This window comes from Notolepis coatsorum (genome assembly GCF_963971535.1).
Source record: "Notolepis coatsorum genome assembly, chromosome: 2".
Taxonomy (NCBI): Eukaryota; Metazoa; Chordata; class Actinopteri; order Aulopiformes; family Paralepididae; genus Notolepis; species Notolepis coatsorum.
In genome coordinates this window covers 42,163,971-42,308,149 of record NC_140166.1, presented here as the reverse complement: position 1 = coordinate 42,308,149, position 144,179 = coordinate 42,163,971, and the positions used below count along the sequence as shown (strand labels likewise).

Sequence of the window (144,179 nt, the reverse complement as noted above, 5' to 3'; positions counted from 1 at the left end):
AGAGAGCGAGAAAGAGAGGAGACACCCTGTGCTCCAGAAGCACCTCGTTCCCACTTTTCCCGCACTTTTCACCCACACAGTGCCGTGCATTGACTACACATGGCTCCATTTAGCCAAGCCATGGCATCGCAACGCAAGGGCGCAATTTATTTTTGACGAGGAGGATCGGACCAAAAAAAGTCACTCTTCTACTTCAGTAAAACCGAAGAGCAAAATTAGACGTGTAAAAAAAGCAACACATGGTCCGACAAGCAGCCGCACTGCAACACAAGTGAACGCAAAGTCCGTCTGGCGTTTACTGGTCTGGGATACAGATCGCGACCATCTGTCATCTCAGCCTGTGTGTGGAAGGGGCGATCGTCTCAGATGACAGATTATGGCACAATAAAGAAACGTTTCCGCCCCCGTCGTGTCACGCATATTAGGTTTGTCACATTGAACGCACGAAGACGCCCAACAACAGAAATAGGACACAGAACAGAACAACTAATCAAGAGACGCGACTGATTTATGGTGATGTAATTCTGCAATGGCTTGGCTGGTCACCAAATGTATCATTACAAACAAGTTACGTGATGATTAAGTGCGTACCTCACAAGATGCTTATATTCCCCCGTCTTCTTGTTAACACTTTCACTACCACACTACAGAAGGTTAACCGTCTGTAGTGTGGTAGGTAGTGAAAGGGTTAACCTTCTGTAGTGTGGTAGTGAAAGGCAACACAGACTGCAAATGGGATTTCACAGAACCTTTCAGTCCCCATAACAATCATTTACATACATCCACAGAACAAGGGTCCGTTTTAAAGCCTGCCATGCTTATCAATTAATCAAAACACAGCGTTAGTTTCAATAATAGCAACTTCCGCAGCGGCGTTGTTACTGTAATGGGAGTTTGTAAAGTTGGCACGAGTATTTGCCCGTGGGACAACATGGGCCTGCTGCTCTGAATGTGGGAAGCTGATCCGTCAACATTATCTTAACCTAGTTGTCATGCAGTGACAGGGAGGCTTGGGACGGAATAAGATTAGATGACCTTGCCTTATAAAATCTCTGGGCCTTATTCACTTGCCAATACCAATGAACCCAGAGCACGTAGGCATCCTTGTCCTGTCTGTCTGTCTGTCTGTCTGTCTGTCTGTCTGTCTGTCTGTCTGTCTGTCTGTCTGTCTGTGACCTCTGTCTGACCACAGCCTGCTGGTGGGGTGGAGTCAGTGATGGAGGCAGGAGAGGAGAGGTGATGGAGACAGGAGAGGAGATGGAGAGGCAGGAGAGGGGAGGTGATGGAGGGGCAGGGGAGGGGAGGTGATGGAGGGGCAGGGGAGGAGAGGTGATGGGGGGGGAGGGGAGGTGGCAAATCCAACACCAGCACTCTGAGTGGAATCAACAGCTGGACATGTCCAGTCTCTAGGCAGGAGACAAGGCTGATATACGACAGCTCCCTGCCACGGTGGATAAATAATGGCTGGGACCAACTTTGTGTGTGTGTGTCTGTGTGTGCGGGCGGTGCGGCATATCAAAGGGTGTGTGTGTGTGTGTGTGTGGGGGGGGGTTGGGAGCGTATCAGAGGGTGTGTGTGTGTGTGTGTGTGCATTACCTACATGTTATTGGTTTTAGTCCCATTTGGAACAAGTGCCTACAGCACATTTTTATTAGATCAGGAATATGGTCTGAAATATACATTTGATCTCATTAACTGTGATGTAACCAGGAGCTAAATATATACTACGTGAGCGACGGAATCCAGATTCAGAAATACTTGGCTCTCACAGGAGCTTGAATGACTCATCCCTCAGTCTCCATTCTTACAAAGAAATACGTCTTTGGTCGGGGGTTTTCTGCATCCCATTATCCCCAGTTAAAAGCACGCTGAATAGTTGTCACCAAACTATTAATGTGGCGAGAAGACCAAACCTATTTCAGCACCACAGATAGCAGTGTATAAGGCTCCATTTAGAGGTTGCTGTCCAGGCAGACGCCATTCTTCTTCCATTGTCCGAACAACTAACAAGACTTTCTCAAGATCTAGTTTACTGGAGATCTTTGTGGCTATGGAGGAAGAGGATATGGTTGAGGTGTTTTGTGGTCACGTCATACAGGCAGGAGACCTCACGTCATACAGGCAGGAGCCCTCACGTCATACAGGCAGGAGACCTCACGTCATACAAGGCAGGAGCCCTCACGTCATACAGGCAGGAGACCTCATGTCATACAGGCAGGAGACCTCATGTCATACAGGCAGGAGCCCTCACGTCATACAGGCAGGAGCCCTCACGTCATACAGGCAGGAGACCTCATGTCATACAGGCAGGAGCCCTCACGTCATACAGGCAGGAGACCTCGTGTCATACAGGCAGGAGACCTCGTGTCTTACAGGTAGGGGTGGGACAATACATCGATCCAGATCGATATATCGATCTATTATCAATAATCAAATAGGATCGACGCAACGTAAAAAGATCGATTCATATTGCGATACTCTTATTTTGAAAATCCCTGCAAGTCATATCCGCCGGCGCCCAGTATTGTGAAACTCCGTGTAGACATTACAGCAGTGTTTGCGTCTGCTGTAAAGCACTCAGAGCGTCTATTTTGCGAGCCGATATAAGTCTGTGCAGTTTTTTCCCCGCAACGGGTCAAATGCATATAACAGGCGTTGCATCGTCGCCATTCCTTTATGCCATGTACAATAGAGAGCATCTTGACCGGCAACATCACCTCCTGGTTTGGGAATAGCACTGCAAAAGACCGAAGCAGACTACAAAGAGTGACACGTTCAGCCGAACGCACAATTGGAGGGGGGCTCCCCACCCTCCAGAACATTTACTACAAGCGTTGCAAGGGCAAGGCTAAGAGAATCATTAAAGACTCCAGTCACCCGAACAACTGCCTCTTTGAACTGCTGCGGTCAGGCAAGCGATACCGGAGTCTCAAGGCGAGCACAGAAAGACTCAGAAGTAGCTTCTATCCCCAGGCCATCAGGCTGCTAAACGAACAATGAATGAACACTACACAACAACAACCACCAAACGCACATAGCACACACATCCACACGCACACACTCACTTTAAACAAACACACTGTAGCACCCACTCCACACACTTTATAGCACACACCCACTTTAAACAAACACACTGTAGCACCCACTCCCCACACTTTATATTTATGGATGAAGGATTGCACTACAACTCGTACACCTTACTGTAAATTGTACCTAAAATTGTACCTCATCCCATTTCTGCTTTGCACTAGATAGTACTGTACATTAGTACACTGCATAGTATTGTGTATTGTATATTATATGGTAACTCAGAACATTGTACATATGTCTATACCGAACACTGTGACCTCATTTTCTTCTTCTAAATTCATGCTATATTATGTTATTATGTTATTTGATACTATCTTGTCTAGCACAGTCTCTGGAGCGTAACAGTAAGAAGCATTTTGTATGAAAGTATTCTGTACTTCTGTATGACAACTATTAAAGAACTTGAACTTGCCAACGTCGCGTTAAATATCTAAATGAACGTCGCGTTGGCTGCTTAAAAGCTAAGCAGCTAACCGTGAGAGAGAACAGGAGAGGAGAGAGGGGACTTGGAAGGAGGAGGGGTGGGGGCTGTGGGGGACTGTGTGTGTGTGTGTCTGTGTGTGTCTGTGTGTGTGTTAAAGCTCAATATATAAAAACAAACGTGAACAGGAGGTCTATTTGTATTAAAAACAATAGATTGTTTTTCATTTAAATGTCTGGAAGAGCTCAAAAATAAATACATCAATTGATATTTCCGTAGCCTTTTTTTAGTTGATCTAAATGTGACTGATTGTGTTAAATGGGCACATAATATCGCCTCATATCGATCGCAGGCACCTGAATTGAATCGTATCGTATCGTGGCAGACTTTGTGATATCGGCAAATATCGTATCATCCCATTTCTGCTTTGCACTAGATAGTACTGTACATTAGTACACTGCATAGTATTGTGTATTGTATATTATATGGTAACTCAGAACATTGTACATATGTCTATACCGAACACTGTGACCTCATTTTCTTCTTCTAAATTCATGCTATATTATGTTATTATGTTATTTGATACTATCTTGTCTAGCACAGTCTCTGGAGCGTAACAGTAAGAAGCATTTTGTATGAAAGTATTCTGTACTTCTGTATGACAACTATTAAAGAACTTGAACTTGCCAACGTCGCGTTAAATATCTAAATGAACGTCGCGTTGGCTGCTTAAAAGCTAAGCAGCTAACCGTGAGAGAGAACAGGAGAGGAGAGAGGGGACTTGGAAGGAGGAGGGGTGGGGGCTGTGGGGGACTGTGTGTGTGTGTGTCTGTGTGTGTCTGTGTGTGTGTTAAAGCTCAATATATAAAAACAAACGTGAACAGGAGGTCTATTTGTATTAAAAACAATAGATTGTTTTTCATTTAAATGTCTGGAAGAGCTCAAAAATAAATACATCAATTGATATTTCCGTAGCCTTTTTTTAGTTGATCTAAATGTGACTGATTGTGTTAAATGGGCACATAATATCGCCTCATATCGATCGCAGGCACCTGAATTGAATCGTATCGTATCGTGGCAGACTTTGTGATATCGGCAAATATCGTATCGTTGTCCAAAGAATCGATATCGTATCGTATCGTGATGAAACTGGTGATTCCCACCCCTACTTACAGGCAGGAGACCTCGTGTCATACAGGCAGGAGACCTCGTGTCATACAGGCAGGAGACCTCACGTCATACAGGCAGGAGCCCTCATGTCATACAGGCAGGAGACCTCACGTCATACAGGCAGGAGACCTGAGACACACTGCTCTCCATGGTGGATTTAACAGGACCGCCACCGCACCTTTCTCCACTGCATATCGCCGACTTTTATAAAGCTTGTATAACTAAATGTATTTGCAGTTTTAAGAGGTGGTTGTTGTCGAAGTAAAGTTCTTACAAATGCTGTGCCACGGCCCGTGTGAATGGCCCAGTGTTACTTAGTTACAACATTTACAATCAGACATCTTGGAATTCTTTTGCAAGCTCAGCTGGCACGTCACGCCTCTGATTCCGGAATGCCGGCATGTTATCTAAAATCAAGCCTGGTCTACAAGATACACTATACGACCGGGGTGCCCATGTACATGTCAAAATACTTCCCAAAGGTCAGTGAATACCACAACCACTACACCAGAGGAAGCTCAACAAATCATGTTAAACCCAGATTCGGCTCAAACAAGGGACTAAACACGTTTCGCAATTATGCCACAACAATGTGGAACGCCCTACCCAAAGCTGTAAAGGAATGTGAATCCCTGCCCACATTCAAAACCGCCCTTAAAGAGCACCTACGGGAGGCTGCAATTCGAAACTGGCCACCGTAAATGCCCAAAACCCCCACCACCTCCTAATAGACAGTCTCCTCCCCACCGCATGTATATATTCCCTCCCCGCCGTATGTATATTCCCCTCCCACCCACCCACCCCCTCCTAATGTACAGTCCCCTCCCCATCATATGTATATACTCTGTCAGGATCTAGGGGTAACAGTACTGTATATTTGAATACCGCCTATGTCACAAATGTATCAGTACTAAATACCTATATGTCCCTATGCCATAAATGTCATGTATGTTATGTATGTCATAAATGTCTATATGAATTGAAAATGGGGGACCCTGATGGAAACAAGACAAACGTCTTTCTCAGGTCTGCATCCCCTTAACAATTGTATGTATTGAGCCGTACTGTATTGTACCCATTCTGCAATCTGTTAAATAAAGTTTTCATTCATTCATTCATACATGGGGGCGGCATTATGCCGACTTTGTTTGGTTCAATGTAAAGAAAAAGCAAAGGCGGCACAATGAGGGTCTTCTTTGCGGCAAAATGGCTGGATCTCCGTTTTAAAAAGGGGCTTTTGACAAGAGCGCATTCCAAAATTAGATCAACTTCAAAATCTGGCTTGATTTTCTGTAGAGTAATGATATCACAGGATATAAAGCAATACATTCAAGCTCTCAATCCCGTGAACAGTCATCCCGAACAAGCATTTTTGGGCTGAAACTGAAATCTCTATAGAAGTCTTTGGCTAAAACAAGATATCATTTGCAGTGTCCAAGTGAAATAAAAGTGTTATATTCTTTAGACCCAAGCTGGAGACAACATGGCATCTCTATTGAAGAAGTACCCGTCTCTAGGGGAGACCAAACAACATCATATTGTCAAGAAGAGTGGAGACAGAACGGAGTTAACACAGATCGAAGAGAAATATAAGCATAAGCCTGTGTGGTCAGTGGGGGGATTATGTCAAGTACAGTATAGCCTCTCTGGGAAGAATATTTTCTTTATAAATGGAAAAAGCAAATTGCTAATGGGTTCTGGGCTGAGTGTCAAGTTGGAGCAATGCGGTCCGTATTCAAGCTGTCAAAAGTGCGTCTTTGTCAACAGTAAGGGGTTATTATTGAATATGATCAATTATATGAAAAATCCATTATTGTAAAGTAAGTGAATACTGGGGTCAAAGTATTTTCACAACCTGTGCTACATGAAAAAAGGTCAGACCCACATGTTTATGGATGGAAGTTGGGATGCATGAAATGAGTGATATATTTGAGAATGATATGATATATTTTCATTTATAATGCCCCCCCCCCCCCAGCCAATTTTTACATCGGTCCGGGGTGCAGCCCGGGGAAAGAAGAATATGAATAAATAGACAGGACAATGGAGACAGGGAACCAGGCAGACGGAGAACATAAGAACACCTCAGACACACAACACAACAGCAAAGTAACTCAATGATCCTCTAGAGCGAAAAGGTGGGTTTTAGCAAGGCCTTGAATGTCTGTACGGTGTTGGCACTTGGCAGACTTGATGTTGAGAGGGAGCTTATTCCACAGTGTCTGCGCCATCACTGCAAAGGCCCGGAAACCCTGTGTCACCAGCTTGGCCCGCGGGACCCTCAGACACAGTTGGTCATTCGATCTGAGGGATCTGGAGCTGACGGGTTGGACCAATCATTGTGATGTTTACGCTGATCTCACCTTGTGCAGTAGAGGCCTAAAGTGGGGGGCATGATTGCCATCCCTATGCTCTCTCACAGCACTGGTATCTCCCTGTATATCTGTAAAGTACCAACAACAGCAGAACCGGACACCGTCCGCAATCATCAATCCCTCTCCCCAAGGTGCTGCTCATGAGAGAGGAAATATGGAAGAGGAAATTACATTACCTATCTGATCTGACAACGCTAGCTGTGCCACAAAGCCCCACTGAAAGCTTTATCCCTAGTGAAGAACTAGCGTTTATCTCCACAGACCAGCAGACAGTGGCTGGCTGCAACTACTTTATGAATGGCTTAAGGCGTCTTGTGGCCTCGCCAAGTTGCTCGTCTATCGTCAAACAGCATGGCTCCCCGGCTGCCTCTGACCTTGGCTGTTGGCCACCGGTTTATCAGTATTTATCCTCCATGTGTCATGAAGACTAGATCCCTGCTTACCCCCCCCCCCCCCCCCCCACCCCCACACACACACACCTAAGACATGGAACTCAGTGGAACCAGCGATACTCAAATCCTGTTATTGTGTCTGATGCTAACAGCTAACTCAATCTGGCAGCGTGTGACTGGAGAGAGCTTAAAGAAAAAGAGATCAATATCCCTTGCCTTCTACAATTGCGAATGATAAAAGTTGTCCCTGGGGGTGGGTCATGGTGGTTGTTGATGAGTTCAAAGGACATAACTCTGAATTTCAGTGTTCAAAATGTGTTGTTGTGTATTATGTCCTATAAGACCAGTCAGTCTGCATTAGCGAACATTCAGTGTTGTTGCTCATCATGGCCCGTAGTCAATATCGCCTCATTCCCAAATGTGTGTTTTCTTAACTAATAAACTAATACACAGCTCTGTAGAAAATGATTTTTGGGAAAAATGAAAAAAGGAGACTGTGACACTATTTAGGATGTTTTAAGGGGTTTCTGGTGTGGAGCTGATAGCATCACTATTAGATTTCATTCGCCTTCCCCCCCCCCAAAATCAAATTCCATGACTGTTCCATCATATAGCCTCCAGTACAATTTCCATGACCAAGACGTGTCAGTGTTAATGTTGTTATTTGGGTTGTTATTCCATTAAAAAGATAACAAAATCTAGTATATGCAGCCAAACCTGACATTACTGGCTGAAATAAATAAGATTTTTTTAAACAAATTTCCATGACATTTCCAAACCGTTATGGACATGTGTAATTTAATTTTCCATAACTTTTTCAGGTCTGGAAACAAAACAACACCATAGTCACATTCCATGACTATTCCAGCCTGTCCCATGACCACATGGACCCTCCACAACAACAACAATAATAATAATAATAATAATAATAATAATAATAATAATAATAATAATAATAATAAATAATAATAATAATAATATGGACGTGTTGCAGTGCCAGAACAATCAATTATGCACATGGACAGATCTTCATGATAAAAACACGTATTGCTGAACACAGGAGTACGATACGGAATGGAGATGAAAAAAGCCCAGTAGCTTTACATTTTAAAAGGGCACACCACAATCTCATCATTAAGATACCTTGGAATAGAGAGAGTGCATCTTCCAAGACGAGGGGGAGATATAGATAATCTCCTACTGAGGAGAGAAGTATGGTGGATCCATTATCTTAAAACGATGGCACCAACAGGACTCAATGAGGACTTTGACATTAGACCTTATTTGTAAATTTAACTTATAGAGGGAGACAGTCAATGGACTTTGTTTTTTGTTTGTGTTTTTTCATTTTTGTTTTCAGTGACTAACACTGCTGCCTATCTGTAAATTATGTCTTAATGTTGTGTTTAACATAGATATTTCTCAAATCTTCTAAAAAATTTAAAATAAAAAATGTCAAATGAAAAGAAATTGTTACTTAATCATGTATAGAATGTATCATGCAAATCTTGGGACCGCCCCTGATCACCAGGTGGGGCTGATATTCAATTTAGTTCACTTCCTGTATAAAAAGATGTCAGTGTTGTGTTGTCTTCATGCTTGAAGAAGACCGGAAGGGTCGAAACGTTGCATCTGCCTTTTTGTCAAATAAACACCTTGGAACTACTAATGAGTTGCGAGCACCGCTTTGTCTTACAGATCTTCATGATAAACATAGATTTATTAACAATACACATTTATCAAAACACATTTAAGGGATCAATAAGCCTGGCTGAGAGGAGAGCGCTTTTCTGGCCATGAACACCCTGCCGGGGAGAGTGGTGGGGGCTCTGAAGAGAGGGGGGGGGGGGGGGTACTATATTTTATAGGCTATTCAGGAGTGGTGGGGGCTCTGGGGAGGGGAGGGGGGATGGACAACATGGCATTCCAAGGGTAGGGGTCATGAGGGCCATTGTTCAAATGTAAAACGTGTGGCATGGACCCAGCTCCAGACTAGAGTCTGTGTTCTCTGGTGCGTCTATGGTTAACAGCCGGTTAACCCCTTCACTGTGACAATACAGAAGGTTAGCCCTTTACTATCACACAACCGACGGCGATGCTCCATCGTCGGTTGTGTGATAGTAAAGGGTTAACCTTCTGTCGTGTGGCAGTGAAAGGGTTAAAGCATTAGATAGACACATCTATCTAATGTGGCTGCTGTATGTCAGATAATCATGAATTGTTACACTGAGTGGTATATTTGATAGATTTAACAGATGAATTAGCAAAAAAAAACAGACAACCAATTAATTGAACTACTGTCAAAGACAGATGGCAAATACTAGTGCTGCTCCCGAATGGTCATTTAGCCTAATCGTCCAGTTTTAAATCGACCAAGATTTTATGACTCAATTAAGTACATTTTTATGCTTTTTCCTGAAAAAGATGATAAGCACATCTCTGGTAAGCATTAGATTCAAAGAGATCCTTCTGCATTATTGCATGTGTAAAGCTCAAATGTGACAGATGTGTTGATGAAATCAACTAGTAATTGACAAATCTATGAATGAATCGAATTAATCCTATCGACTAAGAAGGACAGCCCCTGTTCACACACAAGTCCATGTCACAAGACAAGAGTGGAACAGGCCTGAATGGACACTCATACCAAGTGGAGAAAGGAATCTGTGAACAGGCGCTTGAGTGGTTTTTACTAAACACCACCACAAGTCCACAACACAAAGAAGAAGACCGCCAGCTACGGTAAGTATAATCACACTCCGGATGTGGATTAGGATCAACGCAGGGTGCATTCAATTAACGCTTTTTTTTTTAAACTACAAATTAATATTGTGGAGATTACCACAATGTTTCAAAACACCACAGCCAGGAGGGCATGAAGAGAGCACTCAGAAGGGCTATAATCCCTGAGCCCTAATGCTCGCGTGTTGGAATAACATTAAATCTGAGATTAACAAAAACCTCAGGGTTTTGACATCATTTTACTGCATTATCACTTATCGGGCAAAGAAAATGGATCACCGGCCAGATTACACAATGCACAAAGGGGAAACGCACAAAGGCAGTGGGTTGAGCACTAATGAGAAACAATGGAGTCTAAAGGCACTGAATTAAATCCAATCCAATGGATCTATACTGAAAGGGAGGAAACAGATGTGGAAGCTAGAGATTAGATTTCTGTCACGTCAGTTCTCATACTCTCCCCAGCTCTCCTTACTGCACAGATATTTGGGTTCTTAATGCCACCACTTACTGACAAACTCTTTTAGAATTGATTGCCATATATTAAGAACAGCTGAGCACAGTTCTGGTCTATCAAATCAATTGATGGCCTTTCCAAAGATCCATCCATATATTATCCACACAGACAGCCAACAATAATAACAGCCAGCCTTGACATTTTGTTTATGTATGAGGTGTTATGCATTTGGCAAATGGCCATGGGCATGGAGGTCCGCAGTGGCTCGGGAGGTAGCAGTCGTCTGGTAATCCGGAGGTTCTCGGTTAGATTCCCCCTCCTCTCAGGCAGCGTGTCGAAGTGTCCTTGAGCAAGACACTTAACCCCTAATTGCTACTGATGAGCAGGTTGGCACCTTGCATGATGGTTGCCTCCACCGTCGGTGTGTGAATGTGTGAGTGAATGGGTCAAATGTGAGGAACAAATTGTAAAGTGCTTTGGATAAAAGCAATATATAAATGCAGCCATTTACCATGTATGGATTGAGCTACTCAGTTTTATGTTCATGGCAGGATTAGGCCACTCTGGTGAAAGTCCTACAGCCACACAGCGCCGGGTCAAGGCCTACAATAACAATAGTGGGATCCTATTATTATTGACATAGCTCACGGCGGGACAATATTGTCACAAGCCTCGCTATGACTAAAAGCTCAGTTTATGATCAGTTTATAAATAATGCTGTACTAATATATTCTAATTCTATATCTGTGGTTTAACATAGCCTGCCGCGTCAGATCCAAGGAAGTTCAAGGAACTTATTATCCATGACTCAATTCTTCAAAGAATAACAGGGTAAAGTCCTAATCCGAACCATCTCCCCATCTGCTGAGGGATGACATCAACCCCAACGCAAACCGCCACAGGACACGCAAGTCGGACCTCTGTTGTATGTCTGAACGCTGTATCCGAACGCAGGTTTCAATTTCAATATGACGACGATACCTCAAGACCTCTCGCCCTTTGTAAATCAGACCATTTGGTTTATGCAAAGCCTTGCACAGGAGGTAAAGCCACCGTCCAGGTTGGCAGGGCAAGCCGCCTACAGACTTTCCTTTAATCTTGGCAATTAACTCAAGAGCACAAAGCCATGCTATAAAACCCAGCGTGTATCGGTCTTTCCCCCCGAGTAGGTCCAGGCCAGAGGACAGACAGATCCTAAATCAATGGAAAGAACTCAGAACACACTATCGTTTCTCGTCTCCCCCGTCCCAAGAAATAACAAAAACGAACCCCCCACAAACAGAGCCACTGAGTAATGTCAGCAGCACAACAGATAACACTTGGATCATGTGATTGATTCACAGCAATAATGCCTGCTGCAAGGAGGCATTTGATCATCAGAAGCACAGTCTCACAAGCACTGCAGGACAAGTGACATGTCATGTGGTGTAAGCAGACATCACAGTGCTCTCAGTTTAGGAGTGTGTGTGCGTGTGTGTGTGTGGTCGGGATCGACATAAATTAATACAGCGATAAACTTTTTAGAAACATTTGCTCGTGGGCCGGTTGTTGTAAATAGAACGTGACATGTTATTTACACTTGTGGTTTGAGGCGTGTGTGGGTATATGTTGTCATCGTCGAGGTGCAAATCATTCTGCATGGGGGGGAAACAACTATTCCAACATATTAATATTCAGTGGACAAAAATATGTCTTACAACGGAGGAGAGGGGGGGGGGACTAAATTGGATATAGGCTGGACTATAGGCTGGACTTGTGATGGTGGTAGTAATCATCCTAAAACATCCAGTGGGGGGTGCAGATGGAGCAGTGTGTGATAAGTAACAGCCCCCCGCCTGTCTGGACCATGTAACCACTTTAATTGCATCAAGTGGCTTGCCCTGGCTGCATGAATGAATGAATGAATGAAAACTTTAACAGATTGCAGAATGGGTACAATACAGTACGGCTCAATACACACAACCAGACCAGACCAGAGAAAGACGTGTGTCTTGTTTACACCAGGGTCCCCCATTTTCAATTCATAGTGCACTGTGCAGCATTTCTTCAATAGAAAGTCAGTCGCTGCTGCGGCCTACGGCAGTCGGTCGGTGACTCTGCACGGTAATACCGTCTATACTTTGCATGGCATCATGGCCATGATGGGGTGTTGCTTGGGTGAAGTTTTCCCTGCAGATATTAATATAGCAAGAAAGATCCCCATGAGACAAAGGCAGCATCGGCCCCGATATTGCACAACGACATTTAAACAACAGCTTGACCCTCACGGGGGGGGGGGGGGGGTATACACCGTAATTCTTAAATAAACGCAAGTGAGTCGAGTCCTCCTATCGTCATGCCCAACTTTGAGCAGCAATAGACTCGACCCGCACCTCCGCGGTGGTGGTGGGCGCATAATATGAAAAATAGCATACATGCGCCCCGATGATGATGTGAGCAAAACAAACTTACGTGAAAACGAAGAATAAAGTTGTCGATCCCACAAGGAGTGTGGCAGCTGTAGACACCGGGATGTATCTGGTGGGTTTAAATCTCTTTCCAGCGCTGTTGTTGTTGGGCATTCTGTAATTTCCACATTCCTCAATTATTTATTCCAAATTGGAGTCGCGTGTGTGTAAAGATCCCGTGTGGTGTGTGCAATGTGTGTCTACTGTTATTTATAAGAGATTCAGCCCGATCCGTGTTGCTACTACTACCCGTTAAACCCCCTGCATATAGATCTAAAGATAGACGCGGCTCGGAGAGAGAGGCGAGCTTGGAGATCCCAGCCCACTGGTGGTGAGGTCACTGAGGTGGAGCCTCTCTGTGCAAACCTCGCAAGTAGTGTCCTCTCTTCTCCAGGGACGCTCATTATAATAAAGACTGCATTGCATCTATTATCATTCTAAATGAACCCCATTTATCCGTTTTCATTTGTATAATCTTAAGCCTTTTTGTCAATTCATATGCATGTTTTTTTTGCATTGGTTGGACGCACCACAAATGTGTACCACTACCTACACATTTTTTCAATGAAGATTTAGTAAAAAAAAAAAAAAAACGCATTCATTGAGATTATTATAGGGACTTGTAAAAATTCTACTCTGCAATGTAAGAAAAAAAAAAAAAAAAGCTGCAAGAAAACGGTAAATGTCTAGGCATCAACGGTTGCCAAATGATTACTGTCAAATTTCAGTAAAAATCAAATACATTTACAGATTACAACCTTTGGTTAATAATATTTTGATAAAGGGTCATTTACTGTATTTTTATTATGGTATTTACACTTAAAGTAGAAAAACAAAAGTCATCTGTAAAATAACAGTGAATTTCCTGTGGGGAAAAAAACATATTTTTTTACAGCGTACACAGTGGGCTAGTCTAGTTCTATAATGTATCGTGATGATTCGTGGGATATGCGCGCCCTCTAGTGGCAGACTTGGACATGATTTACGCACTCGCCAACTCCTCTTATTGACCCAGATGGGACGCCGTAGTCAGTGTCACGCACTTGTTCAATAGGGGATATCTGCAGAGCCGCAAGCCCCGCCCACGCACAGTCAAACCTAGTCCAGTCCAAGCCACGAGGCCCCGCCCAGACGTTGGGCTTGCGGCTCTGCAGATATACCCTACTCCACTTGTTAGTGTAGCTAGCTGACGTTAGCAGCACTCTAAGCTGCGTAACTGAAACAACTATTATTAGCTTGCGATTAAAGTGTCGCCAGCCAGATATTCTTTCTCCAGAGACTGTGTTTCACTGACCAAAGACTCAGGTAATAACGCCGCTGCGGAAAGAAACCCTTTCTCTCTTCCAAGTTCCAGTATGTCCCAGGAGCTCAGCTCTTATTATTATTATTATTATTAACACGTTTGTTCCGGAGACAGGTCGCGAACCCATAACTGCGGTTCCACAGCAGCAGCATCATCATCATGTCATACAGGACGACTTTAAAACTGCTGTGTGGGTTCGCTGGAGGATCCGCGGTCCTCGCCTTTGTGGCCGGCGCCGCCGACCGGTGGCCGCAGCAGACCGGTGGCCGGTGGAGACTCGCCGTCCTCCAGGCAGCGCAGCCGGCGTGGAGCGCCGCCACAGCGGGGAGCCACACACCCACACCGACGGGACACGCCTGGGACTTCAATTGGGACAAGTACGTGGTGTGTGTCTAGTGTCTCCCTTGTGTTTATATTCCCACGTGTTTTACGTTGTAGTGGTTGGATCATGTCAAAGCTGTTTATAGATTATTTAGGTTTACACGTTTACCTACATGAACACTTTGTAGATCTGGTATGTCATAAATGTCTAGATGCAACAGTACTGTCTAGTGTCTCTACCTGTATGTCATATATGTTGTGATGAATTGAAAACGGGGGACCCTGATGTAAACAAGACGCATCCCCTTAACACTTTGATTACCGGCAATGCGGTGCGCCTTACCCCCGTTGAATGCCTTCACCCACTTCAATGATAGCGTTGTGAACGCATATACTATTATCTTAAATTATGGCTATGTGTCTAATCTGGCCGTCGCTGATCAATGACTTGTTTGCAGTCAACATTGTCGAAACGGATTGTTTTTTAATCAGTTAATTTCCGTTTTATAGCATTTTGAAAAGCCCTAGTTTTCTTGAAAGTTTCAGGAAAATATAGAGATTCCGTGATAAACGGCATTTACTGGAATATTCTGGAATACACAAAAAATGTTGTCATTTTTCAGCCTATTTATGAATAGTTTTCAGCTAGATTATCGATAGTGTATGTGTACTCTTATGCACGCTAGAGAAGCGGGCTGAAAAATCTATTCTCATTTCCTGATCAGCTACACACACACACACATAGGGCGCTGATATCTCTGTGAAAACAGATCCGATTATCCTAAGACTGGTAAAATAGATTCCTTACCTCAAATCAGATGTTCTCAAAAAAGATTATTCCAATTCCTGATCGCCATTCCAAATATCGATCGTGTTTATTGATTCAGTGCTGGGTACTGGAACAGGCACGTGCACACATGGAGCCCAAGGGGTGCTTGAGCACCTGCCCTTTTGAGCCTCATAAAAAAAGTGCCCTTTTTGGGGGAAAAAATAAAAAATTGCCGTTACACATATAGACTGCCCTTCCAACTGAAAAATGTCAGGATAGAATCAAAATATTAGGTAAAGAGAGAGAGAGATGCCCCATATTCCATTGCAGTTTGCACGGCCTCCTCAGCGTGCCTCTCCGCGGACCTATATTTTATGCATAAGCGTGGGTGGTGATGATGATGATGATGATGGAAACCGCTGTGGCGCATACAGTTGAATGCTGGTATTACACTCATTGAGGGACACGAAGAAGTCAAGTCCGATGGGATTTGGGAATCTCGAATACTAATCGGGATTGGAATAAAAAATGCATTTATATTAAACAATACAGAATATACAGCACTTCTTGGGGGTAAGCACTTATTCCCTCCCCCATGAACATTTATAGAGATGTATGGGCCTTTTAAGTAAGTGATAAAAGTGTCTTTCAAGGATAAGTGAGCTCCTGCACTGATTATTATAGTTCAATATTCAATATTTGATCACCAAAACCCCCCAAAAAGCCTGAAAAGGGCCGTTAAAAATCGGGGTCGCGCGTTGCGTGCGCTCGGTTAAAACACACACAGGTATAGTGCCCTTTTCAGCCTTTGTGAACCTGCCCCTCTAAAGTCCTGTGCACGTCCCTGACTGGAAATATGTATTCCACGCTGTTTTCCGGCTCGGCAATCACTTCGATCTCTTCGGATGGCTTGCCGGATAAGTAAAATGAGGAAACTGGATTCCCCCCCCCATATCAGTCTAATCCAATGGGGTGCAGTTACACAGGGAGAGACGATAGGGGCGGTATTTTTCCAATGGAGCTCAGAGAGAGGTTGCTGTACTAACCTGAGGCTAGATTGATGAAATATGAATTCAAATCTCTAATAAATAAAAAAAAAACGACAAACAAACGCTATATGAATGAATGAATGAATGAGAACTTTATTTAACAGATTGCAGAATGGGTACAATACAGTACGGCTCAATACACACAATTGTTAAGGGGGTGCAGACCAGAGAAAGACGTTTGTCTTGTTTACATCAGGGTCCCCCATTTTCAATTCATATTGAAATATAGCGTTGCTGGCATTCAACGGTCGGCATGAACTAACGACATATAGCGTCGTTGGCACTCAAAGTTTTAACAATTGTGTGTATTGAGCTGTACTGTATTGTACCCATTCTGCAATCTGTTAATAAAATTTGTAATCAATCAATCAATATACCATAATGATACAACAGCACTTATTCTCATCACTTCTTTTTTACCCCTCTGTCCAGGAGGGACCCATCCGCTCTGACCAATGGGAAGCAGAAAGAGAGCGTAGCTGAAGACCCCAGTTCAGAGCAGGACAATGGCAAACCTAAAGCCACACGCAACATCCTCCTCATCAGGCACTCTCAGTACAACCTGAGCGGGAGCGGAGACAATGAGAGGATCCTCACACCATTAGGTTGGTTCGGTTATTCAATGAAGCGCCACCCCCCCTTTTCTTTCTTGATCCTACGTCCATCACAACTGTTGCTTCCTGAAGCAACAGTTGTGATTGGAGGAGCAAATTGAATCAAATCAAATTTATTTGTAAGGCCCGACAACACATGTTAATGTCCCCATGGGCCGGACACGTCTTCTTTACGTCTTTACGTCTGCTCTGAACTTCATAAAAGTCAGACAAAGCTTTCCAAAAGCTCAAACGGTGAACTCCAAGCCCACGTGGTTGAACAAAAAACTCAAAGAAACAGACTAAGAAATGACGTAAACACCATGATCAAAACCGCAAAAAGAAATTTCATCAACGACAAAACTGAGAAAAACAAACCCTGCGAACTTTGGAAATTACTAAATAATCAACTAGGCTGCAGTAAAAAACTTAAAACCAGATTCTCAAACATAAACATAAAGACGGACAACACGCTCATCACAGACAAGCTGGATGTAGCCAATTACTTAGACATCTTCTTCACAAACATAGCCACAACACTGGTAAACAAACTACCCTCCCACTCAGGGCATTATGGGGTAGAACACATAGTAGCATACTACAAAAACCTAGGGGTCCACAAAGACGACTTCAAACTTGAAATGGTAACAACCGATGAGGTACTCAAAAAATTGAGCGCCCTCCAACCTAACAAGGCCACTGGCCATGACAACATCCCCTCCAAATTCCTCAGAGACTCAGCAGCCGCCATCACCCCAGTCATCACACACATAATAAACCTCTCTATAAAACAGGGACACGTCCCCAAGGACTTCAAAATTGCGAGAGTGACCCCTCTGCACAAAAAGGGCAGCAAATTAGACCCAGGCAACTACCGCCCTGTTTCTATTCTTACCTCCATCTCGAAAGTCATGGAGAAAATAGTCTACGAACAGGTCGAAAAGTACCTGCCGGAAAAAAATCGAATCTACAAATTCCAATCTGGCTTCAGAACGTCTCACTCCACTGACGCATGCCTCCTCTATTTGAACGACCGCATCAAGCAAGAGGTGGACGCGGGCAAATACTGCGGCATGGTCATGCTGGACCTACAAAAGGCCTTCGACACTGTCAATCACTTTGATTGATTGATTGATTGATTGATTGAAAAGTTTATTAACAGATTGCAGAATGGGTACAGTACAGCTCAATACATACAATTGTTAAGAGGATGCAGACCTGAGAAAGACTTTCGTCTTGTTTCCATCAAAAAAAATAAATAAATCGAACCCTGTACTAACCTACACTATAACACGCAACAATTGATGAACATTGTTACTCAGCTGATAGAGTTGTACCCTTCTTGCTGTCTTGTCGTACAGAACTTGTAAGTCGCTTTGGATAAAAGCGTCAGCTAAATGACTAAATGTAAATGTCCATCAGGGTCCCCCATTTTCAATTCATCATATGACACATACGACATACAGATAGACATACACTCCATTCTGATTGACAAGCTAAAAGCAATTGGTTTTGATAGTTTATCAGTGAGCTGGATGCAATCCTACCTGGAGGGGAGAGAACAGATGGTAGAGGTAAACGGTACTCTATCCCCCCCCTCACAGTGAGCTGTGGTGTTCCACAAGGAAGCATCAAAACAAGCTAGTCAGACTACTGCTTGACCTGACTCCTAGAACCCACCTCACCCCGGCCCACTTTGACAACCTAGGATGGCTTAGAGTAGACGACAGAGTACAGCAACTTGCAATGGGCCTGGTCTACAAGATACACTATGCGACCAAGGTACCCATGTACATGTCAAAATACTTCCCAAAGGTCAGTGAATACCACGATCACAACACCAGAGGGAGCTCCACAAATCATGTTAAACCCAGATTCGGCTCAAACAAGGGACTAAACACGTTTCGCAATTATGCCACATCAATGTGGAACGCCCTACCCAAAGCTGTAAAGGAATGTGAATCACTACCCACTTTCAAAAACACTCAAAGAACACCTACGGGAGACTGCAATTCGAAACTGGCCCCTACAAATGTCTTAACCCAGTTGTACAGTAAATTACCAAGTATGGCTTTGTCAGTATTCCAATGTACAGTGTCCCCCTACCCCAACCCCCCCCCTCCAATGTACAGCCCCCACCCACCCAACCCCACCCCACCCACCCAACCTCCAATGTACAGTTTCTACGTCAAATGTATATACACTTTTTCTGGACACTTTTTGTATCACAAACAGTACTGTATTTGCAAATCTGATATGTCATGAATGTATAGATGTAGCAGTACTGTCTATCTGTATGTCATATATGTTATGATGAATTGAAAATGGGGGACCCTGATGTAAACAAGACGAAAGTCTTTCTCTGGTCTGCATCCCCTTAACAATTGTATGTATTGAGCTGTACTGTACTGTACCCATTCTGCAATCTGTTAATAAACTTTTCAATCAATCAATACTAGGACCGCTACTCTACCTAATTTATGCAAATGACATGTCGTCAGCCTGTGACTGCAACTTGTTCCTGTTTGCGGACGACTCAGCCCTGCTGGTCTCTGACAAGAACAAGTTGCAGGTTGAAAACCCTCAGCTCGGAACTAGGCAAAATCTGCATATGGCTCGCTGATAACAAACTATCATTACACATGGGCAAAACAGAGTCCATTCTCTTCGGTTCAAATAACAAACTCAGCAAGACCGACGGCTTCTCAGTTACAGTGGGTGACAATATTGTCACAAGGAAAGACGAAATTACCTACCTGGGTTCCATCCTAGAGGCAAATCTTTCCTGTGACAAAATGGCATCCAATGTAATAAAAAAAGTCAACCAACGAACTAGATTCTTGTACCGGATCTCCTCTCTGGTAAACAAGAATACCCTGAAGACTCTGGCAGGAGCACTCATTCAAGGGTACTACGACTATGCATGCACCTCATGGTACCAAAGCACCTCAAAGGCGCTTAAAACAAGATTACAAACATCACAAAACAAACTGGTCAGACTACTACTTGACCTTACCCCCAGAACCCACCTCACCCCTGCCCACTTTGACAACCTAGGATGGCTTAGAGTAGACGACAGAGTACAGCAACTTGCAATGGGCCTGGTCTACAAGATACACTATACGACTAAGGTACCCATGTACGTGTCAAAATACTTCCCAAAGGTCAGTGAATACCACAACCACTACACCAGAGGAAGCTCAACAAATCATGTTAAACCCAGATTCGGCTCAAACAAGGGACTAAACACATTTCGCAATTATGCCACATCAATGTGGAACGCCCTACCCAAAGCTGTAAAGGAATGTGAATCCCTACCCACATTCAAAACCGCTCTTAAGGAGCACCTACGGGAGGCTGCAATTTGAAACTGGCCACCGTAAATGCCCAAAACCCCCACCACCTCCTAATAGACAGTCTCCTCCCCACCGCATGTATATATTCCCTCCCCGCCGTATGTATATTTCTCTCCCACCCACCCACCCCCTCCTAATGTACAGTCCCCTCCCCATCATATGTATGTATATACTCTGTCAGGATCTAGGGGTAACAGTACTGTATATTTGAATTAGGGCTGGGCGATATGGAAAAAAATCATATCGCGATAACGATATGATAATGTTATCATATTTCTCGATATCGATAATTATCGGATTGTTATAAGTATATATTATTATTATTTTTTTTTAAACAACATATGTATGTTTATTTTGCAGCAATTCTTTGTCATTGCCGCCATCTTTAGTGTTACATCCCCTCACACTCCAGTTCTCAGGCTGCAGCTGGTTTAAAAGCGAAAGTAAACCGGCTTCTCTGCTGGCTGTGGCTCCAGGGGAGTTGAACAGTTCTGGCTCTGCTAGTTTATTTTTGATCTTTTGGCGCTTTTTTGGTGGACAAACCACCGCACATGTGCACCGTGACTTGTGACTGGAGTCTAGTTCTGCTAGCACACATAGCCTACTGTGTACAGACGGTTTCAAACTGTATTTTAAATTAGAAAGCAAACAAAATAAATGGACAAGAGAAAAATAAATCTCAATTTGGTCAGTATTGTCATTTGGACAAGCAAAGCTATTACTTTAAGTTGCAGGCAAGAAAGACAAGTCTGTCCACTGTCTCTGGTTTTAAAACTGCCCTGTTGCAGGTCACAAAAAATATATATATTACCAGTGCACTTTAGGATTCATTTTAAAATTCTTTTATTTGCTTTTAAAGCTCTTCATGACCTTGCTCCACCCTACCTCTCTGAGCTGCTGCAGGTCTATACACCTTCTCGCTCTCTCAGGTCAGCTGACCAGCTACTCCTAGTAGTGCCTACAACTAGGCGGAAGCTCAGGGGGGACCGTGCTTTCTCCGTTGTCGCCCCCAAAATGTGGAATGAGCTGCCACTGCAGATTAGGCAGGCCTCATCACTGCCCCGTTTCAAAGGCCTCCTTAAGACCCACCTTTTCTCTCTGGCTTTCGACACCATGTAGCTTGTTGATTTTATGATCTTATTGTCTTACTGTGTTGTTGTTGTATCGTTTTGTTACTGTGTCCTTTGCTTTTAAATATTTTTTTTTAAGTACTCTGATATATTTAAATGTGTATTGCTGCCTATATTTACCTAATGTTTTTTATCTCTGTTTTTAGTGCTGCTAATAGTTTTTAATATGCTCCCCCTGTACAGCACTTTGTGCCCCTGTGGCTGTTAAAGCGCTTTATAAATAAAGTTGGATTGGATTGGATTAAAAAAATCGAAATCGTTTTTTTTCTTCTTTTTTTTATATATATATATATATATATATATATATTAAAAAAAAGAAAAGAAAAAAAACGATTTTTCGATTTTCTTTAAATTTCGATATTCGATATCGATTATTAAAATATATCGCGATATTTATCGTTATATCGCCCAGCCCTAATTTGAATACCGTTTGTCACAAATGTATCGGTACTAAATACCTATATGTCCCTATGTCTATATGAATTGAAAATGGGGGACCCTGATGTAAACAAGACGAACGTCTTTCTCAGGTCTGCATCCCCTTAACACTTTAATCGCTGGGAACGCCGTAACTCGTCTTTGCTTTGCTCGCCATGCTCATTCTGCCGAAGACGCCGTAACTCGTCTTTGATATCAATATTTCAAAAATCTGTGATCGAAATCATATTTCTCCTCTGGAGACATGAGATGTACTGGTGAGCTCCACTCAACTGTCTAACGGTTCAAGAGCGCCATCTACAGGAAGTGACGCGCCAAACAGGAAGTGCTCATCCATATTTCGTCCGGGCACTCGCGATCGTTAGCCGGACTCCATCTCAACACACTGGATAATCAATCGCTCGCCCTAACTCAATAAACAACGTTATTTGGACGTATATAGTATTATACAACCTGGAAATGGTTCATCCAGATCAACATCCCATAATCGAAAACTGTCTACTCCAAGCTGATCGTCCAACGGCGCGAGGAAGATACGGTAAGATCCAGTGTTATTTTCTAACGTGTTCCATATAAACTGCTCTGATGACCATATGACCCACACTATCAATCAATCAATCAATCAAATTTATTTATATAGCACATTTAAACATGACACTTGTCAACCAAAGTGCTTCACAAAGGATGCTTGGTTCATACACATACAGCTCATTATAGTAATATTCCACAATTATTACATTGATAGTAATAATGGCACACAGTCATAAATTCACCAACACGCGCATTTGTTATACATGCAGGACTCTTTGAGACAGACGTATTCGTATTACCGCTGCCATGTTTGGCGCGAATGATATAACGTTGCCCACGGAATTATAAACGACCCCCCGCTCATCCGGTCAATATCAGATGATACGTACGTAGTAACTTCTAGAAGTACCTCCAGTTGAAATTTTCTATCTGGCACAGATCGCTACCAAACTGTATTTGATCATCAATATAATGCATTTGGGGCTATAAATCAAGTTCTGGAGAAAGCTGTAGAAAACGATAAAAACATACTTATACTTTAGACCAGGGGTAGGCAACCCTAGGCACGCGGGGGCATTTGCATAGGCACAGGGGGCAGCAGTAAAAAAAAAAATAAAAAAAAATATATATATATATATATATATATATATATATAATTTTTTTTTTTTTTTTGCTCTGAAATATTATAGTGAAATATTTTGCACTGTTGTCGCATTTATCTTGTTGAAATCCTCCCACAGGTTCTTTTTACTACCACATATTTAATTGAGACCCTTTATTTGTTTATTATTTCAATTTAGCTGGAAATACATTGCTACATCATTCAGTAACATTTGCAGAGCCTTATAACAAAAACATTATTACGGTCACCATTGTGACCAGTGGGATTAATCAACAATTTTTATTATTTATTTTTCTATTTCATTGAACATTGCACATGTTAAAAGCCATTTTCTTTTACTCAAAATGTGAGTATTACCAAGTCAACTTGTGTTCTTAAAACTTAGGTTGAAATAATGTGGTTGTGTACTTATTTTTCTGTTAACTTATTATGGATTGAAAACTGAAAACCTTAATGCACAGTAACTGAACTCAATATTTTTAAGTTCTGGTAACTTATTATTATAATTTTTTTTACAGTGTAGTCTTGCGATCAATCAAAACTTATTTACACGATATACCTCACATTCACCCTCCATTCACATCCTGGTGTTCTCCTGGTGTTCTCCATTAGGCATGTAGGTGGAGCTATGACAGCACACGTACAGTATGTGTGTGATGTGTCCAAAAATGAATGGGCAAATGTGAGTGAAATGGTCGCACTGTATGCAGCTGTTTGTCTGCATTGCATTCCCCCCCCCCCCCCCAACTCAGATTTAGGGTTGCTACAACCATCATAATAATATTGTTAATAATAACAATAACAATAATGATGTAATAATGTAAAAATTATCATTAAAAATACCGGATTATCAGAAAAAATAATTACGATGCATGGAATATTGTTGAGGCACACTAGTTACAACTATATTTCAAACAGGCACTCCATGTCAAAAAGGTTGCTGACCCCTGCTTTAGACCATATTTTAGTATGAATATGTGAATGAAAAAGTATAACGTTGCTACACCCTGAACAATGGATATAGGACATTGAATGGGCCATAATAATGTCAATTTAGCAATAGAATTTAAAAAGTTATAGCCCTGCAAAGAAGGGGAACTTCTCCATAGACAAATAGAGCTGGCTAGGGATGGTTAATTATGAATTTAACCATGGCGATCAAAGTGTTAACAATTGTGTGTATTGAGCTGTACTGTATTGTACCCATTCTGCAATCTGTTAAATAACGTTTTCATTCATTCATTCAACACTATAGGGACCAGCCACGAGTTAACTCGTGTTTCGGTGCCATGCGTTGTGGACCAGAGCCACGAGTTAACTCGTGGCAAGTTGTTATTGTTTTATTCCATATTAATAACGCTATTAACGTCCGCGATCGACTTGCAGGACCTACCCACATATTTGATTTTCGAAACATGCAATACCGGCCAGATCCGCTTAGGGGCACCATCCCTCCACTGCAGTATCATTGAGGGCGATTGAAAAAGATTTTTTTTACTGTCTGTGGGCGTTTCATATGAGCCTCGGTTCCAAACGAACACCCTCCATCTTTGATCCAGTTATCGCCCGCCGCCTCCATTTCATCCATAGATGCTCTGTAATAGTCCGGATTCTACGCAGTTTGTTTTATTTCATTCGTATATATACAGCAGAAATGGCGTTTGATATAACGTGACTAGCCTTTAGCCTATTATCTAGCTCCCCAGAAAAAAGACTAGGCGAAAACTGCGATAAACCTTATATTCACGGCGCTATAAAATGACAACCAACCGATGGATTTTTATTTTCTTTAAGCCATTATGAAGGCACGGTTTATGCACTCAAGTGACAATGAGAATGGACAGATAGCAATACTATAAAGTATATATATAGCTGTTAGAAAGTACATCGGTTTGTTGACAACGCTCGGTCCTCTGGCCTATAAATTGGCGCAAGACTCTGGTCGCCAAAGTGTTAAACAAGTCAAGAAGAAACATCACAATAAATCAAGAACAAAAAAAAACACCATGAAGTCCAAAAAATTTAAAATAAATAAATGCAACACTCCCAGACATACCCCATGTGAAGGTATGGAAAAACTCACTAAAACCTAGCTATAGGAAAAAATGCACCACAGGCAATGTGGAGGAGAGAAACCTTAGAAGGGCCGTTCAAGGGGGGGATCTCCCTTCTTAGATGTCAGTGATAGTAGTGTTGCAATAAAACAGGCGAACAGTTGGTAAGCATGCACTCATATGCGTAATCAAACACAGATAAGTGCATGCAACAGGGGTTAGAGAGTTCCCATGTTTGTAGTGGGCTGAGATGGAGCAATAAATACATGTAGTGAGCATATGCATACATGGTGGTGACAGTAGAATCAAAGTATATAAGAAAATTGTGAAATTAAGTAATAGATAGAAGAACTAAGAACTACTGCAAAGACAATAGCTCAGGGCCGTATGCCCCGGGGGGAGGAGAAACCACTCAAAATTGGTCAGGGAAAAGCAGGTAAGGTTCAGCGCTGCAGGCCAGACCGAAGGCGGTATGAAGCTGTTCCATGGGACCGGTTGAGACGGAGACAGAGGTTAAAAAGGTTCTTCTGCAGACATGGGAGCAAATAGACATCCTAACTAAACTAGACAGATTAATCTAAGGGTCAGTCCCTGACCAGGTGAGATCAGGATAGGTTGAAGGAGAGAGAGAAAAGATGGGTCTTAAGCAGGGATTTAAAAGCTTTGACAGAGCAGGCGCCCCTGACGACGGCAGGTAATTTGTTCCACAGGTAGGGAGCGCGGTAGACAAAGGCTCTGTGGCCGGCGGATTTCTTTTTAACCCTAGGAATCTATAGAAGCCCCGCATTTTGTGAGTGCAGAGCACGAGCGGGCGAGTATCGAGAGATGGGATCGGATAGATAGAGCGGTCCAAGCCCATTGAACATTTTGTAGGTGAGGAGTAGCACGTTAAAGTCGGATCTGGCTTGAATAGGAAGCCAGTGTAAGGCGGCCAAAACTGGTGTGATGTGATCAAATTTCCTAGTTTTAGTTAGTATCCATGTAGCCGCATTTTTCAACAGCTGTGATTGGAGGATCAAGAAAAGAGGGCCGGAGCTTGGGATAGGTCTGACTGCTAGTTGTGGTTATCCAGTACTACAACTCACTTGACTTGTGTGTGTTGTGTTTACATGATGCCAAATGATTCCTATGGATGAAGTAATTTCACTATAATGTTCTATATATCACCCGGCAGGTCGGGAACAGGCAGAGTTTACAGGCCAGAGACTGGCGGCATTGGGACTGAAGTATGATGTCATGGTCCACTCCACGATGGCCAGGGCTACCGAGACGGCACACATAATCAGCAAGCACCTCCCAGGTCAGTCGAGATAAACACTTAATTGGGAAGCTGTGGTGCTCAACATTAACGCTAAAACAAAGTTATAAAATGGATTATTTTTTTCCTGTCTACTGGTCTAGGAGTGGAGCTCCTGAGCTGTGATTTGCTGAGAGAGGGTGCACCCATTGAGCCGGTACCGCCTGTGACCGACTGGAAGCCAGACGCCGTGGTGAGAGAAACCATGCCTCCTCTAAATCTAGAGTGGACTACTGTGGGTCTGATGATTTCCTGTGTTTGCATTCCTGTGTACTTGCTAGTGTTGTCACGATACTGGAATTTCGACTTCGATACGATACCTTGAAAAGTATCGATACTTCGATACCATTTCGATACCAAAAAAAATATATATATATAATATATATATATATATGTATTTTTTTTAAACAAATTTATCTTTTGTTGCTGGTTGATTCTCCTCAGCTTCTCTCTGGTACTATAAGAGAAGATAAATATAACCCTTTTAAAACCCTTTGTTTATCTTTAGATCAGAGAGAGAGAGAGAGAGAAAGAGAGAGTGGCTGCTGGAGATTTGAGGTCTACCGAGCGCACCTTTCTAGTTATGACCCGAAAACAAGGGTACTTGAGAGAGAGAGAGAGAGAGGGAGATTTCTCCGGAGCTATGCTCGGAGCATTTATTAACGTTACATTTTCAACAACATTGCTGCTAATTGGACACTTCATGGAGGCGGGGTAACGTTGTGTCGAGTTCATGCGTGTACTAGTGTAGGATGGGCTCCGCTCGACCTAACGTTGGAAACGGGGTAGTTGTGTCGAGTTCATGAGTGTACTGGTGTAGTGTGGGTGGGCTCGGCTTGACGTTACTCCGTTTCCATGAAGTAATTATAAATGTGGCCAGCTAGCTAGCATAAGCTAACGGAGGAACGACAGCTAACGTTAGCTAATAATAGCTTTGTTTACAAACTGAAGACAGGGCTCCCGGCTGTGAGGGGGAGGAGGCTGCAGCAGCTTGTGTCTGTTGCCAGTCTCTGAGGAGGAGGCGGAAGGGCAAGCGTGCTCTGGCAGCGCGTCAGTCTGTCAACAACTTGCAGGAGCAAGCCAGCTGGTATCGGTACTGCAGAAAGTATCGATACTTCGGGAAATGAGTATCGAAACCATTTTAAATATTCAGTATCGATATGTATCGATATTTCGATATTTTTGACAACACTAGTACTTGCTAAGTTAACTTTCTGCTGCCCACATGGTCTCTCCATGCAAATGTCTCATCGTCGAGTGCTTGTTTAGGCCTGCGGCACTTGAAGGTGCCAACCCACTGACGGCCACTGACATCAGTGTTTCTGATCGATTGATTGGAAACTTTTATTTATTTTTTTATTATCTTTTCCCCCCTTCTTTTTCCGTCTTTCTCCCATCCCAATGTTAGTCGTTATGCCAATTCCCAATCCCCTTCCTGGTCGCTGCGCACTCTACCCCCTACCGTCGGTCTGGGAGGGCGGAGACTATCGCATGCTTCCTCCGACACATGTGTAGCCAGCCCACCGCTTCTTTTCACCTGGCAGCGTGGACTCTCACTGGGAGAGTGTAACGTGTGGAAGGTCACACCACCTCTCCCAGATCCTTCCCTTGCTGTGCAGGCGCCCCGACCGAACTGTAGGAGTCGCTGTTTACAACGACCAGGACCCACCCACGCCGGCTTCCCACCCGCTAACACTGCCAATTGTGTTCGTATGGACGGTCGGCCAAGCCGGAGGCACCACAGCCGGATTCGATCTCACTGGCTCTGTGGTGGTAGACAGACGTTGCGCTACCCGGCCGCCCTTGAAAACTTTATTTAACAGATTGCAGAATGGGTACAATACAGTACAGCTCAATAGTCAATACACACAATTGTTAAGGGGATGCAGAACAGAGAAAGACTTTCGTCTTGTTTACATCAGGGTCCCCCATTTTCAATTCATCATGACATTCATGACATACACAAGTTACAACATACAGATATATATCATGACATTTATGACATACACGACATACAGATATACAGTACTGTTACATCCAGACATTTATGACATACAAGATATACAAATATAGAGTACTGTTTAAGGGAAGACCACCCACCTAAAACAAAACTTTCCTGATTTTGGGGCAATTTTGAGATTTTTGTATAATGTTGCCCCTTTACATGTCTTCTTTCAAACTAGTGACAAGAAAACTTGTTGCTTATTTTGCTTCATTTAGCATGATTGCATCCATAAATGTGCACATATCGAATGGGGAAGTGCCTCATTTGCATATATAAACATAAAATTCAGAAAACTTGCAATATATTTTTTCTTAGTTTATATGTACATAACAAACTGGGAAAGTTTCGTAGTGATATCTATTCAAATATTTTCTTTGCCTATTAGGGGGTACAGTAATCGGTTGTGTTGTTTGTTACTAAACTGTTACTACTACTACATCATTATTATTATTATGGTATTATGTTCAGTTATCAGGCATGTGTTTAGGTTATCTTTTTTTCTTTTTTTTTTATTATTGCAAAACAAAATTATTAAAAGTCAGTACTCAACACACAATGCATAATGAAACTAACAATTAAGATGGCTAAAATGACATGCAAGCACAGAAACAGAAAGCAAAAAAAATATATAATAATATTTTACCGTATACAGTGTATATCCAACGAAATTACCAATTATACCAATGTCTTATACAGGATATACCCCTAATACCTGTTATCTAAAACCCTACACACATATGCTCCAGCTCGAACCCCCCCCTCCCGGACCCCTCCTTGGATAGTACCTCCATTATCCCTCGCTCCTAACCAGACACTACCATTATAAGCTAGCTTTTATTCTCTCCACCACTTCTAACCACATTGACATTTTGGATTCATTGAGACCCAAAATTCTTGCTGTAGATATTTCTTGATAAATCACATAGAGATATGTAAGAATCCAGACCTTCCGGCACATTTTTTCCGGTTGAAACCATCGTGATGCTATCAGCTTTTTAGCCACTGTGATACCAGATAAAACCAATCTCTTTAGCTGTGGATGTACTCATAGGCGGCGCGTGCGCTTTAGGGCAGGGTAGGCTCTAAAAGGAACGCCCCCTTTTATTTTTGGTCGCAAACTGTCCAGGGGTTCTGATTTCATATACACACACACACTACTAGGCTATACTACAGCGAGCCCCACTCATTTATATATAGTGCAAATTAAGTGTTCAAATGAAGGCATCCAATAATATATTAACCATTGTCTTACCTTAATGCAGATAAATGCGACATCCAATATGATTAACGGTTCACTGATCATGAAATATGAACTAACTATACAATTGCAATAGTATTAGAAAGGATATATAATAACAACACAACAAGGTTTGTTTCAAATTCAAGGACATTTATTAGAGAATCAAGAGGTTTATTCAGGGAAATGTCATGTGAAATGCGGGTGGTCATCGATTGTGCAAAATACAATAATAAAATAAAAACGGTATTAAGAAGACATAATGTGCATGATAAAAATAGACATGCTAAATTCCTAAGACGGCACTGGTTCCTATATACACTATTATACAATATATAATTTTAACTCCGTCATTATACTTATCTAAATAAACTTTCCAAGATGAACCACATCTGTTCCTTGCTTAAAGTGACTTTTACTTTCCTCCTTCCTTTAAGACCAGACATGTAGGTTATTATGAAATACTAATAATATCAGTAGTTGCAGTTGCAGTCAATATTGCACATTTTATTTGCAAATTAAATCAGTAACGGGCTGCGCGTTCTCTTCGCCAGTCTGATGTCTCTCTTCTCGTCTTTCGTCTGTGTTGCTGTAATGGGGCGAGAATGGGGGGGGGAGCGGTGACACAAATTAATTACTGTCCATGGTCCTGAATTTATACACACACACACACTAGACTACAGCGAGCCTATCCCCTTTCGTTAGATATACTGTAGTGCAAATTATGTGTTCAAATTAAGGCATTCAATATGATTTCAATCAATCAGTCTTACCTTAATGCAGCAATATGCGACGTTTTGTCTTGGCATCGTAGGCAGCAATGATCTCTTCTACTCCAAGTGTGCGTGTCAGATCACTTTCAATGTGAAGCAGACTCAGAGTTGACAGTCTCTCCAGGCGAAACAGAACACAGCATCTTCTTCTTTGCTGTACTCTAGAAACTTATACCTTTTAAAGAAGTTCGATGAAAAGGAACGTTTCTGTTTCCCAAAATATGTTTTAGGATATTCTGGCAGGACTGGCTGAGAGGGGCCAGTGTTTTTTTCTCCCAAATCAGTGTGGGGTGGATTACCTGAAGCCTCAGGTGATCGGGTCACGGTGTTATGCCCAGGGGCAGGGCTCGCTGTGGCTTCACGGATGCGATCTTCTGAATTACTGTTATCTTTTTCTTGCTCCTTTGTCTTGAAAAAATTACGTATATCCATTTTGCATTTGTGCAGCCGTTGCTGTGTGCTGTGACATGGAACCAACTGGCGAGTGCATTCGAATTCAGATGTTTATACAAACGGGTGCGTGCGATGTGATTGGTACAGACAGTACTGGATGCGGTCTGGAATGTCAACTGTGTCACCACACCTACCCATTGACACCTCCGTCGGGGCGACATGTACAGACAATGTACAAACAAACAATAATTCTACATATTAGGTACAGGCAAGCATATGGTGTTAGAGTTCTGCAGGGATGTTGTTGACAAGTTATTTTTTAACAATGTTTTGAAGTGGGGGTGGGTGGGGGCTCCTGCCTGCAGGGCCGTCTGGAATGTTAAGTGTCCACCTATTGACGGTCGGCCGACCCCAGAGCTAGTCTTCCTGGGGTCCACACAGAAAGACAACACAAAACACAAAACATAACAACATGAGATACATATGACAATCACAATTAACAATGATAATCTAAAAACAGTAAAACATTGTAGACATCATTAGAATCAGAATATTTTGCTCACATATTTAAGTAGTGCATTCTCAGGTGGTATTTGAAAGACACTTTACTATTCAATTTACTTGTGTTCATTGGGCAGTTATTCCAATGATTGATGGCACGATAAACAACAGTCCTCTTTAAAGCATTTGATTTTGGACGTGGTAACATAATCTGTCCATTATCAGCTGACCTAGTAAAATAAGAATGAACCTGACTGCATCTGACAATTTGTTTGTATAAGAAAACAGGTTGAGATGAAAAGACAGTGTTCCTGAAAATTTTAACTGTGTTGAAAACCAGCCTATTCTCCTTAGTGTGCCTTTGAGGTGCTTTGGTACCATGAGGTGCAAGCATAGTCATAGTACCCTTGAATGAGTGCTCCTGCCAGTCTTCAGTGTATTCAGGCCGTCTGGAATGTTAAGTGTCATCACACCTATCCATTGACGGACCCCAGCCCCCCCACACACACACAGGTACACAGGGAAAAAAAAATAAAGGCACATTTTTTTTTTCTTTTTTTTTTATAAATAAATAAAAATAATGTGTCGACTGGTCTGGGAAGGCACAGCCTGCCCCAGCCTTATACACCCGCCGCCCATGGATGTACTGCACACTCAAAGACATCATTCAGCAGTAATACAGAGGGGTGTACAGGTATATTCAAAGTTAAGAGATTTGATAATTGTTAGTGTTTAGGTTATCTATTACTAATGGTTTGATTGGGTTTTGTGTTTTTAAATGGCGGTTTAAAAAAAATGTATGGCATTTTACAATACAGAACTTTGAAGGTGTTTGAAGGTGTTTTCCCAAAGGGTAGACATGTACCATTTCCCTAGCATCTACACACACCAAACTTTCCACCTTTATTCATATCTATATCCTGCTTCTTTGTGCCAAATGGTGTGCTGATACATCATACTGTACATAGCCTGATTTACAGACAATATAAAACTTTAAAGGTGTTTTTCTCAAAATGAGATTTTATGAGTTTGTATTGCACATAAAACAAAGAATCTCTAGATAATTATTTATCTCTTATTCATTATCTATATCTTTCCATTGATTTTTATTTTATTAAATTTTTTCTTCTCATCACCCTATATTTTTTAAATATAATTTAACTTACATTGTTCTTTTCCAATGTTCCTCACATTAAGGTGTCAATATTACTATATATTTTTTAAATATATTGTAACTTACATTATTCTTTTCCAATGTTCTTCACATTAAGTGTCAATACTGATCTACAATCTTTTCCTTTTTTTTTTTTCCTCACACGTTGGTGGAGGGTTCAAAGGAATATGTCGATAAAGGTTTATTCTCTTTTTATTTTATTTTTTATTTTTATCTTTAGGTTATTTATCACAATACTTCATTACAGTAAGGGAAGGTGCAAGACCAAAAGCGACATTCTATTGCAATAGAATGGAAATGTTAGATCCTATGGCAATGAGCATAGGAAAATTAGGATTACAATGCTCAGGTTGGGCAATCCGGTGGACCATGGGAGAAAGTCAATCGCGGAGGATGTGTTCTTGGAACACAGGCATGTTCGACTTTCTGGGAGAGGGGAAAATAGGGGATTTTTATTTGTATATATATATGTTTTTAAGCTCAGCTCTCAACGGGACCTCATTAATTGGATGTGCATCTATTGTAGCTTCATACTCCAGAAACATTACCAAAAACTACACGAAAACATGCATAGACTATGGCTAGTTTGAATATAATGGTATGGAACACCGGTGGGATAAACAAACAACACAAGCGCAAAAGCGTGCTTACACTGATGAAAAAAGAACATGTGGACGTGGCACTATTAAGCGAAACGCACATTTTAGAGGGAGACATAAATACGTTAGCGGATAACATATACCATAATATTGGTCACTCTTCTTTTGCTACGAGAACTAGAGGGGTAGCCATAGTCGTCAGACGCAAATTAAATATCGAATTGAAAGGGGTATGGTCGGATGCTGAGGGGCGCATAACTATAGCTAGGATTATACACAATAACAGGAAAATTGCATTGGCAGCGGTATATGCCCCGAATTTGTACGAAGTGGGTTTCTTCACTTCACTAACAGGAGAAATGTTAAACCATCCCGAGTACTCATACATAATAGGTGCGGATTTTAATGCCATTTGGAACCCAAGGATGGACAAAACTTACCTTTCCTTCTCCAGCGAACAAAAGAATTCATCTAAAGCATTAAAAGATTGGTCGAAATCAACAGGAGTAACTGATTTATGGCGTTCACTTAACCCCATGACCCGCAAGTACTCCTGTCGTTCGGCGAGACACAACACACTATCCAGAATTGATTACGTCTTTGCATCCCCGAGAATATTTGATAAATACGAAGTGGAAATGACACCCAATGCGCTATCAGATCACTGCTACTTAATCCTGAAAGCAACATTTGGTACATTATCTACCCGGGCCCCAAGATGGCGTTTTAATTCGATGCTGCTTAACAACAAGGAATTCATTACACAAATTAAAGAAGCTCTCACAGTATTCCTACAAGTTAATGCTAACTCGGTGCAAGATCCCAGAATATTATGGATGTCGGTAAAGAGTATGATCAAGGATTTCTCGGATAGATTTACCTCCATATTGCGCAAAAATCAAAACACAAAACTGTCTGAAATGGAAACGCTTTACTCAACGCTTTTTAATTCTTTAAAATACAACAACTCTACTAGACTAGATAACCAAGTTAACATTCTAAAGACCGAGATCAAAGCAATGTACAGACAAAAATCGGAATTGCAAATACGCAGCACTAGACAACAGCAGTACTTCCAAGGTTCTAAACCTAGTCACCTTTTAGCCATGCGACTAAGAATTAATGCAAAATTTGCAGATATAACTGCCATTAGGAAACAACAAGCTCTAGTAACAGAACCCAAAATAATAAACGATACATTCAAAGAATTCTACTCCGATTTATATAACTCAGAAACGACCTTTGATCAAGACAAATTAGACGCATATCTTAATCAAATTACTCTCCCTAAACTTACAGATGAAGACGCTAAACAGTTAGAAGTACCGATCACATTAGAAGAACTCAAGAAGGCCATATCCGGAATGAAAAACGGCAAAGCTCCGGGAATTGACGGTATCCCATCAGAAATGTACATTTCTTGCTGGGACATATTTGGACCCTTATTACTAAATATGATCTTATACTCAGTCAAAGAGGGAAGCTTCAACGAACACCAAAATACCGCACTCATTTCAGTTCTTCACAAAAAAGACAAAGACCCCACTGAATGCGGTAGTTACCGTCCTTTAAGCCTCCTCGGAACCGATGTCAAACTGTACTCTAAGATATTAGCCATCAGATTGCAAAAGCATATGACGTCTTTAGTTCATACGGACCAAACAGGCTTCATAAAAGGTCGCCTGATCAATGATAACATAAGGCGAATACTGCACGTACTAGATACAGACAAAGAGGACATCACACCTAAGGCGATACTATCCCTGGATGCTATGAAAGCATTTGACAGGTTGGAATGGTCGTTTCTATGGGCAGTATTGGAAAGGATGGGGTTAGGAAAAGGTTTCATTGATATGATTAAAGTACTATACAAGGACCCATCGGCCATGATTACAACAGGCACAATCATCTCCAAAATCTTTCCGGTATCACGCTCTGCCAGACAGGGTTGCCCTCTTAGTCCCGGACTATTCAATTTATCATTAGAGCCTTTAGCACAATATATAAGACAATCCCAATCCATAGAACCAATCGTAATCAAGGGCACACAACAAAAAATTAGTTTATATGCGGACGACGTAATATTGTTCATGCAAAACCCCAACACCACATTGCCTCATCTGCTCAAGTTGATTGAGAACTTTGGTGATTTATCGGGATTTAAGATAAATTGGCCGAAGTCGGCTTTCCTTCCACTTAACACCCCTGCAAAAAAAGATATAACCCTCCCAGGTGCGATACCGATGGTAAAACATTTCAGATGCTTGGGAGTAGAAATATTCCCCACCATAAGACAAACGGTGAAGCACAATTACACAAAAATACAGAACAAAATCAAGGACGACCTGGACAGGTGGGCAAAACTTAAAAACTCAGTACAGGCAAGGGTATCAATAGTTAAGATGGATGTATTACCAAGAATCAATTTCTTCAGCTCAATGCTTCCGTTACCTCCTCCAGAGGGCTACTGGAAAAGATTACAAACCTCCACATACAAATTTATTTGGAATAACAAACCACCTCGCATAAAAAGATCCACCGCACAGAGAAGTAAAGCAGACGGTGGCATGGCAGTCCCAGATTTTTTACAATATTTTAATGCCTTCACATTAAGACCATTGAAGAAGATATGGTTTGACCCCGAGGCTTTGGTATCTTGGAGAAAATTAGAAGAAAACATAGTAGCCCCACAGAGATTGAAAGACATAGCATACACTAAACTTTCAATCAAGCATTGTGAGCGAGAATTTGGCCCAATAATAACCCATGCAATCAGGACATGGCGGGAAACTCAAAGGAAATTTCCTAACAATCAAGTATGGCATAATCACACTCCCATATTCAATAACAATGCTCTCTTAATGGGAAAACGACCTATAAGATTCCCTGTATGGGAAGAAAGAGGCATACACTCATTAGGGGATATTTTTAATAACAAGGGCCTCTGTAGTTATGTCGAAATATGCATAAAGTTTAACCTCACCGAGTCCACATGGCTTTTTTACATACAGTTAAAACTTTGTATGAGATCCCACGGTGTTCCATTACACATACCAATTGAACACCACAGATACCACAAATTTTTCTATGACAGAAATACATTGGGAGGTTTTGTATCAGGTTTTTATTCACAATTACTAACGTCCTCGTACGAAACCCTTCAACTAGACAATGTCTGGAGGAGGGATATACCAGACCTGGAAAATGACTTTGATTGGCAAGGAGCCTGGGCAAATGTCCGACTTACATCAAGGAACCCGGATCATCAACAAATCAATCTGAACTATATTCACAGGACATACTTGACTCCTATAAGGCTGTGCAAAATGGGGCTTATACAAAACTCCAAATGCTCCCAATGTACAAATGGGGACGAAGGAACATTTATGCACATGTATTGGGACTGCCCACCAGTTAAGACATTCTGGGAAGATGTGTCCCAACAATTATCAATACTCGTATTTTGGAATATACCTGTACACCCCGCGGTATTGCTATTGAATGATGTTTTTGAGTTTGCAGTGAACCCACAACTAAAAAGATTGGTTTTATCGGGTATCACAGTAGCTAAAAAACTGATTGCATCACGTTGGTTTCAACCGGAAAAAATGTGCCGGAAAGTGTGGTTTCTTACATACCTTGATGTGATATATCAAGAAATATCAACAGCAAGAATTCTAGGGCTCAATGAATCCAAAATGTTAATGTGGTTAGAAGTGGTGGAGAGAATAAAAGCTAGCCTATAATGGTGATGTCTGGTTAGGAGTGAGGGATAGTGTAGGTACTATCCAAGAGGGGGTCCGGGAGGGGGGGATTTGAGCTGGAGCATATGTGTGTAGGGTTTTAGAAAATAGGTATTCGGGGTATATTATATACTAACATTTATATAATTGTAACTTCGCTGGATATACACGGTATACGGTTAAAATGTTATTATTGACTATTTTTGTTTTATCCTGTTTCTGTACTTGCATATATTTTAACCACCTTTACTGAAAGTTTCATTATACATTGTGTGTTGAGTACTGACTTTTAATAAGTTTTGTTTTGCAATAATAAAAAAAAATTAAAAAAAAAAAAAAAAAAAAAAAAAATCTCAATTTCTCTAGTACCTCCACACACCAAACTGGCCACGTTTCCTCCTATCCATATATCAAAACTTTTTGCTAGAGGATTTTTTGATATATCACTCATCCAGGTTTTTAGAAAATTTTATACAAAAAATGTATGCAGAAATTAGATTTTTTTATGACTAGGGGGTCATAAAAGGTCATAAATTCCTGTTCGGGTGGCATATCAAAAAATCCTCTAGCAAACAGTTTGGTATTTAATGTAGTAACATGAAAAACCATAAATATCTATATATCCATTTTTTCTAAATTTTGTTTGGGGTAACATGCAAAAAGGGGCCATTTTGAATAGACAACGCCCCTTTTTGGGTAATAAAATTATGCGACCAAAAAGATTGTAATAAAAATGTTTCTTTTTTTGACTATTCTAAACAATTAAGATGTTTGCAAATGATTTCATCCTTTATTTTTGTTCCTTCCCTATCTAGGGGGGTGGTCTCCCCTTAACACTTTCAGTGCCCGGCCATTAACACTTTGAGTGCCAGCGACGTGTATTGTCGTCTTATCATGCCCCCCGTTGAGTGCCGACGACGCGAATTGTCGTTTTAATGGGAAAATACCGCCCCCTATCGTCTATCCCTGTGTAACTGCAGGCCATTTGATTATACTGGTGGATCTGTGTGGGGGGAGCCAACTGGCTCCATTATGCTGGCGAGGGATCTGATGATGAGGGAAGTGATCGCGAGTTGGAAAGCAGCGTGGAATATATATTTTACAGCATATTTCAATCAATAAACGCGATCGATATTTGGAATGGCGATCAGGAATTGGAATAATCTTTTTGGAGAACATCTGATCTAAGGTAAGGAGTCTATGTTACCAGTTTTAGGATAATCAGAGCTGTATTCACTGAGATAACAGCGTGTCCCGTATGTATGTGTGTGTGTGTGTGTGTGTGTGTGATGTTGAGGAAATGAGAGAATCGATTTCTCAGCTCGCTTCTATAGCCTGCATAAGTACACATATACTATCGATAATCTAGCGTGTATTTGAAAACGATTCATAAATAGGCCGACAAATGACAACGTGTCTAGTGTATTCGAGAATATTCCAATAAATGCCGTTTATGGGGGAATCTTTCTATTTTCCGGAAAATTTCTAGAGAACGATAGCTTTTCGAAATGCTATAAAAAGGATATGAACCGATTATTATATAAAAAAAAAAAAAAAAAAAAAACAATGTTGACTGCAAACAAGTCATTGATAAGCGACGGGCAGATTAGACACATAGCCATAATTTAAAACATAGATTATGCGTTTTTAACGCTAACATTGAAGTGGGTGGCGGCATTCAAGGGGGTAAAAAGGAAAACACGGCCGGCATCGAAAGTGTTAACATGGGGAAACATGGTTAAATGCCAGGACCCACTTCAATGATAGACCACCGCAACACTTCCGGGATTCTGAAATCAGGGAGGAGATTGCGGGGGGGTCAAATGAATGAATGTGGATGAGAGCCTTGACATTAAGTGATTGCATATACGGCTGTGGGGGTGCTAGAGACATGATCGAATAGACTTGTATGCGCCTGAGTCTCCTGAACACGGCGCGAGACATTCCTAATCGATCAGAACTAAATTGGCAGCGCAAAAGACCGTTTTTAAGCATCGATTTCCCCATGCACATGCGCAGATTGGCCACAGAGTGTGACGCAACGCACATCCACCTGGAATGTTCCATTAGAGGGGGTGTTGTGTTGTGAGAATGATAAGATAGAATTAAATATACAGTAAAAGGAATACAGTACAAATATACAGAAGTCTACAGTAAGTGTAATATTGCACAGTGTTGTGCATTTATAATCAGTAGCTTAGGCTACATAGTAGGCTAATAACAGCCTATTCTAGTCTAGCAGGTGCTGGTATAGACGTATAATATGACATATGACATATAATGACATTTTCTTACTAGATATACGGTATATCTAGCCAAAAATGTCATAGATGACTGAAAATCAACATTACTAGTCTATACCAGCACCTGCTAGACTAGAATAGGCTGTTATTAGCCTACTATGTAGCCTAAGCTACTGATTATGAATGCACAACACTGTGCAATATTACACTTACTGTAGACTTCTGTATATTTGTACTGTATTCCTTTTACTGTATATTTAATTCTATCTTATCATTCTCACAACACAACACCCCCTCTAATGCCCCTCTAATGGAACATTCCAGGTGGATGTGCGTTGCGTCACACTCTGTGGCCAATCTGCGCATGTGCATGGGGAAATCGATGCTTAAAAACGGTCTTTTTCGCTGCCAATTTAGTTCTGATCGATTAGGAATGTCTCGCGCCGTGTTCAGGAGACTCAGGCGCATACAAGTCTATTCGATCATGTCTCTAGCACCCCCACAGCCGTATCTGCAATCACTTAATGTCAAGGCTCTCATCCACATTCATTCATTTGACCCCCCGCAATCTCCTCCCTGATTTCAATGTAACGCGGAAGTGTAGTGGTCTATAGCGTTGTGAACGCATAATCTCTGTCTTAAATGATGGCTATGTGTCTAATCTGCCTGTCGCTTATCAATGACTTGTTTGCAGTCAACATTGTCGAAACGGATTGTTTTTTAATCGGTTAATTTTTGTTTTATAGCATTTTGAAAAGCCCTCGTTTTTCAGGAAAATATATAGATTCCGTGATAAAAGGCATTTACTGGAATATTCTAGCATACACAAAAACGTTGTCATATCGATAGTATATGTGTACTTATGCACGCTATAGAGGCGGGCTGAAAAATCGATTCTCTCATTTCCTCATCAGCGATCACAGCCACACACACACGCTTATATCTCTGTGAAAACAGCTCTGATTATCCTAAGACTGGTAAAATAAATTCCTTACCTGAGATCAGATGTTATCCAAAAAGATTATTCCAATTCCTGATCGCCATTCAAAATATCGATCACGCTTATTGATTAGTGTTGGGACCTGTAAATACATAATCCACACGTTTTCCGGGCCGGCGAGCACAATCTATCCTTCAGTTGGCTTGAGGGAAAAGTAAAATGAGCAAACTGGCCACCCCCAGTGTAAAGTAATGGAGTGCAGTACCACAGGGAGAGACGATAGGGAGCGGTATCTTCCCAATTGAGCTCAGAGAGACTCTGCAGCACTAACCCGAGGCTCGATTGATGAAATATGAATTCAAATCGCCAATAAAAAAAAACGACAAACAAACGCTATATAGCGTCGGGGGCACTCAAAGGTCGGCATGAACTAACGACAAAACGCGTCCGTGGCACTCAATGTGTTAAGAGACGGAGATCCTAAAAGAAAATATATCCATTTGAGGGCGAAGAAACTGTACATTAATGCATTAACTCATTCAGCGCCAGTCATGATGATAGTCGGGTTAACTCGCCGACCGTTCAGCGCCAGACCCAAGTATAGTCGGGTTTTAATCGTTATTTCTTTTATTAGCGATATCTATTAATTTTCATCCATCCAGCCTGGTGTTATCGTTGGGAATGGGTCTGAGCTCGCAAAAGGGCAAATACCGCCGCCTACGCCTTCCAGCTGGTATTGCACCCCATTGGGAATGGTGTAGTTTCTTTTCTGGGACGATCCGAGTCGTGCGGGCGGGGTTTAGGTGCTCAGGCGAGGTAGGCCTTTGCAACGATAGCATTGAACAGTAACCCCGCCCGTCCGTCAGTGTGTAATGGTCGGTAATGTGGTACGGACCTCCACGAGCAGTATTTGGAATGGCGATCAGATAATTGGATTATTTCTTTTGCATTACATCAGATACAAGGTAAGAACACTATATAAATTTGATTGTTGATCTGATATTTATTTCTACCCCGATCAACGCTGTCTCTGTGTGTGTATGTGTGGCTGTGTGCTGTTGGTGGCAAGAGGGGGGGGGGGGGGGGGCGTCTAAACCACATTGCATGCTTGCACGAGGAAGGATAATAATGATGATCTAGCGTTGATTTCAGGAAGATTCGATAGTCAGGCGAAAAATGACCGTGTTTCGTGTTTTTCACTAAAGGGCTATTATCACATCTTTTCCTGGGATTACTAGAAATCACAAACTATACTCGTATTCAAAACGGTATAAAACAGAAATGTACCGATGAAAAAACTATCCGTTTTGTACACTGATAATTGACGGGTGTATTAGACCCATAGCTATAATTTAAGATATATTTTAAGCACTCGCAAATCTCGCAGTCCCCCCATTTGATTAAAGCGGTGGCGTTCTAGCGCCATCTCGCGGATTAAGCTCCGGCGCTGAATGAGTTAAGAATGGATCATACATTCCCTGCAATGCAATTTCAATGTCATATTATTGCCTCTGTGCTTATGAGGGGTGCCGCCCCCTTGAGTTGGATCCTCCCATCTGACACGGCAGCTGCCACCCTCACCCTCTCTGCCCCCCTGCAGCAGTACCATGAAGACGGAGCCCGGATCGAGGCCGCCTTCCGACACCACATCCACCGCGCCGACCCCAAGCAGAAGGAGGACAGCTACGAGATCATCGTCTGTCATGCCAACGTCATCCGTTACTTTGTCTGCAGGTGTGTTGCTGGTTGGGTTGGGCCTCGGCTGAGACCAGAGTCTCTCGTCGTCGTGTGGGCTGGAAGTTAAAGGGACACTTCACCAAAAAAAAAAAAAAATGCTGATTTGGTTTTTCACATAATCTCTCATACATTCACAAACTCTAAGCAGTTGCACACTAATTTAGTTTGAGAGTAAATGAGTGAATATTGCCACCAGCGATGTGTACGATTTCGGTGTTTCAGCCTGGTTGTCGATCGTTATCAGCCTCTGTCCTTGCCATCTCTCAATCCTCTGCGTTGTGTTGTTTTCCATCGAGGCAATCGTTCGTGGTGGAATTCCGTACTCTCACAGCTTACTGGCTAAGACACCCCCATCTCTTCCCCGGTGCATTTTCTAACAATCGTACACTGAATCGGACTGTTTATATAAAAAAGGATAGTTTATTTATTTACATAAAACAGAGGTCTAATACAGAATGAAATGAAGGAGGTAGAGAAGTAAAGCTAAGAAAATATTGATCTGTCTCATTCGCTCTCTCGTCCGCTCTCTAGCTCGCTCTCTCCCCTCCCCCAGCCCATCAGGAGGGCCGCCTTTCTCTCTCTCCGATGTTGTTCTCTGAAAGCCCATAGCTTTCCTGTCGGTTCATTATCTTAAGAATGTCGCCCCCCCCCCCCCCCCAGACTGTTATCTTGAGGCGGCCTAACTCTGTCGATCAGTCTTATAGCCAGGCCTCATCTGTTTTCCTACAAACCGATCCCAGCTAACTTTAAACTAAACATTTGTTAAGGCAAAAAGGTATTTAACATTATGTACTTATCCTGGTATAATCATAACGAAAACCAGCCATATCTTTCAGATGTCATCGGGGACATTGAATGTTGTTAATTACAGCTCCAATTACAGCTCCATTAATTAGATCCTGGTCTTATAGGGACTGCTACCTTATCATTTCATTGAGCTGTTAACACAACACAAGGATTCAATGTCCTCGATGACATCACTAGTGGCCATATTCAAACTCATTTACTCTCAATAACTGTCAAACTAAACAAATGTGTGCAAAACGGTTTAGGGTTCTTGGATGTGTGAGAGACTATGTACAAAATAAATCGATTTTTATTTTTTTTTTGGTGAAGTGCCCCTTTTAATGGCTTCTTCATCCTAACCATTACAACTATCTAGTAAGGATGCACCAATACCAAACATCCTGCCGATACTCAAGACTAAGCTCTGCCCTCTTTTCTTGATTATCCAATCACAACAACTGTTGTTTAATTTTGTTCGTCTGAGAAAAGCGACGGTTGTGATTGGATGATTAATAAAAGAGGGTCGGAGCTTGAGATAGGTCAATACTAAAATGTGAAATCATTGCTCCAGGTCCGTGTGTGTGTAACCTATCGGAGGTGTTCAGCAGGCACACCATGCAACATTAGTCTTGAGTAAGCTGTAGCAAGCTGTGACATCATGAGATGGCGTAGAAGCTGCAGGTACCAGCCATGTCATGCTAGCTCACCCTGAAAGATACCAGCCATGTCATCAGGGCTGTACGCTAAGCTTTTTCCACTAGGGGCACAGAATATATTTTATTTTATTTTTATTTTTAACAATTTTACCATTATAGTGCAATTTTTTTTCCCTCCTGCCTCATTACTGTGGTCCTTTTATTTAACATTTAAGTGCTTTTGTTTTCAGGTTTGTATCTTTTATAATGAACCAACTGAAGTATTACCACAGCTGCAAACATTTCTTCTTTCATTGATAACAAGGGATGGGTTAGGATCGTTAGGATTTTATGGATACTACTATTATCGTTTCGATACTGCTTAACGGTACGGTACTTTATCGATACTCTTATCGGTTCTTTTTGATTCTTTTGCAAGCATTTTATTAAGAACATAATCGACATTGCTTTATTATTATTTTATATAACTATTACTGCACATGGCTACTTTTTGATCAATTAATACAAGCAGTCAGACAAATTAACTATTTTGGGACTTTCTATTTTATATAGAAAGTTCTTAAATCAGAATGTCACACCCAATACCCAGCTGTTAAAAACTGTTCAATACTCTATTTTATTAGTAGAGATACTTTTAGAACAATAGCCTGATGATATATTTTCCATGAGTTGAGTGGATGCATGACCGGAGCAGTGTGTGTGAGAGCGCACGCTTTGCGTAGTGGGCGTGTCAACAGTGTCAGCTGAACTCGCACCATAGGGAAATAGTCAGACATCCCAGAATTATTTCATAATACAAAGTTTCTGAATGGATATTTGGATTCAACCAAGTTGTATGCAGTGATGACCGGTCTTTCCCCACGGAACACAAGTTACTTAATGTTACACGGGTCGTGCTATGCATGCTTAGCTTGCTAACGATAGCAGTGTAACTTAATGTTACACACGTCGTGCTATGCATGCTTAGCTTGCTAACGTTAAGATAGGAGATAGCAGTGTAACTTAATGCTATGCATGCTTTTTTCAAACGTTTCGTTCTCTCCGCTTAGTCCGCTATGCTCTGCTTCAGCACGGACAGCACCTCTCAAGTACCCGCATGTGAGTGTCAGTGAGTGTGTAAGTAACAGCCCGCTCCTCGGGCAGACGGAGAGAGACAGAGGGAGGAGAGCTATAGAAAACGGCCAACAAGATTAGTTCGCAATGTTTAAATTCCTCGAAAAAAAGGAGTGAAATACGAATGAAAGGGTTGAAATCAGTACTAGCAAGGGTGCCCCCAAATATTTTTCTCTACTAGCACAGGCTCGTAGCACTGTACAGCCTGGATGCTAGCTCACCCTGAAAGATACCAGCCATGTCATGCTAGCTCACCCTGAAAGATACCAGCCATGTCATGCTAGCTCACCCTGAAAGATACCAGCCATGTCATGTTAGCTCACCCTGAAAGATACCAGCCATGTCATGCTAGCTCACCCTGAAAGATACCAGCCATGTCATGTTAGCTCACTGTGAAAGATACCAGCCATGTCATGTTAGCTCACTGTGAAAGATACCAGCCATGTCATGCTAGCTCACTGTGAAAGATACCAGCCATGTCATGCTAGCTCACCCTGAAAGATACCAGCCATGTCATGCTAGCTCACCCTGAAAGATACCAGCCATGTCATGCTAGCTCACCCTGAAAGATACCAGCCATGTCATGTTAGCTCACCATGAAGGATACCAGCCATGTCATGTTAGCTCACTGTGAAAGATACCAGCCATGTCATGTTAGCTCACCCTGAAAGATACCAGCCATGTCATGCTAGCTCACCCTGAAAGATACCAGCCATGTCATGTTAGCTCACTGTGAAAGATACCAGCCATGTCATGTTAGCTCACCCTGAAAGATACCAGCCATGTCATGCTAGCTCACTGTGAAAGATACCAGCCATGTCATGTTAGCTCACCCTGAAAGATACCAGCCATGTCATGTTAGCTCACTGTGAAAGATACCAGCCATGTCATGTTAGCTCACCCTGAAAGATACCAGCCATGTCATGCTAGCTCACTGTGAAAGATACCAGCCATGTCATGTTAGCTCACCCTGAAAGATACCAGCCATGTCATGTTAGCTCACTGTGAAAGATACCAGCCATGTCATGTTAGCTCACTGTGAAAGATACCAGCCATGTCATGTTAGCTCACCCTGAAAGATACCAGCCATGTCATGTTAGCTCACTGTGAAAGATACGGGAGCATGTCTCCCCGGTCCTATGTTCCCCGGGTCCTATGTTCCCCGCTTGATTGATTGATTGAAGATTTTAGACCACCAGCCCCGATAAGATGAGATGTTCCTTTATTAATCCCCTTAGGGAAATTCCAGTGACCAACTTCAAAAGAGGGCCTAAGCTTAACCAGTTCGAAACAAGGCGGACATTAATAATTAATAAAATAATAAACATTTATAAAAATGTCAATTAATCAATAAAGCGGGGAACATAGGACCCGGGGAACATAGGGATGATCCCAAAGATACCAGCCATGTCATGTTAGCTCACCGTGAAAGGTCATTTAAAGGTTGCTCCAAAGTCCAGCTACATTTTGACAGTGAAGGGGTCCCTTGACCTCTGACCTTCTTTACAGCCATGCCTGATTAATGCGTGTCCCATAGTTATATTAGTCCCATGCAAAAATGTTTAAATTGTATTTAGTATATATTTAGCTTATTTCAGCATACTGTGGTCCCTACAGTCTTTGAGTTTCATACATTGGATATGGCTGTAAAGCTGAGACCTTTTGTGGGGCCAAAGAGCCCTATTGTATTCATGTGTGACTATGTGAGGCCCATTCAACTTGACCTCACCTCTAGGATCATCGCACAGCCTCATGAAACTTTACACACTTGGAAGTTCTTTTAGAAAGGAGTGCTATTATGGTATTGGTGCATCCCTGCCATCAAGGTTATGGTCAGTAATATGCTTGCTTATGCTACCACAACAGTCATGCTTTTTCTTGTCAACATAAAAGGAATAATGCTTGTTTAGTGTGAGGTTTTGAAACCTTTGCAAACAGACTTGTTCACCTCTTAGCTGTATGGAGTGGAGACTGGAGAGCCAATGCTTGTGTGTGTGTGTGTGTGTATATATATATATATATATTTTTTTTAAGTAGTACATGGTTACTCCTCTCCAATGTAATTTCAGTCGCCATATAGAACCTTAGTGAAAATCAGGAAGTGGACCCAGAAGCAGTCTCAGTTGAATCAGGGGATCTGGCCAGATTTATAAAAGCTTGATATGCAAACCATTTAAATCCCAAGGTGGTTGTACTCATCTAGCAGGCTGTCAATTAAAATGATGAGCATTGTATTTTGTGCCGTGGTTTCAAACTTCTAAGATATAGTTAATTTAATGTACTTTTAACAATTGAAATTGCGCTCCAAAATTCAACCCTCGTCATTTTAAAGCGAGAGCCTGTTAGATGAGTACAACCACCTTGGAATTCAAATGGTTTGTGCTTCAAACTGAACATCTTCTTTTCTACAAAATCCTCCTGATATTCACCAACACTTTCCATCAGTCTGACTCTGTCTCTCTCTCACAGCATGACTCAGACTTCAGCAATAATCATGAGCATTATAAAATAAAACACATGGCATGGTGGAATACCATAAACATATTTCCTTTTTTTCTTTTTTTAAAGTAAGTAGAGGCCTATGTTCATATCAGTGAGCACAATTTGTAACACAAAGAGAGATGTGTAGCCTATTTATTTAATATTATATTTATTCATTTTATTATTATTTTATTTGTTGCCATGCAACTGTTTGGTTGAACTTCTGTTAGCCTTTTGCTGTAAAACGAATTGTTTAAAAAAATAAAATCTTACATTTGTTGATTATTAAAAAGTCTATAATTCAGACACATTTAAAACATTGCTGCTGCAGAAATAATATTTATTTATATAAAGTTATATAAAAGAATAATAAAGCAATGTCGATTCTGTTCTTAATTAATTGTCTTTTTTTCTTGCAAAATAATCAAAAAGAACCGATAAGAGTATCGATAAAGTACCGAACCGTTAACCAGTATCGATAAAATCCTAACGATACCCATCCTTACTCACAGGGCTCTTCAGTTTCCTCCAGAAGGCTGGCTGCGCATGGGCTTGAACAACGGCAGCATCACATGGCTCACCATCCGCCCCAGCGGCAAGGTGGCCCTCAGGACTCTGGGAGACTCGGGGTTCATGCCACCGGACAAACTGACCCGCACCTGACCCCGCACCCTCGGAAAACAAGAATTCACTCAAATCAGTCGGTCAGTCGCAGGGTTCAAAGCTCCCGGTTTTCTCCTTAAGTGTCTTGAAAGTAACTTAAGCTGTTATTTTGTTGTTGTTGTTGTCATTTTACTAATAAAAGGTGTGAAAAAAAGTCAGCACACAGTCTGCAGTGTTCCCAAGTTTAATATAATTTAACACAACGTTTCGGCCTGTGGCCTTTTTCAAGTGTCACCAACATGTGAAAAGGGGTGGGGTATATATACATAGACCTGCCTGTCTAAAGTGTACTGCAACCGGGTTATGTTCATCACCACATCTGATGTTGCTGCGGTGTTCACTGATGCGTGTTTTGAGTTGCCGGTTGGTTTTGCCTACATAGCTCAGGCCACATGGACATTTTATTAGGTAGATGACATGAGTGGAGCTACAGGTGATGAAGCCACGAACTCTGAGGGTTTTACCATTAAGTGGATGTGTGTAGGTCTTGCTCATCGTGTACCCACATTGTGCACAGTTGCCACACTTGTAGTTCCCATCCGGGGTGTTATCTAGGAACGTGGGTCTGTGAGCAGTGGGTGGGCTGTAGGATCTCACTAGTTGGTTTCTCAGGTTGGGGGGGGGGGCGTTTGTAGACTACGGTAGGAGGTTCCTTGAAGACAGATTGGAGTTTGGGATCAGTGTTGATCAGTGGTGCGTTGTTAATATGGACTGAGCCGGCACGCAGGATAATGACGCCGCGCGCACGGGCGGCCCCGCGCGCACGCGCATATGTTCCCTCGCGCACATAATAATAATAATACACTTTGTTTGTATAGCCTTTCATACAGAAACTGCAGCTCAAAGTGCTTCACAACAGAAGAAAGACAGGCATAAAATGAGCACATAAAGTGCAGACATATAAAATCAGTTTTTCACATTAGGATCTAACATCCCAACAGGCAACCTTGTTTATGGTTTGATTCAGTTTTAATATAAATAATAAAAATAAAGAGAAGATTAATTAATTATCTACTCAGTCCCAAAGTTTGTGATGTAAATATGGAATGTCCCAAGTTACTGCTGTTTACAGAGTGTATTGTTGTCCAAAGGTGAATGATGGTGAATGAAGGGTTAAATCAAAACAGTTGTCAATTCCAAACGGTGAGACACGTCCTCATACATCATTCACCTTTGGACAACAATACACTCTGTAAACAGCAGCAACTTGGGACATTCCATATTTACATCACAAAGAGTCCAGACGTGGTTGAAGACACCGGCCTAGCGGCTATTGTTATGATAATGCGAGGTAGCGCCGGGAGGCAGGTAAACAGACGAGCCGAGTCGAGCGCAGCGCGTTCTTGAGTGCACGCGCATGCGCGCACAACCATGCATGTGCGTGCACGCGCTTCTGCTCAAATCTTTAATACTCAGTGAGCTTGCACACCGTGCTACCCCGTCCCATGAACAACGCATGCCTGGTGTTGATGCCAGTGTTTATGTAGGATCTTTGTGAATTCAAAACCTACAGGAGAATATGTAGTGCAGCACAGCAGGGACTGGTCCTTAGTGGGTCTAATGCTAGGTTGCAGGCATTCGTCCTGTGTGGCCACCAGTGGTGCAGTCGCGGTCACACCCGGTTACACGCCGTGTTACCAGATCACTGAGGCAGAAGTACGCGCGATCGCGCACGGATGTGTACTCGCGTGTACGCGCACACAAAAATGCGCTGTATCCATTCATTGTGACTAAGTACCCGGTCACCGTTTTACATAACAAAAAGCGCAGGTAGACTAAGTGTCTGGGTGTTGGCTATCTGAATGCATCTCCCCCTTCATTCTGTGTGACACAGGCAGTGGAGGTGAATACTAATGTGGCTCGGAATTCGTGATGGGGGTCTACCTGCTTATGATATTGAATCAAGCGTCTGTGCTGCGCGCCAGCTTTCCACGCGCACATTCACACAAATAGAGAGCAAGAAGAGCTTGTATGATAGAAAGATTGCACTTGCGTATATGCGCTTGTGTGTGTGTGTGTATAAATCAGTTCTGTGCGCATGCACGTACCCGCGCGCGTGCACGTGGCGTGGCGTGTTACCAGTTCCCATATTAGGACTGCACCACTGGTGGCCACATCAAAGCGGTTAGCAGCTTTGTCTATCCATTCTGTAGGATACCCTCTCTCCTGGAATCTCCTGCTCAGGTCTGTGGACTGTCTCTGATATAGACTATCAAGGCTGCAGATTCTCCTGGCTCGGTGAAACTGGCTGACCGGGAGGCTCTTAATGAGGTGGGTGGGATGGAAACTGTCACCCCGTAGTAAAGTGTTTCTGTCAGTAGGCTTGCGAAATAAATCAGTATGTATAGTGTTCCCCTCCTTGATGACCAAAACATCCAAGAAACTGATGCTGCTGGGGCTGGCCTCTAGAGTGAAGCTCAAATTGGAGTTAGCTGCGTTGAGATACTTATGAAATGCCTCCAGTGACTCTTCACTCCCTGTCCAAATAATGAAAATATCGCCAATGTAGCGCTGATATATCAATATGTCTGGATTTTTTTCTTCCGCAACTGACCCATGTACAGATTAGCATAGTTGGGGGCCATAGTACTCCCCATGGCCGTACCCTTGGTTTGAAGATAGTGATCTGATTTGAACTTAAAGTAATTGTTGGTCAGTAGTTTCCATTAGGTAACATATGCAGGTAGTACTGGGTTTATCAGTCTCGGGTCTGAGGCTCAGAAAGGTGCGTGCCGCTTCAATCCCACCATCATGTGGGATGTTGGTGTACAGACTAGTCACATCTAAAGTGACAAATGTTACGAAGGATCAGATTAAACCGAATATATATTTACTACTTGATATATATTGCATAATATTTGTATATCGTCTGATATCCCTTGTGTATTCTTTGTACATATACACGGAATATCCCTTTTACCTAGTACAGACCATAATATTTCGTTCTCCTATTGGAAGCGATCCACTAGGCGCCACTGCCATACCCCCAAGGTCTAGTTCAAAGTCACCGCCAAGGCTTGCCTGGACATGCCCGGTTCGGCGCAAGAATACGAGACAGGAATAAGGCTGGTACTAGATTATTCACTGTACGTATAAATACGTCGCAGGTGGATACAGCAGCACTTAGCCTAAAGTCAAGTTAACCTAGAAACGCGTTACCCTCAAACGTAAAGCCTTCATCACGAGTCAACGACCAAGTGAAGTGAGCAACCGTGCATCTAAATAGAGCACTTATAACCGCGTGCGAATAGGACAGTAAAAGTGTCAGAGCTTAGTGGAATAACGTCAAGTTCGACCTAGTTAATGTGAAGTACCGCGCACCGGAGAATCTACACCGGTGAATGCAGAGCCCTTTCCAGCTGGATTATTGCTTTGGTCCTGTGGCTGTTGGAGCGGAGGAGAATCGTCTACACCCACTACTGTGTGGGATTTACCCGTGAGGAACATCACTCGAGCCCGTCTCTGGGAGAGGCTGGCCGGCTTTCACCTATGCTGCACGCATACTTGGATTACAGCTGCTGCTTTCGTCTGCCGATCAAGGGAGTAATGTACCGACTCCCGTAGCTGGAGCTTATTGATTCCCCGTTGATCCAGAGTTTGCATTCGAACATTTCCTCCCCCTGCTGGCCTACAACCGGAGGGACCCTACTAGTATCTCCCGCTGCCCTACTAGTGTACCATAGATATAATTCCTATTGATACAGGTGGTATTTATTATCTCCTGCGTACTATTCTAATGGACTTACGCTCTTGACTTACTCATGCACATTCTTCGCCTTACAAGCGCAATTCATAGTTATCATTCTGTAACCTACCGTTGCTATAATAATAAATATTACTCTAACCAAGATTTGTTGTGGAACCGTGTCATTGTGGAGGTGTTCATATCATATACCTGTGTACTGTATGGCCAGTAGTAATGTACATAAGACAGTAGTGGTTTAATGATACCATACTTATTAATACAGTCAGGGAATTGTACCCCTCAGTTACAACAAACGTAGCATTATCTGGTAGTACAGTGGCCTTTAGTTTGTTAATGAGATCAATGGAATCCTGTGTATATATAGGAGGGAAGGGAGGTCACCCATGGCTTGAGACTGGTCCACAAAAGTGGAGATGTTGGTGGTCAGAGATCCGATACACTACTAACAATGGGTCTCCCAGGAAGGGGGGTTGTTTGGGATTTGTGGATTTGATTTTGGGAAGTGTGTAGATGACCGGTGTCACAGGGTACTCGTTCTTGGCTTTGCTTGTCCAAATGACAATACTGACCAAATTGAGATTTATTTTTCTCTTGTCCATTTATTTTGTTTGCTTTCTAATTTAAAATACAGTTTGAAACCGTCTGTACACAGTAGGTTTCTGTTTTTGTGTGCTAGCAGAGCTAGACTCGAGTCACGAGTCACGGTGCAACACATTTTGTCCACCAAAAATGCACCAAAAGATAGAAAAGAAACTAGCAGAGCCAGTTCAACTCCCCTGGAGCCACAGACAGCAGAGAAGCCGGTTTACTTTAGCTTTCAAACCAGCTGCAGCCTGAGAACTGGAGTGTGAGGGGCTGTAACACTAAAGATGGCGGCAACGACAAAGAATTGCTGCAAAATAAACATACATCTGTTTAAAATAAATAATAATTATACTTACAATATCAAGTGATATATTGTTTTTTTTTTTTTGATCCACTTTTTCTCCCATTTTTCTATATTTTCTCCCATCCCAATTTCGTATCATCCAATTCAACCCTCCCCTGTCACGAACGCTGTTTCTTGCCTCCCACAAGCCGGCTGCAGTGAGGACTAAGTCATACATAGCACAAGTCCCCTCCGGTACTTGAGGTAACAGCAGTCGCATCTTTTCACCTGCGCAGCTCGATCTCTCAGTGTTCGAGGAGTAACGCGTGGGAGGCTCACGCTGCCCCCGACACTTCCTGATTCTACTGCGCAGGCGCACCAACCGACTTGTAGGAGTCGATCAAGTGATATATTGTTATCGTTATCGCGATATCATTTTTGGCCATATCGCCCAACCCTATGAGATACTAACTCTTTGTTGTTTTGTCGCTGCAACACGGTCTCATCAGAAACAGTAAATGGTACTATATCGACCACAGGAAAAATGTAATAGCCATGAGTAATATTTACATATTGTATCTGCAAGTCTTACGTACAAAACTAAAATCTGTGACTGGGTTGAACCAGCGGTCATTGCAGTAGTAAGTGTTTACCACTCACACACCCATGTTATGATTACGCTTTTAATAAGACTTCGCTTAATGGTTCTGGTTAATTCAAAGTAGCAGTATGGTTAAGGTTATGGTTTGAGTGAGGCTGTTGGAAAAAGTGTCTCGGTAAAAGCACTCTTACCAACATAGCAACCGGTTTCAATACCCAGCAGGCAAACTTATATTTTCAGAAAATGTTTGTGTACACATTGTACATTAGATACAATATGGAAATATATAATTTATGGCTATAACATACATTATGTAGGTTTTTTCCTCTTACTTTATACATTTTAAGCAAGAATGGGCCGTTTGTCGTGATCACGTCCATGTCGTTAAATGCAGGGGGGGGGGGGTTCTCACTGTAGAATCCGACTAACATGTATTGAAAGGCAGACGTATTGACAACTGCTTTGAGGCCGTTCCTAAATGGACATGATTTCTTTTTTCAGCAAATGACATGAATGATTTTTCTAAAAAAGGGAGTTATACCTGAATTTGTATAGCTATTTATGCGTCTCATGCTCTGTTTTCTTATGCGGTACCAAGGTGCCCTCACAAAGAGGATAATACATGTTGTATTGTGTATGCAATAAAAGGAGAAATTGTAATCATGTTTAGTTATTTTGCACATATAACATTATGCAGACAGAAATGATCAAGGAAGGGGGGGGGGTGATGGGTTAAAGAAAATCAATTGGACACAAGCTGCGGGAGAGGAGTTAAGTTTTATTGATTAGTCTAAAGCAAATTAGGTCTAGACATACAGAAATGTTTAATTCACCATGAACGTTTAAATTTTTTTATATAAAGCACAGAATGCCAAAAGCACAATAAGCATGGTTTAGGTGCATTTGAGCAAAACTTGCACATTCATAAACATTCAGAGACCAGAAAGATCAGTTGTGACCCGTGAAGAGTACAACGGATACAATCCTCTCCATGAAGTAGTTTGTGCTCCAGTAAAGGTTTAGTTAAGGAAAATCTACATTCAGTATGTTTCTTTCACACTAACTGGAGTGACATCTGTGGCTGAGTCTTGTTTAAATACGGTAGGATTGGCCCGATTCCCCCCTCAGCTTGGGTGATGACCCTCCTTGATACAGCAGTGAATTGACTTCTAAAAGGTGATCATCTCTCCAGTTTGGCTACAGCAGGTTTTTGCACATTCACAGCCCACCATTACACATTACTAAACTCGCCATTGTAGCATTGCAATAACCTGTTATATATATACAGTTGTCAGTTTGTATTAGTAATCAGCCAATTTTGGAGAAACCAGGATAGGAGTTCCATGTAACATAGCTTTGAGCTTTTAGTGGCAGAAAAGAAAAAGTCACGACGGGTCCAGGAACCACAGAGAAATGACTAGGATGGACAAACAAACATTGGTACCACATATTTATTAAATAACAAATAAAAACATGGAAGATCAAGTTTATTGTCGTTTTCCCATGTTTTCGGTCATCTGTAACAAATGCAGCCGGTGGAGATCGCCGTTGTGGCAAATTCTGGTCCATCGCCTCAGAAAATTAAGGCAATTCCTGAACTGAGGAAAACATAGGAACTGGCAGTTGGTTTTACACACAATAATAAAAGTTTTTTTTTGTGCTACTGACTGACATACCAAAAATAATTCAAAATATTGTCATTTCTTTTTAAAACATCTATTCTCAGTGATCATAGTCCTGTTTAAGGACAACACTGAGGTCTTTAGTGAATAACTTGTTTTTTCAGGGAGTGCGGCTGTTGTATTAATGGTTATTAAAAAAAAAGTTACTTGAGCTAAGATACAGGTGCTTCATACTTGCCACGAATAAACACCATTACCATCAACGTGGTCCACACCCATACAGTACAGAAGGTACATCGTCATGGTAACCTTCGAGTGTACACATCACAACCCAACGTGATGACAATTCCTGTATGCAATATATAGTAGTACCATACATTGTTCAGTTTTTTGTAATTGTACTTTCTTATTATTTTCAATCTTGCATGATCAAATAAACAGGGAAAATTAAAAAGGTTTAACCTCAATTAAAGCAGCTCCAAGGTGAATTCTGAAATTTTCAACAAAATATATCCGTCATATTGGTTGTGCTACCTTTGTATGTATAAAGTAAACAAATGAGACATGGCTGAAACAATTGGTAGCCTATTTTAGTTGATAAAGCAAGTTCTTTGTTGGAACTTTGTGCCATATCCCTTCAGCAGAACCCAGAAGACACGCAATATCAATAGAGATATTGATGGACTCATGGCGGTCATCGTCTTTCAGTCTAAGGATCTCAACGTGTTTCTGCAGTAAACCTGCCAGGCTTTCCACTAGCAGTTGTTTTGACTGGCAAATGTGGCCGATAAGATTTACCGGCCAAATGTAGAATTTAACGGTCATAAAGAATGGCATGAAAACATGTTTAGGGGAAGTAATCGTAAGTGCTTATTGGTCACGGGAGTCTTCAATGACATTGAATGATGATCCATTTTGTAAATAAACTCCGATGTAACAATATCTATATATGTTTTCAGTGTTTCCCCCCACTGGTACTTTAAAATGTTTCCCACACATCCCTCTTCATTGTTAATGTTAGTAGTGGGGGAATTTCATATAAAGGGACTGTTTCGACATTACTGCAGCCTATCGCAACAGAGGGCTTTGCGATTGTTGTTGAACTTGCAAAATGTGGCCAGAAGGTGATGTCACTGCCAGAAAATGCAATTTACAATGATATATCAATGTCAAAAATCTTCCTAGTAGCTGCTTTAAAAAAAAAAAAAATTAAAGTACCATACATCGTTAAAGGTGTTGCAAGTGGTATTTCTTGGTTAAAATAAGTGGTCCACATGTCCCATCACTGATACAGTGTTTGGTCAGTAATATGGGTCTTTCAGTCCCTCCGCTCTGCAGTAAACACAAAATACATTTCCTGGTACCCTGTTCCAACTTTATTTTAGTATGAGAACTCATACTTCCTGTTTACTGCTGGGGGGGGGGGGGGGGGGGGGAGAAGAGACCCATGTTACCGAGTATCACTAACAAACAGCGACTTTGGGTCTTTGAAAAGCGCTATACAATAAATTAAACACTCATATCAGTGATGGCTGTTGGAATATAGAGCTATTTAACATTTATTTGAACAAAAAAATACCACGTACATCACCTTTAATTCTGAACTCTGGCGTAGCCACCTTGCTGGGGCTGGAACATGACTGGCGGGGGGGGGGGGGGGGGCGAGCCGTTAGATTGGCGGCTGGTTGAAGTGCACGAGGCGGATGCGCTGGATGTAGCTGGCGTGTGCGGGGCTGTAGCGGCCGGGGCTGAAGTCTGGAGAGCCGGCGTGGCGGGCCGGACTGAAGCGGCTGGCTGGGGACGCCAGGCTGCTGCCGACGGGGGAACCAGGGTTGTAGTGCGGCATCCTGGGGCGGGACTTCACCACCGCAGGGCTGGGCCAGCTAACGGGACGGACACGGACGACACGTTAACCCTTTCACTACCACTCTGCCCTCTGTTAACCCTTTCACTGCGACAATACAGAATGTTAACCCTTTCACTGCGACAATACAGGTTAACCATTTCACTGCCACACGACAAAGGGTTAACCCTTTCACAACCACACTACAGAAGGTTAACCCTTTCACTACCACACTACAGACAGTGTGGTAGTGAAAGGTTAACCTTCTGTAGTGTGGTAGTGAAAGGGTTAACCTGCTGTAGTGTGGTAGTGAAAGGGTTAACCTTCTGTAGTGTGGTAGTGAAAGGGTTAAGTCAGTGACATCGGGCTCCTTCTTCCCCAACACAAACAATGCAGAATGCAACCATCAAGTTCATCAACATGACAAAATGTCACGGTAAAAACAGACTGAAATGTACAACGATCTCTAGACCGGAATGGAAAATACATCTTTGCAAAGTAAGGGCCCGCGTCCACCTGCCTCATATTTATGACCGCACGCGTCTTCTTTCAATGTATTCCAATGGGGAGGGAGCGTATGCGGCCACCTATAGGAAGTGCGCTGCAGTCGGCTTTTTTTTTCACCGCCTTTCAGCTTTTCTATGCGGCCGCATTGAAACTTCTGAACTTTCCAGAGTGGTGCGCCGAGCGCATATTCAGACAACCAATCACAGCCAGTCATATCTACCACTCTGCTTGTAACCTGACACCGGAGCTGCCTGCCTGTCTACCCGCAAGAGACAGGAGCAGTATGAGGGCAGCCGCACAAATACACTAATAACTACACGAATACACTAATAAAAAGCAAAGGGCGAACTGTGGTGTCAGGCAATAACTATATAATTAATATACAATAAAGTGTATTAAAATATGCTATATGCGCAAAACCGCGGCAGTAAAATACGATGGCTGTCGCTAGATTTCTTTCTCTGTCATCTCGCTACAAGATGCGCTTCATCCCAAAACTACGGGCGCACTGCCAGCATGTTTCAGCTGGAAATATGAGGCCGGTGGACGCGGGCCCTAAAGCTACTAACCTTTGCATGTCAGACACTGAGTAGGTCTTCATTGTGCTCTTCCATCTCAAAATGGTGGGGTATTTCTGGGGATCAAGATCTATGGCTTCTATTGCAAATATGACTTCCCGGTCCAACTTGCTCGGCGAATCCCTGTGAAGATAAGAACAGGCGGATATCTGAAGTGCTAATTTATGTAAGCGTTTTAAAGTGCAGACTTAAACGTTTCACCGCCGCACTACCAAACTGTTAACCCTTTCACTTGCGACAATACACAGAAGGTTAACCCTTTCACTGCCACACGACAGAAGGTGTGGCAGTGAAAGGGTTAAGAGCAGAGCTAGAGAATAACGGGGGAGGTCCACATCAGGGCTAAGAAGATGGCGTTATTCTATTCCACTCACCCGTCGATGAACGGTCCTCTTCTAACACGCGGAGGGGTCCGGGGCAGGAACTCGTGAGAGTTCTCCAGGGACTTATAGGAGCCGGAGGACCCCGAGCTGCTCAGATCCCTGCCCCCGTGGTCCCAGGACTTCGATCTGGCACAGAAGGTGCGGCCGGACACCGGCCCCCTAGTCCTCTGGCCCAGCAGCCCCTCCAGGCTCTCTTCGGCCTCAAAGTACTCGTCCGAGCTGCCACTAACACGCCTGACCTCTGGCCCCCCCACTCCCTCTGTCCTCCAGCCGTCCGCCGGCTCCCCGGGCTCCTCCTCCACGCCGCCGCCCCCCCTGTCGAACACATTGTCCGGGCAGGCGTGGCCCCCCAGTGACAGCCGGGTCAGCCCCGAGCTCAGGTCTGTGGCGGAGGAGGAAGAGGAGCTGGAGGAGGAGGAGTCCCGCGTCTCCCGGTGCCTGTTGCTCCCGCTGCTCCTCCTCTCCCTGCCGTCCAGCGCGTCCTGCAGGGACATGCGCTCAAACTCCACCATGAGGTTGGAGATCGGCGACAGCAGGCAGGAGGGGGAGGAGGAGGTGGTGCGGGGGGACACCATGTCCCCGTTGTGAGTCCTGTCTCTGGCAGAGGAGGGGAGGCACGGGCCGTTCTTACAGGCCACGCCGGGGGTCGACAGGAGGTCGTCGTCGAGGCAACACAGCAGGTCCCGCACGGCCGCCGTCTCGATGAGGTCGGCTCCTCCTCCGCGGTGGTGGTGGTGGTGGTGGTGGGGGATGGGCAGGATGTGGACCTCCCGGCCGCCCGCGGCGCCCTGCAGGCCGTCCTGGGAGCAGCAGGCCGAGGCGGTGATGCTGGTGAGCGCTGCGTTCTGCCGATTCTTCATCTCCTCCAGGCTGATGTCGTCGCCCTCGTCCAGGAAGGCGCCCACGGAGATGGAGTTGCAGAACTTCTTAGGCTTACCTGCATCAGAATCAGAATGGTCTTTATTGCCAAGTAGTTTTCACATTTGTTCTCATTTGTTTATCAACAAATTCTCATTTGTTTATCAAGGTGCAGTGATGTGGAATGATATACAAAATCAAACAGAAACATGTTCCACTTTAAATACATTTAAAAGCAAGCTTAATCCTGTAGTCTTTACTATCCATGTGTATTTGAGTAGTCTTTTTTATAATTGTTGTATAATGCTGTATTGTATGTATCTGTGTGTATGAGAGAGGGATATGCGCATGTGTGTGTGTGCATAATGTGTGTGTGGGGGGGGGGGGGGGGGGGGGGTTCTGTGTAGTTATCCTATATAGTTTAAGAGGGGAGGTCGCTTTTATAAGCTCTTTTGGACCTTTCCTGCACATTTTTAACTGTTCTTCTTTTATTCCAGAATGTATGTTTGTAAGTGCAAATAACAATAAACAAACAATAAACAAACATACAAGGAATTGGCTTTGGTCGTTTTCGGTGCGACATTGGCGGACAGACGTTAACAGATAATACAATAAAGAGGTGGAGTAGGATAAAATGAAATATGAAATAAGTTAAGCACAATAGAATATAATTATGGAATACAATTAAATATAGGCCAGGGCTGTACAACTGTAAATAAAGGAGGTCGAATAATATTAAATGGGATATAAACTAAATTAAATATAGCACAATAGAATATAGTACAATAAAAATAATAGGCCAGGGCTGTGTAATTGGGCAGTTATGTAAAAAAAGTATGAGTCAGTGAAGTATGAACAGGTACATTTACATTTACATTTAGTCATTTAGCTGACGCTTTTATCCAAAGCGACTTACAAGTTCTGTACGACAAGCCATCAGGAAGAGCACAACTCTATCAGCTGAGTAACAATGTTCATCAAAGTGTTGAGTGCTACAGTGTAGGTTAGTTTATTAGGACAAGTGCATGACAGTATGGTTAGTTAGGGTTCGATTTTTTTTTTTTTTTTTTTTTTTTTAATTCAGTTAATGGTTGAAGAAGTGAGTCTTTAGTCGACGGCGAAAGATTGGACGTGTTTCGGCTGTCCTAACTGGGGTGGGTAGTTCATTCCACCATTGTGGGGCAAGGACTGAGAATAGGCGACTTCTCTTTGATGACCCTCCCGGAGCTTGGATAGGAGTAGGTCTGAGGCGGCCAGAAGATGCAGAGCGTAGGGGTCTTGAGGGTGTGTAGTTAGAGACCATTGACCGGAGGTAGGCGGGAGCAGTTCCCTTTGCCGCACGGTATGCTAGGTCAAGGGCCTTGAAGCGGATTCGTGCAGCAATGGGGAGCCAGTGCAGGTCCCTAAGAAGTGGGGTGACATGGGCCGACTTCGGTAGGTTTGAGATCAGGCGGGCCGCTGCGTTCTGATACATGTTCGGTAATACATGTTCGGTATGTTCATCTGGGTACATGATGACGAATGGGAGGAACCTTTAGAAACAGGCAGGCTTTTATACATCCTAATACTTTATTGTTATTGTTATTATTAAATGTTTTGGTGTGTAGTTTGTTTTACGTCTATTAGGTAGGGAAAAAGGACCAGCAAGAGAATATTTGTAGAGCTGACCGGAATGCTTCAAAGCTTCAATCACTGCCACGGTAATTGATGCCAAAATCACTATTCAAATGCTTTTTCCAAAATGTCTACCACTCCACAAATGTGCCTTCATCTGTATTAGAAATGGCTTATAAAGATAAGAAATGGAAATCAGTTCTTCTTCGACAAGGAAAACTTATCTACCATACTGCTCTAATTTACATACCGCAGGAAGAAAAAAGCTTTGATTAGTCTGTGATAATTAATGCTGAAGCTTGAAAGCCCAAAAAGTAGTAATCGGGACGACCCAGAATATTTTCATTCTGAATATGTATATACACAAGTATAGAAAGAGGTTACCTCAGGGATCCCACAGACATTGCAAAATGAAATTCAAGGACTTTTAAGTACTTTTCCAAGCACTATTTTTCATTTTCAAGGATGTCACTCGAAGAATACAATTCACTTTTAAATGCTGTTTTTTTAAGCATCTTCTTGGCCTGCTCGCCAGCTAGAGCAAGCTAGGGCATCACACGCGAAGAAGAAATTAGGAAAAGCAGTTGGAGTGCGCAAGACAGCGACTCAGATTTTTTTTAAACAGAACCCAAAAAAAAAGGATTTCTTGATTCAGAACAATTCGATCATGGATGAACAAAACATTCAATGCGAACGGTTGATTTGAATTTCAATTACTTTTTAAGCACCTTGTTAAAAATTTGCCGTTTAAGGAATTCCAGGCCTTGACCTTTTTTGTAAAAAAATCAAGCACTTTAAGCACTTCAAGGACCTTGTGTGTTACCTGGTGAAGGGGTTCTGAAGCGGTTGCTGGTCTCGTTCTCGCCGGCCTCCTCGCGGGCCCTCTGGCTGAAGTCCTTCTTGTTGAGGTACTCCTCCAGCTTGCGAAGGCCTTCTGCTGAAGACAGGTCCACAAAGCTGTCCAGGAAGTCCCAGTACTCTGCCCAGGGGTGGCCCATCTCACGAGCCAGGTCTCTGTGGAGAGGATCATTATCATCAGCCTACACACCTCTGCACCAGGGCCGTCCTCCACTACAGACACCACACCTCTGCACCAGGGCTGTCCTCCACTACAGACACCACACCTCTGCACCAGGGCTGTCCTCCACTACAGACACCACACCTCTGCACCAGGGCCGTCCTCCACTACAGACACCACACCTCTGCACCAGGGCCGTCCTCCACTACAGACACCACACCTCTGCACCAGGGCTGTCCTCCACTACAGACACCACACCTCTGCACCAGGGCTGTCCTCCTCTACAGACACCACACCTCTGCACCAGGGCTGTCCTCCACTACAGACACCACACCTCTGCACCAGGGCTGTCCTCCTCTACAGACACCACACCTCTGCACCAGGGCTGTCCTCCACTACAGACACCACACCTCTGCACCAGGGCTGTCCTCCACTACAGACACCACACCTCTGCACCAGGGCTGTCCTCCACTACAGACACCACACCTCTGCACCAGGGCTGTCCTCCACTACAGACACCACACCTCTGCACCAGGGCTGTCCTCCACTACAGACACCACACATCTGCACCAGGGCTGTCCTCCACTACAGACACCACACCTCTGCACCAGGGCTGTCCTCCACTACAGACACCACACCTCTGCACCAGGGCCGTCCTCCACTACAGACACCACACCTCTGCACTAGGGCTGTCCTCCACTACAGACACACCAGGGCTGTCCTCCTCTACAGACACCACACCTCTGCACTAGGGCTGTCATCCACTACAGACACCACACCTCTGCACCAGGGCCGTCCTCCACTACAGACACCTTGGAGGACTACAATGCCAGGATCAGACGACACAAATTCAGCCAGATTTAGTTGTGGTCTGCACATTTCCAGCATTGAGCGCCGTGCGCCCCTGCCTCGCGGCCAAGACACAGCTACATTTTATGATGCTATGATAACCTAAATCTGACACGGTGACCGTCGTGAAAGACAAAAATATTGTGTAGTCTGATCCCGGCATAGTATTTTGTTTTACACATTATTGTTCTGCAAATGAATGCAATCGTGCAGATATTTCAATCCAACGCATATTAAAGACCAAAGCATATTTTGTGAATATTATAATTGAGATAATAATAATAATAATAATAATAATAATCTTTATTTGTAAAGCACCTTTCATACAGAAACTGCAGCTCAAAGTGCTTCACAACAGAAAAAAGACAGGCATAAAATGAGCACATATGAGACATATAAAATCTGTTTTTCACATTAGGATCTAACATCCTAACAGGCCACCTTGTTTATGGTTTGATTCAGTTTTAAATAGACAATAATAAAAAGATGCCAAAGATGTCCATCATTATTTAGTTATGGTCAATGTGTTACTCATTCAGTATGTATATATATATATATATATATATATATATATATATATATATATATATATATATATACATAAATTAAAATAAACACAACTAACCTGCCCACTCTCTCTGCCCCGCGGTCAGGGTCTGACTTCAGGATGTTGTGGAAGTGCCCTGCTCTGTCTCTGGGTGGCGTCTTCCACGCCCGGCGGAACTCATCCGCCTGCAAGAGAGAGAGAGAGGGAGGGAGTCACACTGATGAGAGGGAGGGAGTTACACTGATGACTACTTTTTAGTTATTGCAAGTCAGCGTCTTGAATTGACCATATTCACATGGTGGTCATTTTGCTCTTATGTCATGCTCAGGTTGGGATCTCTTTTCATCCTGTTCCCACCTTAGGTGGTGTGCATATGGTCAATAAAGAGACACCAACAAATACAGATAGTAGGGTAGTGAGGTAGAAATGCACCGAAATGAAAATGATTGTCAAAATATTATATAATAGGTCGAAATACCAAAACTTACAAAAAGTATTCTTATTATTATTTTACATTTATTTGCAGTATTTTCGCAATGTGGTTTGCAATGTATTGCAATTACAAAACTACAAGGTGAGGGGCAAACTATTGTACAGTATTAGCCTATCATGTCCCTTCCTAAGGACATTACTCAAAAGAGGCCATTACCTTTGGATCTGTTGAGGAATACTGAAATATTCATGTTATCATATAAAATACTACAGCATAGTGGAAACACAAATCTCCCTGAATAAACACAGTAAACAGCACAGACTGGTGAAAATACAAAAAAAAACGCAGGACATCAGTCAAAGGCTTTCGTCCTTTTTGTAGGCATCGGAAGATTACAGGAAGTGACGATTGCGGCCGATACCGAAAGTGGCATTTCAGCGTGTCCCTAGAAGAGAGCTGTAGGTAAATGACTTGCCTTAGAGGGACTCAACGGACCCGCAAAGGCCTTGACCGCCATCACTGGATCCATGGGACTTCTTGCGTGTTGTGCGGTCCGTGAAAAGCTTTCCGATGGTTCAGGTGACCAGGGAGCGCCGATGACAGGCTGAGACGAGTTGTCCGTCGCTCTCAGTAAGGGGATGTAGCAGCGATCTGAGAGACGAGAGGCATCGGTTTTGGGAGGAAGGGAACCGTGATGGGAACAAACATTTACTGTATCAAGGGTAAGAGGCACGGCTGCCCCAGTCGGTTCATTAATTAGTTCATTGTCGGTTCACAATTAATTAATTAATGTATTATTGACTTTGTTAGTAATGTATAGAGCTGCTGCATACTGGAGGGATTTTGAAGAAAAAGTTGGAAAAACGCTGTTATGAATAATGAAATACAGTTGAGTTATTATTTATTGAGTTAGTATTGTATTTGGAGCCTTTTTGTGTTGTGATTTTGCAGATATTGAGAATGTACTTAAGCTAAAGTGTTTATGTTTTTTATTGTTTTGTTATCCAATGTTGTAAGTTATGTGTTCGGACCCCAGGAAGAATAGTCTTTCACCCATGGGTGTAGACTAATGGGGATCCATATAATAAACAAATAAGTCGGTTTTTCCAATGCTGTATGAGTTACATCTCTTGAAGAAATGATAAGCACTAGATTTAAAGAGGCCCTTCTGCATTACTGCATGTGGGAAACTCAGAGATTTGACAAATTTGTCAATGAAATCAACAAACTCATTAGTCGACTGATCCTATAACTATTAGTTGACTAAGAATGTATTTACCGTAGTCAAAGACAGCCTTGTCCACTAAAAATATTCATAGTACCGGTAGATCAATAGTCATATCATTTGTTGATTAATCAAATAGTCTATTTGGGCGGCTATGTGGCGCAGTGGGCAAGGCGCTCGCCACCAACGCAGGATATGCTGGGTTCAAGCCCAGCTCTCGGCGTTGCTACCAGCTTGGCTGGTCGTTCATACTAATACAATTGGCAGTATTAGGGGGTGGGAAGCTGGTGGGTGGGGATCAGACGTTGTGGACAGCGACTCCTACAGGTCGGTTGGTAGAATCAGGAAGCGACGCAGACCCTCGCCGCTGAGAGATCGCGCTGTGCAGGTGAAAAGATGCGACGGCTGCCTCCTCGAGTACCGGAGGGGACACGTGATGCAAGGCTTCGTCCACATTGCAGCCGGCTTGTGGGAGGCATGGCCTAACAACGTTCGAGACAGGGGAGGGTAGAATTGGACAATACGAAATTGATGACGGGAGAAAAATAGAAAAATGGGGAGAAAAAGTAGATACAAAAAAAATATCAAATAGTCTATTTAAAGCCACAACATGTAGTTTTTGGAAGAAAAAAACGACATCCATGATAATTAGTTTCAAACGCTTGGAAATTTGTTTCTAATCTCAATACAAATCCAAAAGAAATAACCCGTAATAAAAAATTAACCAACATTGATCTTCAACATTGATCTTCTTGGTTCTTGGTTCAAATTAGATAATTTCTAGTTTCAAACAGTGATCCAGATTTTGTCTTTTGACTTTTAGGCTGTACATTCAATAAAGATAAAGATAAATCACACTTCATTTTTATTCTTAATTTTTAATCATGATGAATTCAATCACCTTTTTCCAAATCTGGTGCTTATTAACACTTTCTCTGCCAGAGACGCCGTAACTCATCATTCCCCGCCATGCTAATTCTGCCAATGACGCCGTAACACGTCATTGAGATCAATATTTCAAAAATCTGTGATCGCAATCATATTTCTCCCCCGGAGACTTGAGATCTACTGTTGATCCCCTCTCAACTCTCCAACGGTTCAAGAGCGCCATCTGGTGGCCAATCGGCGGATCGCCCAAACCGGAAACGGACGCTGGTGCTCATTCCAATTCGGTCCGATCACTCGCTAATAGTCCCGGGACTCGAGCTAGACATAATGGATAGCAATCAGTTACCAATAACTCGATAAACAACATGATTTGGACGTATATACTATTATACAACCTGGAGATGGATCGCATATTTCAACATCCCATAATAGGAATATTTCTGCGCCACGCTCATCGCCCAACGCTACGAAGAAGCTACGGTGAGTTTTAGCATTTTTTTTTTAACGTGTTCGATATAAACTGCTCTAATGATCATATCACCCACACTAGATGAATCATCTAACGTTGGCCACGGAATTATAAACAACCCCCCCCCCCCATCCGGTCAACATCAGATGATAAGTAGTAACTTCTAGAAGCACGTCCATTTGACATTTTTTATCTTGCGCAGATCGCTATCAAACTGTATTTGATCATCAATATAATGCATTTAGGGCTATAAATCACGTTCTGGAGAAAGCTGCAGAAAACGATAAAAACATACTTATACTTTAGACCGTATTTTAGTATGAATATGTGAATGAAAAAGTATAACGTTGCTACACCTTGAACAATAGATACTTGATGTTGAATGGGCGATAGTAATGTCAATTTAGCAATACAATTTAAAAAGTTATAGCCCTGCAAAGAAGGGAAACTTCTCCATAGACAAATAGAGCTGGCAGAGGATGGTATAATGATGTACATAAGCCTGGCGAAGACAGTGTTAAAGACCAAAACATATTTTTCAGATATTTTCCATCTTCAGATGAATGCTGACGACACTCTTGTGTGGACTTATGCAGCAACAGCCTCGTTAGAGAGCATCACAAAATGGCTAGAAGAGTCAGGCCTAAGTCTCAATGTATCTACTAAGACTAAAGCTACCGGTATGTTCTTCCACAAGAAACCCAGGAAGATGCTCCAGCAGGTGCATCAAAGGTCAAAGGGTCAAAGGTGTCAAGGTTGACGTTGTTTCTGACTTTAAATATATTGGTGTGGTACTAGACTCCAATTTAAACTTTAAGAGCCATGTAAAAAATGGTTAAAACATTAAAACATAGTTAATTTTAGACACATCAGAAACGGTCTCTCCTTAGATGCAGCCAAGACATTTATGCACGCTATGATTCTCTCCCACATGGCATACTGTATGCTGTATCACATGCTGGGGACAAGCTAGTGAATCAGGTCTAAGACCTCTTGCTTCCTTGTATAAGCAAACCCTGAAAACTTTAGACAAAACGCCTTTGCACTTCCACCATTGTGTGACACTCGAGAAACACAGGCTACTGAGCTTTGAACACCTCAGACAACTAGCAGACTCATGTATGGTCTACACAACATCATTAATGGGTTGGCACTCGATTGTGTTAAACTGTTCCGCTACACTGTGTTTGGACAGTCATCTTTTTCTGTAAAAGCAATAACTCAGTGGAACAGTCTGCCAGAAGAGATGAGGAGGTGCAGCTCAATTGACACCTTCAAAGCTCACCTGAAAGGACAGTTGCTAGTTAGTTAATCCTGTTCCCACTTTCAGAATCAACCACTGGGGCCTCTGGCTTCTGTGTAAGTAGGGTTTTCTTTTAATATGTTATTGTATGTTCTTATTGCCATACGGACACTGAACTCCCTGTAGCAACCCCCCTACCTCTGCTGTTATGGACATAAACTGTGATATTGTGGTCTATTATGTATCTAACTGCATGTAGTATGTATGTATTGTAAGTAGGGATGTCCGATATTATCGGCCGATATTGGCATAAAAATGTGATATCGGAAAATATCGGTATCGGTTTTTCAAAAAAATAAATCTTTTATTTTTTTACATTTCTATAACCTTTATTTACCCAGGCAAGCAAGTAAGAACAAATTCTGATTTTATTTATTGTCAAAAGTATGCATAATGTTGTGTTAATTCCACAACAAGAGATATGTAATGTTAATTACCTGAAATTATTCCGTTTTTGGGGGGGGGGGACGCCCTGCATATATCGGTATCGGTTGATATCGGTATCGGAAATTAAGAGTTGGACAATATCGGTATAGGTAAAAAAGCCAACATCGAGCATCCCTAATTGTAAGTGATGTTATATGTTGGAACAATGCAATGTAATGCACTGAAAAACAAATTCCACCAGCCTGGCTGGGTGGTCATTGAAGAATCTAATCTAATCTTGTATTGTATGTACAAGGGACTGGAGAGATGTAAAATAGAAAAAGCTATAATCTAGTGCAGGGGTCAGCAACCTTTTTGACATGGAGTGCCTGTTTGAAATATAGTTTTAACTAGTGTGCCTCAACAATATTCCATGCATCGTAATTTTTTTCTCTCATAATCAGGTCTTTTTAATGATACTTTTTACATTATTACATCATTATTGTTATTATTATTATTATTATTATTATTATTATTATTATTATTATTAACAATATTATTATGATGGTTGTATCAACCCTAAATCTGAGTTGGGGGGGGGGGGGGGGGATGCAATGCAGACAAACAGCTGCATACAGTGCGACCATTTCACTCACATTTGCCCATTCATTTTTGGACACATCACACACCATCGGTGTGTGTACTGTACGTGTGCTGTCATAGCTCCACCTACAGGCCTAATGGAGAACACCAGGAGAACACCAGGATGTGAATGGAGGGTGAATGTGAGGTATATCGTGTAAATAAGTTTTGATTGATCGCAAGACTACACTGTAAAAAAAAATAATAATAATAAGTTACCAGAACTTAAAAATGTTGAGTTCAGTTACTGTGCATTAAGGTTTTCAGTTTTCAATCCATAATAAGTTAACAGAAAAATAAGTACACAACCACATTATTTCAACCTAATAAAACTATGTTTATTGTCATTGTTTTAAGAACACAAGTTGACTTGGTAATACTCACATTTTGAGTAAAAAAAAATTGCTTTTAACATGTGCAATGTTCAATGAAATAGAAAAATAAATAATACAATTAGTTGATTAATCCCACTGGTCACAATGGTGACCGTAATAATGTTTTTGTTATAAGGCTCTGCAAATGTTACTGAATGATGTAGCAATGTATTTCCAGCTAAATTGAAATAATAAACAAATAAAGGGTCTCAATTAAATATGTGGTAGTAAAAAGAACCTGTGGGAGGATTTCAACAAGATAAATGCGACAACAGTGCAAAATATTTCACTATAATATTTCAAAGCAAAAAAAATAATTTTTTTTAATATTTTTAACTTTTTTAATGCTGCCCCCTGTGCCAATGAAAATGCCCCCACGCGTGTCTAGGGTTGCCTACCCCTGATCTAGTGCAATGCATCTTTTCTCTTCAGAGACAAATGTTTTTTTTGTACGTTGTCCCTGAAATAAATATATATTTGTGAAGTTTATTGTAATGCCATATTGTATGCTTATCAGTGTTAAGGAAATAACTCAATTCAAAATGGAAACTAAGGAAAAAGCTTTTTCTATGAGATATTTATCTGAAGGCAGCATCTTGTCCCTGGCAGTTAACTCTTTAATTGCCAATGACGAGTATACTCGTTATAGCCCACCAATTGTTGGACGTATACAACAAGTATACTCGTTATTATGATCGTTATTTCTTTTATTCGCTATTTCCATTCATAAACATGCAGGCAGCTGTGTGTTATCACTGGGGATGGGTCTGAGATTGCAAAAGTCCAATACCGCCGCCTAACGCCTTGCAGCCGCTATTGCACTCCATTTGAAACGATGTGGCCTTGTCCAGACTAAAATGATTTTGATCTTTTTCGTTTTCGTTTAGTTTTCATTTAAAAAAAGGTTTCCGTAAAAACGAAAACGTCTCAAGATAATAAGTGCGTGCCACAAATTTACAAAATAAATGTCTTTCCTGTTTTAGACGTCACTCTTTTATTTTGAAAACCCCCGACCGTTAGTGTTGTCGTTGTTTTTTTTTTTTTGATCCACTTTTTCTCCCATTTTCTATATTTTCTCCCATCCCAATTTCGTATCATCCAATTCAACCCTCCCCTGTCACGAACGCTGTTTCTTGCCTCCCACAAGCCGGCTGCAGTGAGGACTAAGTCATACATAGCACAAGTCCCCTCCGGTACTTGAGGTAACAGCAGTCGCATCTTTTCACCTGCGCAGCTCGACCTCTCAGTGTCGAGGAGTAACGCGTGGGAGGCTCACGCTGCCCCCGACACTTCCTGATTCTACTGCGCAGGCGCACCAACCGACTTGTAGGAGTCGCTTGTTCACAACGTTCGATCCCCACCCTTCAGTTTTTCCCTCCCCGTAATACGGCCAATGTGTATTACTGCGGACGACCAGCCAAACTGAAAAACAATGTGGAGAGCTGGATTCGAACACGCGAATCCTAGCGTCTCCACACTGGTGGCGAGTGCCTTAGACCACTACACCACCTAGCCGCCCTAGTGTTGTCGTTGTTTTTGATAACTTGTGCCGTCCGGTTCTGTGCTTTTGAGCTGACCTAGTTTCCAGAGACACACACTGCGGCGCAATGTACGTTCGGGAGTGGAGAGAGCGAGAGAGAGAGACCGCGGCTCAAACTACCTGTGTTGTATTAAACAATTGATTGATGTTTAACTTGTACCTGTGTCCAGTCCTTTCGACTAGCAAACGTTTGCATCACACAGTTGCATCATCCAGATCAAGCTCAATAGCTTCTGTAACACGAACGCAACTACTCTGATGCCATTGTTGTTGTGATGTGGGAGTTTGCACACGCGGGTTAACACATTGTGCGCCATAAACGGCGTAAGTCGTTATTGCCCGCCATGCGTTGAACGCCAACAACGGCGTAAATAGTTTTTGGGATCAATATTTCATTTTTTCGCCATGGCATTCATAATTCATCCAGCCTCCCTCCGGACTGCAGCGGCACCCTGTCTGAGATTGCAACGCCCCAATACCGCCGCCTGGTGGATGGTCGGGCGAGTTACACTCACGCCAAAACCGGAAGTGGCCATCGGTGCATCGAGGAAATCCCTCCGGCAGTCATATCTTGTTACGTGGATCCAGACAAACACTTGAGTGCATTTGGATCGCTTTCGAAACGCAATAATCGATATGATTTCGCCGTTTATTGCGCCATACAAACCGGAAATGGATGTAGGAGATCGACGTCAAATAATTGGGATCTTTTTCCTCCAGTCTCATCGGCAACGGTAAGAGGAATATAACGTTATTTTCAGCCCGTTTGTTTATTCATTTCACTGCAATCCATCTGCTCAACATATCAACCCATACTAAATAAAGCCGTTACGGACGATCAAGGTAGGGCTGGGCGATAAAACGATAACGATAACTATCGCGATAAATTATTTCCTCGAAATAAACATGAAACGTGGTCGCAAAGTTTCGATATATCGATTTTCCAAGCTTGGCTCCGTTCAGCCTCGGCTCAGCACACTCACTAACAACAACCAACGTTACGTGATGACGTGATTACGCACAACAGCTAACAACCAATCAGTGAAGGAGATGGCAGAGAGCGACGTAGACCCGGAAGGAGGTAGGACTCACTCAACAACAAGGCTTGCTAGGCTAATTAGCTTGCACGGCGATGTTTTATATATTTACGTGCCGAGTATGTGTGTGGCGTGAATTCTGAGGCCACGTTTATAGTAGTGGGGGTATACAGTGGACGTCGTTTCAATATATTGTGGCGGAAGAGAGTATTTTCGTGTCATATTTAGCACATTGTCATGGAATACACCGCTTAAATACAACAGGCTGGCTAGAATAACTAGCTTGCACGGCACTGTTTTATATATTTACGTGCCGAGTATGTGTGTGTTTTGAATTCTGAGGCCACGTTTATAGTAGTGTGGGGTATACAGTTCGTTTCAATATATTGTGGCGGAAGAGAGTATTTTAGTGTCATATTTATTGTCATGAGATACTCCGCTTGTCGGCTAACTGCTAACGTGCGCGGACTGATGACGACATCAACTCGACTTGAGACATTCGCAGCAGCATAAGAAGTTAATTAAACTTGACAGACATTATATCGACGATAATTATCGATATCGAATTATATGAAAATAATTTTATAATTTTATCGCGATAACGTTTTTGGTCATATCGCCCAGCCCTAGATCAAGGAATTATAAACGACCCCCCTTCACGCATGATGAAGCATAATGTATACCGATCATATACATTTGAATTTTTTAATATAGCGTGTATAGGAAAGAAACGCCAATCGATAATCTATCATATGCGTCAGGGCCTATAACTAGCGTTTTTTGGAATTACAGCAGAAAAGCTTAAAAACATACTTATATTCTAGACCAGTGATTCCCAACCTGGGGTCCGCGGACCCCCTGGGGTCCGCCAGGGGGCGCAGGGGGTCCGCCAGACCACAGATGATTTGAGGTATTTTTTTAGGACCTACAGCAATCGCGAAAATTACATCACCATGGGCTTCACTGAGGGACCAGACAAACGACCTGAGTGTGTGATTTGTGGAGAAAAGTTGGCAAACTCGAGCCTGAAGCCCAGCAAGCTAAAGAGACGTAAAGGCGTCTAAGCACCCAGAAACCGTTGGGAAGGATCCAGACTTTTTTCGGAGGAAAGAACAGTCTCTCAAGGCGAACAAGCCTGTTGATGTTAGAGTAGCGTGGAGCAGGGGTGGCAGTGATTTACAGAAGGCTACCGAAGCCTCCTTTGAGTGTTCGCTTTTAATTGCAAAAGCAAAGAAACCGCACAATATTGGCGAGCAGCTCATCAAACCAGCCTGCATCAAAATGGTTTAGAAACTGTGCGGCCCACAGGTGGCGGATAAACTAAAATCAGTACCACTCTCGAACAATGTAGTGAAAGACCGAATTGATAAGATGTCAAGTGATTGCGAGCAGCAGCTGTCAGAAAAGCTTAGAAAGGGTCCATTTGCCATACAACTTGATGAAACTACAACTGTCGCAGACGAGGCTGTGCTCATCGTTTATGTGCAATATATTGAAAATGAGGATCTGAAGCAGGACATTCTCATGTCAGTCAACCTTACTACCAGGATATTTTTACTGCAGTGGATTCTTACTTCATTCAACATAAATGCAAACCGTTCACCATTAGGGCCTGATTTGAGAGGATGAATACAGGATTTTAATATTGGCCAAAATTTTGAAATACATATGGTGCAAGATTAGATTTGTTGATTGAAGGCACAAGTCAAAGAAGCATAGTGGGTCTAATTATGATGCATATGCCTGTGTATAAGCAGTTTGTTATTAAAATGACAAAAAAAAGTATTAAACCCAGCTAGGACAGATTCTCTCTGCTACTGATTGGAATTTCCTGTCTCATATTTAGTTTAATTTGTTGCATTGATTTGTTCCATAAATGCAAACCGTTCACCATTAGGGCCTGATTTGAGAGGATGAATACAGCATTTGAATATTGGCCAAACATTTTGAAATGCATATGGTGCAAGATGAGATTTGTTGATTGAAGGCACAAGTCAAAGAAGCATAGTGGGTCTAATTGTGATGCATATGCCTGTGTATAAGCAGTTTGTTATTAAAATGAAAAAAAAAAAGTATTTTATGGTATCTTATTAGGAGGGGGTCCGCGAATTTCATCAGAGATGTTTGGGGGTCCCTGGGGGGAAAAAGGTTGGGAACCACTGTTCTAAACGGTATTAACACAACAATGTATGAATGAAAAAATATAACGTTCCCACATCCTGAACGATAGATAATCAATGTTGAATGGGCCAGGAAGACTAGCTGGTTGCTATCGCACCAGCTAATGGGGATCCCTAATAAAATTAAATAAAATCAAATCAAATCAAATCAAATAGTAATGCAGATATAGCTATAATATTTAAAAAGTTATAGCCCTGCAAAGAAGGTAAACATCTCCATAGGGTTAGAGTGCTGGCAGACTGGGTACAATGATGGGCACAATGCCCTGCGCCCAATGTGTTATGGGAGAGGTGGGCTATCGCGTCATTGGTTCAGGAGAAGGTAAAGATGGTGATGCAAGGGGGCCGTCTTCAGAATTGCGTACTCTGGAAGCCGGTCTCAGAAAGTAGCGTCTTCAGGCTGCCAGAACACAGTTCCGTGTGGATGAAAGGTACATACGATCAAATAATTTGAATGATATGACCGAAATCGGTTTAGTCTGGACATGGCCTTAGTGTCTGGGCCGATCTGCGGCCAGGGTCTAACTACTCGGGCAGGGCAAGCACTTATAACACATGCATCGACGAGAATCAAGCAGTCGCGGTTCATGTTCATTGCTGGATTACGTTTTGGAAACACGATCGCGATCAGTACTTGGAATGGCGATCAGATAATTGGAATATTCTTTTCGGGACAGATCCTGGTCAAGGTAAGGACTATATGGTATCAATATTGCGTTGATCCGGGCGGCGCAGCGAACATTGCGCTCGTCACCAACGCAAGAGACACCGGTTTCAACTCCGGCTGTCGGTGTTGCCTCCGGCTTGGGCCAGCCGTCATACTAACTCAATTGGCAGAGTTAGAGGGTGGAAGTCGATGGGTGGTAATCTGGACGTTGTGGACAGCGACTCCTACAGGTCGGTTGGGGACGCCTGCACAGCAGAGACAGGAAATGGCGGGGGTAGTGTGAGCCTCCCACACGTTACACCTCGCCAATGAGAGTCCGCGCTGGCAGGTGAAAAGATGTGACAGGCTGCCTCCTCGTGTACCGGAGGGGACACGTGATGCAAGGCTTCTATCCTCCCTACAACCGGCCAGTGGGGGGCATATGCGAGCAACGTTCAAGAAGAATTGGCACAATGGATTGGGATGGGAGAAAAATTGAAAAAGAGGAGAAAAGGTGGATAAAAAATTTTAATATTGCGTTGATCCAAAAATTCCTTCATGCTGATTGGGCCGTGTGTGTGGCGTGTTCCGTTGGTTGCGATCAAAGCACGGAGGGGCACGATAATCAAAATGTGATTTTAGAACAGTAGCTAGTCCAGGGAAGAAACGATAACGATTTTATTCAAATACACGTTGCCGTTTTTTGCATCTTGACCGGAAGAAACTCAATGACAATCGACTACATTATTAGATCCATAGCTATAATATATAATATAGCTTTAGGCCTGCAAACACAGCCACGTATCCCCATGTTAAAAGGCGATGGCATTTCAATGGTAAGGTAAACAGCGACCCCTGACGCTGAATGAGTTAAGAGCATAATAATCCTCCCAACTTAAAACATTTTTAATGTGAATCTCACCCTCCAAATAGTCACATATCTTCTGTTTGACCTCTTCGGTTTTATTTTTTCTTTCACAAATGACCTGTGAAAAGGATAAAGGATAAATCAAACAAACATCTGAATATAGTAAACTTGCTGAATCAATCAAAAGGAAAATGATTTGCTCATGTAACGGAACGTAAACCAAATGAGTCCAGGTATAGGATTCTATCACATTTTCATAACAATAGCACCCTGCGCCGTTTTCATTGAGGTTTCTTACAAATTAACGATGCTCTATGTTGTCCTTTATATGCCGATTATCATTAGAATCTTAAATTGTACCATATGTCCCCCTTTAGACAACATATGTAATGCTACCAGCGCACTTCTGTTAAGATAATTAGTTTACCATTCGCGGTCGCTATACCGAGGTCGCAGTAATAGTTTACCGCTGTTCAGATCACGTCGAAGAATATAGACACATCCCAGTGACCTGCGACCTGTGCTAACGCTCTTGGGAAATGCAGTGTTGTAGTTTTCAACATTTTCACCGTTTAATTTTAAACCAATGCTGCCATCTACTGACAACAGAAAGTGTTGTCTAATCGTCACCTTGAGAGCCACTTCCGTATACAGCGCCGCCCCAAACCCATTCTAGAGATTCCCACTTTTTACTGGAGTGGGGCGTGGCCGTATTTGGTCCCAGACAATAAGAGTGGCTGCAATTGGTCACCGTGACGTTATTGAACTCGAGTCTTTTGAGTTCACTTACTTCACACGGCTTCTGGTCGTACTTGTTCTTGCAGTTCTTGTCGGTGTCGGGGTGCGAACACAGGACGTTCACCACCTCTGGACACCCAAACTTACAGGCGAAGTGGAGGGCCGTCTCAAAGCCCTGGGACAGGTGGAGAACCAGAGCGAGGAAGGACATCAACTAGAGTGGCTACTAACCATTATTTAAGTCATCGATTCATCCAAACATTTATTTGATTGATTCATCAGTACATCTAAACAACAGACAATTGAAGATTTACATTTAACCCTAACCCCCTATGAATCCACGCTGAAATTTAGCTAAAACATGCACTTTAACAGTTTTTCTTTTTGAAAATGTTTGAACAATATTATTGTTTCTGAAGGGAATTATTCTTCTTTCTTGTATTTCCGCCACATCAGATGCTTTTGGAAAACAAAATCGTGTTAGAGATTACAAGTTGCACAGGTCAATGCACTGTAATAAGGCCATTGCAAATTAAAGTGTCACTGATTACATTTATATTCTGAAATTATTAATATAGACACATTTTAGATATTGTAGAAATCATAAAAAAAAACATGGACATCACTTGTGCAAAATAGCCATGACTGAACGTGGGATCTGGAGAAAGCGTGAGAACTCTTTCTTACGCTTTTTTTTATCGGGAGTGTTGAGGTAAAATGTCTATGATGCAGTGAGTAGTGTTGTCACGATACCACATTTTTACTTAGATACTGATACGTTAACGATACGGGTTCTAAAACAATACCACGGCAAAAACCTAAAACATCAGGAAAAGTTATGGAATATAATATTAGAACAGAACATGGAACACTCTTTATAAAATATATTTTTTATTAATAAACTTATTAATTGTTGAAACTTAAATAATAGAAAATACTACAATTATTATGTTAACACTTTGGATGCCAGCCACGCGTTGTCGTTAGTTCATGCCGACCGTTGAGTGCCCGCCAACGCTATATAGCGTTTGTTTGTCGTATTTCTTTTGGCGATTTGAATTCATATTTCATCAATCGAGCCTCAGGTTAGTGTTGCAGACTCTCTCTGAGCTCAATTGGGAAGATACCGCCCCCTATCGTTTCTCCCTGTGTAACTGCACCCCATTACTTTAGACTGCTGAAGGGGGGGGGGCCAGTTTCCTCATTTTACTTTTCCGTCGACACAACTGAAGAATCCATTGTGATCGCCGGCCCGGAAAACACATGGATTATGTATTTACAGTACCCAATGCTGAATCAATAAACGCGATCGATATTTGGAATGGCGATCAGGAATTGGAAAAATCTTTTTGGATAACATCTGATCTGAGGTAAGGAATCTATTTTACCAGTCTTGGGATAATCAGAGCTATTTTCACCTATATATCAGCGTTTGCCCTATGCGTGTGTGTGGCTGTGCATACCAGGCAGGTGGTGGAATTCCTCACCAGCCTGGATTTTGCTGTAGACTGGAAGTGGAGTACTCCTCTTCCCAGTCAGCGGGTGGAGTACTTGGGCTTATTTCTAAGCTCAAGGTCTATATGGGCATCCCTCTCAGAGCGGCGGCGAGTGGGTGGTTCTCGGCGCGCTCGGGAGGTTCCGTCCTAGGACGGTTACGGCGCTGTCCGTGTTGCGCCTGCTCGGTATGATGGCATCTGCTCACTCTGTGGTCCCTCTTGGCCTCCTCTTCATGAGGAGGATACAGAGGTGGTTTTTTTCCAGTATGGAAATGGACCCGGTGTGAGACAATTGGAAGTGGCTGAAGGTTCCCATGTCAGTACTGGGGGAGCTCGTCCTCTGGGGAGGGCCTGGTGCCCTCACCAGCATGGGCAGCAGGCTGTCACACGTCACGGTCTTCACCGACGCCTCCCTCATGGGATGGGGGGGGGACGTGTCGGACCAACGCAGTAGGGGGCAGCTGGCAAGACCATGCTGCCCGGTCTGCGCTACATTCAATGTGTTGGAATTGAAGGCAGTCCTTCTGGTCCTCAAACGGCTCGGCCACCTTGTAGTGGGCAAGCATGTTTTGATCAGGACGCACAACACGCCGTCAGCGTCGTATATTGACAGACAGGGAGGAGTGCGCTCCCCCCGTCTGCACCGGGCGGCGGTCGGGCTCTGGGCGTTCTCCATCTGCGCGGCCTGAGGGCTCTCCACATCCCTGGCAGGGAGAATGTGGGTGCAGATGTGATGTCGCGGGGCGGTCCTCACCCTGACGAGTGGGGACTACGTCCAGACAGTCGGACAGGTCTGGGACCGATTCCGTGGCCGCCCGGGATTCTGTACGCATTCCCCCCATACACCTGATAGCTCAGCTGTTGGGGCGGGTACGTCGGGAGGGCGGGACTTGATCCTGGTCGCGCCGGGGCTCAGCTGTGTGGTCCCCGGCCCTGATTCAACTCTTGGTGGCCCCGCTGTGGCCTGTACCGTGGTCACCGCGGGGCGCAGGCCCTCTCTCAGGCACGCGGAACTCTGTTCTGCCTCCTGTTCTGGGGCAGCCTCTAGGCTTGGCTGCTGAAAGTGTGAATCTGGTGGTGATGCGTCTCGACTCTTCTGTGGTTAACGCTGTGCGTTGCCAACCCTGGACTCGCCAACCGCACGAGCAGGGCATCTCGCGGAACCGGGATATCGCACCCTGACACTACCAACGAGGCACTCACACCCAAGGGGGGACCCCGACAGAAAGAGCCGGTCTGATACAGGGAGAGCGGCCATCACACTTGGTGACATAAGCTCCCCCACTGAACATCTTCCCGGCATGGACTGCTGAGGATAGCCTGCTCTGCAGCTGGATATGCAAGGCGTGTGGTCCCCACACTGCCCGATAGGGTGGGTTCCTACACACCGTAGCCCTGCAGTGATATTACTACCACCCAAACCACGTGTGCCTGACTGACCACCGCCGGTCTTCCGGTCGGGGGAGGCACTAACGTGATACTCGGCCTGGCGAGGGCGGGGCTGGGGGAACTCACGCTGCGACCTCCTGGGCCTCGTGTTCCCCCGCTGACAACCTTTTCCGCCGACAGACGCAACACCAGGCTCACCAAACACAGACGCAGAACGTGTGGCGTGGGAGCCGCTTGACAGCACAGCATTCTCACAGGCAGACCCAGGCCTAGCTAGCAACTGGGTGTCAGCCCCTGTCCCCATGAGAAGCGAAACGTGGGGCCGCTTGCGCTTCACTGAAGGCACGCGGCCCGCAGCCAAAGGGAACAAATCAGAGCCCGTATCCCGCTGGTGTTGGGGGGGGGGTGACCGGAGAGTGTGCTAGACACAGCTAGACGGTGACGGTTTTTTAGCGCGTGCTTATCTAATGTAGCCGATCCCTCGGCCGCCAAGGCTGTTGGCCTTGTGATCACCTGTTGTCTTTGTGCCCAGGGTACCTCAGGCGAGGGAAACATGGCCGCTGGTCGGAGGCCTCGCCACAGCCGCTGGCGAGGCCGCGCCCTCACCTCTGGCTGCGCGGTGTGAGGCGGTGTGGGGCCTAGGTCAAATACCGCCCGCGCTCCTGCGGAAATACCAAAAAGTCCCTCTGCGGCGAGGGGAGCCCTGAGGGGGGGAAACCTTCTCTCCTCCTCAAGGGGAGACTGTTCCAACCAAAGATGTCTGTGAACTAAGGCTGTCCCCGAACCCTGTTTTTAGGGTTCGAACGTTCGCCAGGGTTTATCGAACGAACGTTCGTTTTTTTTTTTTTTTCTTTATTAAATAATTTTTTTAATAAATTTTTTTTTCATTTTTTTAATAATAATTTTTATTTTATTTTTTTATTGTATTATTATAGATCCTACGGAGGGCGGCATTGCATAGTCTATTGGTGAAAAACATGTTGTTTACAGTGGTGGCTGTTCATGTAAACATGTAATTAAACAAAGCACTCAGAAGAAAATAAACAAGCTACTGCATCAAAGTTACTACTTATGATAAACAATAGCCCTTGCACACCGCAGTCACGTAAGGGGCTAGATAAACAAAGGCATTCGTTTTGTGGCATTAACGTTATATAGTTAGTGTTACACGTTCAATAACAGGTATTCACTCTTGGTCGACGGGAAGGGGAGAGAGGCGCGCGCCTCGGCTCCTCAACAGACCCGTCCACCGTCTACCTCGGAACGGGGGACGGCAGAGAGACACCGACGGGGTCCCGCCGGGCTCCCAACACGCCTGCCGCCCGTCCGCCCTCGGCCAGAGTTGTTTCCAACGCAACCACCTCCCGCCATGAAGCTCGCGCTCCGTGGCCGAAAAAGGCTGGTATTCATTAATGATCCTTCCGCAGGTTCACCTACGGAAAGTCGGAAACCTTGTTACGACTTTTACTTCCTCGGCGGGGAGCTAACGTATTAGCTACGTTAAGTCTGTTGTGCTTCTCGCCATAGATATATATAGATATCTATGCTTCTCGCAAGCAGATCAATGGCGGCATTGCCGGAAGTAAAAAAATAATAAACGCTTGCCGATTGGTGGTAACAGCAGAGGCGGGTGCAAGCGGTGTGACGTAATTGGCAGAATCGCCTGTCAATCAAAATTGTTCTATTGCATTGGTTGAGACTAGAGCTCTGGTTGAGTATCCAGCAACAGCCCGGCAGAGACCATACTGGTTGAGCCGAGCGCCTCGGGGGACGCGCCGCTTCACATCGTCTCACCGTCGTGCGCCCGCTTTATTTTTTTTTCACCGAACGTTCGAACCCATTAATTAAAGTCCGAATGTCAGCGTAACGAACGAACGTTCGGGCTCAGCCTTACTGTGAACAAGCGTTGACAGCATCCTAGCCCTCCCTGCGGTTATAGCTTGCGGCTAGGTCAAAAGCTGAATAACCTCAAAACCTTGCGCGATGATGAACGAAAACTCTATTAACATATTGCAGAATGGGCTAGCCCATACACACAATAGTTAAGGGGATGCAGACCAGAAAAAAAATAACGCCAGTCCTGTCCACACCAGGGACCCCCATTTTCAATTCATAGATTCACAAAAAGCACACCTGCCCTGAGCCTCAGCCCATCCACCCATGTAAATGGTAAACAAGCCCCCGTTAAAACCTCCAACATTAGACACCGATTGACCGTCAGCATGAATGGTTAAGACAGGGGTCGGCAACCTGCGGCTCCGAGGCCGCATGCGGCTCTTTAGCCAATCAGCTGCGGCTCCCTGGCCAAAAATAATAATAATTAAAAGAAAATTATATTTCTTTTTAATATTTTTTTTTTATTATTTTGGAGATCGATGTCATACTGTGACACTGCGATGAAAAAATATTTCATCAACTAAGATATTTAGTCAACAAAAGGCTTACCTGTATGCCTGATATGTGGTGCGAAATTTGCGAACAACGAAAAATTTACTTTTTATTTTATAGATTTTCCACAAATAAGGGAAGGACTCAAATATACCTGAATAGTTCAGGGTTTTATTTCAAAGTCGGTCTACAGACACCAGTGTTCTGTCTCCTCTTCTGTGTTTTATTTAAAAATAGGTCTACACAGCCAGTATTTTTTCTCCTCTTCATAAGAGTTTGAGGTTTCCCTTTGTTATAACAGGTAAAAACAGCAATAAAAAGTCAAAATTTTGTTGCTTTATAATCCCATTAATGCAACAAACTGTGTGCTATAAGTATAAAGTATAATACATCGCAAATTACTTTGGGTATGAAATGGTCAGGCGTTTTATGCTAAATGTGGGGTATGCTTGGGGATATATAAAACGTTATACACTGCGTTATCTTCATTTTAAGGGTAAATAGGTTGTGTGGCTCCCTGAGCATTTTATTTTGTGGGACGGGGGAAAAGTGGCTCTTTTGATAGTAAAGGTTGCTGACCCCTGGGTTAAGAGGAGGGAAGACCTTTTAGTAAGACAGCCCTCGGCGGGGAACAAGGGAACGGCGTCCCAGCATTGTAGCATTAGCATTAGCCGCACGCTCTAGGATAGTTGGAAAAACACCCAAAAAAGAGTCATGACGACCATGTTTTCTCAAATATCCTGCCCCTCGCGCCAATACATCACTCGGTTGTCTCACGGGACAACGAGCAGTATTACTCATGCTAGTATCAATGCCCGATAGTGCAGGCCCTACCTGAGCACAACTTAGCTCGACTGCTAACCGTCGTGCGACGTCCCTCGGTCCGCTGTCACGAGACGAGGAAAACCCAGGACAGGCCCGTTGCGCTGTTTAGGAATCGGATGTGCCGAGAAGATTCCAGGGGCTGGTGAACTTCTGGCGAATACCCAACATTGTGTAATTTCTCCCTGCGTTTCATAACAGCTAGTTCACGGAGTGCACTGCTACTTCCGTGTTGGAAACAAAAAGAGGAAGGTGGAGCGTGACCAGTTCCGGCGTCATATAGGGAGACACAGGGGTGTGGCCTGGTCACGTGCATGCGAGTGCATTTGTTTGTTTCGTGAGCACATTAACACTTTGAGTGCCGACGACGTGTAGTGTCGTTTGATTTTTTTTTTAGCGATCTGAATTCATATTTCATCAACCGAGTCTCCCGTTGGTACAGCAGACCCTCTAGGAGCTCAGATGGGAAAATACCGCCCCCTATCGTCTATCCCTGTGTAACTGCAGGCCATTCGATTATACTAGGAGATCCCTGTGGGGGGAGCCTACTGGCTCCATTATGCTGGCGATGGATCTGATGACGAGGGAAGTGATCGCGAGTTGGAAAGCAGCGTGGAATATATATTTACAGCAGCCAATAATCAATCAATAAACGCGATCGATATTTGGAATGGCAATCAGGAATTGGAATAATCTTTTTGGAGAACATCTGATCTAAGGTAAGGAGTCGTATGTTACCAGTTTTAGGATAATCAGAGCTGTATTCACTGAGATATCAGCATGTGCCGTGTGTGTGTATGTGTGATGTTGAGGAAATGAGAGAATAGATTTTTCAGCCCGCTTCTATAGCGTGCATAAGTACACATATACTATCGATAATCTAGTGTTTATTTGAAAACGATTCATAAATAGGCCGACAAATGACAACGTGTCTAGTGTATTCGAGAATATTCCAATAAATGCCATTTATGGGGGAATCTTGAAATTTTCTATATGCTATAAAAAGGATATGAACCGATTAAAAAACAATCCGTTTCGACAATGTTGACTGCAAACAAGTCATTGATAAGCGACGGGCAGATTAGACACATAGCCATAATTTAAAACATAGATTATGCATTTTTAACGCTAACATTGAAGTAGATGATGGCATTCAAGAGGGTAAAAAGGAAAATAAGGCCGGCACTGATAGTGTTAAGTGCTAGGAGATAAGAGTTCTCAATATGGCAGAGCAAGACGCGATTGCCATTATGATAATATAACTCACAGCTTTATCAGGAGTGTTGAGGTCTATGATGTAATGATAACTCACAGCTTTATCAGGAGTGTTGAGGTCTATGATGTAATGATAACTCACAGCTTTATCAGGAGTGTTGAGGTAAAGGTCTATGATGTAGTGGATGCGTTTCCGCAGCATGGTGTCCTGGTCGTCGGGGTACATGAGACGCATGAAGTCTGGGTTCTCCAGGATGTCCAGGAGCAGCTGGGCGATGCCTGCCTGGTTCTCCTTAGCCGCCACGTGCATTACGTTGTACCGACAGCCCTCCTGACCAGACAACATTGTGGGACAACTAAGGATCAGTGCATTGTCAGAATAAGTTAATTCACTAATGTTCCATCTGCATCTCGCATAATGCAAAGATCAGCGGACATTAGACTATACAAACATAAATGTAATATATACAACAACAAACTATTTCAATTTCAATTATATGCATATAAATGTCCCAAAGCTCAGTCTTTGTGACCATTGTGGATCATTGTTCATCATTCAGTCTTTGTTAAATATCAATTCCAAGTCCGGATTTAAAAAGGGTAATTTCAATGAGAATGAGGATGATTCTCTCTATACTCCATTATGTGCGAGCAGCGCGAGTCTCTCTGACTTGCGGAGCACACTGGAGTAACGGAAATAGATGCGTTTGTTAGAGATCAATAATCTTAAATCTTAGAGATCAATAATCTTAAATCTAAGAGTTTCAATAATCTATGCACACTGACAGCCAGCCTTTATGCGACGAAGAGATACACTTTAAATTTTGACGGAGAGAAGATAATCTCCCGTCTTCATATTTTCACACCGCCAACAAAGTACTGGGTCCATGTCCGTTGTCTCGGAATGGATTTGGTGCGAGCTGTCATTTCTGTCCGCCTGAGACACTTGAGGCCGAAAGTAATTAGCCACTCCCCTCCGCCAAAACTGTAGTTTTTTCACACAGCGTGGGAAATAATAAGCCGCATTATCTAACAATAATTAACATATTTACAAGTTGTGAATATAACCATGAAGTTTTGCAAATAAGGAGACCGATGGAGAACATTTCAAAGCACTCAAAATTGGCAATATCTCCATTTCGACCTATTTCTGAATTGCGCAGCATTTTGGGTCACATATATTACCCTCCATTCATTTAGAATTAGCAGTGGTCACATTTAGCAAATTGTTCTGTGATGATAATTATTACCAATAATCAAATCATGCATACTATCAACTGTTTTTATTTATTTAAAAAAAAAAATTAAGATTACTCTCAGGCCAAAGAACTATACAACTATCAAACCAAAATAATTATTTAACCCTTTCACACTACCAAAGGGTTAACCCTTTCACTGCGACAATACAGAAGGTCAACCCTTTCACTGCCACACGACAAAGAGTTAACCCTCTCACAACCACGCTACAGAAGATTAACAGATATGGATGGAGTGCTCTCAAAAAAGGGCCGGGGAAAAAAGCAAAAAATAAAATAATAAATAAAGAAGGTTAACAGATAGTGTGGTAGTGAAAGGTTAACCTTCTGTAGTGTGGCAGTGAAAGGGTTCATCCTTGCAAACTCATGTGTAATGAGCTCCATGTCCCCCTCACCCAGGGGAGGAAATTAGGCCATTTTACTCGCCAAATGAGAGTATTCTTTATGTTTGGCGAGTGATTCATGAAGAGCACTCGCCACACTGGCAAGTAGTAAACAAAACAAAAAAATCATTCTGCAATCTGCTGATTCGCTCACTGGCACAAGCCGAACTCTGACTCCCCCCTTATGATTCCTCCCATTTGCGCCTCATAATAATCCATAACCAATGAACATCATCGTTGCGCTCTAAGCTCCTCCAATGAACACTCGTTTTCTAGAAGATGCCGCCCATCTAGGGGAAGTGGATAGACCACTGCGTGCGGCTCTACAGACTGCTGTCACCGGCTTGACAACGTAGACAAACTTAGACAAAAACACATCAGTGGATGAAAATAATTGCATGTAGAGTCGTCGATTTCGGATATCAGTGCGGTCTGACATGGGGGCGAACAACAGCACGCGACGCGTTTCCTTCGAGTCGGATGAGAATGACAAGTGGGCGTGAGGCTAACGATTCCACTCACTCAAGTTAACCAGCATTAGCCGGCTAGCTGCCTAGCATGTAACAAGCTAGCATGTAACAAGCTACCATAACGCGCTTTCAATATAGTGGACGACTATACTGAACAGCTTTTCTTTGTATTTTATTTTTTTATTATTTTTTTAACAAACATATAAACAAACATGACAACACACGATAAGATATACAAGCATTAATTAACAGTGCATATCCAATGAAATCACCATTTAGTTAAATGTCTTATACAGGATATACCCCTAATACCTGCTATCTAGTACCCTACACACATATGCTCTAGCTCGTACCCCCCCCCTCCCGGACCCCCCATTGGATAATCCATCCATTATAACTTGTTCCTACCAGACACTACCTTTATATGCTAGCTTTTATTCTCTCCACCACTTCTAACCACATTGTCATTTTGGATTCATTGAGACCCAAAATTCTTGCTGTAGATATTTCTTGATAAATCACATAGAGATATGTAAGAATCCAGACCTTCCGGCAAATTTTTTCCGGTTGAAACCATCGTGATGCTATCAGCTTTTTAGCCACTGTGATACCAGATAAAACCAATCTCTTTAGCTGTGGATGTACTGCACACTCAAAGACATCATTCAGCAGTAATACAGAGGGGTGTACAGGTATATTCAAAGTTAAGAGATTTGATAATTGTTGGGTCACTTCTTTCCAGAATATCTTAACTGGTGGGCAGTCCTGAACGGCTTTTCTTAAATGCAGCCAAGTGACATTTTATTATTACCGGGTTTCCCCCCATATCACCACTCGCCCATATGCCCTTCACAACGGTGATGTTGTCATACTTGTCATTCAGAATACACCTGCTGAACCCCTAGCATTGACATGAGATTCGATTCCAATGTATTGTCATCATACAGCACAAGTACAGTACAACCAGAATACATTTGGCATCCAACCAGAGTGCAAATGAAACAAGTTCAAGTTTATTTATTAGTTGTCATACAGAAGTACAGAATACTTGTAATGTGTGTGCTGTGAGCTGTGAGTGCATTTGATGGTTGTTACATATTGTTATTGTTCGTTGAGCATCCTGATGGCCTGGGGATAGAAGCTTCTTCTGAGTCTCTCTGTGCTTGCCATGAGACTCCGGTATCGCTTGCCTGACCGCAGCAGTTCAAAGAGGCAGTTGTTTGGGTGGCTCGAGTCTTTGATAATTCTCTTAGCCTTGTCCATGCACCACTTGTTGTAAATGCCCTGGAGAGTGGGAAGCCCCCCTCCAATTGTGCGTTCGGCTGAACTGGCCACTCTCTGTAGTCTGCTACGGTCTTGTGCGGTGCTATTCCCAAACCAGGAGGTGATATTGCCAGTCAGGATGCTCTCTATTGTGCATGAGTAGAAGTTCTTAAGGATCTTCTGACTGACTTGGAACTTCCTTAGGCGCCTGAGGAAGTAGAGGCGTTGCCGTGCCTTCTTCACAACACTGTCAATGTGTGTGGTCCATGTCAAGTCCTTGGATATGTGGACTCCGAGGTACTTAAAACTCTTCACTCTCTCAACCGGTGCCCCGCCGATGCTGAGGGGGCTGTAGTCCCTGACCCCCGACCTCCTAAAGTCCACAATCATCTCCTTTGTTTTGCTGACGTTCAGGGAGAGGCTGTTCTCTTGACACCATCCCGCTAGAACCTTGACCTCCTCCAGGTAGGCCCTCTCGTCGTTTTCAGAGATCAGGCCCACCACTACTGTGTCGTCAGCAAATTTGATGACGAGTCAAGTTCAAGTTGTTTTATTTAGCTATTACATTACAGTGAAATGCTTGGTTCTTTCACTGCCTAGCCCAGCCCAACCCAGTCCAACCTAGACCAGCCCAACTTTCCCTGCCCAACCCAGTCCAGCCCAGCCCAGCATCTTTCACTGCCCAGTTCAGCCCAACCCAGTCCAGAATAGTTCCCTTTCATGTTAATATGTGATATGCTAATTTGAAGAGTAGAGACGGTGTGATTAATATATGTTTTATGCTAATATTGTGAAGAGTAGAGACACTTAATGTTTTATGGTAATAAATATTTTAAAGAGTAGAGACACGGTGTGATTATTACTATGATTGAAAATCAATTTAGACTAAGACATACAAAGAAGTAATTATCACAATTAGCGATTTATTTATGGCTGGTAAAAAATCTGTTTGGCTGGTAAAAAAAATCATATACTCGCCAGTTGGCTGGTAAGCCAAAAAGTTAGTTTCCTCCCCTGCCCTCACCTGTACGATGGTGGGGTTGTCCCCCGAGCCGATGAGATAGCGGGGGTTGCTCCACACCAGCTCGCTGAACGCCACCTCGTCGCCCTTCTCCACCGCCTTCCTCAGCTTGGCCGTGAGGTCCTGCGTGCGCGGGCTCTTAAAGCTGTTGGCCCGCTCCCTGTTGATGGTGTCAACCTCCATGTTGTCTGGTGTTGACAGGGATGACAAAGACATGGGTATGAAGGACATGGCTGACAAATGTGTTCTACATGTGGTCTTCACGAACAGACCTGGATATTCTACAAACGATATAAAACGGCGGCCATTTTAAATTTCAACCGATGCGTTGGTTGAGTGACAATAACACAGTGTGACGCCGACAGACGGCTGTATAATGTGTTGCGACGTGCGGGCGGTCCGAACATTAAAGGAACACGCCGACATTTTGGGAAAATTAGCTTACAGTCTTCTCCAGAGAGAGACAAGAAGATAGATACCAGTTTCCTCTCTGTGCGTTCAGTAGAAAGCCATCTGGCTGCACGTTAGCCTAGCTTAGCATAATGAATGGAAGCGGACAGTGACGGGTAGTCTAGGCATTGTCCAACTAACACCTCTCCCGAAGGCTAACCGGTCATGTCCGCTTCATTTGTTGATTTCTGAGGATTTTCATAAGAAGAAATAAAGCATCCAATAATTTGCGCACGCAACAGTCACACCGACGAGTCGTGTCCTTAGCTTGGGCCGTTCCTCGCACTCCTAAACTCTTCCTTGAAAAGATGTGTGCTTAGGCTATATATAGCTACTTTTCTGACCAGCAGCCGCCAACGAGGCTCCCCACACTGATTGCGCGGTGAATGCTTTCATTGCATTTCATTCACAGAAAAAACATTTAATATCTAAGAATATTATAATTTTTTTTCAAAACTTTGTTTATTGAAGTTTTTTCATTGCAATATGAGATCATCACAAGGTCAAATTGTACACATATATGCCAGACGTATTGCACATATCTACATATAAGTAGTCAAAATATAGGTCTGTTGAATGTAGACAATATACATATTGCACAAAGGTACATATAGTTAGTCAAAATATAGGTCTGTTGGATAAACAATATACCTATTGCACAAAACTATGTATAAATAAACAAAATATAGGTATGTTGAATGTAAATAATATACATGTTGCACATGGCTACGTATAAGTAGTCAAAGTATAGGTCTGTTGAATATATAGACTAAAAAATAGTACACCACAAAATAAATATAGATATTGTTTCGGACATAGTCAATTAAACAGATATGTACACTCAGGACAAGCACTGTACAGCAGGAATAGAGGAATGGAACAAATTTTTTTTTAAATGAGAAGGTAGACATCGGTTACATTTGCACAAGTAGATAGGTCACTCGACTGGACTGTGCTAGGTTAGGAGTGAGCATTATTTATGGGGGGTCGATTGAGCCTTGTTCCCCAACATAAGTAAAGAAACGGCCCCATGTTTTATAAAATCTAGCTGTAGAACCCCTTATGACACACCTTATTTTCTCCATCTTAAGGAAGTGCAAAATATCCCTGAGCCACATAGAGTGAGATGGAGGAGTGGGTGACTTCCAATGCAGTAAAATGAGACGTCTAGCCAGGAGAGTAACAAATGCCACCAGGTCAGCTTTATATCGTGGCAGAGACAGAGTAGTAGGGGAGATAGAGACACCAAAGCAGGCAGTTATGGCAGTCGGGCTGATTGGGATCTCAATACTATTTGAGATAGTTTCAAATATTTCAGACCAAAAGTTATGCAGGGAAGGGCAGGACCAAAACATGTGACTATGTGTAGCAGGGGCACGGTGGCATCTGTCACAGGTGGGATCAATGTTGCCATAGATCTTGGCTAGCCTGACTTTAGTAAAGTGTGAACGGTAGGGCTGACCTTCGAAGTTTTTTTTGGCAATCGAAGCTTCGGGGCCGAGCTTCGATTTTAATTCGAAGCTTAGAAAAAAAATAAAATAAAAAATAAAAAAAAATATTTCTTTTTAATATTTTTTATTTTTTTTTATCTTATGTTGTGGGACTTGTACAGCACTTTCGTAAACGTTGTTGTTTTTAAATGTGCTCTATAAATAAAGTGGGTTGGATTAATTAATTAAGTAGCCCCTTTCGTGACTGACGCATCCAACAAGGTTTCACTCGGCTGTGTGATTTAATTCAAGGTGGATCGCTGTTGTCGTTTGAACAACTTCAGATTTCATGGGAACTACCAATCCCCCAAATCAAGAATGTTTAAGATGAATGAAGTAAGATTTTGATTATTTGAAATATGGCCTGTGTAGACTAAACTATGCACAGAATTATGTCAGTCTACAAGGTCCGGATTCTACATGGTCCGGCAATGTAGACCTTGTAGACTCCACTACAGACCAATTATCAGTGAATGTTCATGCATTTTTAAGAAGGGCAACTTCCACAAAAAAACAAAGAACTCACCAAAACATCTCAGTAGCACCTTATCTAAATGTTATATTTCAAACATGAGTGCATGCTTACCAACTGTCCGTCTGCAACACTACTATCACCGACATCTAAGAAGGGAGATCCCCCCTTGAACGGCCCTTCTAAGGTTTCTCTCCTCCACATTGCCTGTGGAGCTTTTTTTCCCTATTGTTGGGTTTTAGTGAGTTTTTCCTTACCTTCGCGTGGGGTATGTCTGGGAGTGCTTGCATTCTTTCATTTATTTGCATTCATCTAAAAAATGTTTGGACCCTATGGTGTTCTTGTTCTGTTCTTGACTTATTGTTATGTTGTCTTCTTGACTTGTTTAAAGAAGACCTGTACGGCCCATGGGGACATTAACGTGTGTTGTCGGGCCCTATAAATAAATTTGATTTGATTTGATTTGATTCATATTTATTTATGTATTGCATGCATTTCTACATTTTATTTCCTATTTTGTTTATTCATCCCAGTATCTTTCTTTCTTATGTGTGGAATTCTACAAGGTGCGCGCACACACACACACACCTACACACACACACACACACACACTTACATTTAGTCATTTAGCTGACGCTTTTATCCAAAGCGACTTACAAGTTCTGTACGACAAGACAGCAAGAAGGGTACAACTCTATCAGCTGAGTAACAATGTTCATCAAAGTGTTGCGTGTTACAGTGTAGGTTAGTTTATTAGGACAAGTGCATGACAGTAAGGTTAGTCACGGTTAGATTTTTTTTTTTTTTTTTTTTTTTTTATCATTTCAGATAATGGTTGAAGAAGTGAGTCTTTAGTCGACGGCGAACACACACACACACACACACACACACACACACACACACACACACACACACACACACACACACACACACACAAACACACACACACACCGAAGTTTTATATAAAAAAAAAAAATTGATTTTTTTTTTTAACTTCGATTTTTTTTTTAATGTTCGAAGCTTGTGCCATCGAATCGAACGTTCGAAGCTTCGAAGCATTTAAGACAGCCCTAGTGAACGGTGAACAATTTTACATTGGATCAGTCCGTGCCTGGCACAAATTGAAGAGGAGTGGACCCGGTGTAGAATATCCTCCCACAGGTTTTCTGTGATGTCCTCACCCAGGTCCTCCTCCCATCTCCTCCTGATCTTTTCTAATGAGGTAGGACGCAGTGAGGAAATCAAGCCATACAGGACAGATATAATACCCTTTGTGACCAGTGTAGGCTTTAGTAAAGTGTCAATAGGAGTGGCTTCTGGGAGTTTGGGGAACTGTGGGTTGATATTACGTACAAAACTGCGGACTTGCAAGTATCTGACGAAATGTGACCTCGAAAGAGAGAACTTTTGTTCAAATGATGCAAAAATATTTTCTATATATAAATCACTGAACGTTCTAATACCAAGAGGGGACCAGGAGAGAAAAGCTCTATCCATCACAGAGGGGGGGAAAACAGGGTTAGCTGTAATTGGAGCTAGTAAAGAAAAAGATTGTAAACCAAAATGTCGTCTGAACTGGTTCCATATCCTGAGTGTTGATTTGACAATGATATTTTTAGAGTAGGGAGAGGTGGGAAAAGGTAGAGGTGCGTGAGCCAGAGCAGCCAGTGAGGCAGGGCTGGAAGAAGAGGATTCCAAAAGCAACCATACAGGGGATGAAGGTGTGTCTTCAAACCTTGCCCAATGTTGTAGTGCTCTAAAGTTGGCTGCCCAATAATAGAATTAAAAATTGGGCAGAGCCATCCCTCCCAGAGGCTTTGGTCTTTGTAGGAGGGCTTTACCGAGCCTAGGGACTCTCCTATTCCAGATGAACTGCGACACCAAACTGTCAATTTTCTGGAAGAATGCTTGTGTGAGAAAGATGGGTAAACATTGAAAAAGGTATGAGAATTTTGGCAGGGAGTTCATTTTAACTGAGTTGACTCGTGCCGTTAAGGACAGGGGTAATAGCGACCATCGTTCAAAGTCTTTATGCAGTTTGCTTAACAAAGGGGAGAAGTTAGATTTAAATAAATCCTTAAATTTGTCTGTGAAACGAATGCCAAGATATGTGAAGCCAAGTGAGGACATTTTAAAGGGCAAAGTATGTAAGGGGTAATTTCGACCTTCAGCATTCAGAGGGAATAGCTCACTTTTATCTAAGTTTAGTTTATATCCTGATATTGCACCGAATGAACTGAAAACATCAAGGGCAGCTGGAATAGAGACAGAGAGATTCGATACATATAAAAGCAAGTCATCCGCATAAAGTGAAGTCTTCTGTTCGATGCCAAACCTATGAATACCAGTTATGTTAGGATTTGATCTGAGAGCAATGGCCAATGGTTCTATTGCGATATTAAATAATAAGGGACTCAAATTGCAGCCTTGCCGAGTAGAGCGAAAGAGAGGGAAATATTCAGAATGTGTGTTGTTGGTTCTGACTGAGGCTATAGGGGAGGTATAAAGCAGTTTCACCCAAGTGATAAATGTTTTACCCAAGCCAAATCTCTCCATGGTGTAGAATAGGTAGCTCCACTCCACCCGGTCAAAAGCCTTCTCGGCATCTAGTGAGATCACAGCTTCTGATATTGAGGAAGAAGAGGGATTATACATGATACTAAGAAGCCGTCTAGTGTTAAAAGAAGAGTACCGTTTTTTTATGAATCCAGTCTGATCTGGGGAAATAATAGAGGGTAGTACCGATTCTAAGCGCATAGATAGTAGTTTGGAAAGAAGCTTTAAATCCACAGATAGCAAACTTATAGGATGGTAGCTCCCACATAGGAGAGGGTCTCTGTTCTTCTTCAAGATTAAGGAAATTGTGGCCTGAGTGAGTGTATGGGGCAATTTAAAACAGCAGAAGGATTCATTGTACATATCAATAAGAAGTGGCGCCAATTTGCCAAAAAACTTCCTATAGAATTCGATTGGGTAACCATCGGGCCGGGGCCTGGGCATTTACCTGCCTGCATGTTGTGAGCAGCCTCTTCAATCTCCTCTATTGTGATAGGCTCCTCCAATTTCACCGCTGAGTCGGAGTCAACTTTAGGAATATCAAGAGAGTCAAAAAAGTTGCTAAAGGCAGACGGGTCAGTGGGTTGTTCTGCAGCATAGAGAGATGAGTAGACGTTTTTAAATTGTTCATTAATTTCTTTGGGATCTGTAGTTCTGCCTGTTGAAGTTTGGATTTGTGGTATTTGATGCGAAGCTGATGCCTGTCTTAATTGATGAGCTAATAGTTTATTCGCCTTATCTCCGTGTTCATAGTAATTGTATCTGGATTTGAATAGTAATTTTTCGGTATGGGTGGTAGTCAGAGTATCGAATTCTGCTTGTAGCAATAGGCGTTCCTTATATAAATCAGGTGATGGAGCGATAGAGTAAACGTTGTCAATCTGAGTGATCTGTTTAGTTAAATTATCTAATTTCTTCTTTCTGGCTCTAGTCTCATAAGTGCAGTAAGAAATAATTTCCCCCCTTAAGTATGCCTTCAGTGTCTCCCATAGTAAGGAAGCTGAGATCCCAGGTGTCTTATTGATATCCAAAAAAAAATCTATCTGCTTGGAAATAAAAGTAACAAAATCTTCGTTCGATAACAAACTAGTATTCAGTCGCCAGGGTGGTCGGGTGTTATCACATCCCCTAATTTGCAGTTCCATTAGAACTGGAGAGTGGTCCGATATGACAATAGCATCATATGAGCAAGATAATACTGATGAGATGAGCCGATTGTCGATCAAGAAATAATCAATACGAGTGAAGGTGTGATGAACATGAGAGAAGAATGAGTATGCTCTAGTCTGCTAGATGGGTTGTGAAAACGCCAAGGGTCTGAAAGTGAAAACTCTTCCATAAAAGATTGAATGGTTTTAGCAGAGCTTGAAAGTACTGCATTTCTGTTAGATGAGCGATCCAATGATGGATTAAGCCAGCAATTGAAGTCCCCTCCTAATATCAGATAATGTGTGGAGAGGTCAGGTATCGAAGAGAACACAGATCTAAAAAATGAGCTATTGTCCCAGTTAGGGCCGTAGATATTAAGCATAATCACTGGGGTGCCACAGAGCTTTCCAGTTACCAGCACAAATCTACCATTTGGGTCAGAGAGAACATCTGAGCAAATAAAATTTATTGATTTGTGGATTAAAATTGCCACACCTCTAGCTCTGCTCTGAAATGATGAGTGGTACACTTGGCCAACCCATCGTTTACGTAGTCTGGTATAATCAGATAGCTTGAAATGAGTTTCCTGAAGGAAAGCTATATGAACCCCCAAATTCTGAAGATGCCCCAGTACTTTACTACGTTTGATTGGCTGATTTAAGCCCTTACAATTCCAACTAGTCAATTTGACCACTCCTCCAATCTGCTGTGAGGTTTTAGGTTGAGTCATAGACTGGTGTTGAGTGTACAATGAGTAACATCGAAAAGTATGTCCTAATAGTATTTTTTATGTGCAGTGGCCAAGTCATAGAAAAAGCAACAACAGTATAAACATCGCACAAAAAGAACTGTAAATGTAAACAAACCCTTCCCTCCCCCCTCCCCCTCCCTCCCATGCTGATGCGTCTCCTCAAATTGGACGCGCGCATAACCCACTATTACTAACTCTAAAGATAAACACCACCCCTTCCGTGGTTAAGTGACAAATGTTAATATTGTGAAATATCGTAGTCCCAAAATGAAATAGTCTGTATATGCTCAGTCATATGGACATGAATTATGAACTTGCCGTTCAGCTGATGGTTACAGTCTGGGGAACCGCTTTTCTGAGTTTAGTGTTTATGAAAATCGAGGCGGCGGCCGGGTCTTCAAACGTGTGCGTTGAACCACTCGGCAGAGTGATTTTCAAAACCGCAGGAAACATCAGCCCAAACTTGATACCAGGACAGGCATGGAGTTCACGTTTCACTCCTCCAAACGAAGAGTGGAAACAGCGACGGTGTAATCAGGGAAAATAGAGAGCCTTTTGCCTTGGAAGAGTAGAGGGGTGTCACGGGAGGTCGCGCTGGCCCGACGTAGGATTTCGTTCCGGAGATGAAAGAAGTGGACCCTGATGATGAGCGGACGAGGCGTCTCTCCCTCTTTGGGTTTAGCCCGCAAAGTGCAATGGGCTCTGTCGAGTAGGGGCTCATCATCCAGGCCCAGTAGGTTCTTGAGTAGGCGGCCGATGAATTCCGTTGGCCGCGGACCCTCCGAGCCCTCAGGTATCCCCACGAGTCGAAGGTTGTTCCTCCTCGATCTCCCCTCTAGGTCCTCACATTTGTCGGTTAGTAATTTCACCTGTGACGTGAGCTCCTTAACAGTGGAGTCAAGCGAGGAGAGCTGGTCACTGTGGTCGCTCGTCACACGTTCCAACTCGCAGATAGTTTGCCCGTGTTCATTTATTTTCAGCAGCAATGGTTCAGTAATATTCACCAGCTCTGTGCGCACTGCAAGGATTTCAGCTCTCAGGTTAGTTGCCGATGAGTCAATTCTGCCACAAATATCTTCCTTCAGCGAGTTCAGCATTGATTGTAAGGCCCCTAGATCAAAGGCGCTGCCGCTGGTCATGTTAGCAGCTGGCGCGTGCGGTGGGGGTGGCCCGGGTGGCTGATCAAAGATCGTTTGTTGTCCTGCACGCGTCGTCCTTAATTTGGGTTTAACAGGACCCATGGACGATTTAAAGTGTCGAAAAGTCTGCCTGACTGGTAGATGAACATACGTTGTCCAGTGTCCAAAGTCCAAAAAGAAAAAACGTAGTTAAAGGACTATTTATAATTGAAGTTTGTCACAAAACGGCGGAGCGGCGAAAAGCACGTCTTACATGCTCGGTGTCCTCAAGTCCCTTAGTTATCTAAGAATATTATGAGCATATTCCCCGTTACATCAACATTTCTAAGATGTATGAGAACTAGGGGTGTAACGGTACACAAAAACCACGGTTCGGTACATACATCGGCTTTGAAGTCACTGTTCGGTAGGGGTTTTCGGTACAGTGGGGGAAAGTTTGGCTTTCCATGTTCCAGTCAGGGGTGATGTAGTGTGCAGTAACTAATTGTACTTGTAGGGCTGTCAACGAATATTCTATATTGAAATTAATAATCGACTTGTAAAAACAAAGAAAAAATTATAATAATTATATTAGATTGTGAAAAAAACAGCCCCCGGTGGGCGGTCGTTAGTGGTTAACATACCGTTGTATTCGTTCGGTACACAGCTGTTCGGTACGGTACGGTGCACACAGAAACGGTTCGGTACGGATACGTGTACCTTTACACCCCTAATGAGAACAAGAAAACATCCCATCTATGAGTAATATTTGTTCCTGCATAATGGAGTTACAAACATACTTATTCATACATTCATTCATAACAGTCTTAGGTTTGTAGGTTAAGTATTTAATGTTAGCTGCAAGCCAGCCTGTCATCCAGGAAATGCTTATGTGAAACGTATATTAAGTTGATACATCCAGTGATCTATGCATGAAAATGTCTTCAGCAAATCACTTAGTTATAATCCTACAAAGACAATGCATGCGTGTGTGTTCCGGTGTGTGTGTGTGTGTGTGCTAACTAACCGTGTGTGCTAACCGCTAAACATTGAGGATAATTGCATGCCAATTAAAGACCTCTGAACAGGTCCTGCATTATTATTTTTTAGATTGTGTAAAGTTAAAAGGTGCTATAGCAGACCTGGGCATTGTACGGCCCGCGGGCCGGATACGATTCTGACCGGCCCGCGAAAGATTACACGATAATATTTATAAAAAAAAAAAAAAAAAAAAAATCATGTCAACGTTCACACGCACAATATATGCTTACCTAGGATTTGACTTGATTCAACAACAAAGCAGTCGGGGCAAGCCGAAAACGGTCGAAAGTGTGGTTATTTGAAGTTTTGATTTCTTTTTTCACAACTGAGGTAGGTAGATTAAATTTTTAGAGACTAAAGTACAGAAAAAAGGTACCGTTGGGTACCGGTATCGATTCACAGGTACCGGTACCGTATCGGTTCAAATGTGAACGGTACCCATCCCTACTGAACACACAACTGCAGGGCAAGGGCATTTTTGCTCATGAAATGCATAGCCATGTGAAAGCCTTCATGACAAAGTTGCAATTAATTTCAAGGCAACTAGGCAGCAACAATCTCAAACACATGAAAACCCTGAAAGAAGTCAAACCATCAGCTGATCACCGGCACAGGTACTCATCCATGTTGGGAGCACTGCATGATGAATTTTCAAGGCGTTTTCAAGATTTCAAAAAGGTTGAGGATGAAATGCAGCTGGTTTCCTCTCCCTTTACCTGCAGTGTTGATAGTGCACCCACTGATGTTCAGCTTGAACTCATTGACCTGCAGTCTGATTCACTACTGAAAGAGCACTTTAAGTCAGCATCACTGCTAGAGTTCTACTCTGCTCTCAAGGAGGAGAACTTTCCAAACATGAGGAGACATGCTCAGAAGATGTTGGTTCTCTTTGGATCCACCTATATGTGAACAGACATTCTCAGTCATGACGACTTCAAACTTGAAATGGTAACAACCGATGAGGTACTCAAAAAATTGAGCGCCCTCCAACCTAACAAGGCCACTGGCCATGACAACATCCCCTCCAAATTCCTCAGAGATGCAGCAGCCGCCATCACCCCAGTCATCACACACATAATAAACCTCTCTATAAAACAGGGGCACGTCCCCAAGGACTTCAAAATTGCGAGAGTGACCCCTCTACACAAAAAGGGCAGCAAATTAGACCCAGGCAACTACCGCCCTGTTTCTATTCTTACCTCCATCTCGAAAGTCATGGAGAAAATAGTCTATGAACAGGTCGAAAAGTACTTGGCGGAAAAAAATCGAATCTACGAATTCCAATCTGGCTTCAGAACGTCCCACTCCACTGACACATGCCTCCTCTATTTGAACGACCACATCAAACAAGAGGTGGACGCGGGCAAATACTGCGGCATGGTCATGCTGGACCTACAAAAGGCCTTCGACACTGTCAATCACTCCATTCTAATGGACAAGCTAAAAGCAATTGGTTTTGATAGCTTATCAGTGAGCTGGATGCAATCCTACCTGGAGGGGAGAGAACAGATGGTAGAGGTAAACGGTACTCTATCCCCCCCCCCTCACAGTGAGCTGTGGTGTTCCACAAGGAAGCATACTAGGACCGCTACTCTTCCTAATTTATGCAAATGACATGTCGTCAGCCTGTGACTGCAACTTGTTCCTGTTTGCGGACGACTCAGCCCTGCTGGTCTCTGACAAGAACAAATTGCAGGTTGAAAAAACCCTCAGCACGGAACTAGGCAAAATCTGCATATGGCTCGCTGATAACAAACTATCATTACACATGGGCAAAACAGAGTCCATTCTCTTCGGTTCAAATAACAAACTCAGCAAGACCGACGGATTCTCAGTTACAGTGGGTGACAATATTGTCACAAGGAAAGACGAAATTACCTACCTGGGTTCCATCCTAGAGGCTAATCTTTCCTGTGACAAAATGGCATCCAATGTAATAAAAAAAGTCAACCAACGAACTAGATTCTTGTACCGGATCTCCTCTCTGGTAAACAAGAATACCCTGAAGACTCTGGCAGGAGCACTCATTCAAGGGTACTATGACTATGCGTGCACTTCATGGTACCAAAGCACCTCAAAGGCGCTTAAAACAAAATTACAAACATCACAAAACAAACTGGTCAGACTACTACTTGACCTGAACCCCAGAACCCACCTCACCCCTGCCCACTTTGCCAACCTAGGATGGCTTAGAGTAGACGACAGAGTACAGCAACTTGCAATGGGCCTGGTCTACAAGATACACTATACGACCGGGGTGCCCATGTACATGTCAAAATACTTCCCAAAGGTCAGTGAATACCACAACCACTACACCAGAGGAAGCTCAACAAATCATGTTAAACCCAGATTCGGCTCAAACAAGGGACTAAACACGTTTCGCAATTATGCCACAACAATGTGGAACGCCCTACCCAAAGCTGTAAAGGAATGTGAATCCCTGCCCACATTCAAAACCGCTCTTAAAGAGCACCTACGGGAGGCTGCAATTCGAAACTGGCCACCATAAATGCCCAAAACCCCCACCACCTCCTAATAGACAGTCTCCTCCCCACCGCATGTATATATTCCCTCCCCGCCGTATGTATATTTCCCTCCCACCCACCCACCCCCTCCTAATGTACAGTCCCCTCCCCATCATATGTATATACTCTGTCAGGATCTAGGGGTAACAGTACTGTATATTTGAATACCGTTATGTCACAAATGTATCAGTACTAAATACCTATATGTCCCTATGCCATAAATGTCATGTATGTTGTGTATGTCATAAATGTCTATATGAATTGAAAATGGGGGACCCTGATGGAAACAAGACAAACGTCTTTCTCAGGTCTGCATCCCCTTAACAATTGTATGTATTGAGCCGTACTGTACTGTACCCATTCTGCAATCTGTTAAATAAAGTTTTCATTCATTCATTCATTCACGTTTACCAAGTCCAGGTACAGATCCTCTCTCACTGATGAACATCTGGCAGCTGTGCTTCGCATCTCCACCTCAGACATGCAACCTGACTTTGATGGACTTGTTAAAGCTCAACAAAGACTGGATTTATCACACTGAATGAAAAAAAATGAGCTGAATAACACTAAAATGTGGAAATATAACAAGTGAAATGGGACACTTGATTTTTTTTTTCTTTTTTTTGCACAGTTCTGAAAACATTAAATGTTTAATATAGGCATGTAAAGTAAAAAAGGCTACTGGGACACTTTTCTTTACACAGTTCAGTGACATGTCTTGTTTATTTTGTCTATAAGATGATGTGATGTCTTTAGAAAGCTAAGAAAATCCTTGTTTCAATAGTATATGAAACTCAAAATAATAACTTTATTTGTATAGCACTTTTTCATACATGCCCTTTGTTATTAATGTTTCACATTTTGTTTATCATTTTGGAAATAAATTCTATTTGAATAAATGATATTTTTGAAAGCTAACCTCACCTTTTAATTGCCAAATAATAACATACACTCTTACCAGGGGTCAAAACAATGCCATGTACTGCTTTTTATATAGAAATAAAATGTATATTATGCATAATTGAGTTTTGGAATTTTTGCCCGGCATATTTTCAGTTGCTCATTCGGCCCCCCGGGAAAAATAATTGCCCACCCCTGTGCTATAGATAACATTCAGCCACTAGATGTCGCACTAGAGGTAGAGGCCCCCCTGGTGTCCTGGGATGTTGACAATCTGATGGGCAGACCACAGTATGTGCGCCTACAAGGCTGACAGCCCTCTCCCCCTTCACCGTCTACACCAATGACTTCCACTATTGGTCAGAGTCCTGCCACCTTCAGAAGTTTTCTGATGACTGCGATAGTGGGATGTATATGTATGGTGATGAGGAGGAATACTGAGAACTGGTAGTGGACTTCGTCACATGGTGTGAAAATAACCATTTTCCAGCTCAATGTGGCGAAGACCAAGGAACTGGCTGTGGATCTGGGGAGGAGAGTACACCTGTGTGACCCCTGTTTCCATAAGGGGGGGTCGGAGTGGACATGGTTGAGGATTACAAATACCTCTGTGTGCACAGACAATAAACTGAACAGGTCAAAACACGCAGAGACTCTCTACAAGAAGGACCAGAGCTGCCTCTACTTCCTCAGAAGGCTGAGGTGAGATCCTTCAAGTTTCAACATCTCTACAAGGATGTTGAGGATGTTCTATGAGTCGGTGGTGGTGGCGGGCCCCTTCTTGTACGCAGTGGCTGCTGCAGCAGGCTGAGAGCGGGGGATGCAAACAGGCTGGAAAAGCTGGTCAGGAAGGCCAGTAACGTGGTGGGGGTGGAGCTAGCCTCTCTGGCGGTGGTGTCAGAGAGGAGGAGTCTCGCTAAGCCCCTCCCACCCACTATACACGGACTTGGCCAATAGAAGGAACACGTTCAGTGTTAGACTCAAGACTCCCAAGCAAAACTGAACGACACAGGAAGTCCTTCATACCAAATGCCTCACTGAGAAGAGGGTAACAGATCATTAAGCATTAAGGCATCTACCAGCGATGCATAGAATCTCAGTAGGAAGGAAGAAATCCACGGTTCCGGTGATGAGCATTACATCTAACATTGTCAACATTTCAGATGTATTATTGAGCGACCCACACCACAATATCCTGTCTAAAGGTTTATCTTTTGTCCCAGCCCGCAAGGTGGATGCATTTACTACCAAGGTAGAGTTATTTAAGTTTTTTAGAAATATTAAGTTGAAAGCATTTTATGCCAGAGGGTTTGATAAGAGAACTCAATATGCTAATGAAAATGTGTTGATAAGTGATGCCAGACACCTCTAAAAGAAAAGTATTTAAACCCCGTAGCCTGTTTACTCCCCATCTCAATCCTCCCTCAGTTGAAACTTTCTGCAGATTAGTACAAAATGATGTCCTTAAGTTATGTGAGACCAGTCACAAAGCCCATCTTTATCCAAATTTACTTGAATCAGAGTCTGCAGCACTGAAGGAGCTCATGAAGAAAGATGATTTAATTTTTAGAAAAGCTGACAAGGGTTCTGGTATCGTGCTCCAAAATAAGAGCTCGTATGTATCTGAGATAAACAGACAATTGAATGAGATTGAGGTATATACCCTTCTAAATTCAGACCCTGTGTTTAGATTTTCTACGGAAATCAAAAACGGTCCTTAAAAGCCTGAGATTGTCAGAGGCAATTACAGAAAATTAATTTAAGTTTATGTTCGTAGAGTACCCGGTTACTCCTATTATTTACACTTCACCTAAAATCCATAAGGATCTGATTAACCCTCCTGGTAGACCTATTGTTTCCGGTATTGGCTCTGCCACAGAAAAAATCTCTCAGTTCATTGATGCGCATATTAAGGATTTGGCCTCTTCTCAGCGTGGTTATTTGAAGGATACTACTACTTTTTTGAACAGGCTCTCGTCCTGCAACATTAGTCCTACAGACTTACTAGTTACCATAGATGTAGTCAGTCTTTACCCCAGCATTCCACATGGAGATGCGCTAGACGCGCTGAGTTTTTATTTAAACTCAAGGGAAGTATTACTCCCCCCTACAGAAGCGCTGGTTAGTTTAACCGATCTAGTTCTAACTAGAAATTATTTTAGATTCCAAGATAAATACTATTTGCAAAACAGAGGCCTCAGCATGGGCTCTCCAGCCGCTGTGAACCTAGCCAATCTGTATATGTCCAAATATGAAGTAGATCATATCTTTAATAATAACCCGTTTGAGAAAAGTGTCAAATCTTATATGCGCTATATTGACGATCTGTTTTTTATTTGGTCTGGTTCATCATCTGAGCTTTTTGCCTTCCTTGAGTACCTGAACTCCTGTAGAAGAACGATAAAGTTTACATTAAAGTTTGATATGCATAATTTACCCTTCCTCGATGTTCTGATCAAGAAAGCCCCTGATGGCATCTCATTACACACAGAGGTTTTTAAAAAGGAGACAGACCGTAACTCGTTCTTGCATTATTCTAGTTATCACACCCCAGCCTTGAAGAACAGTCTTCCTTATAGCCAAATACTTCGCTATAAGAGAATATGTGATACTGACAATACATTTATTGCACAAGCAAAGGTACTCCGTGGCAGTTTCCACGAGAGAGGATACAGTGCCGATTTGACACTCAAAGCCTTGAATAAAACTAAGCATATCGATAGGGCCACGTTGTTTACCCCCAGAAAGAAAGAACATAAACCTGACAAAGTATCTTTCGTGTCTACTTACAGCCCTATTACGAGAGACACACGGAGTATAAACATTGGCATATTCTGCAGTCCGACCCTCTTATAGGGACAGCGTTTCAGCATTCGCCTAACTATTTTTACAAGAGACAAGCGAATTTATCTAATCTCCTAGTCAAAACTGATTTGCCCTTAAAGAAACCTTCTCATTTTATGTCCAACATCCCAGATGGGAATTTTCCCTGCCAATCCTGTGTACAGTGCCAGGGTATGATTAAAGATAAATTTTTCGCACATCCAAAAACGGGGAAAAATATCCCAGTCAAAGGACGGATTAAGTGTAATTCGTCCAATCTGGTGTATTTGCTAAAATGTCCTTGTAATTTTTCTTATGTGGGCAAAACAACGAGAGCCTTTAAATCAAGAATAAGTGAACACAAATGTGCTGTGAGGAATTCAGATGTCAAGTCGTCGGTAGCTCGACATTTCTCTAAGTGTAAACATACCGTCAATGATCTCAAATATATGGGACTAGAGTTAGTACTCAGGCCAGCGCGAGGTGGAGACAGACACAAGCTGCTGTTGCAACGTGAATGTTATTATATCCACCTGTTCAATTGCATCGAACCTAGAGGAATGAATGAAGAGAACGTTTTAACTTGTTTCCTTTAACCTCCTTACTCCTACATTGTTATTTCGGGTCTGATTAAAGTTGTTGTTTGTTGCCAAACTAGAGGCATGCTTCACAAAGATGCCCAATGGATAATTTGAAATTAATTAATTACGTAAAGTGGCTCAATTAGCCCTATAAATTAATGGGCATGTTATATGTTATCAAGTTTCTGGTAATTTTGTTTTGTTTCGTTTTGTATTGTATTGTTTATAATATAGATTGGTGTTAGATATATCTATATATATGTATAAATTATGATTGGACTCTATTTTGATAGGTCATTCATTTAGTCATATTGCACAGGCACACCTGCATTGTGATGTCATTTCCTGCCGTGTCAATTACCTGCCAGGTGTATTTAACCATCACCTTGAATGTATTTCCAGTGCTAGCCATACCACTGAAGAAGGACATTGTCCGAAAAACATGTCTGCTTTTGATTCAGGCTGCCATTAAAAAACATTGAACCTGTGAGTGCTGGTCCGGCTACCCTGCTTTGATATACTGAACTTTATGGGATTACAGCACCCAGTGTGAGAACTTGTGAGCGCGGTCTAACTTGACTATATAGAATCTCAGTAGATCATATTTTACTTAATAACTGTATATCCATAAAAGTATATCAGAGGCTAAATTGAAATTGAAATATATGTATCAATGTGATTTATTTTGCACTGCAGTTTTTTTTTGCACCGGACTGTATAAATCCTTGTATATCTTCCTGTACATTTGACTGTATATACATATTTTAGAATGTATATCTTTGACTGTTTATTCAAATGTTTGACTACCTAAATGTTTATTATGAGCGATCTGTGGTGCTGAATTTCCCTCTGGATTAATAAAGTAGGCCTACTTCTATTCTATTCTAGAGCACCAGCATGTAATTTATCCAATCAGGTGCATTCCATTATTTTATTTTTATTTTTTTTAAATCTTTTTCCCCCTCCTTTTTCCTCCGTTTTTCTCCCATCCCAATGTTAGTCGTTATGCCAATTCCCAATCCCCTTCCTGGTCGCTGCGCACTCTACCCCCTACAGTCGGTCTGGGAGAGTGGAGGCTATCACATGCTTCCTCCGACACATGTGTAGCCAATCAACCGCTTCTTCTCACCTGGCAGCGCGGACTTTCACTGAGAGAGTGTAACGTGTGGAAGGATCACACTACCCCCCTTAGATCCTATCCTCGCTGAGCAGGCGCCCCGACCGAACTGTAGGAGTCGCTGTTTACAACGACCAGGACCCACCCATCAGCTTTCACACCCCGGGCCCTAACACTGCCAATTGTGTTAGTATGAACGACCAGCCAAGCTGATAGCAATGTGGAGAGCTGGACTCGAACCCAGCGTCTCCTGTATTGGTGGCGAGCGCCTTGCCCACTGCACCACCTAGCCGCCCAGGTGCATTCCATTTTATATAAAAAGATTACTCTACATGAAAATGTTATCTATAGCACCGTTAAGAAGTGTTGTGTCTATAGGTGAAGTATTTACAATGTTTGCTATTTGGCAAAACAGGTATGTCCAGAAAGCACTTTCTCACTACACTAGTCTACAAGCCCACTGGCAGTGAGTTTCCGAGGTAGGAGAGAATCCTTCTAACCAGGAAATCTTTTAGATACAAATACTTGTGACGGTTTAAGAAAATACCACAATACGGGCGGCTGGGTAGCGCAGCGGACTAAGTGCCTGCCTACCACCGCAGAGACACTGGTATGGAATCCAGCTGTCGGCGGTGCCTCCGGCTTGGTCAGTCGTCCATACTAACACAATTGGCAGTGTTAGAGGGTGGGAAGCAGGTGGGGTGTGTATCCTGGTCGTTGTAAAACAGCGACTCCTACAGGTCGGTCGGGGCGCCTGCTCAGCGAGGAAGGGAACTGAGGGAAGTAGTGTGAGCCTCCCACGCATTACGCTCCCCCAGTGAGAGTCCTCGCAGTCAGGTGAAAAGAAGCGGCTGGCTGACTCCACATGTATCGGAGGAGACATGTGATAGTATCTATCAACCCTCCCTAGACCGGCAAGTGGGGGGCAAATGCGTGCAACGACCAGGAAGGGAGGGAAGGGAATTGGCATAACGACTAAATTGGGATGGGAGAGAAATACAGAAAAAGGGGGAGAAAAAGTAGATTAAAAAAAAAAAGATAAAAATACCACAATACCACACACACCCACCACCACAATACCACACACCACTCACAAATCTATTTTCCAAAATCATACAATAACAACACACAAATCTCTTTCTCTATAAAAATCACCTGACCCCAAAGTCCCGTCTCAAATATCTGCTAAAAAAAATAAGGCAAATAGCTGCATTTATATAGCGCTTTTATCCAAAGCACTTTACAATTTGTTCCTCACATTTTACCCATTCACTCACACACCGACGGCAGAGGAAACCATGCAAGGTGCTGACCTGCTTATCAGGAGCAGTTCGGGGTTAAGAGTCTTGCTCAAGGACACTTTGAAATGCTGCACGGGAGGAGCGGGAATCGAACCGGGAACCTCCGGATTACCAGACAACTGCTCTACCTCCCAAGCCCCTGTCGCTGTCTCTCTAACACCACACCCCAAAGTCCTGTCTCTACTCTCTCTACTAGAATCTGTCTCTCTAACACCACACCCCAAAGACCTGTCTCTACTCTCTCTACTAGAATCTGTCTCTCCAACACCTGACCTCAAAGTCCTGTCTCTACTCTCTCTACTAGAATCCGTCTCTCCAACACCTGACCTCAAAGTCCTGTCTCTACTCTCTCTGCTAGAATCTGTCTCTCTAACACCTGACCTCAAAGTCCTGTCTCTACTCTCTCTACTAGAATCTCTCTCCAACACCTGACATCAAAGTCCTGTCTCTACTCTCTACTAGAATCTGTCTCTCTAACACCACACCCCAAAGTCCTGTCTCTACTCTCTCTACTAGAATCTGTCTCTCTAACACAACACCCCAAAGTCCTGTCTCTACTCTCTCTACTAGAATCTGTCTCTCCAACACCTGACCTCAAAGTCCTGTCTCTACTCTCTCTACTAGAATCTGTCTCTCTAACACCACACCTCAAAGTCCTGTATCTACTCTCTCTGCTAGAATCTGTCTCTCTAACACCACACCCCAAAGTCCTGTCTCTACTCCCTCTACTAGAATCTGTCTCTCTAACACCTGACCCCAAAGTCCTGTCTCTACTTTCTACTAGAATCTGTCTCTCTAACACCTGACCTCAAAGTCCTGTCTCTACTCTCTACTAGAATCTGTCTCTCTAACACCTGACCCCAAAGTCCCGTCTCTACTCTCTCTACTAGAATCTGCCTCTCTAACACCACACCCAAAAGTCCTGTCTCTACTCTCTCTACTAGAATCCGTCTCTCTAACACCTGACCTCAAAGTCCTGTCTCTACTCTCTCTACTAGAATCTGTCTCTCTAACGCCACACCCCAAAGTCCTGTCTCTACTCTCTCTACTAGAATCTGTCTCTCCAACACCTGACCTCAAAGTCCTGTATCTACTCTCTCTGCTAGAATCTGTCTCTCTAACACCACACCCCAAAGTCCTGTCTCTACTCTCTCTACTAGAATCTGTCTCTCTAACACCACACCCCAAAGTCCTGTCTCTACTCTCTCTACTAGAATCTGTCTCTCTAACACCACACCCCAAAGTCCTGTCTCTACTCTCTCTACTAGAATCTGTCTCTCTAACACCACACCTCAAAGTCCTGTCTCTACTCTCTACTAGAATCTGTCTCTCTAACACCTGACCCCAAAGTCCTGTCTCTACTCTCTCTACTAGAATCTGTCTCTCTCTAACACCACACCCCAAAGTCCTGTCTCTACTCGAATCTGTCTCTCTAACACCTGACCCCAAAGTCCTGTCTCTACTCTCTCTACTAGAATCTGTCTCTCTAACACCACACCCCAAAGTCCTGTCTCTACTCTCTCTACTAGAATCTGTCTCTCTAACACCTGACCTCAAAGTCCTGTCTCTACTCTCTCTACTAGAATCTGTCTCTCTAACACCACACCCCAAAGTCCTGTCTCTACTCTCTACTAGAATCTGTCTCTCTAACACCACACCCCAAAGTCCTGTCTCTACTCTCTCTACTAGAATCTGTCTCTCTAACACCTGACCCCAAAGTCCTGTCTCTACTCTCTCTACTAGAATCTGTCTCTCTCTAACACCACACCCCAAAGTCCTGTCTCTACTCTCTCTACTAGAATCTGTCTCTCTAACACCTGACCCCAAAGTCCTGTCTCTACTCTCTCTACTAGAATCTGTCTCTCTAACACCACACCCCAAAGTCCTGTCTCTACTCTCTCTACTAGAATCTGTCTCTCTAACACCTGACCTCAAAGTCCTGTCTCTACTCTCTCTACTAGAATCTGTCTCTCTAACACCACACCCCAAATTCCTGTCTCTACTCTCTACTAGAATCTGTCTCTCTAACACCACACCCCAAAGTCCTGTCTCTACTCTCTCTACTAGAATCTGTCTCTCTAACACCTGACCCCAAAGTCCTGTCTCTACTCTCTCTACTAGAATCTGTCTCTCTAACACCTGACCCCAAAGTCCTGTCTCTACTCTCTCTACTAGAATCTGTCTCTCTAACACCACACCCCAAAGTCCTGTCTCTACTCTCTCTACTAGAATCTGTCTCTCTAACACCACACCCCAAAGTCCTGTCTCTACTCTCTACTAGAATCTGTCTCTCTCTAACACCTGACCCCAAAGTCCTGTCTCTACTCTCTCTACTAGAATCTGTCTCTCTAACACCTGACCCCAAAGTCCTGTCTCTACTCTCTCTACTAGAATCTGTCTCTCTCTAACACCTGACCTCAAAGTCCTGTCTCTACTCTCTCTACTAGAATCTGTCTCTCTAACACCACACCCCAAAGTCCTGTCTCTACTCTCTACTAGAATCTGTCTCTCTAACACCACACCCCAAAGTCCTGTCTCTACTCTCTCTACTAGAATCTGTCTCTCTAACACCTGACCCCAAAGTCCTGTCTCTACTCTCTCTACTAGAATCTGTCTCTCTAACACCACACCCCAAAGTCCTGTCTCTACTCTCTCTACTAGAATCTGTCTCTCTCTAACACCTGACCCCAAAGTCCTGTCTCTACTCTCTCTACTAGAATCTGTCTCTCTCTAACACCCAACCTCAAAGTCCTGTCTACTCTCTCTACTAGAATCTGTCTCTCTAACACCTGACCCCAAAGTCCTGTCTCTACTCTCTCTACTAGAATCTGTCTCTCTAACACCTGACCCCAAAGTCCTGTCTCTACTCTCTACTAGAATCTGTCTCTCTCTAACACCACACCCCAAAGTCCTGTCTCTACTCTCTCTACTAGAATCTGTCTCTCTAACACCACACCTCAAAGTCCTGTCTCTACTCTCTCTACTAGAATCTGTCTCTCCAACACCTGACCTCAAAGTCCTGTCTCTACTCTCTCTACTAGAATCTGTCTCTCTAACACCACACCCCAAAGTCCTCTCTCTACTCTCTCTACTAGAATCTGTCTCTCTAACACCACACCCCAAAGTCCTGTCTCTACTCTCTCTACTAGAATCTGTCTCTCTAACACCACACCCCAAAGTCCTGTCTCTACTCTCTCTACTAGAATCTGTCTCTCCAACACCTGACCTCAAAGTCCTGTCTCTACTCTCTCTGCTAGAATCTGTCTCTCTAACACCTGACCTCAAAGTCCTGTCTCTACTCTCTCTACTAGAATCTGTCTCTCTAACACCTGACCTCAAAGTCCTGTCTCTACTCTCTCTACTAGAATCTGTCTCTCTAACACCACACCCCAAAGTCCTGTCTCTACTCTCTCTACTAGAATCTGTCTCTCCAACACCTGACCTCAAAGTCCTGTCTCTACTCTCTCTACTAGAATCCGTCTCTCTAACACCACACCTCAAAGTCCTGTCTCTACTCTCTCTACTAGAATCTGTCTCTCTCTAACACCACACCCCAAAGTCCTGTCTCTACTCTCTCTACTAGAATCTGTCTCTCTAACACCACACCCCAAAGTCCTGTCTCTACTCTCTCTCTACTAGAATATGTCTCTCTAACACCACACCCCAAAGTCCTGTCTCTACTCTCTCTACTAGAATCTGTCTCTCTCTAACACCACACCCCAAAGTCCTGTCTCTACTCTCTCTACTAGAATCTGTCTCTCCAACACCTGACCTCAAAGTCCTGTCTCTACTCTCTCTACTAGAATCTGTCTCTCTCTAACACCTGACCCCAAAGTCCTGTCTCTACTCTCTCTACTAGAATCTGTCTCTCTAACACCACACCCCAAAGTCCTCTCTCTACTCTCTCTACTAGAATCTGTCTCTCTAACACCACACCCCAAAGTCCTCTCTCTACTAGAAGCTGTTTCTACACCTCAATCACCATCACAAATAACCTAACCTTCTTACACAGCCGTTTCCCCCATATTGCAGGCCTACTTACCCTTGCAAAGCATTAGGCCTGGTTTGACTGGGGACACGCAGGGTGTGGATTTGTTGGGAGAGGGGTAATAGTCACAAGATCCCTTGGCAAACTTCTCTGCGTCCTCCCGGTTGGAAAAGGCTTTAAAACGGGCTCCCTTCATCATCTTCACAGACTGGAGGGCCTCCTTTTTATCCGTGTAGACAAGTGCTCGCTCTACAGAGAAAGACAAGAAGGCAGTTGCTAGCAATACATGGTCTGGTGCTATTGTCCAAGTATAAGAGCATATATTTAGCATTTAGCATTTTTAGATTAAATATTAGATTACATTTAGACTATTGGATTATTAGATTATATATTGCATATATTCTGCATTTAGCATTTTTTTTTAAATATTATATATTAGATTAGATTTAGATTATATATTGTAAGTTGTAACTATATTGATTGTAGGGCAAATATAACTGAGAGGGCATACATACCCTCACCTCGCACCTTGTTGCCCATATGCGCATGTCCAGAGTTAAATTATATTGTATATTGTTTACACTGCCTTTTTATTCTATTTTTATTTGTACTTCTCCACTGTACTATAATTCTGTGACCTGTACCTGTACTATGTCTTCTACTACCTGTACCTCCCCTCCCCCCTCCCCCATGCTGCTATGATGCCTGAATTTCCCCAAAGGGATCAATAAAGGAATATCTTATCTTATTTACATTTTGTCATTTAGCTGACACCTTTATCCAAAGCGACTTACAAGTTTTGTACGACAAGTCAGTAGGAAGGGTACAACTCTTATCAGCTGAGTAACAATGTTCATCAAAGTGTTCAGACTTGAGTGCTACAGTGTTGGGTGTACGTTAGTATATTAGGAAGAGCGACAACAAAATAGATCGTCGAACTTCACTTACTTCCCTCACACTGTTATTCAGCTTTAGTGTAGCTTCCCTCTGGTCTTGTCAGTACAAACAAGTATGTTTCAATGACATTAAATATCATGGTGTCAAAAAAGAGAAATGCTTATTACATCAATATCACAGCTATTCCAGAGAGTTCAGGCAGTGCTACTGCCCTGCACCACCTACCCTTCAGATATATCATCATGTATCCATGCAAAGGTATGGATTTTTACTATACTATCAACAAAATATTGAAATTAATATGTATTTTTTTAAGTTAATGTAAAATGTTCCTTGCAGCAGTATTATGAAGATTCTGGGATAAAAACTGGATTAATATATAAAAAAATTATGAAAAGCCACCATGACAATTGTATATATAAAATAATAGATGAAGAATAATATGTCAAACAAAATATTGTTCAACTGTTAAAAATAAAGGTTTTGACCATATCGCCCAACTCTAACCATAACATTGAAAGGAAGTCAGTGGATTTGGTTGAGGAGAAATAATGCCAGCTGGGGCCAAAGTAAAATGTTTAAAAACAGTTAATTTAGTCATTTCTGTTTCATGTGTGATATTGTAATCAGGAATAAATCTATTTTCAACATAAGCATAGGATAACACAAGCAAGTTCTGCATGTGGGTATCATGGACAATGAGAGCTAGCATGGAGGGGGGGGGGGGGGTGCTGGGATGCTGGAACTAACTGTTGAGCCTTCCCGAGGTGTCATGGGCCTGACTTGACAAAACACACCAGTGAAGGGAGGTGCCCACTTGATAACCCTGGCTCTCACTGCCTACAGTCTACTTGTTGGGGTGTGGTGGTTTCAAGAGTTTATTTATCACATACTGTACATACCAGGGCATACAGTGAAATGCGGTTGGCCATGCATGCCCGCTACGATTGTGCAAGAATACAATAGTAATAATAAAAAATAAGTAGAATAGACATGATAAAATTATGTTAATAAATCACTTAAAGGCACTGGGTCCTATGTACACTCCTATACAATAGACAGTTCCCTAGGTCCTATGTACACTCCTATACAATATACAGTTCCCTATGCTATGCTATGCTGTTACTAACTAGGGATGTCCCGATCGCCTTTTTTTGCTCGAGATCCGATCCCGATCATGTGATTTTAAATATCTATCGATCCGATCGTTTCCGATCCGATCTTTCACATTAGTAATCCATTTTGACGCCCTTTTGTCAGAAACTGGCAGAGCGAGACAAGCCCATCTGTTGCCTATAGTCCGGGGCGCGAGCGCGGAGGCTTTTGTTGTTACATTCACCCTGAGAAATGTGCTTCTGCTTCATATGAGAAATATTAAAAGTTTCAATATATGTTTGCACATTAGTATACATTCAGTGTTCGACTTACGTAATGGTCCATTCTGGTCTGAAACGCCGACGATAATCCTCAGTCACGTTATCCTTCAGGTGAAAAGTTAGTCTGAAAACTTCGCCTCCAGCCTGTCCTCCTTGCAAACATTGCAACTGGCTTGACTTTCTATTTTAAAATGCTTAGTTCCAAACCTCTGACATTAAGTCTAGCTGCTCAAGTCAGTGGATATTAACCGTGTTTCGGGAGCGACGTGTTGTACTGTTGTTGTGATGTGGAGCGTGTAGCGTGTAGCCGGTCTAAATTAAAGGGAATGTGTTTGTTGCAACGGTGTAAATTAAAGGGGAATGTGTTTGTTGTGGACAATTATTCTGCTCTGTGTGACAATAAATACATTAATGATGATATATTATATGTAATTTAAAACCAAAACTAAGGCCTCCGTATGAGTTTATGGTCATGTTTGTTGAATAAATTTTTTTCTTTTTTTGACTGCCGATTTTTATTATTATTTTTTCCCGATCCCCGATCCTCTGAAAAGCATGTGATCGACGCCGATCCCGATCACGTGATCGGATCGGGACATCCCTATTACTAACTATACTATGCAATTATCACAACAGATTATTTTCTTAAAGTGTCCTTTTTTCCCTTCCTTTAAGTTTAAAGTGTGGCCATGTGGCAGGGGTTGTAGCATCGGCATTGTCAATACCTGGAGCTCGCTTGATACTGGGCATGGATCTGTTGAAGTTAGCATTGCTGTTTGGTGGTCATTAGGGGCCATGTACCATTTGCCCCGCACAAAACTAGGAAGAACAGCCTTTTCCTATTCTGCCCTTGGAACTTATTACAGAAGGAACGGAGGCTCCCGAACCTAATAGACCTATCTCAAACCCTGCCCTCTTTTCTTGATCCTCCAATCACAACTCGGACAAAGTTTGTCCGAGGTAAGCGACAGTTGTGATTGGAGGATCAAGAAAAGAGGGCAGGGTTTGAGATAGGTCCATTCCCATTGGAGATTTTAAGCTTCTTAATTGAAAGGGCATCCATGGGGGCCTGTTCTTGTTCTATCTATTCTAGATTTTAGTCCATCTTAAGACTTTTAGTTGCGTTACTTGTCTTGTTTTTGTCTGGAACTTGTTTTATGTATTTGTTATGTTTGTTTGGTGGATCAGGTCGCTCTTGTAAATGAGACTACGTCTCAATGAGATTTTTACCTGTATAAATAAAAGGTTTGAAATGAAATGAAAAATAGTGTGTAGTTCCATAGTATAATTATTTATAGGCATGTTGGACTTCCTTTTGGCGATGAGTGGGTTTCTTCATTGAGCAAGTTTATCCTTATCATTAGGGTACAAGTATCTTGTGTTTGACTATAAATAAACCCCTTAGCAGAATGTGGATGGGTCTACAATGACACCAGAAATCACCTCAGAAGAACTGAACAGCGCAACAGCCGTCGTGGATTAAACAAATAAGCAAAAGGATTCACTTTGTAAAGTGGACTTTGGCCTTTGTGTCGGCAGAGGGGCTGAGGTTGAGCCGTCAGTAGGTCACCATGACATAGAGAAAGGAACTGAAATAAATTATCTGTTCCTCAATGCATGATGCAGAAATCTATAAAAAAAAAAGAATTGTGACAAGTCGCGTCTCGCTTACCGTTTCTGGCCAAGACGTCCTCCCATAGCGGGCATACTCCATAGAAGAAGGATGGAGACACCTGTGCAGGCTTTGAAGGGGTTTCCGTTTTGGGTTGAGAGCAACTGCCCTCCACGGACACACTGGAGGTCCTCGACTTCACACAGATCTCCTCTTCCTCCGGGGGGTTGAGTCCCATGCCGTAGCCAAAGTCCACCTCCTCGCAAGCAGCTTGAGGAGTGCTGCTGCTGCTGGCGGCTGCTGCTGCTGTGGCACATGGCACAGGTTTGGCCTGATCTGCATTGGAAGCTGCGCTGTCCGAGCCGTCTGAAGCCGTGGCGTTGTCCCTTTCTGTGGCACCGCTCTCTGGACCGGTGAGGAATCGTGCCAGTTTCCTCTCAAAGATGGCCCTGGTGGTGGCCGTGATGGGGCCACACTTGAGTTCCGCCCTGGTGAACTCCTCCCGCAGCTGATCTGCAGTCAACGCCCTCAACCTGCTCAGAACCGCCTCCATGCTTCAGCTACCTACAACACATAATTAGGGATGGGTACTGAATTAGGTACTTTTTTTTTTTTTATCCACTTTTTCTCCCATTTTTCTATATTTCCTCCCATCCCAATTTCGTATCATCCAATTCAACCCTCCCCTGTCACGAACGCTGTTTCTTGCCTCCCACAAGCCGGCTGCAATGTGGACTAAGTCATACATAGCACAAGTCCCCTCCGGTACTTGAGGTAACAGCAGTCGCATCTTTTCACCTGCGCAGCTCGATCTCTCAGTGTCGAGGAGTAACGCGTGGGAGGCTCACGCTGCCCCCGACACTTCCTGATTCTACTGCGCAGGCGCACCAACCGACTTGTAGGAGTCGCTTGTTCACAACGTTCGATCCCCACCCTTCAGTTTTCCCTCCCCGTAATACGGCCAATGTGTATTACTGCGGACGACCAGCTAAACTGAAAACAATGTGGAGAGCTGGATTCGAACACGCGAATCCTAGCGTCTCCACACTGGTGGCGAGTGCCTTGCCCACTACACCACCTAGCCGCCCTCTGAATTAGGTACTTTTAAGGGTACCGACCGAATCACGTCAGTACTACCGACTCCGAGTACCGATTCACGTGAGATCCGCCGGTGCCACAGTTCGGTACTGTTAAAAAAAATAAAGAAATTCTAAACGAAACCTATGAACCGCACGTTCACGTCAACGTTCACACGCACAATACACTTACCTAGGATTCAACTTGAATCAACAACAAAGCAGTCGGGGCAATGGCAAGCCGAAAACGGTCGCAAGTGTTGTTACACTTTACAAAGCTAGATGCAGACAACGCTCGCTGCAATATTATATATCAGAACCACCAGCTTCAGCTACCTACAACACACGACAATACCACATTAAACCTGCTCAGAGTCAGAACCAGCTGCTTCAGCTACCTACAACACACAATACCACATTAAACCTGCTCAGAACCAGCTGCTTCAGCTACCTACAACACACAACAATACCACATTAAACCTGCTCAGAACCACCTCCATGCTTCAGCTACCTACAACACACAACAATACCACATTAAACCTGCTCAGAACCACCTCCATGCTTCAGCTACCTACAACACACAATACCACATTAAACCTGCTCAGAACCAGCTGCTTCAGCTACCTACAACACACAATACCACATTAAACCTGCTCAGAGTCAGCTGCTTCAGCTACCTACAACACACAATACCACATTAAACCTGCTCAGAGTCAGCTGCTTCAGCTACCTACAACACACAATACCACATTAAACCTGCTCAGAGTCAGCTGCTTCAGCTACCTACAACACACAATACCACATTAAACCTGCTCAGAGTCAGCTGCTTCAGCTACCTACAACACACAATACCACATTAAACCTGCTCAGAGTCAGAACCAGCTGATTCAGCTACCTACAACACACAATACCACATTAAACCTGCTCAGAACCACCTCCATGCTTCAGCTACCTACAACACACAATACCACATTAAACCTGCTCAGAACCACCTCCATGCTTCAGCTACCTACAACACACAATACCACATTAAACCTGCTCAGAACCACCTCCATGCTTCAGCTACCTACAACACACAATACCACATTAAACCTGCTCAACATCCATGTCAAATCCAGTGAATCAAGGAATTTTTGTACACCTTGACAATACTGTCCTAAAAAAGGCAAAAAGCAGTACTAACTTCAGTTGCTGGGTTCCTGGCTGTATTACCGCTGCGCTTTGCTCGCTTCACAGCACAGCCGGGTGATTTAACATAGACTGAAATAATTAACTTTAGATCTCTCGGGCGACGGTCTGTCTGTTTTCTGGGGCCTGACATCTCGATTACAATGTCAAATGTTGATTGGATTTGGAATTATGAAATTTTAAGAAGTTGGACCATTTCAACTACAGGGTACGTGCGTACGTGTTTGACAAATAAGTGGCCCAGATTTTAAAAGGGTAACTAATAAAGGTAATTTAAGTTAAATAAAATGACATACCAAACAAAAGTAAATTTCAGTCCATGTTTATATTTGCCCGGGTGTGATATGAAGCGAGCAAAGTGTAGCGGTACATATACAGCCGGAAACCAGCAATAACTTCAGTTACATCGGTTTGCCTTTGTCAGTACTGATATAGTGGTATAGTGTACACAGGTTGAGGGGTACACAGTGATATAAATGCACATGTAAAGGTGTACAGTTACCAGTGATGTACCTGAACGCGTTCAATGAACGATCGTTCATGAACGCGTTCGTATTTTGGGCGAACGTGAACTGAACGTACTGATTATCCGCTAAATGAACGTAATTGAGAACGCGTTCATTCTCAGCGCTGTGTAACGGAGTTCAAAAGTGCGTTCATTCTCAGCATCTGTTATAACGGCGTTCAAATATGTGCCAGATTTCATATGTATTTCAGCCGAAAACCCAGTGAAAACACACCGTAAACAGGCTTTAAAATTATGTGGAAAACCAACCGATCTGGCAACGCGCCTGTACACCCCCTGCTACGTCATCAGACTCATCACAACAGCTGAATCTGCGTCTGCGAGCAGAAGCTGAGAGCTGCGCAGCAGCAGGTCGAGAGCAGCACTCGCTCAGAGAACTCTACCTCTAGATGTCGGCGCTTGGGGATTTAAAATAGTTTAACGTTAAAGTCAGTACTGACTCAGACGGAAACAATCTAACGTTTGTCTGTAAACTTTGTCCACCCGGTTTGAAGAAGCAAGTCCCCACATCGACGCGACAACGTCGACAGCAACATTGAGAATATGCAAACGTCCTGTTTTAGTTTTCATAATAAAGACAATTCAAGCAAAGTTGTTCCTCATGTTTTTGAAAATATACTGTAGAGATGAAAGCTGCAGTGTGGACTGAATGCGCGGTGGCAAAGCGTTATGGAAATGCCAGTATTCTGATTGCTGTCTGTGTGGTTCAATATTTTTTACAAATAATAGTTTGCAGCAACGTATTGAAAAAAGAACTAACAAAATGGGCCGTTCAATATCTCCTTTATGTTCGAAATGTCAAACAGACCTGGGTACCTACAGGCTACAGTCTATCACTACTTTTGGGAATCTAAGTGTTTATCCAGGTTCTGGGGCCAAGTGATTGATTGATTGATTGAACACTGTATTAACATATTGCAGAATGGGTACAGTATAGTACAGCTCAGTCATGAATTGAAAATGGGGGACCCTGATGTAAACAAGACGAAAGTCTTTCTCTGGTCTGCATCCCCTTAACAATTGTATGTATTGAGCTGTACTGTATCAGGGTCCCCCATTTTCAATTAATCAGGACATACATGACATACAGATAGACAGTACTGCTACATCTATACATTTATGACATACCAGATTTGCAAATACAGTACTGTTTGTGATACAAAAAGAGTCCAGAAAAGAGAGTAGGCCTATATACATTTGACATAGAAACTGTACATTGGAGGAGGTTGGGTAGGTGGGGGGACGGGACTGTACATTGGAGGTGGTTCGGGGGGGGGGGGGGGGGGGTTGGGTAGGAGGGGTGACACCCTTTACAATTCAAACTATTTGATAAACTTCTACTTTCGGCCCGGAAATGCATTCTGATAAACTGGATTAAGGATAAGCCTCCATTTTTACAAATGTGGTATAGAGAGATCTTCGGTGTGCTACCCCATGAAAGACACTGTGCAAATGCATAGAGGCAACAACGCTTCCTTTCAGGAGGTGTGGGCCCCACTATTAGACTATTTTCCTGCTGCAATTTCTCGGATCCTTCTAAAGGCCCAGTGCCCCATTGTATGGACAGACCTAGGATAGGAAAAAATAAATATATGTCTACATGTGAATGGGCTCGAGGCAAGTGCAATACTGTACAGTGCCTGTCTTGGTTTGCTTTTCCTTTTTTGCTTGTTTTTCTTTTTGTTTTGTTTTTGCTTGCTTATGGTGTGGATGATGGCATAGAGATGAACTGGAGGACCCCCCCCTCCATTGTCCCAATGTGTGTTTTTGTAATGTAAGTAACTGTACGTGAAAAATCTATATAAAAAAAATATATATATCAAAAAAGAACTAAAAATAACTAAATTAGTTCATTTTTGAAACCATGAACTTTAGTTCAACATTTTGAATTATGAACTATGAACTGAACTAGTTCATTTTAAAAATTGTGAACTGTGAACTGAACTAGTTCATGTAGAAAGTGAACTTTCCCAACACTGACAGTTACAGTGGTATAGTGTCTACACATGTTGAGGGGTACAGTTATAGTGATATAAATGCACATGCAAATGTGTACAGATAGTGGTATAGTGTCTACACATGTTGAGGGGTACAGTTATAGTGATATAAATGCACATGTAAAGGTAGCCCCTTTCGTGACTTTCGGAAACCGAAAGTCACGAAAGGGGCTAATGTAAAGGTGTACAGATATAGTGTCTACACATGTTGAGGGGTACAGTTATAGTGATATAAATGCACATGTAAAGGTGTACAGATATAGTGGTATTATATATACACAGTGGGGTACTCTGCCCTAGTACAAAGGCAAAACAGTAGTAACGTAACTGCTGCTTTTTGCCTTTGTAGGGCAGAATAGGTGTTGGCTGAGGGAGGGAGGTTGGTGAGTTGGGGTTAATCTAACAAAAGGTGACGATATAGAATAGTAGATGATCACACAAAATGGTTATAGAGCCAAGTAAAGCACTTGCCTATAGCCATCAATTGTAATATGCATCTCTAAGAAGGTTGCCTAAAAACAGCATCAATTGGTGATGATTAGCTATATGGTCTTTTCCGAAATGTCAATGGACATTATTTCCCATGAACCGGTTGAAGTGATACGTCGGTAGATCTGTTTTCTTTTCTACAAAGGATCCACCACTAGCTTGCTAAGCTAACGTTAGCTAAGTAAGAAAGTAACGGAAGCGTTGATGAGCGATTGGCACAGCCCGGGTGAAAATCTAGAATACGCACATACAAAAAAGACACGTTTGATAACACGTTGCATTTGAAATGTAGATGATTTCATTAGAAATAAAATCGAGAAGTCCAATTTGACCAAATGATTGGATAATAATCGTATGCATCGCTGTCACGCCCAAGTCGTCCGTGCCGCCGGGTTGTTGTTCGGGCTGTAACCGTTTGACATGTCTTCGCGGTGGCGACGAGGATGCTGATCAAATCTTAACTGCACGTGGTGACATATAGAGTTACAAATGCATCTCCCTACTTACCGAGCATCATTATTATTTGCTATCGGCAACACTATGCCAAGTCGTTGTTATATTTCAAAGATAAAACGGTTGGATGGACACAATGAGAGTCGAGACGGTCTGGAGCAGCCTCATTGTTTACAACACATTGTGCGCATGCGCACTTCCAAGGGAGGGCTCTGACAAGACTGTCAGGGTAACTAACTAACATTAACAAGACTGTCAGGGTAACTAACTAACATTAACAAGACTGTCAGGGTAACTAACTAACATTAACAAGACTGTCAGGGTAACTAACTAACATTAGAGATGACAAGACTGTCAGGGTAACTAACTAACATTAACAAGACTGTCAGGGTAACTAACTAACATTAACAAGACTGTCAGGGTAACTAACTAACATTAGAGATGACAAGACTGTCAGGGTAACTAACTAACATTAACAAGACTGTCAGGGTAACTAACTAACATTAACAAGACTGTCAGGGAAACTAACTAACATTAACAAGACTGTCAGGGTAACTAACTAACATTAGAGATGACAAGACTGTCAGGGTAACTAACTAACATTAACAAGACTGTCAGGGTAACTAACTAACATTAACAAGACTGTCAGGGAAACTAACTAACATTAACAAGACTGTCAGGGTAACTAACTAACATTAGAGATGACAAGACTGTCAGGGTAACTAACTAACATTAACAAGACTGTCAGGGTAACTAACTAACATTAACAAGACTGTCAGGGTAACTAACTAACATTAACAAGACTGTCAGGGTAACTAACTAACATTAACAAGACTGTCAGGGTAACTAACTAACATTAACAAGACTGTCAGGGTAACTAACTAACATTAACAAGACTGTCAGGGTAACTAACTAACATTAACAAGACTGTCAGGGTAACTAACTAACATTAGAGATGACAAGACTGTCAGGGTAACTAACTAACATTAACAAGACTGTCAGGGTAACTAACTAACATTAACAAGACTGTCAGGGAAACTAACTAACATTAACAAGACTGTCAGGGAAACTAACTAACATTAACAAGACTGTCAGGGAAACTAACTAACATTAACAAGACTGTCAGGGAAACTAACTAACATTAACAAGACTGTCAGGGTAACTAACTAACATTAGAGATGACAAGACTGTCAGGGTAACTAACTAACTCACATTAACAAGACTGTCAGGGTAACTAACATTAACAAGACTGTCAGGGAAACTAACTTAACTAACATTAGAGATGACAAGACTGTCGGGGTAACTAACTAACTAACATTAGAGATGACAAGACTGTCGGGGTAACTAACTAACATTAGAGATGACAAGACTGTCAGGGTAACTAACTAACTAACATTAGAGATGACAAGACTGTCGGGGTAACTAACTAACATTAGAGATGACAAGACTGTCAGGGTAACTAACTAACATTAGAGATGACTAACATTAGAGATGACAAGACTGTCAGGGTAACTAACTAACTAACTAACTAACTAACTAACTAACATTAGAGATGACAAGACTGTTGGGGTAACTAACTAACATTAGAGATGACAATACTGTCAGGGTAACTAACTAACATTAGAGATGACAAGACTGTTGGGGTAACTAACTAACATTAGAGATGACAAGACTGTCAGGGTAACTAACTAACTAACTAACTAACATTAGAGATGACAAGACTGTTGGGGTAACTAACTAACATTAGAGATGACAATACTGTCAGGGTAACTAACTAACATTAGAGATGACAAGACTGTTGGGGTAACTAACTAACATTAGAGATGACAATACTGTCAGGGTAACTAACTAACATTAGAGATGACAAGACTGTCAGGGTAACTAACTAACATTAGCCAACAGCTGGGAAGCTGGCTGTTTTTTCTTTTAAAAAGGAGATGACATTGATGTTAAACCAGTTCAGCCAGTGGCAAGATTATGTAGACTTACGGTCAAACGTGATTAGCTATTGACGATGAACTAACGTCGTGAATAGCTAGGCCTACATCTTATCTATAATAACGTTATATATAGCTACGTCAACTGCCAAATGGCAAGCCCACTCCCAAGCTAGGTGCATTCCGTGTTTAGAATTGTGACATACCGTAGCAGCTTAATACATGTAGCTACTAGATACCAAAGTCTGTCTAAAGAGAAGTCGGTTCACTCTGCCACCATCTTGATAACAGGAACTTCAAGACTTGACCCCATCTCTCTGAATGGGGAGTCATCCATATTTAATATTTCATTCACAACATATATGAAGTCACTGGTAAATGACTGACACCACTAAAATGGTTCCCTTGGCCAGACAAGCTTCCAAGCATGCTTTCTGTCTGAGTACTTAGTTAGTTACCATGGCAACCACTCACTGCAGATTATTAGTTGACAGATATCGTTATTATTAACCTTTATTTTGAACCATATTTAAAAGTCACGTTTCATCTCTTAAGATGCAGTCAATTATAATTCTACTCAACGTAAAATCACACGTTCAATTACTTTCTCTGAATACGTTTCGTTGGTGCTGCTGCCATCTTTAAGTTTGAGTGTTTCTCCATTCAAAACTCCCCGAGTGCTCCGTCTCCTCGTTATAGAGTGTCTCTGTAGATACCAATAATGAGTCGGAGACACAACACAAGAGAGGAAGGGAATCAAGTTCACACACTATGCGTTTTCACAGCAGAACGGTCCCGTTCCAGAATATACACAGAGCCCAACCGGAGTTTGTCAGCCATGCTAACCTTAGCAACTTAGCTTAGGTAGCGACGTAGCTATGGATGCTGCTAACAGTTAGCACTCAGGAATGAGTTTCCATTTTAACGCGTGAAGCAGTGAAGTTAGCGATACAAATTGTTGGCAACTTAGTGTAAGAACATTATGAACTTTACTGTAACATTGCCCACCTCCGACCTCCTCTCTCCGGAGCTACTGTGTTGATGGTCGCCCTCTCTCACCGCGACGCGTTCAAAATGTACAGAGCAAGGACCCAAGGACCGCCGAACGCAATGCCTGAACCAAATCATGCCTGAATCAATAGTCCTTGGGCCGGACGAGATATCGGTACCGAAAAGGCGGCAAAACCTTACCTATTTTAAAGTGTTCATAGGGTCAATATAAGTTAATTAAAATATGATAGACTTTCCATAGGAGCAGCTTTTTATATTTGTTGACTGTTTGTTATTTTCCTCTATAGGCGGATTTTCATCAGTTCCAAAAAGAACACAGACAGCCAATAGCACATTAAAATTTCTATAACACTCTTTTTGGACATTCCTTTTTATAAATTAAACAAACCTGTGTCCAATTAAATTAGTTGATGAAGTGGGTGTGGCCTATTATTTTGTGGTGGAGCAGTTCTTTCAGGAATCAAAGCTGAATGGGACACAGCTGTCACAGCTGACTGGTAAGATAAATCCAACTTTAAATGTTACTACATGTTAAGGGTTATGAAAACACATATACAATATATATGTATACACATGTGCATGAGAATTTAAGAAGCATATTTGATTGTTTAGAGACATATTTTGTTACTAACTGTATGTTTCATTGCATAAGGGCAATAACGTAAGGCATCATGCAGGGGTCCTAAAAGTGAATTTGAACATTAGCCATGAATAGCCGATCTACAAGCTAATGTAAAAACAAAATATTGATTTATCTATTTCAGAGAGTCACGCCATCATAGAGCAGTTCTTACAGGAATCAAAGCTGAATGGGACACAGCTGTCACAGCTGACTGGTAAGATAAATCCAACTTTAAATGTTACTACATTGATTGATTGATTGAAAACTTTATTAACAGATTGCAGAATGGGTACAATACAGTACAGCTCAATATACACAATTGTTAAGGGGATGCAGACCAGAGAAAGACTTTCGTCTTGTTTACATCAGGGTCCCCCATTTTCAATTCATCAGGACATATATGACATACATGACATATAGATAGTCAGTACTGCTACATCTATACATTTATGACATACCAGATTTGCAAATACAGTACTGTTTGTGATACAGAAGGAGTCAAGAAAAGGGAGTATATACATTTGACGTAGAAACTGTAGGAGTCAAGAAAAGAGAGTATATACATTTGACGTAGAAACTGTACATTGGAGGAGGTTGGGTGGGGGGGGGTTGGGTACATTGGGATATTGACAACCATACTGGGTAATTTACATTGGAGGTGGTTGGGGGGGGGCACACTGTATAAACAAGTAAAACTGTACATTGAGGGGGGGGGGGAGGAGACACTGTACAAACAAACAAAATTGTACATTGGACTATTGACAAAACCATACTAGGTAAATGACATGTTAAGGGTTATGAAAACACAATACAATATATATGTATACACATGTGCATGAGAATTTAAGAAGCATATTTGATTGTTTAGATACATATTTTGTTACTAACTGTATGTTTCATTGCATAAGGGCAATAACGTAAGGCATCATGCAGGGGTCCTAAAAGTGAATTTGAACATTAGCCCTGAATAGCCGATCTACAAGCTAATGTAAAAACAAAATATTGATTTATCTATTTCAGAGAGTCACGCCATCATAGAGCAGTTCTTACAGGAATCAAAGCTGAATGTGACACAGCTGACTGGTAAGACAAATCTAACTTTTTATTCTTGGGTTTAAACAAATATATATATATATATATATATATATTTGTTTGTTTAGAGACTTTTGTTTGTTTAGTGCTACTTTAGAAGTGCATTAGCGTCAGATTTCAAGCTAATTAATGTAAACTAAATATTAATTTGTCTATTTCAGAGTGTCACGTCCTCGTGAAAAAATGAATCCAACTTCAGTCGTAGGCAGCAGCAAGGTATGCATCATCCACTGCTCTGATGGGATTTCTGACTCAAACCTGGTGTCACCCCAAAACATGGACTCATGGAAGTCCTTGCTGAGGGCAGCAGAAATCAGACATCATATCCCAATTTTGGACATAGCCAAAGACTTGTGTGAAGGAGAAATTCCAAAAGTACTGTATCATCGCCGATGCCGTAGCATCTTCACATTGAAAAAATCACTAGACACTATCACTCTAAAAACAGCATCTGCCTCAAAAACAGCATCTGCCTCTGTAGCAGCAGAAGAAACTTCTAGAAGACCATCTAGAGATGCACCAAGCAAATCAATAGTGTATGAAGTGAAGTGTATCTTCTGCGAAAAATCAAGCAAGTATATGAAGGGCCAAAACACGAGGGAACCTCTCATACAATGTTCAGAGTTGCGCGCAGATGACATGATCAGAAAAGCAGCAGTCATCAAACTGGACCAGAGAATGCTTGCTATCACTAGTAGAGAGCTTGTTGCTGCTGAGGGCCAATATCATAGGTCTTGCTACCGTGCATACACATCTCATATTACATCTGGGAAGCCTGCTACCTGCTCTAAGTCAAGGAAAGAAAGTGGAGATGCAGAAAAACAGTATGAGGTAGCAGAAGAAAAAGCCTATGACGAAGTGTTTTCATACATTAGGAATGAACTCTTTCCCAATCCAGAAGTAATACCCATGACATACTTCTCATCAAGACTAGAATCATCCATGAAGTCTCTTGGTGTCAGCCAGATCAAGGACTCAACTAAGAAACATATCCGCCGTAGGATGGAAGACGAGCTTGGCGGATCCATCCATATCTTTCCTGATGAAAATGGAAAGCTTCTTCTATACCCAGACAGCCTATCAAGGACTGAGCTTGTCAAAACAGTATTGTCCTTGAAAATAGAACTGCAACATATCAGATCAGTGAACCCTGATGATGCTGTAACAAAGGCAGCTTTGCTGATGAGAAATGCTATTAAAAAACAAGACACCAAACAAGTGTGGCCACCTGATGTAGAACAAGGTGAATTCTTAATTCCTGAATCCATCACTCAGTTCTTGCAAACACTACTGAGTGGAAACTGCAACAGCCCGTCTGAAAGAGTAAAACGACTTGTCACCTCCTTTGGTAGTGACTTGGTCTTTGCAGTCACATGTGGCACATCCTGCAAGTGTGTGAGGTCATGCAAACTACCTGAGTGCACATGTCTCAAGAATGGGCTGAAATGCACAAACCTGTGTAAATTACAAACCTGTGCCAACCAATGCAGTGAGGAGGAGACCCCTGCACAGCTGACAGACTCAGATACTGATGATGATTAAAAAAAAATCTGAAGTACCCTGTTGGTACCCTAAACATAGGGACATATACATAAAGATGGACATAAGGAGGGACGGACATTGGTGTTCCTTGGAGTGGTTGCACCACTCAAAAAAAGAAAGAAAAAAGTAAAATATGCACAACTGTTTCCTTTCCTTTAAAGTAATGATAACAAGGGGCTAGGTAATTGAACCTCTGTGACTCAGTGATGTTATGACATTGTAACATATTTCTGTTATAGCTGATACTGTATGTCACCTGTGTTTTGGTTTGTGCTGATGTCATAACTAGGATTGCCTTTTTACGGTCTACTTTACACAGGATGATTGTATAGAGTGTATACATCTGTATACTTTATTTTATTTTGTTGACTGTGTTGGCTCCTTGCTCTGCAGCAGATTATTTTACATTATTTTTGTATCATATTAAAGTTGTCTTGTGCTCCTATTCGTCTGAAATTACTATACTACTTCTATGTCCTGTATCTGTATCCCTGTGGGATCAATGAAGGTATCTAACTCTAAAACCAATTGAATAAGGTATTGAGAAGAACAATATAATTTGTCAAAAAGGTTCCTTAATTAGACAATATAGATTGCAATTATTTAGTACTTAAGGGTTTATTACAAGTATCTGTGGCTGGCTAATAGTTCAACACACCCAAAGGAGATGATATAATGAAAGAAGATGATTTCCAGGGAAGGCACTTTTTTGAATATACAATTTTCACAGATTTGAGGTATAGTGCAGAATTTTGGCTACAGAAAGAGTCATTTTCAAGATAGAAAGGTCATCTTGGGCTTAAATTGAAGCTTAGGGATATGGGACGTTTTCTATATACAAGTGAGGCAGTGATATTCACCGTAATGTGCTGGAAAATAAACATCTTTGTTGTTATTTGTTAAGCGGACAGTATATTTCTTTGTTTCTGTGGATTATGCAGGTCATATTTAACAATACAATGGTAGCATGCCCCAAAATACTATTCTGCTACTTACCCCTATGTGTCAAGATACTACATGACAAATTTTAGACTACCAAGTCGATTTTTGTAATTTTAGTGAATTAATGTATGCCTTTACACAATTTCGCCAGAGCCATATACCAAAAAGGGGGGTTTGAGGTGATAACCACTAAAAAGCTGCCAGTCAGCAAGGTCTATCATATCAAAACCTAATCTAGGGATGTATAGGAATATATAGGAATAAAAAAAATCACAACTAAACGTTGCCACCTCACCGGTACCGACATGTCATATCTGAGCACTTGGCCCAAGGACTACAATTTGTCAATCAGTTTTTAAACAACCATTAAGTGAAACAGTTACTGAATAGAATGAAATACAAGGAATGGTTGAATAGTGCAATTTTATGAGATAAGTACAATGACATCTCCCAATATAAATGTTACAACATTGGAATGAATGAATTCCAACCTTTGCAGATTAAAATATTGGAACAGCAAATACAGCAAGGTTTATGCATAAAGCTCACATGCCCTTGCAAATATCATCAAGTACTGCTAGCAGACAGTGGAAGGTAGCTTGGAGGACACAGTCATTGCTGTCAAAAAGAAGTCCCACTAGATTGTTGACACAGTATTATGGTTGGTTCGTACCACTCCAAATGCACACACTGTTCTCCTTTATACTATGAAGGTTGTCCCTTTGGAAATACATGAGCATATAGTGTGGTTAAAAATAGTTGTTCTTTTGACAGGTAAGCTCAATACAGCAGTTCACACAATTGTCCAATGAACTGACTTACTTGAATTTCAGTGCAGTTGTACCAGACTGGTGTGGCTTATGACGAGTTAGGTTTTGATAATACAATTTCTTTACATCATCATTTTTTTATACTAATAAACAGTTATGCATTACAACCATAGAAAAAGGCAAAAACGAAATAATAATAAGTTCATATATTAACCTCTGCAAAGAATATACCCTTTCCCTTGATGAGTACACTGCTGAATGAATTTGACGACTGAATTAGGGGTGGATATTGTCTGTAAATAGGAAATTACTGTAACAACAAAAACCGAATACATCTCGAGTGCAACTCACCTTTAGTAGTAACATTTTTGCTTTAAGTTATCTTACAACTTTCTCTCCCAGTCAAGTTATCTATGCTTCCGCTCGTCTAGTGTGCAACGTCAGTCAGATGTCATCCAAATATTTTATACAACAAACCGTTTGGTCTGGATTTGCAAACAGCTTAACCATACAATATAACCTATAATACATCTTGCGCACGCTCACTTTCCATAGAAATAAAGTTAATTCAAACCGTTTAAGTCCTTTTACAGCATACTAAAAGATTCCTTAAGGCTTCTTCATACATACACATAACTACAGTCCAAGCCAGACAACACACCTCAAGTTTCCATAGTTAAAGAACCCACAATATGTTTATAGCAAGCATGAGAAGAAAAAAAAACTCTATTTTAACGAGGCAATAGAAAAAAAATGACCACAAGCGGGCGTGTCATCAGTGAAATTCAATGAATAAAGGAGAGATGGTACTTCAATCACAAGCTGCTTGAAAACCATTTTGACCACCCAAGTAAATCATTTAATGACTCGTCTCCTCTCGCAGGCACAAGGAAATGGAAGAACAGTTCCTAGGTGTGGTGGTGACTCACTGAGAACACTGCTTTAAAACAATGTTGGCCATTTCTGGCAGCATCAAAGCCACCGATTTAACATCACCAGGATCGTAGGTTGAAGTTATTTATTAGTAAGGAAAACTACACATACTGTTATCCACCTGGTGTTGATGCAATGCTAAACGCTCATAACTAGGCCTTTATTTATGTGCACGACTACAAAACAGGACAGCGGAGGCCTCTGAGAGACTGTCTGATCGGAAAACTGGAATTCCTGAATTGTAAATAAATAAATATGACAATGAATGGCGTAACAAAACAAAAAAATAAGACAATAGTCCAAATAAAAATAAAGCTATGGTATAATAAAGTATTACTTTGCTCAAGCACTTCTGTGCTGATGGGAGAATGCCAAATGTTGGCAGCAATCGTTAAGAAAAGACAAAGTAAATAATAATGGGCTAGGGAGGTAAGAACTAAAATAAAAAGTGCCCCTGTGGATAAAACTCCACTCTCCCTCCATGAGCCTGAGAGAGTTGTTGCATTATAAAGGCTGGGCCTCCTCTGCTTGGATATCATTTTCCACCACGTTGTTGTTCAGAGGCGCTGTTGTTGACGACGACGATGATTTGGAGACGTCGTCCTGCACCCCGAGTCGTGCCAGTTCCTCTTCTGCTTTGGACAACGAGCTGATGGACTCGTGCACAGTGACCGTGTGCTCCTCCATCTGCTTCTGGAGGCTGTCCATCTCCTCCCTGGGGGGGGGGGGGGGGGGATGACAAACAATGCACAACTGAAACAAAGAGGCTGGATATAGGAAGAGGGAAGACAGGCAAGGAAATGAATGAGAGGCCTCACTGAAAACTGTCATTCACATCACAGTGAAACTGCCATGTGCAATAGCAAACTGCTTAAATATCAGGAAGGTCAATCTCATTGTCGTTTCTCAATTTGATCTAGCCGGATCAATAACCTAGCTTACCGTCGTCGTTTGTACACCGTTAAAAAAGGTGAAATACATAATCAGTATGCACCCAACATATAACATCATCAGTATGCACCTAAAATATAACATCATCAGTATGCACCCAAAATATAACAAATCTGCTGAATGTCATTCCGAGTTTAAAATATCAATGTTTCTAAGACCCTAAACATGGCAAATCTGTTGCTCAATCAAATAAGCCTCCTCTACTTTTACTGGTATAAGCAATTTTATGTCTCACTCCTTCATTTGGTCCCTTGTCTGCTTCTTTCCCCAGAGCTGGGATACCCATTGCAAAACATATACTTATTTTTTTTGATCCACTTTCTCCTTATTTTCTATTTTTCTCCCATCCCAATTTCATATTTCCAATTCTTCCCTCCCCTGTCTTGAACGTTGCTAGACTATGCCTCCCACAGGTCGTTGTAGTGAGGATAGAAGCCTTGCATCACGTGTCCCCTCCGGTACACGAGGAGGCAGCCTGTTGCATCTTTTCACCGCAACAGCTCGAACTCTGTGGCGAGGAGTAACACGTGGGAGGCTCACGCTGCCCCCGATACTTCCTGTTTCCGCCGTCACCCAACCGACCTGTAGGAGTCGCTGTCCACAACGTCCAATCCCCACCCACCGGCTTTGCCACCCTCTAACACTGCCAATTGTGTTAGTATGACGGCCGGCCAAGCCGGTAGCAACACCGAGAGCTGGGCTCGAACCCAGCGTCTCCTGCGTTAGAGGTGAGCGCCTTGCCCACTGCGCCACTCAGCCGCCCCAAAACATATACTTTTAAAGTTAAATATCACACTGCAATTTGTACTGAAAAAGTAATACTGTCAAATACCCCGATACAGTCAAAACTAAGAAAATATATTGCGATATGATATTGTGGGCATATCGCCCAGCACTCGCCTGTCATTTCTGGAGGAGACACAAATTGTTTAATCGCTTGGCAATAAACTTTAACAGATCATTTGGTTTCGTTGGCTTTGATGCATTGTTGTAGCTCCCATCTAGCTTGCGAGTGGCTTTGAAAACATAAAATGAGACCGTCTTACTTGGGATTTTATATGTCTGCACTTTATGTGCTCAGATAATCTAGAGGTGGTGGCTGAGAGGAGGATGAGGAAAAAGCCATCCTGGAGAACCCCTCTATGAGGAGCTAGCCAGAATGAAGAGCACGTTCAGCAAAGACTTCTTGTCTATTCTATTCTACTACTTATTGCACTGCACTATTGCACTATTTTACTCTGTCTATTCTATCTTACTATTTTTATAATTTCCCCAAGGGGATTAATAAAGGATCATCTTATGTCTATTCTATTCTACTACTTATTGCACTGCACTATTTTACTCTGTCTATTCTATCTTACTCTTTTTATTATTGTCTATTTTTAAAACTGAATCAAACCATAAACAAGGTGGCCTGTTGGGATGTTAGATCCTAATGTGAAAAACTGTGATTTTATATGTCTGCACTTTATGTTGTGAAGCACTTTGAGCTGCAGTTTCTGTATGAAAGGTGCTATACAAATAAAGTTTTATTATTATTATTATTATTACTTGAGTAAAGTATATTATTATTACTATTACTTGAGTAAAGTATATTATTATTATTATTATTATTACTTGAGTTGGCGTAGACAGCTGTGCAGGTTGTTGAGTGGCTCCTTGTTGACGGAGGCCGAGGGCTTCAGCAGCTCGTCCAGCAGGGAGGCCGGCACGGGGCAGTCCGGGATCTTCACCGGCGTCACCGGGCCGGACGGGTTCTCCATACGCTGCTGCTCCGAAACAACAACAACAACAACAACCATGGTCCATGACTTTAGACAATATCCACGTTGGCCCCTTTGAACGTGGTTCAAATTTTTTTCACCCCCCCCCCTGGTCAGTAAGCAAACCCTTTGAAGAATGGTTCAGAGCGACTTACACATCCAATATAGGGAGGTGTAGTCTGACGTCACTTTAGTTTCCCCACGCGGGCCACCCGTATAGGGATTTATCAGTGGGAAAATGTATTATCGGCTATTCTAATAATATTATTCTGCCTCATGAACATTGGCAAGCTTTCCCTTTTTGCACAAAATGAGTTCCCTTCTATCACTCATATTGGCATTTTTGGTTTGAAATAAAATTATACGTAATTATTTTACCATTAATTGCAAATTGTTTCATTTTGAGCTCTAGATGGTGGATGAATACACACAGAAAGGTGCACCGTGCCAATGTTCATGCTTTATTTGTTTTAAACGAGACGGTTTAGAAATGTGTCCATTGGAAATACATTGCAATTTCAAGCGAGGTGGACCCGGCGGGAAGCAACAACAACAACGTAACCACTACACCTCCCTGTTTTCCACGCAGCAGGGGGGCGTGTCCTTACCTTCCTCAGGCGGTTCTGTTTGAGGTCCATCTTGAGCTGCTGGTTCTGCAGGAGGACCGTCTTCATGCTGTTCCTCAGCTCGCCCACCTTGGCCTGCAGCATGAACTTGTCCTTCCTGGTGCCGCCGAGCTCCTCCTGCACAGACTCCAGCTCCACCTTGATGTTCTGAGACGGAGCAGGGACAATTAGGAGTTGAGACAAAGAAAGAATATCGACGGTAGTCCAGGGAGGAAATACTTTGGCGACAAGGTGGTTAGAGATATATATATTATATTTTAATTGTATTTAACCTTTATTTACCCAGGGTAGGTTCGCTGAGCACGGATGCTCTTTTTCAGCTACGCCCTGCTTCACATTCACAGTTCCATTCACCCCTGGGAGCTGCCCAGTACAACCACAGTCTGACACTGTTGGCCACTGAGCAACTCCACTGGAGCAGTTGGGGGTTTAGTGCCTTGCTCAAGGGCACTTCAGCAGTTGGTGTTAAGGGTATGGGAGAGAGTTATTCACTCACTTCTCCAGCCCAGATTTTTCCTACCGGTCCAGGGGATCGAACCGGCGACCTTCCGGTCACAAACCCGCTTCTCTAACCTTTAGAGGCCACCGCTGCCCGCTGTAACCAGGAGGTCAACGGTTTGATCCTCTGAAGGGTGCTTGAGAAAGACGATGATTCCAAGTCTCTCTTTCCCAAGTTTTGTCCAAATAGCTATCCAGAAGGTCTGTATCTGTTAGCAGGCCCCAACACATAAATGGCTGGGCCCCTGAAAAAAAGTCCAGTGAATGGGCCCTCACCAAACATGCTTAAAGGAACATGCCAACATTTTTGGAAATTAGCTTACCGTCTTCTCCAGAGAGAGACAAGAAGATAGATACCAGTTTCCTCTCTGTGCATTCAGTAGAAAGCTATCTGGCTGCACGTTAGCCTAGCACAATGAATGTCAAAGTCAGCTTTATTTCATTTTTGATCCACTTTTTCCTCCTCTTTTTTCTATTTTTCTCCCATCCCAATTTAGCCGTGCCAATTCTTCCCTCCCCTGTATTGAACGTTGCTCGCATATGCCCCCCACTGGCTGGTTGTAGGGAGGATAGAAGCCTTGCATCACATGTCTCCTCCGATACACGAGGAGGCAGCCTGTCACATCTTTTCACCTGCCAGCGCAGACTCTCATTTGGCGAGGTGTAACGTGTGGGAGGCTCACCCCCGCCATTTTCCTGTCTCTGCTGTGCAGGCGTCCCCCAACCGACCTGTAGGAGTCGCTGTCCACAACGTCCAGATTACCACCCATCGACTTCCACCCGCTAACTCTGCCAATTGAGTTAGTATGACGGCCGGCCCAAGCCGGAGGCAACGGCGACAGCCGGAGTCGAACCCGGTGTCTCATGCATTGGTGACGAGTGCAATGTCTGCTGCGCCACCCAGCCGCCCCCAAAGTCAGCTTTATTGTGTCGCTTCTCATAATGTGCAAGACATAGAGAAATTGCGTTTCCGCCTTCCCATGGTGTATATAAAAAAATAAATCTAATATAAACATAAAGTAATATATAGTACACTATAAACATAAAGTAACATATGGGACATGATGTACACATTATACAGGACTATATACAATATAAACAGTGGCTACATTTTTTTTTATGTATGATTGAAATAAATATAGGAGGTAAAAGAGAACTTAGTGCAAATCCTTTTTAGCAGCAGTGGTACATAGTAAGTAATAGATATGGCAGTAAACTAATATAATGTAAACAAAAATAATGGCAGGAAAGTAAAGTGGCAGTGAGTTTGTGAAGTGGAAGTGTGTGTGCGTCAGTGGGAATGGAAGCGGACATGGCCGGTTAGCCTAGGCATCGTCTAACTAACATAGGGATTAAAGCAAAAAAAAATCTCCTGACTGAACTTTTTTTCAGGCCAAGTCATATTCTTATTTTAACCTCCACTGTATTTTTTTAATAGCATTAGCGTTTTAAGGGTGCCTACTTGTTTCGGTTTCGTCGATAATGCAATGTACAGTTACCCCACCCCGCCTACCCAACCCCCCACCCCACCCCACCCCACCGATCTCCAATGTACAGTCCCCCTCCACCCCCAACCTCCTCCAATGTAGTTTCTTCGTCAAATGTATATACTCTCTTTTTTAGACTCTTATTGTATCACAAACAATACTGTATTTGTAAATCTGGTATGTCATAAATGTATAGATGTAGCAGTATTGTCCATCTGTATATCATGTGTGTCATATGTTATGTTATGTTATGTTATGTCTGCATCCCCTTAACACCTTGCCACCCGACCACGCGGTAATACGGGTTTCGAATCCATGCGTTGTGGACAGAGTCACGTATAAAGCCGTGGCAAGTTGTTATTGCTTTTATATCATTTTAATAAAGTCGCGGAGCGGCACTGCATATATTCCCTAGTCTGTGAATTCGAGGATGTGCAATACCGGCCAGATCCTCTTAGGGGCGCCATCGCTCCACTGCAGTATGCCCTGTGGGCGAACGGATGACTTTTTCCCCCCCCTTTCAATGGATATTTTTAGTACCCGGATTCTGAATCAGCATCTTGTACCATGGATTACGTTTCGAATCGCAGATTTCACCATGGAATAAGGGGATTTATCATCAGCCAATGGACATATCGATCTACCAGATGCCGATCGATAACGGGGAAATGCTCGGGGGTATCTCACCGGCTCATGGTAAGATCTTTTTCAAAAAAATTACAGCCGGATCAGAGCTTGCTATGATACGCAACCAGCCGAGCAGCGTATGTGGCTAGTTACACGACCACTGTTATTGGTAATCAATAATAATAAACGACGTACCCCGCCCCCCCCCCCCCCCTTTGATGCATATATGCTTTGGGACAGTCCCGATGATATGCAGTTTGAGTTATTTCTTTAGCATAATGTAAAACGGAAATGCCGTTGAATATAACGTTAGCAGCCATTAGCCCTATAACTAGCCTTCCAGAAAATATACGAGACAAAATCCACTATAATGCTTATATTCACGGCGCTATAAAATGACAACCTATTGATGCATTTTTTTTTCTTTAAGCCATTTTGAAGGGACGGTTTATGAACTCAATTGACAATGAGAATGGACAGATAACAATACTATAAAGTATAGATTTAGCTGTACAAAAAGACACCGGTCTGTTTACAAAAGCTGGTCCTCAACCACTATATTAGACGGGTCCCAGCGGTCGCCAATGTGTTAACAATTGTGTGTATTGAGCCATACTGTACTGTACCCATTCTGCAATCTGTTAATAAAGTTTTCAATCAATTAATCAATCAGACAAATGTATAGAAAAGCTTTTATTATAACCATATAACAAAAAATTATATTATTGTTATGAAAATGTTTTAGCCCTATGCTTGACTATTATTTTAGGCATGGCAACAAATAAAATAATAATAATAAAATGAATAAATAAAATATTAAATAAATAGGCTACACGTCTCCCTTTTTGTGTTACAAATTGTGCTCACCGATATGAACATAGGCCTCTTTACTTACTTATGGTACTTTATGGTATTCCACCATGCCATGTGTGTTTTTATTTTATAATGCTCATGAGTCATGATTATTGCTGAAGTCTGAGTCATACAATACTCACTGGCTTTCATAACCTAACAGACTAACTTGTCTTGCTCAAGACTTGTTTATGAGTTTTAATAAGAGAGCACTATCTCTCAACCAAAGCAATGCATGGTAGACGGCAACAGAACAATTTTGATTTACAGTCGATTCTGCCAATTACGTCACACCGCTTGCACCCGCCTCTGCTGTTCTTACCACCAATCGGCAATCGCTTATTCGTTTTTTACTTCCGGGAAGTCCGCCATTGATTTACGCGAGAGAATCCATAACAAACGTACCGGAGCTAATAACAGGAGTACCAAACGAGGCATGATGATTTTACTGCAACGAATGTTATAATAAAAGCTTTTCTATACATTTGTCTGATTGAAAACTTTATTAACAGATTGCAGAATGGGTACAATTCAGTACGGGCTCTCTGAGCAAAGGAAGGAACTGAGCTATGAATGACCAACAACAATGCTATATGGTCGGGTAAATACGCTGATGTTATTGAACGTGTAACTATATAACGTTAATGCCACAAAATGAATGCCTTTGTTAATCATAAGTAACTTTGATGCAGTAGCATGTGTGTGTGGGGGCGGGGTTGTGCAGGTCGCTTGACTGAAACTATTTTCTACTATTAGCGTAATCCTGTCTCTCGAATCGCTGCGTGCGTCCTGCCATTATTGCTCGCCATGACTGCTTGGCATGGCCACGGTAGGGAAAAAATGCCCTTTTTCATGATATTTGACGCCTGATTGGCTCAATTTAGTTACAATCTGTATGCATCTACAAATCATATTATACCAGGTAGCCAATTGACAGGAAATCCGTCAGACTCCGAATCAAATGGACGGAACTCCGAATCAAATGGACGGAACTCCGTCTCAAGACGGAACACTTTAATGCCACTAACACCTCTCCCGAAGGCTAACCGGTCATGTCCGCTTCCATTCATTGTGCTAAGCTAGGCTAACATGCAGCCAGATAGCTTTCTACTGAACGCACAGAGAGGAAACTGGTATCCATCTTCTTGTCTCTCTCTGGAGAAGACAGTAGGCTAATTACTCAAAATGTTGGCGTGTTCCTTTAACTCTCTTAAATCATATCAAACATACATTTATTACTGCCCCCCCCCCCCCCCCCCCCCCCCCCCGGCAGCGGGGTCCCCAGAAAGCTCCTCCCCTTATGGGCGGTCCTGTCTGTGAGGTGCAATGTCTTCCACTCAAGATCCTTTACCTGCAGAGCCGTGTGTAGGTTGTCCAGCTCCCTGTGGTTGCATTGCTCCATCATCTCCAGCTGCTGCTTCTGGGTCTCGATCTCCCTCTGCCTCTGTTCCACTTCCCACTTCAAGTCCTCAACCTGAAGAAACAAGTGAGTGAGTGAGACGTCAGCGTGAGGTCATTGGGAATTCAGATTTCTCCCCCATCCATCTAAAAAGGCACCTCACTGAAAAACAAAGCTCAACTGTTGTGCATATAATAATAATCTTAAACGTATTCAATACAGCATTCAATAAGCTCAGTGAAAAGATGAAACATGACCAAAGCCTAATAATAGATATACTGTTGGCAAAATCAAAATCTGATTATTTTTTTTTTAAATAAATAACCTTCTTACTGTCAGGCACTCTTCCTAATATACTAACATACACTCAACACTGTCGCACTCAAGTCTGAACACTTTGATGAACATTGTTACTCAGCTGATAAGAGTTGTACCATTCCTGCTGACTTGTCGTACAAAACTTGTTGTAAGTCACTTTGTATAAAAGCGTCAGCTAAATTACTAAATGTAAATGTAAAATAAGTTAGGGATAGTTGTACGTTAGTTATTATTTGTACTTAGTTCAGTTTGGCAGGTAGACTAATTAAAGTGTCAGGTAAAACGTATGAGTCCATTAGCCGAAAGTGAATGCAGCTGGTGGATGAAGGAGATGGTTTCCCGCCCCGGGCCGGGCCTCTCCCAGCCAGCCGTGGTGCATAGAGCTCACCTCTTGGTTGGTGAGCGGCTGCTTGGCCAGCTCCTCGTCCAGCTGTTTCTGCAGGACCTGCAGCTGGTAGTGCGCCTCGGCCAGCTCCTCCTGGAACGTGGACACTTCCTGAGAGTGTTGCTCATCCTGAGCTCTGCAGGGGCAACGGACAATGAAAAGGGCATAGGATTAACAGGACGCGGTCAAATTCCATTTATACTCTGATGTGAAACCGGCGTCGGAGCTCTGCCGGTGGCGTCGCCGTTCCTGACGTCGGTCAAGGAGTCTACGGGCAGAACCTACATCTACAAGTGTAACGGAGTACAGGGAGCGCTGTGATTGGCCCAGTTACCTTGAGCACGCATTTCCACGTTTACCTTTCCACGCCAACTTTTTGGGAAATTTGCCATCTACCCTGGAGTTAGACAAGCAGATACATATCCTAACGTTACCCTTTTATTCTCTGTGCATGCATTAGGCTGGAACAGTCGCACCGTTAGCCTAGCGTCATTCACTGAACGTTTTTCTTTTTCAAAAGACAACATTTCCACGTTTACCTTTCCACGCCAACTTTTTGGGAAATTTGCCATCTACCCTGGAGTTAGACAAGCAGATGCATATCCTAACGTTACCCTTTTATTCTCTGTGCATGCATTAGGCTGGAACAGTCGCACCGTTAGCCTAGCGTCATTCACTGAACGTTTTTCTTTTTCAAAAGACAACAGGGCTTTTGAGGCAACAGTGCGCCCAGGCAACAGTGGTTCGGCAAAAAATTCCAAGTATACATCCGCTTAGAAAACAAATGTCTAATTTTTTTCTTTATCTTTTATTTCTCCATGTGGTAAATACACGTGGTTCTTGATTCTGGTTTAAAGTGGACAAAGCAAATTAACAGTAACGTAACAAAAATAGGAAGGAGCATAGCTGTGACAAGAAAATGCACAAAGTATTTAACACCAACCACTTTGAAATAAGTCTTCCAGGCTCTGGTTGTCACATCTTGAGTACTGTCCGGTCATATGGTCATCAGCAGCAAAAACACATATACAGAAACTACAAATATCTCAAAATAAGGCTGCCAGACGAGCTCTCCACTGTTCAAAGCGCACTAATATTAGAGTTATGCACAGAAATGCATCATGGCTTCCGGTTGAGAAACATCTGCAATCTCGTCTCATTACTTTTCTCAGACATTTTCAAGTTGTCAAAAAACCACAGTATTTTTATGATCATATAGTTTACATAAGAGAAGAACAAAACCATATGACCAGACAAGCTACGTCAGGCCATCTACTGGCACCTAAACCCAAGACAAATCTACTCAAATCTTCTGTGACTTACTTACTATCATGGAATGGAACTCATTGCAAAGCTACTTCGCTGAAATAGAATCCAAAAGCACTTTCAAGAAAAAATTAAGATACCATCTACTAACAAGCATGAACTGAACCCTTATGGCATAGCGGTGAAAACCAATTTACTGTTTTTTTTTTTAATTGTATTTATGTTGATGGCAGCGAGTGCTTCTCAGGAAGCACTATTTATTTTATTTTATTTTAATTATTTTATTTTATACTTTATACTAATAAGTATCTTGTACAACAATGTCATCCTTAACTGAGGATAAGATTGTTAATGATGTAATTGATGTTGATAATGATGTAATGTCTTGAATATTGTTGTATTGTTTTAAGTGCCGGACCCCAGGAAGAATAGCTTTTGTCAAGTGCAAAAGCTAATGGGGATCCTAAATAAACATAAACACCTACTTCCAATGAATGACGCTAAGCTAGGCTAACAGTGCGGCTGTTCCCTAAGCCTAATGCATGCACAGAGAAGAAAAGGGTATGTATCCGCTTGTCTAACTCCAGGGTAGATGGCAATTGGCAAATAAGCTAATTTCCCAAAATAAAAGTTCCTTTAAGGCGTACAGGTCTGAGTCACACATCACAACCTCCCTCAAACACACTGGTTGTCAACGTCCCCCAAATTGATAGGATGTTGTCTCATTTAGTTATTCCATGACAGTCTATACTGTCGGTGGGCAGATAACAGTGATGAGCGATGAGATAACAAGGAGTTGGTCATCAACTTCAGTAGGAAGAAGGTGAATGTCTCTCCTGTCATCATTAGGGGGCAGGAGGTTGAAATAGTCCAGTCCTATAGATACCTTGGCGTTCACCTGGACTGGAAGGAGAACACAGATTCTGTGTTCAAAAAAGCCCAGTCTCTGCTCTTTCATCGGAGAAACCTTCGTTCTTTCGACATCAGCAGGTCACTTCTCTATGTATTCTACCAAGGTATCCTGGCTAGTGTCCTGTTCAATGCTGTTCTCTGCTGGGGGGGCAGCATCACTGTTTTGTACAAAAAACGTATAAATAAAATCATTAAAAAGGCTGGCTCAGTGATTGGCCTTCCTCCTGATTCCCTGGAGATCACCATAGCCAAGCGAACCAGGACTAAACTGAACACCATTTTATCTTTTGTAGGCCACCCACTGTTTAGTATTTTCGATGCTCTGCGAAGCTCATTTAGTAAGAGATTGTTGATGCCTCAATGCTCTACTGAGCGATTGAGAAGGTCCTTTGTACCTGCTGCGGTAAAAAATGTTAACGAACACAGATAGCACTGTGATAAGAGGCTCTCCTATTGTGTTGTGTATCCTGTAGTGTATTGTATCATGTAACTGTGTCTTTCATGTTTGTATATGTGTATTCGCTCTGGTGGCAAACCATGTTTCCCCTCGGGGATTAAGAAATAAACCATAGGCGGTCAGGTGGCGTAGCGGAGATTACGTTAGTCACCAACGCCGGAGACGCTGGATTCGCCTCCAGTTCGAATCCAGCTCCTGGCGTTGTCACCAGCTTGGCTGGCCGTTCACACGAATACAATTGGCAGTATTAGAGGTTGGCAAAGCTGGAGGGGTGGGTCCGGGTCGTTGTAAACAGCGACTCCTACAGTTCGGTCGGGGCGCCTGCTCAGCGCGGATAGGATCTAAGGGGGGTAGTGTGATCCTTCCACACGTTACACCCTCTCAGTGAGAGTCCGCGCTGCCAGGTGAAAAGAAGCGGTTGATTGGCTAGACGTGTGTCGGAGGAAGCATGTGATAGCCTCCACTCTCCCAGACCGACTGTGGGGGGTAAGTGCGCAGCGACCAGGAAGAGGATTGGGAATTGGCATAACGACTAACATTGGGATGGGAGAAAATCGGAAGAAAAAGGAGGGGGAAAAAGATCAATAATAAAAAAATAAAAATAAACCATACCATACCATGAGTGTGAAACCTATTAACAGAATACACTAAACAAACTGGTCAGACTACTGCTTGGCCTTACTCCTAAAACCCACCTACTGTAACCCGTGCCCATTTTGACAATCTAGGATGGCTTAGAGAGTAGACGACAGAGTACAGCAACTTGCAATGGGCCTGGTCTGCAAGATACACTACACCACTAAGATACCCATGTACCTGTCGAAATATTTCCTAAAGGTCAGTGAAGTCCACGACCACAACACCAGAGGGAGTTCCACAAATCACGCTCAACCCAGATTCGGCTCAAACAAGCGACTAAACACGTTTCGCAATTATGCCACAATAATGTGAAATGCCCTACCCACCGCCGTAAAGGAATGTGAATCCCTGCCCTCCAAAACCGCTCTCAAAGAGCACCTACGAGTGGCTGCTATTAGAAACTGACCCCCCCTGGGCGGCTACGTGGCGTAGTGGGCAAGGCGCTCGCCACGAATGACGGAGACGCTGGGCTTGCCTGTTCGAGCCCAGCGCTCCACATTGCTTTCAGTTTAGCTGGTCGTTCATACTAATACACATTGGCCGTATTAGGGGGTGGGAAACTGATGGGTGGGGATCGGGCGTTGTGGACAGCGACTCCTACAGGTCGGTTGGTGCGCCTGCGCAGTAGAATCAGGAAGTGTCGGGGGCAGCGTGAGCCTCCCACGCGTTACTCCTCGCCACTGAGAGATCGAGCTGCGCAGGTGAAAAGATGCGACTGCTGTTACCTCAAGTACCGGAGGGGACTTGTGCTATGTATGACTTAGTCCACATTGCAGCCGGCTTGTGGGAGGCAAGAAACAGCGTTCGTGACAGGGGAGGGTTGAATTGGATGATACGAAATTGGGATGGGAGAAAATATAGAAAATGGGAGAAAAAGTGGATAAAAAAAAGAAACTGCCCCCCCCCTGGGGCGCCCCAGTGGCGAACCACATAGCGCGCTCAGCCGCGACACGGCCGACCCGGGTTCGACTCCCCAACCCGTCGTTATTTGCCGAATGTCTTCCCCCCACTCTGTCTCCCATTCCTCCTCTGTCTCTCTCTACTGGACTGCCCAGTAGCAATAAAGCGATAAAACGCCAAAAAATAAATCGTAAAAAAAGAAAGAAACTAGCCCCTGTAAATGTCAAAATCCCCCACCCAACCCCCTCCAATGTACAGTTTCTTCCCCTTCGGATCTATATTTTTTTATGATCTCTTTTTCTTACACAGTACCGTATATTTGTATATCTTGTTGTATGTCATAAATGTCAAATGTGATGAATTGAAAATGGGGGACCCTGATGTAAACAAGACGAAAGTCTTTTTCTGGTCTTCATCCTCTTAGCAGTTGTTAGCATTGAGCTGTACTGTATTGTACCCATTCTGCAATCTGTTAAGAAAGTTTTCAATAAATCATATCATCAATCTTATACATTCTATCACATCCAGCACATCACCTCTTTCAGCTCCTCCAATGCTAATTAAAAGTCTATTCTATTCTATTCTATCTAGTAGGGATGCACCGAAATTTCGGCCACCGAAATTCTATGTAAACTCTGCGCGCAACGCATCCAATAAATGCGTCTTTAACACTTTCTATGCCACTCACGAGTTCTCGGAATTAATAATATCTCATTGAAAGCCACTCACGAGATTTCTCGGAATTTTTTATTTTTTAAGCGATCTGAAATCATATTGCATCACGCGAGCCTACCCTAGTCTACCCGAGCGCCGCCGGCGATGAGATGTGGAAAAAAGCGCCCCCTATCGTCTCCCAGATGACATAAAGGATTTTGGAATGGACTCAATGAAAATGGATGGGGAAAAAAATCCTGTACTCCACATTTTCCAGTCCACTGATGCAGCCGGGGTTATCAGAGTTCATTCTGGATCCTCTGAGCCCCGCGGAATCATGTGTACTACTGTATCACGTTGGATCTATACACTTATCGATTGTTTAGAATGGTGATCAGGAATTGGAATATACCAGTTGGATACCATCTGATGTCAGGTAAGGAATCTATGTTATCAGTGTTAGGATAATCAGACTCATTTTGATGAAGATATAAGCTGTTTTGTGAAATGGGCTCTATCGGTTTCACTGTAAAAATCCAAGAGGAAATGAACACGGCGATTATCCGTGCACGGCTCGAATGTGCGTGCGTGCACGTATAATATTGATCATCTAGCGTTTATTTGAAAACGATTCATAAATAGGCCGACAAATATCAACGTTTTGGAATATTCCAGTAAAAGACGATTATCATAGAATGGTCCAGAATGGACTGTTTTTTACCTCAAAACGGGTGCTTTTCAAAATGCTCTCAAACGGAAATGAAGCGATAAAAAACCAATCTGCCTTGACAGCACTGATTGGAAAAGGATTCTTTGATAAGCGACGGGCAGATTAGACACATAGCCATAATTTAAAACATAGATTAGGCGATATTAAGCGTAACATTGGCGCCGATGGTGGCATTCAAGAGCTAACTCTGGCGCCACCTCGTGGCACTGAAAGTGTTAACATGCTTTATATCCTTATTTACTATATGCCCGTCGCGGTTAATCACTGAGTGATCTAATATGCATATTCTTCAGAGCGAGAGGGGGAGGGATTGTGTTTCTCACATTGACGCTGTCTGTTGTTGATAATATAATCTGAAGAGCATTATTATTATTCTCGAGAATACACGTCACGCGTCTACTGTGCCAAAGTCAAGAGAGCACATTCATCTGGGGACTAGAAAGGTGCGCTCAGTAGAGCACAGATGTCCGCCATGGCGGCAGCCACACATGTCTTCTCTCTCTCTATCTATCTACCTCTCTCTCTCTCTCTGATTGATTGATTGAAAACTTTATTAACAGATTGCAGAATGGGTACAATACAGTACAGCTCAATACACACAATTGTTAAGGGGATGCAGACCAGAGAAAGACTTTCATCTTGTTTACATCAGGGTCCCCCATTCATCAGGACATATGACATATAGATAGACAGTACTGCTACATCTATACATTTATGACATACCAGATTTGCAAATACAGTACTGTTTGTGATACAAAAAGAGTCCAGAAAAGGGAGTATATACATTTGACGTAGAAACTGTACATTGAAGGAGGTGGGGGAACTGTACAAGCAAAGCTGTACATTGGAATATTGACAACCATACTAGGTAATTTACTGTACATTGGAGGGGGTACTTTTATATAAAATGCTTACTGTAGCCACTACAGTAACATCATTAAGTCTGCTATAAGCTATTCTCCCTCTCATGTGTGCAGATCTTTATGCAGTTTTAAAGCACATTGGCTGTGTTCTGAATGCACTTTGTAGTTATCCTACAGAGAAAAGAAAATGCACTTGACTTGGAATTAATGTACTGTATGCAAATGTTTTATGGACCCATAATAGTGATTATTTATTATTTAAGTTAAGTTTTGCCATAATCATATATTTTTCCATAATCAGGTAGCTGAACAACATTGGTAAAAAAAAATTCTATTCTATGAATCATTTTCGGCCTTTGGTTTTCGGCCAACTGTTTCCTATTTTCGGTATCGGTTTCGGCCAAGAATTGCCCATTCGGTGCATCCCTACTATCTAGTCAATTAAGATAAAAGTGAAATTAAAATATTCACAAATGTATTTTCTTGGGTTCCTATGGAACCCTCTCAAGGACCCCCGGGAGTGCCCGGACCTCACGTTGAGAACCACTGCTCTAGCACACTCCCTCTGGTAATAAAACACTGTTAGACCGTCTCGACGGATCATTCATACATACTGTAGTTTCTGGGCTTCGCTTTGCAGAGCCTTGACCAGCTCCTCTTTGGCATGTAGCTCCTTCTTGATCTCACACAGCTCCAGCATGGCTGCCCTGTAGTGCCGCCTGTTGTGGGCCGCCTCGGCCTTCGCTGCTGCCACCTGGAGGACACAACGCGCCATTGCACTCTGAAACAGTTCACATTCTCAAGGCGTAGGAGCAAATACTGGACACTTTGCATTCAAATATTCAACAACAAATACTGGATAGTTGTCCCTCAGGGTGAAATCGGATGATCTCAGTCACCCGTGTACATTAGTGATATGGCGGAAACTGGACAAAACGGCGTGTGAACGATGCATCTTGCCGTTGCGATCCGTAATTGACAGACTTACACTGACCAGGCTATATAGCACATGAATGAAAATGTAAACACAAGCACATTTCCTGCCTCATTTGAGCCTCCGCCATTAAACGTTGCACATACGCTAGGCTCCAAAGATTAAGAATCATCTCTGATGGAAATG

The 144,179-nt window shown here is 42.6% G+C and overlaps 4 protein-coding genes across 9 annotated transcripts in view; 1 reads left to right on the top strand and 3 right to left on the bottom strand.

Annotated features, from left to right (window-relative positions):
- The window catches only part of zdhhc8b (zDHHC palmitoyltransferase 8b), a gene marked incomplete at its 3' end in the record, with an annotated part of 161,598 nt that extends 148,254 nt beyond the window's left edge, over positions 1–13,344 (bottom strand). Inside the window, 1 exon segment of the mRNA XM_084338031.1 lies at positions 13,099–13,344. Coding sequence (XP_084194157.1) covers positions 13,099–13,208 — 110 coding nt within the window. The 5' untranslated portion in view covers positions 13,209–13,344.
- Positions 13,345–14,270: 926 nt separating this feature from the next.
- pgam5 (PGAM family member 5, serine/threonine protein phosphatase, mitochondrial) lies at positions 14,271–47,745 on the top strand. 2 transcript variants are annotated; one of them, XM_084307305.1, is made up of 7 exons: positions 14,271–14,399; positions 14,512–14,774; positions 16,969–17,141; positions 26,435–26,560; positions 26,662–26,750; positions 41,766–41,899; positions 47,451–47,745. In XM_084307305.1, the coding sequence occupies exons 2-7, from the start codon at positions 14,557–14,559 to the stop codon at positions 47,599–47,601; spliced, it is 891 nt and encodes a 296-aa protein (XP_084163431.1). In that variant the 5' UTR covers positions 14,271–14,399; positions 14,512–14,556; the 3' UTR covers positions 47,602–47,745. The 2 variants fall into 2 exon arrangements, with proteins under 2 accessions (XP_084163431.1, XP_084163430.1); XM_084307304.1 differs by having other exon boundaries at positions 26,435–26,563; positions 26,659–26,750.
- Positions 47,746–53,587: 5,842 nt separating this feature from the next.
- On the bottom strand, positions 53,588–121,878 carry ankle2 (ankyrin repeat and LEM domain containing 2). 3 transcript variants are annotated; one of them, XM_084307899.1, is made up of 14 exons: positions 121,829–121,878; positions 113,215–113,718; positions 109,324–109,518; positions 91,957–92,043; positions 87,011–87,195; positions 82,757–82,945; positions 75,357–75,479; positions 74,621–74,684; positions 63,504–63,679; positions 62,674–62,780; positions 61,005–61,195; positions 57,701–58,646; positions 57,318–57,449; positions 53,588–56,281 (listed from the first exon to the last, which is right to left on the bottom strand). In XM_084307899.1, exons 2-14 carry the CDS (start codon positions 113,705–113,707, stop codon positions 56,068–56,070), a joined length of 3,102 nt encoding a protein of 1,033 aa, XP_084164025.1. In that variant the 5' UTR covers positions 113,708–113,718; positions 121,829–121,878; the 3' UTR covers positions 53,588–56,067. The 3 variants fall into 3 exon arrangements, with proteins under 3 accessions (XP_084164025.1, XP_084164026.1, XP_084164027.1); XM_084307900.1 differs by lacking the exon at positions 121,829–121,878 and adding an exon at positions 118,938–119,061; XM_084307901.1 differs by lacking the exon at positions 91,957–92,043.
- Positions 121,879–126,441: 4,563 nt separating this feature from the next.
- golga3 (golgin A3) overlaps positions 126,442–144,179 on the bottom strand; it is a 73,289-nt gene continuing 55,551 nt past the window's right edge. For all 3 annotated transcript variants that reach the window (XM_084337984.1, XM_084337985.1, XM_084337986.1), the window contains exons 20-25: positions 143,674–143,813; positions 136,642–136,774; positions 135,888–136,010; positions 131,055–131,219; positions 130,301–130,452; positions 126,442–128,447 (exon numbers count right to left, since the gene is read on the bottom strand). In XM_084337984.1, the coding sequence (XP_084194110.1) occupies positions 128,237–128,447; positions 130,301–130,452; positions 131,055–131,219; positions 135,888–136,010; positions 136,642–136,774; positions 143,674–143,813 (924 nt within the window). In that variant the 3' untranslated portion in view covers positions 126,442–128,236. The remainder of the gene's footprint in view (positions 128,448–130,300; positions 130,453–131,054; positions 131,220–135,887; positions 136,011–136,641; positions 136,775–143,673; positions 143,814–144,179) is intronic.

Excerpts from the sequence above, each read along its gene's own strand:
- ankle2 (XM_084307899.1), bottom strand. The coding sequence starts at position 113,707 with ATGGAGGCGGTTCTGAGCAGGTTGAGGGCGTTGACTGCAGATCAGCTG. Across the intron at positions 75,480-82,756 it reads TCAACACTCCTGATAAAGCT|GGCTTTGAGACGGCCCTCCA; the intron begins GTGAGTTATCAT and ends CACCTGTCCCAG. Across the intron at positions 58,647-61,004 it reads CTTCAGAACCCCTTCACCAG|GTAAGCCTAAGAAGTTCTGC; the intron begins GTAACACACAAG and ends ATTCTGATGCAG.
- pgam5 (XM_084307304.1), top strand. The coding sequence starts at position 14,557 with ATGTCATACAGGACGACTTTAAAACTGCTGTGTGGGTTCGCTGGAGGA. Across the intron at positions 17,142-26,434 it reads GAGGATCCTCACACCATTAG|GTCGGGAACAGGCAGAGTTT; the intron begins GTTGGTTCGGTT and ends ATCACCCGGCAG. Across the intron at positions 41,900-47,450 it reads ATCCGTTACTTTGTCTGCAG|GGCTCTTCAGTTTCCTCCAG; the intron begins GTGTGTTGCTGG and ends CCTTACTCACAG.